The following is a 111838-nucleotide window of genomic DNA, read 5'->3' on the forward strand; positions in this document are numbered from 1 at the left end:
AGTTTGTTGAGTCTTTGTTTGACAACATTATGAAAGGTTCTCAATTTTTTTGACTTGTAAAGTAGGAACATAATTGGAAAATGCCATGGATACCCCCACTCTCAACTTAAACTGGTGACTGAACTAAGATTTGTTAAAGGCAATGGTATTGCTGTTGTGATTAGTTGTGTAGTTTTGGGTACCGGTAGTTAGGAGTACGGCAAACACCTTATTTCTTTGGTTCCACAATATACATTTACCATATTACAATGTAGGCTATGTGTTACAGCACTACTTTTGGTGTCCCCCTCAGGAATTGCTCTTGAGAAAATTTCATGTAATTGTCCCCTCCAAAGTTGATATCAGATTTTCGCCCCTGCAGATACCATTAGTAAGAAGGGGCTAGAAGTGTATTATATGGTGAGCTACCGAGTGGCTAGGACAGGCAAGCCGCATGCTATTGTGGAGGACTTAATTCTTCCTGCTGCCGTGGATATGGCTGGGACAATAATGGGGGAAAAGGCCAAAAAACTATACAGACAATCCTTCATCAAACATCACTGTTTCACAACGGATCAGTGACATGACAGGATATGTTTTGAAACAATTACTGCTTCGCATACAAGCCAGTGAATTCTATACGTTACAGCTGGATGAGTCAGCAGACTTGTCGGGCCTGACACAGCTCCTGGTATGTGTCCGTTACGTTTATGGGGGGTCGATTAAGGAAGACATCCTCTTCTGCAAACCACTGGAAACCAGGACAACAAGAGAGGATATTTTTAAGTACTGGATAGCTTTGTGACATCAAATGGACTTTGGTGGTCAATATGTGTTGGTAACTGTACTGATGGCGCAAAAGCCATGACAGGAAGACATATTGGAGTGGTAACGCGCGTGCAAGCAGTTGCTCCCGATGCCACTTGAGTACACTGCAGCATTCACCGAGAGGCTCTTGCTGCCAAGGGAATGCCTGACAGCTTGAAATACGTTTTGGACACTCCAGGGCAAACTATTGACACATTGTTTTGAATTGAGAGACGAGCTTGAAGTTTTCTTTACTGACCATCATTTTCACTTGTCTGACCGCTTGCATGATGACGAGTTTCTCACACGACTGTCCGATCTGGGTGATGTTTTTTCTCGCTTAAATGATCTGAATCTAGGATTACAGGGACTCTCCGCAATAATATTCAATGTTCGGGACAAAATTGAGGCTACGATTAAGAAGTTGGAAAGACCTGTGTGTTGTCCTTGTTAATGCAAACAGAGATGAGCTCCATCATTGTATGATTTTTTGTGTGCAAATGAACTTAAGCTTACGGACAATGTCAAATGTGATATTGCGAAGCACCTGAGTGAGTTGGGTGCGTAATTACGCAGGTACTTTGCCGAAACTGATGACACAAACAACGGGATTCGTTATCCCTTTCATGCCTTGCCTCCAGTACACTTACCGATATCTGAACAAGAGAGCCTCCTCGAAATTGCAACAAGTGGTTCTGTGAAAATTGAATTTAATCAGAAGCCACTGCCAGATTTCTGAGTACCCTGCCTTGGTAAATCGCACTGTTAAGACACTGATGCCCTTTGCAACCACGTACCTATGTGAGAGTGGATTCCCGGCCCTCACTAGCATTAAAACTAAATACATGCACAGACTGTGTGTGGAAAATGATTTAAGACAGACTCTCCCCAGTACAACCCAACATTGCAGAGTTATGTGCATCCTTTCAAGCACACCCTTCTCATTTATTCACAATTTTCAATTAATAAATAAGGTTTTATATGTAAGATGGTTAAATAAAGAGCAAAATTATTGATTATTATTATATTATTATTTGTGCCCTGGTCCTATATGAACTTTTTGTCACTTCCCACGTGCCGGGTTGTGACAAAAACTCCTACTCATTCTTATGTTTAATAAATGTATCCTATAGTGTGTGTGTGGCAGGCTTACAATGATGGCAAAAAACAACATTTGAGAGTGCGCTGACCCTGGTGCTAGAGGGGGTATGCAGCTGGAGGTTGAATGTTTGAAGGGGTACGGGACTATAAAAAGTTTGGGAACCACTGTTCTGGCATTATATTAACTATTTTCATGAAGAGGTTACAGCCTGTTAGATCTGAGAATGAGACGACACTGGGCTGAAACATGACACACAGGTACACTACATACACTATTTACACTACACTATCTACACTATTTACACAAGTGGTTCCCAACCTTTTTCGGTTTCTGTACCACCAACTGAATTTTGCTCTGCTCGAAGTACCCCTGAAGGACCCCCTCATGTGCAGTTTACCAGTAGACTTATTGTCTCATGAGTCTTCTCAAGTACCCCCTGTGGATAGGCCAAGGTCCAAGTACCCCTGATTGGGAACCACTGATCTACACTATCTAAATACACTATCTACACTACACTATCTATACTACAATATCTATACCACACTATCTACACTACATTATCAACACTACACTATCTACACTACATTATCTACATACACTATATTCACTACACTATCTACAAACACCATCTACACTACATTATCTACACTACATTATCTACATACAATATCTATACTACACGATTTACACTACACTAAATTCACTACACTATACTATCTACACTACATTGTCTACATACACTATCTACACTACACTACCTACACTACAGTATATACACTACACTATCTACACTATATTACCAACACAACACTATCTACACTACACTACCTACACACACTATATACACTCCACTATCTACATACACTATATACACTACAGTATCTACATACTAAACTATATTCACTACACTATCTACATACACTATATTCAATACACTATCTACATACACTATCTACACTACATTATTTACAAACACTATCTACATACACTATATACACTATCTACATTATCTACACTACACTACCCTACATACACTATATTCACTACACTATCTACACACACTATCTACACTATCTACACTACAGTGTCTACGCTAAACTAGCTACAAACACTATCTCCACTGCACTCTTTCCACTACACTATCAACATATATACACTATCTACACTATACAATCTACACTGCAGTATCTACACTACACCATCATCATATTAAAGTATAATATTAATTTTATCTGTCATTAATTAAATGGAGGCATATCTACTATGTCTCCCTCCTTGAATCCACCATAGAGGTTAAAACCAGTCCACTCCCTCATATTTTGCCCAGTCCAGGGTTTTTCAGGCAGTGAAACTGGTCAACCGCTAGACTAGTAGTTGAGGGAGTGGAACTGAGATTTAGTGTATGTAGTCAGGGCTGGGTGGTTCTGCTTGTCCCAGAGTAGAGCAGCACGGTCACTGGATGTTCACTCTGTTCCCAGGAGGTTGGAGGTAGAGAAGACCAGGGGAAATATAATGGAGAAGGGTAGACTACATGTAGACTAAACATGTAATATAGTAAAATCATATTAGGATATCAACATTATAAATATGTTAGGGAAAGTATCTGTAATACCCTTGTTTGAACTAAGTATTGAGTTTATTTGTTATAATTAATTGGTATTATATTTAAAAGATGATTGAATTGCTCCTAAACTCTAATGTTGTTATTGCATTATGCTTTTTGAAGAAATATTTATTTAATGTATAAGTGAATAGTTTGTTTTACTTTGAAGTTTAAGTTTTGACCAATAAGGTCGCTTGTTAAGTTGTGGCAAATGGGAGTTGACCTGGTTAACGGGAGGCCTGGGAAAAAAGAGAGGGAAAAAGAGACGTTGATAAAAGGATGGACGTTTTACTTTAGGACGGTTGGTGAAGAAAAATAATAAAAGAAGATGACAGAACTACAACAAAACCCATACCTACTAAGACATGAAGGGAAATACATCTTTTATTTTATAAAAGAGTTGATATAATTTTGTTCAAACTTAGTAAAGACTGAAGCTACCGTCTCGTCGTGGAGGTATTTGCCAGCCTTGAGGTTAGCCTAGCATCGTGTGACACCGGGAGATAATTGCTTGGGAAGCTTAACGAGTTCGTGTTCCTATGGGATATCGGTTACGGCTTAGGAGTACTGTCTGTATGGGTAGCTGTGCTTGCCTTGGACTTTGTGAGGAAACCTGCATGGAACTGCCATACTTCGCTGAGGGAATATCTACTAAGTAGTGAGTAACCACAACGTGAGGTGCTTCAGGATATTTTTGGGTGTCGTAATTTTTGTGAGCTCCAACGTGCGCCAACGGTTTATTTAAGCAAACTTGAAATAAATTGGACACGGGTTGTGCACGACTCATTGGGGTTTATTATTTTTTATTTCTTTTGATGTTGTGTCTGAAAATGTATTTGTGTTTGAAAATGTTTTAATACACATATGGAACGTTATGTATGTTGCCTTGGTGGAGTCATTGATTGTTTCAATTTAATTTAATGCATGGGATGGTTTATCCTGATTCAATAACAGAAACCTATAATCATTTCATCTGAAGTTAATACCCTATTGTCATAACCCTAGATAGTTTACAATAGGAATTCTTATTGGAGATGTCCTTCTCACCTAACATCCCATGCTGTTGAGGCACTCTACATAAGTTAATATTGTGAGAGTCATATTCGAGCCTGGTGAGAGGGTTACATAACGGTTTAGCAGTGTGAGTTCTGAAAGCAGATCTTAGAGGTTTATTATAAATTATACAACGGGTGGGTCTAATCCTGAATCCTGATTGGTTAAAACCGTATTCCAGCCGGTGTCTATTCCACAATTTACCACAAGCTAAATCTATGACATTAAAATGCCTATTTACTCTGTTCCATCCTACAGTTTTTTTTTTACAATCGCTAGGACCCATTTGTCAGTACTTAGGTCACTTTTTCAAAACTCTTCACACAGTGAGCACAACAGCAGTCTACGTGGGCTAAACTGTGGATGATTTTTCATTGCTTTGGCACAAAATGCATTCAATGACTACATCTTTCAAATATCATGAATTATTTTCTCACTCAGACACAACCACCACCAAAAATGCATGTACTGTAGCAAAGAAGGGGGTTGAGTGATAAATGGCAGATATGTGAGAACTAATAAACAGGCTCTGCCCTCTCACTAAAATGGCCACCCCGGTCAGAACTACAGATCACAAAATGGCCGACCGCCGAAACTACAATGCCCAGAAGCAAGGGGAACGCTCAGAAGGTGGGGCCGATCCACAGATAAGAGGTCAAGACAAACCAGGAAGAGAGAGGAGGGGCTGGGAGGATTTGTGAACCATGGAAAAAGAGATGATATATATATATATATATATAATCGGCTGGATTTACCGTGTATGAGCTGGACTGTTTGGACTTACCTGTTGGCTTTTGGACCTGGACCTACCGAGAACCCGATTCGTGTACCGAACCCTGCTATCCTTGACCTCACCTGTGTTATGGGTGGACCAGGATGGAGAAACAAACACACAGGTACTGTCCTGTTTGAAATAACTCTCATTCTGAGGTGATTTTGGTGATGGTTTCCCGCTTCATTTGTGACAAACTCTCCTAACCTTGAAGATTTGCACATGTTTGCATACTCTTTTCAAAACTGTTAAACTTAAGTTCAAAATTTAACATAACACAAAATTGAATAAGACAGCAATTTTCTACAGTAATACCGTATTGAAATATATTCCAAATCTAAAAATGTAAATACTATCAAAACAATTAGACCAACCACAGCTGATCCCGATTGTAGCTGAACACATACCCAGGTGTTAGTCTTTCAATTTCATTACCATATACACAAAAGGGGACATCTTATGAATAATGCTGTACTGTAATATAACATGGACCCAGCCAGAGATAGAGAAGTGGCTGACAGAAAAGAAGAGTGACTGGGAGAGGGAGAGGAGTACTTATGTGTGGTGGAAGAAGACTGAGAGGAAGATCAAGAGCTGTAGTCTCAGATGAGATTAGGGCTACTATAATTGATCATGTAATAAATCATGGTCTATCAATGAGAGTGGCTGGTCTGAGAGTGCAGCCAAATCTGCAACGCTCAACAGTGGCATCTATTGTGAGAAATCTCCGGCAAAACAACAGGTAAGATGTGCATTCTGCAAGGGCATCTGACCTAACTGCACATTACAGAAGTAAATTGAGCAAAGCCTCCAAAGCCACTTGTATGTAATTGTTTTTGTATTTCTGCTTAGGACCCAACAGTTACCTCCCACAGGCAGGAGAGGTAGGATTTTTGCTGCTGTGCAGGAAACTGCAATCGATGATATGGTCATCAGAAACAATGGCGTAAAACTCACAGTGATTCGGGGCAGAGTGTTGGCAGACAACATTACATTTGGAAATATTCACAATGTAAGCATAACTATTTCTAGAGTCCTGAAACAACATCAAGTCAGGATGAAACAGTTGTACACTGTCCCCTTTGAGAGGAACTCTGAATGGGTCAAGCAACTCAGGAACCAATATGTCCAGGTAAGATGACTATAAAATACAGAACTGGTTTTGAACAAAACCAAACAGGGCAGAGGCACACAATGGCATGTTTTTAGGTACAGTGGCAAGTAAAAGTATGTGAACCTTTTGAAATGATCTGGGTTTCTGCATAAATTGGTCATCAAATTTGGTCTGATCTTAATTTAAGTGAATGGTTTCACCCACTACTCTACCGCGAATTGCGGCGTTCTTTGATATCCATTGCGTGCGAGGTTGATGGAAACTCTACATTTTCACTTTGTTACATACAGGAGCATCATGGCTAGAACTAAAAGATTGGCCAACAGCTTCTACCCCCAGACCACCAGGCTACTGGATAGCATGTGTTTGATGCCATTCCAATCGCTCCATTCCAGCCATTGTTATGAGCCATCCTCCCCTCAGCAGCCTCCTGTGCTATCTATATATCTATATATATATACATACATACATACATACATACATACATTGGCAAGAAAAAGTATGTGAGCCCTTTAGAATTACCTGGACTTCTGCATAAATTGGTCATCAAATTTGATCTGATCTTCATCTAAGTCATAACAATAGACAAATATAGTGTGCTTCAACTACTCACACACAAATTATGTTGGGTAGAGCTGCCTTGCCCTATAAAAAAACACTCACAAAATTTGAGTTTGCTATTCACAAGAAGCATTGCCTGATGTGAACCATGCCTCGGACAAAAGAGATCTCACAAGACCTAAGATTAAGAATTGTTGGCTTGCATAAAGCTGGAAAGGGTTACAAAAGTATCTCTAAAAGCCTTGATGTTCATCAGTCCACGGTAAGACAAATTGTCTATAAATGGAGAAAGGAGTGGCCGTCCAGCAAGGATGACTGCAAGAGCACAGCGCAGAATGCTCAATGAGGTTAAGAAGGATCCTAGTATGTCAGCTAAAGACTTACAGAAATCTCTTGAACATGCTAACATCTCTGTTGACGAGACTACGATACGTAAAACACTAAACAAGAATGTTGTTCATGGGAAGACACCATGGAAGAAGCCACTGCTGTCCAAAAAAAGAATTGCTGCACATCTGAAGTTTGCAAAAGTGCACCTGGATGTTACACAGCGCTACGAAGACCCAAAACACAGAAGTAAATCAACAACAGAAGAAAATACACCTTCTGGAGGGGCCCAGTCAGTCCTGACCTCAAGCCGATTTAGATGCTGTGGCATGACTTCAAGAGATCAGTTCACACCATACATCCGAAGAATATTGCTGAACTTAAACAGTTTTGTAAAGAGGAATGGTCCAAAATTCCTCCTCCACCGTTTTGCAGGTCTGATCCGCAATTGCAGAAAACGTTTGGTTGAGGTTATTGCTGCCAAAGGGGGGTCAACCAGTTATTAAATCCAAGGGTTCACATACTTTTCCCACCCTGCACTGTGAGTGTTTACACGGTGTGTTCAATAAAGACATGAAAACGTGTAATTGTTTGTGTGTTATTAGTTTAAGCAGACTGTGTTTGTCTATTGTTGTGACATAGATGAAGATCAGATCACATTTTATGACCAATTTAAGCAGATATCCAGGTATTTCCAAAGGGTTGTTACTTTTTCTAGCCACTGTATAATGTAAACTATCATAGTAGCGTAACTCTTATTTTGCCTTGTGGATATATTTTAACCTGTTAGGGATAGGGGGCAGTATTTTCACGTCCGGATAAAAACATACCCGATTTAATCTGATTACTACTCCTGCCCAGAAACTAGAATATGCATATAATTAGTAGATTTGGATAGAAAACACTAACGTTTCTAAAACTGTTTGAATGGTGTCTGTGAGTATAACAGAACTCATATGGCAGGCCAAAACCTGAGAAGATTCTATACCGCAAGTGCCCTGTCTGACAATTTGTTCTCCTACTAGGGCATCTCTATCAAAAATACAGCATCTCTGCTGTAACGTGACATTTTCTAAGGCTTCCATTGGCTCTAGGAAGGCACCAGAAAGTGGAATGAAAGCTCTCCAGTCTCTGGGCGAAAAACAGCAGGGGTTTTTGTGAGTGGTCCTTCTGAGAACAATGACACTGGAGCGCATGTGCACGAGACGACTCCATGTTTTACTTTCAGTGTTTGAACGAAAACAACATCGCCCGGTTGGAATATTATCGCTATTTTACGAGAAAAATCGCATAAAATTGATTTTAAACAGCGTTTGACATGCTTTCGAAGTACGGTAATGGAATATTTTGACATTTTTTGTCACGAAACGTGTCACCCTTCGGATAGTGTCTTGAACGCACGAACAAAACGGAGCTATTTGGATATAACTATGGATTACTTCGAACCAAAACAACATTTGTTGTTGAAGTAGAAGTCCTGGGAGTGCATTCTGACGAAGAACAGCAAAGGTAATCCAATTTTTCTTATAGTAAATCTGAGTTTGGTGAGTGCCAAACTTGGTGGGTGTCAAATTAGCTAGTCGTGATGGCCGGGCTATCTACTCAGAATATTGCAAAATGTGCTTTCACCGAAAAGCTATTTTAAAATCTGACACCGCGATTGCATAAAGGAGTTCTGTATCTATAATTCTTAACAATTATTTTATGTATTTTGTGAACGTTTATCGTGAGTAATTTAGTAAATTCACCGGAAGTTTGCGGTGGGTATGCTAGTTCTAAACAACACATGCTAATGTAAAAAGCTGGTTTTTGATATAAATATGAACTTGATTGAACAAAACATGCATGTATTGTATAACATAATGTCCTAGGAGTGTCAGCTGATGAAGATCATCAAAGGTTAGTGCTGCATTTAGCTGTGGTTTTGGTTTTTGTGACATATATGCTTGCTTTGAAAATGGCTGTGTGATTATTTTTGGGAAGGTACTCTCCTGACATAATCTAATGTTTTGCTTTCGTTGTAAAGCCTTTTTGAAATCGGACAATGTGGTTAGATAAAGGAGAGTCTTGTCTTTAAAATGGTGTAAAATAGTCATATGTTTGAGAAATTGAAGTTTTTGCATTTTTGAGGTATTTGTAATTCTATACCATTGGATATTGGTGAGGCATTCCGCTAGCAGAACGTCTGTCCCTAACAGGTTTTAAAGAGTCATGGAGTTTTAAGCCAGGCAAACACCCCACATCTTCATCTTTGTGGATTAGGCTGGTTTCAACATGGCCAAAACACAGCGGCGAGGAAGGAATGTGATTGGGAAAAGAGCCACAGTGGATTTCCTGGGCCAGAGGAGTGCCACTGATGGATTGCTGTTACACAAACCACTAATTGTGCCATACAACACCGAGCGTCTCATTTTATTCCTGGATGACCTCTATGGAAGGTTTGTGCCAGGTGAGGAAAGGGTTGCAGTGAGGTGAAATCGGCCAACGTTTGTAATTGTATGGGTCAATGTGGCATTTCACCACTCCCGTGCAGTTGGAGTGGTGTCACGAGAATTTCTATCTCAATGTTCTAACTGAACTATTTTATAACTCCATCTGTATTCTGGAGGTTGTAAAGCTCCAAGTTTCAAGAAACAGAGTCCCAGCATACAAATGATCAGTTCTTTATTCAGAGAGCTCTGCCCTCTCAAGTTGTGCCCACCTTTTATACACACACATCAGTCGAGAACCCCACCCCCGCTTTAGGCGGGCTGTATTGTTCCACTGTACACATACATTGTTTACCATATTCTGCAACATGTTTCATAATTTTCTGCAAGCCTAACAGTTTCTCCACTCCACGGGTGGGGACCGAATGTCCTGTAAGGAACACAATGTTCAAATTCTATCCTGCCTACGCTGCACATTATCAACTTATAGTCTTATGTGTCTAATGGATTTCACACACAGTGATACAGTTTCAGGGTGAAATATCTTAGTCATTACTTTAAACAGACAAATTCTTCTATCAAGTGGTTTGCAGCCCATCCCAGGATGATGTCACTTTTCCTCCCACCTCACTCTCCATTCCTCAACCCCATAAAGGAATTATTTTCCTCATGGAGGTGGAAGATTTTTGACCACCATCCACATGATCAAATGTCCCTCCTGGACACAATGAATGCTAGATGCCTGGACATATCTGCAGAAGATTACCAGGGATGGACCAGGCATGCCAAAATATTTTTTTCCTAGGTGTATTGCCCAAGATGACATAAGATGTAATGTGGATGAGAACTTGTGGCCAAAATCAGAAGACAGGGTTGACTAGCATTGGTACTGTATCGGTAGATGGTGTATATACAAATTCTTGTATTTTGGAATCACCCAATGCCAAACAATGACAATGCAATATGCTTCCATATGTTTTATATGACTGATTCATTCCTGTAACATATACTTGAATTCCGTTAATTCTAAATAGTAGAGGTGCCATTCTTGTTTTGTAAAAACATTGTGTAATGCTTTCTTTTGTAAAATGTCATCTCTTGTTAGTGTTTTTTTAGGTCATTGTTTTATGAGCGACAAAGTGTGCTTGTTGGGTGATGGAAGAATGAGGTGATTTGAGACATGTAAGAAGTGTTTTGGTAGTTTTAGTGCATTTTGGATGTGAAATTAACTGCTGTGCCAAGCTGAAAGTTGGTTAGGAGAACTGTGTGAAGAGTTTTGAAAAAGTGACGTAAGTATTTAGAAATGTATCCTAGCGATTTGTAAAAACTGTAATGTGCAATCCACTGTCTCATCAGCCCAGCCAGGCAATTTATAAACTTGATCTCCACTATAAAAAGCACCTAGACATTATCTCACATTTCTTTAGACTAACATGTTAACTCAGCAAAAAAAGAAACGGCCCTTTTTCAGGACCCTGTCTTTCAAAGATAATTCGTGAAAATCCAAATAACTTCACAGGTCTTCATTGTAAAGGGTTCAAACACTGTTTCCCATGCTTGTTCAATGAACCATAAACAATTAATGAACATGCACCTGTGGAACGGTCGTTAAGACACTAACAGCTTACAGACAGTAGGCAATTAAGGTCACAGTTATGAAAATTTAGGACACTAAAGAGGCTGACTCTACTGACTCTGAAAAACACCAAAAGAAAGATGCGCAGGGTCCCTGCTCATCTGTGTGAACGTGCCTTGGGCAAGCTGCAAGGAGGCATGAGGACTGCAGATGTGGCCAATAAATTGCAATGTCCGTACTGTGAGACGCCTAAGACGGCGCTACAGGGAGACAGGACGGACAGCTGATCGTCCTTGCAGTGGCAGACAACGTGTAACAACACCTGCACAGGATTGGTACATCCAAACATCACACCTGCGGGACAGGTACAGGATGGCAACAACTGCCCGAGTTACACCAGCAACGCACAATCCCTCCAACAGTGCTCAGACTGCCCGCAAGAGGCTGGACTGAGGGCTTGTAGGCCTGTTGTAAAGCAGGTCCTCACCAGACATCACTGGCAACAACATCGCCTATGGGTACTAACCCACCGTCGCTGGACCAGACAGGACTGGCAAAAAGTGCTCTTCACTGACGAGCTGCGGTTTTGTCTCACCAGGGGTGATGGTCGGATTCGCATTTATCGCCGAAGGAATAAGTGTTACACCGAGGCCTGTACTCTGGAGCGGGATCGATTTGGAGGTGGCGGGTCCATCATGGTCTGGGGCGGTGTGTCAGCATCATCGGACTGAGCTTGTTGTCATTGCAGGCAATCTCAACGCTGTGCGTTACAGGGAAGACATCCTCCTCCCTTATGTGGTACCCTCCCTCAGGCTCATCCTGACATGACCCTCCAGCATGACAATGCCACCAGCCATACTGATGGTTCTGTGCATGATTTCCTGCAAGAAAGGAATGTCAGTGTTCTGCCATGGCCAGCGACGAGCCCAGAACTCAATCCCATTGAGCACATCTGGGACCTGTTGGATTGGAGGGTGAGGGCTAGGGCCATTCCCCGACAGAAATGTCCGGGAACTTGCAGGTGCCTTGGTGGAAGAGTGGGGCAACATCTCACAGCAAGAACTGGCAAATCTGGTGCAGTCCATGAGGAGATTCACTGCAGTACTTAATGCAGCTGGTGGCCACACCAGATACTGACTGTTACTTTTTATTTTGACCCCCCCCCCTTTCTTTAGGGACACATTATTCAATTTCTGTTAGCCACATGCCTATGGAACTTGTTCAGTTTGTCTGTTGTTGAATCTTATGTTCATACAAATATTTACACATGTTACGTTTGCTGAAAATAAATGCAGTTGACAGCGAGAGGACGTTTCTTTTTTTGCTGAGTTTAGTTTTCAACAGCGGAGATTTGTATAAACCTTGCTGTCTGTCTCTCTGATATTTGCAACATTGAATTGTTTCAATATTCCAATCTCCAGCTGTCCCATAATGAACTTGTCCGGACGAGACAGGCAGATTTTCTCAGCCAGTCGAAATCATGAATCAGCTGGCATACTATTTATGGATATATATATATATATATATATATATATACATACATACATACATACATACATACATACATACATACATACATACATACATACATACATACATACATACATACATACAAAGAAATGAAACGAAGTGCAGCTAGTTTGCAGTTGTAACGCAGATGCAGGGAGTCGAGAAGCAAGTACAGGGGGTGAGTTTAATAATACAATTAACATGGAACAAAACAAGAGTAGCATCTAAACATGAAAAACATAACTAATACTGCCTGGGGACTGAATCAAAGGGAGTGACAGATATAGGGGAGGTAATCATAGAAGTGATGGAGTCCAGGTCAGTCTCATGAGTCGCAGGTGCACGTAAAGATGGTGGCAGGCATGGAAAAACAAACTACCGGGCCCCTAACATAGAAATCAGAATGTTTCAGATTAAAATAACGTGTAGAACAATATGTGTTATTAAATGTACTAACTATAAGCTTCTGCTATACTACAATTGTGCAGATTCTAGTTTCCACCTTCATCCTTTGCCAACATTAACTGTATTGCAAACATTTTTGGTTCCTAATGTTAACAAAAGCTGTCTGTCTGTGTCATGAGATTTTTATGATGCTTTATTATAAATAACTACACAATTGGTGACTTTTTGAATATATGGTATTGTAGTCAGTTTTAATGAAGAAATTACCAATGATCCATGTTTCAGATTAAAGAATGTATTACCAATTCTTATAAACAAGGCTAACCCTCTTCTGTCCTATGCATCATTCCTAAATATACTGCTCAAAAAAATAAAGGGAACACTTAAACAACACATCCTAGATCTGAATGAAAGAAATAATCTTATTAAATACTTTTTTCTTTACATAGTTGAATGTGCTGACAACAAAATCACACAAAAATAATCTATGGAAATCCAATTTATCAACCCATGGAGGTCTGGATTTGGAGTCACACTCAAAATTAAAGTGGAAACCACACTACAGGCTGATCCAACTTTGATGTAATGTCCTTAAAACAAGTCAAAATGAGGCTCAGTAGTGTGTGTGGCCTCCACGTGCCTGTATGACCTCCCTACAACGCCTGGGCATGCTCCTGATGAGGTGGCGGATGGTCTCCTGAGGGATCTCCTCCCAGACCTGGACTAAAGCATCCGCCAACTCCTGGACAGTCTGTGGTGCAACGTGGTGTTGGTGGATGGAGCGAGACATGATGTCCCAGATGTGCTCAATTGGATTCAGGTCTGGGGAACGGGCGGGCCAGTCCATAGCATCAATGCCTTCCTCTTGCAGGAACTGCTGACACACTCCAGCCATATGAGGTCTTGCATTAGGAGGAACCCAGGGCCAACCGCACCAGCATATGGTCTCACAAGGGGTCTGAGGATCTCATCTCGGTACCTAATGGCAGTCAGGCTACCTCTGGCGAGCACATGGAGGGCTGTGCGGCCCCCCAAAGAAATGCCACCCCACACCATGACTGACCCACTGCCAAACCGGTCATGCTGGAGGATGTTGCAGGCAGCAGAACGTTCTCCACGGTGTCTCCAGACTCTGTCACGTCTGTCACATGTGCTCAGTGTGAACCTGCTTTCATCTGTGAAGAGCACAGGGCGCCAGTGGCAAATTTGCCAATCTTGGTGTTCTCTGGCAAATGCCAAACCGTCCTGCACGGTGTTGGGCTGTAAGCACAACCCCCACCTGTGGACGTCGGGCCCTCATACCACCCTCATGGAGTCTGTTTCTGACCGTTTGAGCAGACACATGCACATTTGTGGCCTGCTTGAGGTCATTTTGCAGGGCTCTGGCAGTGCTTCTCCTGCTCCTCCTTGCACAAAGGTGGAGGTAGAGGTCCTGCTGCTGGGTTGTTGCCCTCCTACGGCCTCCTCCACGTCTCCTGATGTACTGGCCTGTCTCCTGGTAGCGCCTGCATGCTCTGGACACTACGCTGACAGACACAGCAAACCCTTTTGCCACAGCTCACATTGATGTGCCATCCTGGATGAGTTGCACTACCTGAGCCACTTGTGTGGGTTGTAGACTCCGTCTCATGCTGCCACTAGAGTGAAGGCACCGCCAGCATTCACAAGTGACCAAAACATCAGCCAGGAAGCATAGGAACTGAGAAGTGGTCTATGGTCCCCACCTGCAGAACCACTCCTTTATTGGGGGTGTCTTGCTAATTGCCTATAATTTCCACCTGTTGTCTATTCCATTTGCACAACAGCATGTGAAATTTATTGTCAATCAGTGTTGCTTCCTAAGTGGACAGTTTGATTTCACAGAAGTGTGATTGACTTGGAGTTACATTGTGTTGTTTAAGTGTTCCCTTTATTTTTTTGAGCAGTGTATATGCCTAAATAACATACCCCAAATATGAACTATGTGGACTGCAGGCATAAATGTGGTACTTACAGAGAACAAGCATCTGTGAAACTGCAACTGTAGTGTCAATACATTATGTGGACATTCCTGAGTAAGTTCAACAGGAGATAAATCATAGCTGAAAATACTCTGAAACAGTATTTTTGCCCATCCCCAGGCAGGCTTGGGTAGAACAGGTTAAGGCATTTGTCCTTGTGTTTGTTCCCTGTAAACAAACTCAGAGGTTACACTGCACCAAGAGCCCAGCGTCGAGCCTTCTTGTGAGCAAACTCATTTATAATGTCTTTAAAGTTACATTTTAAAACTGGTTTTCAATTGAAAGGATGGCAAGGCTGTTCAACCTGTCTTGGCACATTGTAGATCTTAGTTCTTCATAAGTTTCAGTTTACTGAAGGCACGTTCACCTCCAGCAACTGTTACAGGCATTGTACAGAAGATTCGCAGTGCAATGCACACCTCTTCAAAAATGCTCTGTAGCTGCATCTTGTGGATGGCATTTTAGAACTCTACAGGAGAATAGTATACATATCAAATAGAATAGGTATTTAAGTGTATCTAAGTCATCATGTTACTAACTTTACAATTAAAAAAATTGTATAGTTATGCTGCTGCTGCTACAAAACATATGTCTCACCTCCAAGGTCCGCTGTTTCAACTTCATGTAGTAGACACACGTTGGGATCTGTCTACAGCAGTAGTAGCAGCAGCAGCATCTACAGTATGGTTAGATAGGCTACATGTTAGATTTGAATTTTAGTCTAGCTAACAAATATTGGTGAATACAGTTAGAATAATATCTAAATAATAGCTAATTAGCTAGCCATTGCTGGTAGTGGTAGCTGATCATCATCACGTTAATAATTACTGCTCTGACCGAGCCGAGTGAGTCCACGGTAGGCAGCTGCTACCTGTAGCTAGCAAGCTATCAAGCTAGCTATATTGGCTACTCGGTTCGGTAGGCCGTCTGCACTGACTTTTCACTCAACTTTCTCCTCATTTTTTTTCTGGGAAAAACGTAGTGAGTATTTTTATTCCTGAATTTTGCTGTATCTGTCTCTGTTTGCTTTCTTTCTTTTTCTGGAAACCCGATTTTTGTTTTTGAGGGGGGCTTAGTGATTATCTCTCGTGAATGCTTAGGCTACATGCCGGAGCAACTGTCAGATCAGCGGTATTTTTTATTCTTCTCGTGGAGAATGGGGGGTAGAAATGCCTGATCTGATTATGGTTATACGTTTTAATTTATCATCACAGATTTTTTTGGGGTCTAACATTTTTAAAATGTTAAACAATTCTCTAAACATTTAGGGGCCCCTACCAGGCAAGGACCACATGAATCATTCATGTTTCCCCCCCGAACAACGCCCTTGGTGGCAGGTGTGCGTAATGATAAGTGAACGTGTGACGTCGAGTGCCGAAGAGGGGTAGCGGGAGTAAACGTGACAGCAGTCTTTCCAGATTCAGATCGAAGTGATTGTGTTAGCTGTGTTGTTGGCTAGACAACAGTGTCCTGAGGAGAGAGCACATTTTCTATGCCAGGCTAAATAAATGTAACTTGAAAACAGCTTGTACAAATGCAAATGAAGCTACTGTTATTATTCTGGCTGCGCTATTTGATGTGACTGTAAGTCAGCCATAGTTACTGTAGCTAGCTAGCAAGCAAGGGATAAGAACGTTGCCAGCCAGTATGGCAATGGAACATTTAGAACGAACAACTGGATCACGTCCATAGATACAGAACAAAAAGACTGAACAACTGGGCCGCGTCTCTGGCAACCGGACCGATAAAACTAATGACCAGCTGGCTTGGATAGATTTGTGTCAGGACTATACATTGTGGAAGGATGAAATAGTATGAATAAATTCATCCAAATATAACTTTTTTAATGAAAGTATGTCAATCATTATTTTAATATGTTAGTAAAAAGTGATAATGCCCTCGAAGCCGGTGTTTGGAGGATGCAGTGCATTCAGAAAGTATTCAGACCAATTGACTTTTTCCCCATTTTGTTAAGTTACAGCCTTATTCTAAAATTGATTAAATAAAAAAAAATCCTCATTCTTAACACAATACCACATAATGACAAAATGAAAACATATTTATAGAGTTTTTGCAAATTTATTAAAAATAAAAAAGATATCGTATTTACATAAGTATTCAGACCCTTTGCTGTATAATCTGAAATTGAGCTCAGGTGCATCCTGTTTCCATTGATCATCCTTGATGTTTCTACAACCAATTCAAATGATTGGACATGATTTGGAAAGGTCCTGTTAAGGTGAACCTTCCATTGTAGAAATTATTACAGAGTATTTGGATCAGATGCCCTTTTTAATTATTTTTGAAAACATAATATTAGATAAATGCTACAATGCTAAATAACGATAGAAGCTGATTTGATCTAAATTTGTATGAAATGCGCTGAGATAATGATAATTTAATCATGATTCCAATGAACTTCTGGGGTTAATTTTTTTAAATATCAAAACAAGCTTTATTTTAACTCTGAGTTAAGACATGCACAACTTAATCTCAAAATACTTCATTTAGCACACAGCACTACTGATATTATTCACTATTATACTGTAACATTCAACTCTAAAACACTAATGTTTTCAGAACTAGCACCATGTGGGGACTCTCTAGCCTCCTACAATGGCTTCGCCAATCTCTAGACACCACAGTGACTTCTCCAGAAGGCGGCTGAATCACTGGTGTTGTCGTGGGCGACGCTGCAGGTGTACACCATACCCCTCTTCCCAGCGTGCTTTGGTCAGGGTCAGGGTGCTACTGCGGCTGTAACTGCAGCCCTTCTCTTCCTCTGTGGTGGTCAGGACCCCATCAGTTACCTAAGCCCCGTCCACATCCCAGCTCATCATCGCCCCCTGGGGGAAGTAGTCGCTCAGCAGGCAAGCCAGTGTGGCCAAGCCCCCGGAGAACTGCTCAGAGGACGGGAGGAGCAGAGACACTGTGGGCCTGACAGAGGACCAGCTGGAGGAGAGAAGAGAGGGTCAGCTACTACTCTATAACATTAGGAGAGGGGAGAAAAGCTACCCTGAGGATGGGGGAGAAGAGATCCAGCATTATCAGTGAATAAAATCAAATTCAAATCAAATGTATTTATATAGCCCTTCTTACATCAGCTGACATCTCAAAGTGCTGTACAGAAACCCAGCCTAAAACCCCCAAACAGCAAGCAATGCAGGTGTAGAAGCACGGTGGCTAGGAAAAACTCCCTAGAAAGGCCAAAACCTAGGAAGAAACCTAGACAGGAACCAGGCTGTAAGGGGTGGCCAGTCCTCTTCTGGCTGTGCTGGGTGGAGATTATAACAGAACATGGCCAAGATGTTCAAATGTTCATAAATGACTAGCATGGTCAAATAATAATAATAATAATAATAATCACAGTGGTTGTAGAGGGTGCAACAGGTCAGCACCTCAGGAGTAAATGTCAGAACAGCTCAGGGTTCCATAGCCGCAGGCAGAACAGTTGAAACTGGAGCAGCAGCACGGCCAGGTGGCTTGGGGACAGCAAGGAGTCATCATGCCAGGTAGTCCTGAGGCATGGTCCTAGGGCTCAGGTCCCCCGAGAGAGAGAAAGAGAGAATTAGAGAGCATACTTAAATTCACACAGGACACTGGAGAAATACTCCAGATATAACAGACTGACCCTAGCCTCCCGACACATAAACTACTGCAGCATAAATACTGGAGGCTGAGACAGGAGAGGTCGGGAGACACTGTGGCCCCATCTGACGATGCCCCATCCGACGATACCCCCGGACAGGGCCAAACAGGCAGGATATAACCCCACCCACTTTGCCAAAGCACAGCCCCCACACCACTAGAGGGATACCTTCAACCACCAACTTACCATCCCGAGACAAGGCCCAGTATAACCCACAAAGATCTCCGCCACGGCACAACCCAAGGGGGGGCGCCAACCCAGACAGGAAGATCACGTCAGTGACTCAACCCACTCAAGTGACGCACCCCTTCTAGGGACGGCATGGAAGAGCACCAGTGAGCCAATGACTCAGCCCCTGTAATAGGGTTAGAGGCAGAGAATCCCAGTGGAGAGAGGGGAACCGGCCAGGCAGAGACAGGAAGGGCGGTTCGTTGCTCCAATGCCTTTCCGTTCACCTTCACACTCCTGGGCCACACTACATTCAATCATAGGACCTACTGAAGAGATGAGTCTTCAATAAAGACTTAAAGGTTGAGACCGAGTCTGCGTCTCTCACATGGGTAGGCAGACCATTCCATAAAAATGGAGCTCTATAGGAGAAAGCCCTGCCTCCAGCTGTTTGCTTAGAAATTCTAGGGACAGTTCGGAGGCCTGCGTCTTGTGACCGTAGTGTACGTGTAGGTATGTACGGCAGGACCAAATCGGAATGATAGGTAGGAGCAAGCCCATGTAATCCTTTGTAGGTTAGCAGTAAAACCTTGAAATCAGGCCTTGCTTTAACAGGAAGCCAGTGTAGAGAGGCTAGCACTGGAGTAATATGATACATTTTGGGGGTTTTAGTCAAGATTCTAGCAGCCGTGTTTAGCACTAACTGAAGTTTAATAAGTGCTTTATCCGGGTAGCCGAAAAGTAGAGCATTGCAGTAGTCTAACCTAGAAGTAACAAAAGCATGGATTAATTTTTCTGCATCATTTTTGGACAGAAAAATTGCTCCTACTGTTGCTAAATACTGTTGCTCCTAACTAAAAGATATCTTGTGTCCTACCTAACCAGTGAACGTGTGGCTGTGACCGTCCTGTCAATGCCTTTCATCACTGTTTGAGATCTTTTACTGCAGGTATGCTTTTCTGTATTTTTGTTCTTTTCTAAACACAACGCATGTATACTATACGATCACTTTGTGGATTGAGTCTGAGAGAGATATTGTGAGAGCAGTGAACGTGTGGCTGTGACCGTCCTGTCAATGCTTGTCATCACTGTTTGATTATCTTTTACTGCAGATAAAAACCGAGTCAACATGAAGTGTGGGTGTCCGTGTGCCTTTCTTCTGGGGGCTATGTGAAGTTGGTTACATGTACTGCCCACTTCTGAGTGATGGTAGTAGGGAGAACAGGCTGTGGCTTGGGTGGCTGAGATCCCTGATGATTCTTTGGGCCTTCCTGCGACACCTGGTGTTGTAGGTGTTCTGGAGGGTGTGTGTGTGCACCCAATGTTGTGTTCGGCTAAGCATACCACCCTCTGTAGTGCCTTGCGGTCAGCGACGGTGGAGTTGCCATTCCAGGCTATGATGCAGCCCAACAGTATGCTCTCGAGGGTGCTCCTATAGAACACTGCTGCATAGGCAGCATATGCTTCATTGCTCTGGGAGTGTTTTATGGCTGAGAGCTGTTTTTCATGACAACAAAACCCACAACAACCATGACTTGTATCACCATCTTCATCTGGACACTTGCCCTCTGCTTTCAAGGGTAAAGAAAATGTAATACCATGTTTGTTTAATGAAAAGTAAGCAATTTGAGTGAACTGCAGTGGTGTAAAGTACTTAAGTAAAAAATACTTTAAAGTACTACTTAAGCAGTTTTTTGGGGTATCTGTACTTTACCTTACTATTTGTATTTTTGAAAAAATGTACTTTTACTCCACTACATTCCTAAAGAAAAGGATGTACATTTTTTCTTTTTAAGTATATTTAAAACCAAATACTTTTAGACTTTTACTCAAGTAGTATTTTAGTAGGTGACTTTCATTCAGTAATTTTCTATTACGGTACAGTATCTTTACTTTTACTCAAGTATAACAATTAAGAATTTTTCCACTAGAGGTGAACTGAAAGGTTGTTAGGAATGTGTTATTAATGCATGGTGATATTTGTTTTCTCTGTTTTCAGAATCCATAGGACAGTACACTGTGACTCCTGCAGTGAAACTTGTTCTCCGAGGACAGCCAATCTCTCTGAAATGTAAAGCTAGCAGTGATGTGTATCCTGACTGTTTGAGGTCAGGTAAACCATGTTTAGCCCCCCCTCTTTTACGCTGCTGCTACTCTTATTATGTATGCATAAGTGACTTTAATAACTTTACCCACATGTATATTACCTCAATTACCTCAACTAACCGGTGCCCCTGCCCATTGACTCTGTACCGGTAGCCCCTGTATATAGCCTCGAAATTGTTATTTTACTGCTGCTTTTTAATTAATTGTAACCTGCTTTCTTTTTTTAAGGTATTTTTCTTAAAACTGCATTGTTGGTTAAGGGCATGCACTTCACCCCCAGTTATTGATGTGATCATCTAGCATGTATTAACCCTTTTCATGAGCTGTTAGATCTGTGAATGAGACATGATGCTGGGCTCAAACATGACACATTTATGTAGAGACATACACTACACACTGTTTTCATAAAGTATGATATCCATGTTATCTGTCATTAATTACATGGTGCCATATCTGTAATGTCTCCCTCCCTGAATCCACCATAGAGGTTAAAACCAGTCCACTCCCTCACATCTGGCACAATCCAGGGTATTTCACTCAGTGAAACTGTTCAACTGCTAGACTGGTTTCTGTGGGAGTGAAACAGATTTGCATAGACAGGGCTAGTTGGTTCTGCTTGTCCCAGAATAGAGCAGCACTGTCACCAGATGTTCAGCCTGTCCCCAGGGGGTTGGAGGTAGAGAAGACCAGGGAAGCTACAGTGTAGACCACACATGGTTAAAAACCATAGCAGAAACAATTGAATAAAATCATATTAGGAAATAAACATTTGAAATAAATAAGTTATGGAAATGTACTGTTCAGCAGTGTGAGTTGTGAGAGCAGATCTTAGGTTAGGTGAAGTTTTAATCAAAATGTGTATGAAATGTGCTACCTTCATTAGACAGTGATCACAGGAATCATGAATAAAGTAACTCTTCTGGATATATTTGACAATGACACAGTGTGTAGTAGTGCTGAACAACAATAGAGTGAAACTAGAGCTATTTGTAGAAGACCTTAGATCATAACTGATCACTAAATGTTTCTCCTGAACATTAACTACATGTTGACTCTTCGGAAGGTGGTGATTGACGCCAGGACAGCGGAGTCAATCACCACCTTCCGGAGACACCTGAAACCCCACCTCTTTAAGGAATACCTGGGATAGGATAAAGTAATCCTTCTACCCCCCCCCCCCCCCCCCCCACACACACACTATTGTAAAGTGGTTGTTCCACTGGATATCATAAGGTGAATGCACCAATTTGTAAGTTGCTCTGGATAAGAGCATCTGCTAAATGACTTAAATGTAAAATGTAAATGAGTAACTCAAGGAAAACCATCAACCAATCTGAATAGAGATGATGTGCAGTGATCCAAACCCCTAAAGATGTCCTGTGTTTTGAGTAGCTAGAATTTTATCAAGAAGATTCAAACACATACAATGAAGCCCCTGAACATTACCCATACATCCTCCCTCACACCACTGTGGTAGTTCCAGAGAGCAACAGGTGAAGCAGGAGACTGGAGATGTCAGAGCTCTGGAGTCCAGACTGCAGTTCCTGTTTCTGACCACTGGAGGGAGACATAGAGCAGATACTATCTTGTCGAATGACACAGTAATAACAATATGGTCCATTTGTCGATGTCTATAATAATAATCATGTATTAGTCCCCATTCAGCACTTATAACATAAATACATTTTGTGATTACAAAGCTATCATGTTTCTACATCACATCAGTCTGACTGTCCAAGAAGACTATTTACAAGTTGGACTATTTTCATAAAGAACACCTTGCATAGAGAGGAGACTTTGCATAGCCAGCACATGCTTCAGTGCTCTGGTAGTGTTTATAGCCCTGTGAGTTTAACACTTCATGACTGAGAGCTGTCCTTCATGACAACAGATCCCACAACAACCATGACTTTTATCACCATCTTCATCTGGATATTTGCCCTCCGTCTTCAAGGTTATTTAAATTACAGAAAATTATCTGGAAAATTGCAATATTAGGCTACATAACCTTATTACAGTTTTAGTGAATATGCTAGATGGGCAATTGAACAAATAATGTACTGCTAAATCTATATACTATCTCTGTTTCAGAGTCCAGAGGCCAGGTCACTGTGTCTCAGACCCCTGCAGTGAAAGCTGTTTCAGTGGGTCACTCAGTCAGTCTCAGCTGTAAGACCAGCAGTGCTGTATACAGTGACAGCAATGGACAGAGGTTGGCCTGGTATCAACAGAAACCTGGAGGAGCTCCTGAACTCCTAATATACTGGGCTAAAACCCTTCAGTCTGGGACTCCATCTAGATTCAGTGGTAGTGGATCTGGGAGTGACTTCACTCTGACCATCAGTGGAGTCTAGGCTGAAGATGCAGGAGATTACTACTGTCAGAGTGCACACTACCTCAACAGTGTCTGGGTGTTCACACAGTGATACAGAGCCATACAAAAACCTCCCTCAGTCAGACTGCACAGTGACTGTCCTGCTACAGCTGGGACCTACTGCAGGTGCTGAGGGGGAAGAGACCGTGACATGGAACACTGATCAGTAGAGGAGGTCAACTTTGAAAATGGTTTTGAAGTATCATAGAAATCACACATTCTCCAATGTCATCGTCCTCATTATCATCATCATGGTTGTAACTTGTTATATTGGTAATGAACTTAAAGTTTGTATATAAAAGTTTTGTAGTTTTGGAAGACAATACCAGTCCATATGCAGAGTAAGATCTGCAGAAGTAAAAAGAAAAGTATCAGCCCCTCAAACCAATTCCTTAGATGAAGTTCACAACCAGTTATTGATGTGATCACCTAGCATGTATTAACCCTTTTCATGATCTGTTAGATCTGTGAATGAGACATGATGCTGGACTCAAACATGACACATTTATGTAGAGACATACACTATTTTCATAAAGTATGATATCCATGTTATCTGTCATTAATTATATGGTGCCATATCTGTAATGTCTCCCTCCCAAAATCCACCATAGAGGTTAAACCAGTCCACTCCCTCACATCTGGCCCAGTCCAGAGTATTTCAGGCAGTAAAACTGTTCAACTGCTAGACTGGTTTCTGTGGGAGTGAAACAGATTTGCATAGACAGGGCTGGTTGGTTCTGCTTGTCCCAGAATAGAGCAGCACTGTCACCAGATGTTCACTCTATTCCCAGGGTGTTGGAGGTAGAGAAGACCTGGGGAAATATAATGGAGTGTAGAATACACATTGCTATAAACCATAGCAAAGACATCTAATTTAATAAAGTCATATTAGTAATTAAACATGATAAATACATATGTTATGGAAAGTAACTGTTTAGCAGTGTGAGTTGTGAGAGCAGATCTTAGAGGTTTATTTTTGTATTATTGCTTCATAAAGTTAGTGGTATGTGAACAATTCTCTCACTTTGTTGACTCTGCCCTCTACCAATGTGTCCACAGAAAAGTCTAAAAAGATATAGCCTGAAAGTCTTTCCTCTGGAGAAGATGATAACATCTCATAATGTTGTTCAATAGATTACTTCTTTATTTTTTTGTAACTGTATTTTTATTGGAATTTCACACTTTTCTCTAATATTAAGAGATACAGTAACAAAGATAAAATAGGAATAACAAAGAAACAAAAGAAACTGACAGAAATTAAACACAAAAGCTCAGTTTAAATAAACGAATTAGGTCCAACACATGAAAAGTACAGCGTAATCCTGAGACAAGTAAACAACCACCATTCTAAGTAAATCCTTGCAACACAATAGCTGATAAATCAGGTTCTAGGTCATTTAAATAAAGGTTCCCACACTTTGTAGAATTAATGTACATGTCAGATATACTAAGATCATTTTTTTTGTGAGAGAATACAAAAACAGATTTATTTTTCTGCACCAGTTTTGTGCCACTTCCAAAAGTCTACCACAAGGATTAATTCTGGTGAAGTCCTTCACATAAGAGTGAGCACCTTCACTCACAGAGCACTCTCTGTACCACCCTAATAGTACTGAAATACTAGTATAATACAATAGGGACTGATAATACTGAAGTACTAGTATAATACAACAGGGACCGATAGTACTGAAGTACTAGTATAATTGTCATACCCTGATCTGTTTCACCTGTCTTTGTGATTGTCTCCACCCCCCTCCAGGTGTTACCCATCTTCCCCATTATCCCCAGCGTATTTATCCCGGTGTTCTATGTTTGGCTGTTGCCAGTTCGTTGTGTTCGTCAAGCCCACCAGAATTTCCCCCCTTGCTCCTGTCTTTGCTAAAGTTCCTGTTTTCTAGATTTCAGAATTTTTACCTTTTCTGCCTGCCGTCCGGTACCTTTGCGCCACCTATCTGGTTACTGACCTCTGCCTGCCCTTGACCTGTCCTTTTGCCTGTCCCTGTTCGAAAAAATTTACTTTTGTTACTTCGACACTGTCTGCATCTGGGTCTTACTGTCACATCTTCTCCTGTTCCTCCCCTCCGGCATACAACGTGTCCTGAATACTAACCACCGGTCCTGAGATTCATCATTACACACACCTGGCACTCATCATTACGCGCACCTGTTAATCATTATGATTCACACCTGGACATCATTACCTTCATCATTTCCTCCCCTTTATATGTCACTCCCTTATGTTTTCTCACCAGTTGGTATTGTTCTTTTGTTCCAGCGTGTAGCCTTAAGTAAATGTCTTGTTTCTGGTTTTGTTGTTTTATTAAATGTTTCACCTGCACCTGCTTCCCAACTCACAGCTCCGTTATTACACTTACCTTTAAACGTGATAATAATACAATAGGGACTGATAGTTCTGAAGTACTAGTATGATACAATAGGGACTGATAGTACTGAAGTACTAGTATAATACAATAGGGACCGATAGTACTGAAGTACTAGTATAATTGTCACACCCTGATCTGTTTCACCTGTCTTTGTGTTTGTCTCCAGTATAATCCACTGAGGAATGCAGATAATTAAGTTTTCATCTTGGATCAATGGTTTAAATTATAAGGTATTTAAAACATGATAAAATAATGTGTATAATCTGTATCATAGTTAATTAACAGTTATACATGTGTGTGCTAACCAGGAGGATGATTTACTTTATTTATTATTCTGGAAAAGACCAGAATATTATTTGCATAGTGATGATGCTCTGCATAGCCAGCACATGCTTCAGTGGTCTGGGAGTGTTTATAGCCCTGTCAGTTTAACACTTCATGACTGAGAGCTGTCCTTCATGACAACAGAACCCACAACAACCATGACTTTTATCACCATCTTCATCTGGATATTTGTCCTGTCTCCAAGGTAATATATTTTACAAAAAATTATCAGGAAAATTGCAATATTAGGCTATATGACCTTATTACAGTTTTAGTGAATAGGCTATATGGGCAAATTAACAAATAATGTACCGCTAATTCTACATGCCATCTGTTTCAGAGACAAGAGGCCAGGTCACTGTGACTCAGACTCCTGCAGTGAAAACCGTTTCAGTGGGTCACTCAGTCAGTCTCAGCTGTAAGACCAGCAGTGCTGTATACAGTAACAGCAATGGACACATTCTAGCCTGGTACCAACAGAAACCTGGAGGAGCTCCTAAACTCCTTATTTACTATGCTACAACACTTCCCTCTGGGACTCCATCTACATTCAGTGGCACTGGTGGATCTGGGAGTGACTTCACTCTGACCATCAGTGGAGTCCAGGCTGAAGATGCAGGAGATTACTACTGTCAAAGTTACCACTACATCAGTAGTAAACATTTGTATTTGTCACATGCGCTGAATACAACCTTACAGTGAAATACTTACTTACAAGCCCTTAACCAACAATTCTGTTTTAAGAAAATACCCCCAAAAATTAAGTAAGAATAACAAATAATTAAAGAGCAGCAGTAAATAACAATAGCTGGGCTACTGTATATACAGGTGGCACCGGTGTCGAGGTAATTGAGGTAGTATGTACATGTAGGTAGAGTTATTAAAGTGACTGTGCATAGATAATAACAGAGTGTAGCAGCAGTGTTCCGTTGGGGGAGGGGGGGGGGGCAATGCAAATGAGTAGCCATTTGCTGTTCAGGAGTCTTATGGCGTGGGGGTAGAAGCTATTTAGGAGCCTCTTGGACCTCGACTTGGCACTCCGGTACCGCTTGCCGTGCGGTTGCAGGGAGAACAGTCTATGACTAGGGTGGCTGGAGTCTTTGACAATTTTTAAGGCCTTCCTCTGACACCCCCTGGTATAGAGGTTGGCCCCGGTGATGTACTGGGCCGTACGCACTACCCTCTGTAGTGCCTTGCGGTCGGAGGCCGAGCAGTTTTCATACCAGGCAGGGGTGCAACCAGTCAGGATGCTCTCGATGGTGCAGCTGTAAAACATTTTGAGGATCTGAGGACCCATGCCAAATCTTTTCAGTCTCCTGAGGGGGAATAGGTTTTGTCATGCCCTCTTCACGACTATCTTGGTGTGCTTGGACCATGTTAGTTTGTTGGTGATGTGGACACCAGAGCGGTGTGCAAATTGGAGTGGGTCTAGGGTTTCTGGGATAATGGTGTTGATGTGAGTCATGACCAGCCTTTCAAAGCACTTCATGGCTACAGACGTGAGTGCTACAGGTTGGTAGTCATTTAGGCAGGTTACCTTAGTGTTCCTAGGCACAGGGACTGTGGTGGTCTGCTTAAAACATGTTGGTATTACAGACTCGGACAGGGAGAGGTTGAAAATGTCAGTGAAGACACTTGCCAGTTGGTCAGCGCATGCTCAGAGTACACGTCCTGGTAATCCGTTTGGCCCTGCGGCCTTGTGAATGTTGACCTGTTTTAAGGTCTTACTCATATCGCCTGCGGAGAGCGTGATCACACAGTTGTCCGGAACAGCTGATGCTCTCATGCATGTTTCAGTGTTACTTGCCTCGAAGCGAGCATAGAAGTTATTTAGCTCGTCTGGTAGGCTCTCGGCTGTGCTTCCCTTTGTAGTCTGTAATAGTTTGCAAGCCCTGCCACATCCGACGAGTGCCAGGGACCGGTGTAGTACGATTCGATCTTAGTCCTGTATTGACGCTTTGCCTGTTTGATGGTTCATTGGAGGGCATAGCAGGATTTCTTATGAGCTTCCGGGTTAGAGTCCTGCTCCTTGAAAGCGGCAGCTCTACCCTTTAGCTCAGTGTGAATGTTGCCTGTAATCCATGGCTTCTGGGTGGGGTATGTACATGCAGTCACAGTGGGGACGATGTCCTCAATGCACTTATTGATAAAGCCAGTGACTGATGTGGTGTACTCCTCAATGCCATCGGAAGAATCCCGGAACATATTCCAGTCTGTGCTTGCAAAACAGTCTGCTTCATCTGACCGCTTTTTTATGGATCAAGTCACCGGTGCCTCCTGCTTTAATTTTTGCTTGTAAGCAGGAATAAGGAGGATGGAATTATGGTCAGATTTGCCAAATGTAGGGTGAGGGAGAGCTTTGTACACATCTCTGTTTGTGGAGTAAAGGTGGTCTAGAATGTTTTTCCCTCTGGTTGCACATTTAACTTGCTGACAGAAATTAGGTAAAACTGATTTAAGTTTCCCTGCATTAACGTCCCCGGCCACTAGGAGCGCCACCTCTGGATGAGCGTTTTCCTGTTTGCTTATGGCGGTATACAGCTCATTGACTGCGGTTTTAGTGCCAGCATCGGTCTGGCACAAAAAAAATACAGATAAACTCTCTAGGTCTACAGCTTATCATGAGATGCAAAACCTCGAGACTTCCGAAGATATCGTGCACCGGCTGTTGTTTACATATATGCATAGGCCCCCGCCCCGTGTCTTACCAGAGGCTGCTGTTCTGTCCTGCCGAATGAGTGTACAACCCGCCAGCTGCATGTTCTTAATGTCGTTGTTCTGCCACGACTCGGTGAAACATGTCCATTTGGTAGGTTAAACGTGCTTTCAGTTCGTACCATTTATTTTCCAGTGATTGAACGTCAGCTAGCAGAACGGAGGGCAAGGGAAGATTAGCCACTTGTCGCCTGATCCTCACAAGGCACCCTGATCTTTTGCCTCAATCTCAGTTTCCTTCTCTAGCGAATCACAGGGATCTGGGCCTGGTCGGGTGCCTGTTGTATATCCCTCCCGTCCGACTCATTGAAGCACTCTTCGTCCAGTTTGAGGTGAGCAATCGCAGTTCTGATGTCCAGAAGCTCTTTTCGGTCATAAGAGACGGTAGCAGCAACCTTAAACACAAAACAAGTCACGAACAACGCGAAAGAAGTAACAAAATAGCATGGTTGGTTAAGAGCCGATACGATGGCAGCTCTCCCCTCCGGCACCGTCATACATCATGTCTGCAGGTGCTGAGGGGAAGACAGTGACATGGAAGACTGATCAGTAGAGGAGGTCAACTTTGAAAATGGTTAGAAAGTATCATACAAATCACACGTTCTCCAACGTCGTCATCATCGTCCTCATTATCATCATTATCATCATCATGGTTGTAGCTTGTTATATTGGTAATGAACTGAAAGTTTGTATATAAAAGTTATTTGTAGTTTTGGAAGACAATACCAGTCCATATGCAGAGTTAGATCTACAGATGTAAAAAGAAAAGTATCAGCCCCTCAAACCAATTCCCTAGATGAAGTTCACAACCAGTTATTGATGTAATCATCTAGCATGTATTAACCCTTTTCATGAGCTGATAGATCTGTGAATGAGACATGATGCTGGGATCAAACATGAGACACATTTAGGTAGAGACATACTTTATGATAACAGCGTGTAGTATGATATCTGTTTTGTCTGTCATTAATTACATGGTGAATCCACCATAGATGTTAAACCAGTCACTCCCTCACATCTGGCCCAGTCCAGGGTATTTCAGGCTGCTAGACTGGAAGCTGTGCGAGTGAAACTGAGATTTACATAGACAGGGCAGGATGGTTTTGCTTGTCCCAGAATAGAGCAGCACTGTCACCATATTGGGAATGAAACATAAATACATATGTTATGGAAAGTAATTGTTTAGCAGTGTGAGTTGTGAGAGCAGATTTTAGAGGTTTATTATCAAATATCACTAATTATTCCCACTGGTATTGGTGCTGCAGTATAACAGGGTCATTCAGTTGTAGAAATGATTGCAGAGTATTTGTTGGATCAGATGCCCTTTTAATTATGTTTGAAAACATGAGAGTAGCAGAAAAGATGCATGACCAAGGGTACTCCAAGACCCCAGAGCAGTGTCGTTGAAAAGTCAAGTCCATGAGACACAACTAGGAATACAGATACAGTAGGTAGGGGCGTGGATCAGAAAACCAGTCATTGTTTGGTGTGACCACCATTTGCCTCATGCAGTGCTGTCACGGTTGTCATAGAGAGGAGCGGACCAAAGTGCAGCGTGATTATCGTTCCACATTTTATTTTCACTGTGAAACTATGCAATACATAAACTAAAGAACAAAAAACAACAAACCGTGACGCAGAGGTGAACATACACTTACTCAAAACTAATCTCCCACAAACCCAGGTGGGACAAACACCAACTTAAATATGACCTCCAATTAGAGACAACGATGACGAGATCATCCCAAACAAAGCCCAACATAGAAATACAAAACTAGAACAACACAACATAGAAATACAAAACTAGAACACAACAACATAGAAAAACTAAACTAGAAAACCCCCCCCTGTCACGCCCTGACCTACTCTACCATAGAAAATAACAGCTTACTATGGTCAGGACGTGACAAGTGCAACATCTCCTTCGCATAGAGTTGATCAGGCTGTTGATTGTGGCCTGTGGAATGTTGTCCCAGTTGCTGGATATTTTTATTTAACTAGGCAAGTCAGTTAACAGCAAATTCTTATTTAAAATGACGGCCTACCAAGATGCAAAAGGCCTCCTGCAGGGGCTGGAATTAAAAAGAAAAATATACTGCTCAAAAAAATAAAGGGAACACTTAAACAACACATCCTAGATCTGAATGAAAGAAATAATCTTATTAAATACTTTTTTCTTTACATAGTTGAATGTGCTGACAACAAAATCACACAAAAAATAATCAATGGAAATCCAATTTATCAACCCATGGAGGTCTGGATTTGGAGTCACACTCAAAATGAAAGTGGAAAACCACACTACAGGCTGATCCAACTTTGATGTAATGTCCTTAAAACAAGTCAAAATGAGGCTCAGTAGTGTGTGTGGCCTCCACGTGCCTGTATGACCTCCCTACAACGCCTGGGCATGCTCCTGATGAGGTGGCTGATGGTCTCCTGAGGGATCTCCTCCCAGACATGGACTAAAGCATCCATTGGTGGATGGAGCGAGACGTGATGTCCCAGATGTGCTCAATTGGATTCAGGTCTGGGGAACGGGCGGGCCAGTCCATAGCATCAATGCCTTCCTCTTGCAGGAACTGCTGACACACTCCAGCCACATGAGGTCTAGCATTGTCTTGCATTAGGAGGAACCCAGGGCCAACCGCACCAGCATATGGTTTCACAAGGGGTCTGAGGATCTCATCTCGGTACCTAATGGCAGTCAGGCTACCTCTGGCGAGCACATGGAGGGCTGTGCGGCCCCCCAAAGAAATGCCACCCCACACCATGACTGACCCACCACCAAACCGGTCATGCTGGAGGATGTTGCAGGCAGCAGAACGTTCTCCACGGCGTCTCCAGACTCTGTCACGTCTGTCACATGTGCTCAGAGTTGAACCTGCTTCCATCTGTGAAGAGCACAGGGCGCCAGTGGCGAATTTGCCAATCTTGGTGTTCTCTGGCAAATGCCAAACGTCCTGCACGGTGTTGGGCTGTAAGCACAACCCCACCTGTGGACGTCGGACCCTCATACCACCCTCATGGAGTCTGTTTCTGACCGTTTGAGCAGACACATGCACATTTGTGGCCTGCTGGAGGTCATTTTGCAGGGCTCTGGCAGTGCTTCTCCTGCTCTTCCTTGCACAAGGGCGGAGGTAGCAGTCCTGCTGCTGGGTTGTTGCCCTCCTACGGCCTCCTCCACGTATCCTGATGTACTGGCCTGTCTCCTGGTAGCGCCTCCATGCTCTGGACACTACGCTGACAGACACAGAAAACCTTTCAACAGCTCGCATTGATGTGCCATCCTGGATGAGCTGCACTACCTGAGCCACTTGTGTGGGTTGTAGACTCCGTCTCATTCTACCACTAGAGTGAAAGCACCGCCAGCATTCAAAAGTGACCAAAACATCAGCCAGGAAGCATAGGAACTGAGAAGTGGCTGTGGTCCCCACCTGCAGAACCACTCCTTTATTGGGGGTGTCTTGCTAATTGCCTATAATTTCCACCTGTTGTCTATTCGATTTGCATAACAGCATGTGACATTTATTGTCAATCAGTGTTGCTCCCTAAGTGGACAGTTTGATTTCACAGAAGTGTGATTGACTTGGAGTTACATTGTGTTGTTTAAGTGTTCCCTTTATTTTTTTGAGCAGTGTATAAGACAAAACACACCATGACAAGAGAGACACTACAACACTACATAAAGAGAGACCTAAGACAACACAGCATGGCACTAACAAATGACAAAACAGCATGGTAGCAACACAACATGACAACAACACGGTAGCAGCACAACATGGTAGCAGCACAAGCATGGTACAAACATTGTTAGGCACATACTGCAGTAAACTGCTCGCCCACACAATGCCATACACGTGGTCTGCGGTTGTGAGGCCGGTTGGACGTACTGCCAAACTCTCTGAAACAACGTTGGGGCGGCTTATGGTAGAGAAATTAACATTAAATTCTCTGGCAACAGCTCTGGTGGACATTCCTGCAGTCAGCATGCCAGTTGCACGCTCCCTCACAACTTGATACATCTGTGGCATTGTATTGTGTGACAAACTGCACATTTTAGAGTGGCCTTTTATTGTCCCCAGCACAAGGTGCACCTGTATAATAATCATGCTGTTTAGTTAGCTTCTTGATATGCCACACCTGTCAGGTGGATGGATTATCTTGGTAAAGTAGAAATCCTCACTAACAGGGATGTAAATACATTTGTGCACAAAATTAGAGAAATTAGCTATTTGTGCATAATTATGGACAATTTCTGGGATCTTTTATTTCAGCTCATGAAACATGGGACCAACACTTTACATGTTGCATTTATATTTTTGTTCAGTGTAAGTACATAAGTAACCCCACTGAGTCACAAAGTCAAAATATGAGATCATCACATTTTAAATCAAAGTTACAAACATTTCAGCCCACTAAAAGTCCTCATATGATGTGATGAAAATCAATCTGATCATTTGGAATTATTCATTGTCATGAGCAGGTTACGGACTGCCGGATCTGTCAATCAGGAACAAGATGTGGGGCTCAGACATTAGAAAAAAAGTCCTCCTAATTGCAAACGATTTGTCTTAATCCACTGAATACGCCACACAATTGTTACACGGATGCCCCAGGTGTCCTAAAATAGAGAATGAAATTGCTTAATGGACCATGTTATTACTATTTTAGAACTAATCTATGAGGGTAGTAGTTATCATAGAAAAAATATCAGAAGCCAATCAACCATAGAAGTTAACCCCTCTCCACATCTGTCCCAGTCTAGGATATTTCAGAGAGTGAAACTGGGTAGTCACTACTTAATACAGCAACAAAGTCATAATTCGGACTAAACCCCACCTTAAATTTAAGACCAAAAAGCTCATTTGTCTAGGCAATTTTGACTTTGTGGCTGTGTTATCAGTTGGAGTTGTGGGAGTGAAACTGAGATTTGCATAGGCAGGGCTGGTTGGTTCTGCTTGTCCCAGAATAGAGCAGCACTGTCACCAGATGTTCAGCCTGTCCCCAGGGGGTTGGAGGTAGAGAAGACCAGGGAAGCTACAGTGTAGACCACACATGGTTAAAAACCATAGCGGAAACAATTCATCAAATCATATTAGGAAATAAACATTTGAAATAAATAAGTTATGGAAATGTACTGTTCAGCAGTGTGAGTTGTGAGAGCAGATCTTAGGTTAGGTGAAGTTTTAATCAAAATGTGTATGAAATGTGCTACCTTCATTGGACAGTGATCACAGGAATCATGAATAAAGTAACTCTTGTGGTTATATTTCAATTAAAACAAGCTGTATTTGATCTCAGAGGCAAGAAGACATGTACAACTTAATTTCAAAATAGTTAATTTAGCACACAGCACTACTGATATTATTCACTATTATACTGTAACATTCAGCTCTAAAACACTGTTTCCAGGACTAGCACCATGTGGGAATTCTAGCCCCCTACAATTGCCTCTCCAGTCTCTAGACAACAGTGACTTTCCGGAATGCGGCCGAATTCACTGGTATCGTCATGGACCACCCTGCAGGTGTACGCCTCTCCCTTTTCCCAGTGTGCCTTGCTCAGGGTCAGGGTGCTATAGGGGCCACCCTTTTCTTCTGTGGTGGTCAGGACCCCGCCCGTCACCCCCACCCCACCATCGCCCCCTGGGGAGAGAGTAGCCGCCCAGCAGGCAGGCCAGTGTGGCCGAGCCCCCAGAGAGCTGCTCAGAGGACGGGGGAAGCAGAGACACTGTGGGCCTGATAGAGGGACCAGCTGGAGAAGAGGGTCAGCTACTACTTTATAACATTAGGAGTGGAGAGGGAAGAAGAGACACTGCATTATCAGTTAACATATTTCAAATCGACAATACACACAGGATAAACAACTAGTTACAGTACTGAGAACAACCGACAACAAAACCCTTAATTTTTTTAAATAAAGGCAAAAATAAACTCTGAAAATATTTTGGGACAAAACAATCCATCAGATAAATGTGTTACATTCATGCTCTACAGTTTAGCCCACCAAGAGCAACAAAGATTATCCATCGAGCTTGCTTTTTAGTCCAGGACTAGGCTTAATGTGTCTGGCAAACTGCCCCTGAGTCTACAAAGACATGCAGTAAACAGATACACTACATTACCTCATCAGGTATATGCTTAAACATTACAAAGCACAACTGATCATGACCTAGGGCTGTATATCCACAGCTTAAGGCTGAATACATCTCATGTATGGTAAAAACAGCATCCAAAGAAGAGTCAACACTATGCCTTGTCTTATACACATTAACATGAGCATTTCAAATCTCACACCTGCGTTGCTTATATACTTCATCCAAAGTAACCCCATTATGTACTCTAGCAAATGTCTTCCCCAACAATTTGAGTGGACTTGTTTCTTCAACATAGACCATACATCCCCCTGCCTATTGTAGAGCAGAACTGTCTACATGCTTTCTATTGACAGACTTCGTGACCCTACATACTAAAGTTCTCTTTGTTTGGCAATCAATTAGATTCTCAGGAATCAAATTCTTACACAACACTCTGTAAGCCCTATTTATTTCTCCAATAGCCACAGTGTACCCTTCAGTCCACCAAGAAACAACCTTCCTTTTCTCACACTCTTCACTCACTGGTATGTATAAATTCACAGCACTCAAAATCAGAGAGGTCACAGAAGCAGCACATACATCAACCGGCCTCTCTAAAGACAACTCTCCAACAGACTTCAAGTAATGATCACTTTTCCCAGTCTACTTTATGAAAGCACCATCTGGTGAACAGAATCCTCTCTGGAATAGTGACATCAAAGTTCATGGTACACGAAATGGTGAAATGATCACTTCCAACATTAGAATCATCCATTCTGTTCACACATAGATGCAATAGAGTTAGAAGCCAGTGTGAGGTCCAGGCAGGATGTAATCCCTCTAACAACATCAACTCTTGTACCACATCCATCGTTAAGACATACTAATGCTCTTGTTTCCATCATATATTCCACAATATTAACATTAGCATCTGTATGTGTGTGTCACGTCCTGGCCAGTATATAAGGTTAATTGTTTGTAGTTTGGTCAGGGCGTGACAGAGGGTATTTGTTTTATGTGGTTCAGGGTGGTGTGTTTGGTTTAAGGGTGTTTGTTTTAGTAATTCCGGGTGTTGGTTTGTTTAGGTATTTCTATGTGGAGTCTAGTATGTCTGTTTCTATGTCTGGTGAATTGGTGTTGGGACTCTCAGTTGAAGGCAGGTGTTTTCTATCTGCCTTTGATTGAGAGTCTCATAAATGAGGGTGTGTTTGTGTTTGTGTTTTGTGGGTGATTGTTCTGTGTTCAGCCCTAGGCTTTGCCAGACTGTTTTGTTGTTCGTTTGTTAGTTCTAGTAGTTTTGTTATTTTGTATTCAGTTGTTTTTTGTAAGTTAATAAATCTAAATATGAGCATACACGTACCTGCTGCATATTGGTCCTCATTCACCAACGGCGACCGTGACAGAATCACCCACCTCTCAAGGACCAAGCAGCAGAGGAAGGAGCAGACGGTTTTCGAAGAGGACAAACGAGAGAGATGGACTTGGGAGGAGATCTTGGAGGGAGAAGGCTCCTACACTTGGGAGGAAATCCAAGCAGGGAAAGATCGCCTTCCTTGGAAACAGGTGGTACGCGAGAGAGAGGAAAGGAGTAAGGCGGGTATGGACCGGGAACGTTTCCGAGGGACAAGACTGGCGTTGAAGCACGAGAGGCACCCCCAAGAAAATTTTGGGGGGGGGCACACGGGTAGTTTGGCTAGGCCTAGGAAGAGCCGGAGGCCAGCTACCCGTGGTTATATGGAGGAGCGTATGAGGTGGGGAGCGCCATGTTTCGCTGAGAAGCGCAATAGCTCACCCATACGCACGCACAGTCCGGTGCGAGTTATTCCAGCCCCTCGCAGGTGCCGTGCTAGAGCGGGCATCCAGCCTGGTAGGAGGATGCCTGCGCAGCGCATCTGGTCGCCGGTACGCCTCCGAGGACCAGGCTACCCAACTCCCGCTCTACGCACGGCTACCATCAAGCCCCTGCACAGCCCAGTCTGCCCTGTACGAGCACTCCGCTCGTGCAGGGCTACTAGTTCCATCGAGCCAAGGCGGGTTGTGCAGGAGGTAAGATCTAGACCGGCTGTGCACCTCCATAGCCCTGGGTTTCCAGCTCCTGTCTCTCGTGCGGACCCGGAAGTGCGTCCACCCAGTCCGACTCGTCCTGTTCCCGCTCCCCGCACTAAACGGCAAGTGCGTAAACCCAGCCTCGCCAGTCAACAGTCGTCGGAGCTGCCCGCCAGTCAACAGTCGTCGGAGCTGCCCGCCAGTCAACAGTCGTCGGAGCTGCCCGCCAGTCAACAGTCGTCGGAGCTGCCCGCCAGTCAACAGTCGTCGGAGCTGCCCGCCAGTCAACAGTCGTCGGAGCTGCCCGCCAGTCAACAGTCGTCGGAGCTGCCCGCCAGTCAACAGTCGTCGGAGCTGCCCGCCAGTCAACAGTCGTCGGAGCTGCCCGTCAGTCAACAGTCGTCGGAGCTGCCCGTCAGTCAACAGTGACTGCCGGAGTGGTCAGACTGCGCTGAACTGCCGGAGTGGTCAGACTGCGCTGAACTGCCGGAGTGGCCAGACTGCGCTGAACTGCCGGAGTGGCCAGACTGCGCTGAACTGCCGGAGTGGCCAGACTGCGCTGAACTGCCGGAGTGGCCAGACTGCGCTGAACTGCCGGAGTGGCCAGACTGCGCTGAACTGCCGGAGTGGCCAGACTGCGCTGAACTGCCGGAGTGGCCAGACTGCGCTGAACTGCCGGAGTGGCCAGACTGCGCTGAACTGCCGGAGTGGCCAGACTGCGCTGAACTGCCGGAGTGGCCAGACTGCCCTGAACTGCCGGAGTGGCCAGACTGCCCTGAACTGCCGGAGTGGCCAGACTGCCCTGAACTGCCGGAGTGGCCAGACTGCCCTGAACTGCCGGAGTGGCCAGACTGCCCTGAACTGCCGGAGTGGCCAGACTGCCCTGAACTGCCGGAGTGGCCAGACTGCCCTGAACTGCCGGAGTGGCCAGACTGCCCTGACCTGCCGGAGTGGCCAGACTGCCCTGACCTGCCGGAGTGGCCAGACTGCCCTGACCTGCCGGAGCTGACAGACTGCCCTGACCTGCCGGAGCTGACAGACTGCCCTGACCTGCCGGAGCTGACAGACTGCCCTGACCTGCCGGAGCTGACAGACTGCCCTGACCTGCCGGAGCTGACAGACTGCCCTGACCTGCCGGAGCTGACAGACTGCCCTGACCTGCCGGAGCTGACAGACTGCCCTGACCTGCCGGAGCTGACAGACTGCCCAGACCGCCCCGAACCGCCAGACTGCCCAGACTGCCTGGAACGGCCAGAACCTGAGCCGCCTCCAAGATAGGTGGGTTGGGGAGGGGGGGGTGTAGCACAGTGCCGTCGTTGACGGCAGCCACCCTCCCTTCCCTCCCTTTAGTAAGGGGGAATTTTTCTTTTAGGTATTGTTTGGGGGTATATTTTTGTTTTTAAGGTGCTTCTGGGGTAGCACCTTTAAGGGGGGGGTACTGTCACGTCCTGGCCAGTATATAAGGTTAATTGTTTGTAGTTTGGTCAGGGCGTGACAGAGGGTATTTGTTTTATGTGGTTCAGGGTGGTGTGTTTGGTTTAAGGGTGTTTGTTTTAGTAATTCCGGGTGTTGGTTTGTTTAGGTATTTCTATGTGGAGTCTAGTATGTCTGTTTCTATGTCTGGTGAATTGGTGTTGGGACTCTCAGTTGAAGGCAGGTGTTTTCTATCTGCCTTTGATTGAGAGTCTCATAAATGAGGGTGTGTTTGTGTTTGTGTTTTGTGGGTGATTGTTCTGTGTTCAGCCCTAGGCTTTGCCAGACTGTTTTGTTGTTCGTTTGTTAGTTCTAGTAGTTTTGTTATTTTGTATTCAGTTGTTTTTTGTAAGTTAATAAATCTAAATATGAGCATACACGTACCTGCTGCATATTGGTCCACATTTTCCGATGACGATTTCGTTATCTCGTCGGAGGATGAAGACAACCGTGACAGTGTGCTTCCCCATAAACTATTATGTGTATTAAAGTTGCCGCACCATATCTCTCTAGACCCCAATTCTCCTGATATTTCATCACACATTGCTACAGACAAAAATTGTGCAACTTAATATTACTACCTGCAATGTATATTTCCAGCATCACACATTCATATTCAGATGGGACAGGTATATTACGATATACAAGACCTTCCCTTACGAACATAGCACAACCATCACCCTGTCCAGTTGATCTATCAGATCTGATTGAACAATAAAACAGGAATAATAAAGTCGAGATGTGGTCTAAGGTTTAAACTCTAAATCAATTATTTATTTCTTAAACTCCTGACCGTTAGCGCAACACCTTGTTCATGCCACACCCTTCTATATTCCAGCACCTTCTCAGTCTTTAAATGATTCCAGCTGAGGCTTGTTTACCAATCAAGGCCATGATTGGCTGGACAATCAGCTCTCAACCTTTTTCAATGTCAGCTGCTCACACAGATCTCTTCAACTACAGTTTCCCTGTGGGACCATGAAAGTCTGTTTGCATAGAGAGAACACTTTGCATTGGCAGCACAAGCTTCAGTGATCTGGGAGGGTTTATAGCCTTGTGAGTTTAACACTTCATGACTGAGAGCTGTCCTTCATGACAACAGAACCCAAAACAACCATGACTTCTATCACCATCTTCATCTGGACACTTGCTCTCTGCTTCAAGGGTGAATACAATTAAGTTCCATGTTTCTATAATAAAAATTAATCAGTCTGAGTGAACTGATAGTTGTTAAGAATGTGTCATTCATTCCTGGTGATACAAATATTTGCTGTCTCTCTGTTTCAGACTCTAGAGGACAGATCACTGTGACTCAGACTCCTGCAGTGAAAGCTGTTCTCCCAGGACACGCAGTCTCTCTGAACTGTAAAACCAGCAGTAGTGTATATGGTGATTGTCACAATGGTCAGTCATGGGGCCATCAGTGTCTATCCTGGTACCAACAGAAACCAGGAGAAAACCCCAAACTCATGATGCTCCCAGGGAACACACTCTATTCTGGGACTCCATCTAGATTCAGTGGCAGTGGATCTGGGAGTGACTTCACTCTGACCATCAGTGGAGTCCAGGCTGAAGATGCAGGAGATTACTACTGTCAAAGTTTACACTACATCAGTAGTAAATATGTGTTCACACAGTGATACAGGGCTGTACAAAAACCTCCCTCAGTCAGACTGCACAGTGACTGTACTGCTACAGCTGGGACCTACTGCAGGTGCTGAGGGGAGGAGATGATCCAGTACAATGACACAGTGTGAAGTAGAGCTGAACAACAATAGAGTCAAACTAGAGCTGTTTCTAGAAGACCTTACATCATAACTGATCACTAAATGTTTCTCCTGACCATTAACTACATGTTGACTGTTGAGTAACTCAAGGGAAAACCATCAACCAATCTGGATAGAGATGATGTGCAATGATCCAAACACCTGAAGATGACCTGTGTTTTGAATACAATCCTGGGCAGTGAGAGTCAGGGTGCTGCTCCAGCTATACAGACCGTCCTTCTCCAGGACCCCGGGACTGGTCTTCTGGTTCTTGCTGGTCCCGTCCACTTTCCAGCTCATGGTCCAGTCTGAGGGGAAGCCCTTGTTGGCCAGACACGTCAGTGTGGCTGTTGTTGTACTGGACAGCTCCTCACTAGAGGGGGGCAGGACGGTGAGGGTGGGGGCACTGTTACCTAGAAGAAACGCAACACATCAATTACATCAAAACAAAGCACTTTGGAAATGACTTCTAAAACTGTATATGAATATAAAAGTTAGATTGCTAAAAGATGTAAAGAAAACAAACAGTAATATGATAGTAAACAGATTACAAGCAGAAAGTATACAAGCATGACGTGTTTAACTTTAGCATTACTTTGTCATACAGATATGTTTTTAGGAACGTATCTGATCAGAAAACTCATATTAATAGTATTTGCAGAAGCCAAGCGGTTGGATACAAACATAACGCATACCATTTATCTTCACATTAATATTGTGGCTATCATAAACTCAATGCAATGATGACTACAATAACAGATACCATACTTATCATACCAGAATATTTGAAAGAAGGCTCAGTCAACAGCAATATATGACAATATATAAACTCAGCAACAAAAAAAACGTCCCTTTTTCAGGACCCTGTCTTTCAAAGATAATTCGTAAAAATCCAAATAACTTCACAGATCTTCATTGTAAAGGGTTTAAACACTGTTCCCCATTGTTGTTCAATGAACCATAAACAATTAATGAACATGCACCTGTGGAACGGTCGTTAAGACACTAACAGCTTACAGGCGGTAGGCAATTAAGGTCACAGTTATGAAAACGTAGGACACTAAAGAGGCCTTTCTACTGACTCTGAAATACACCAAAAGAAATATGCCCACGGTCCCTGCTCATCTGCGTGAACGTGCCTTCGGCATGCTGCAAGGAGGCATGAAGACTGCAAATGTGGCCAGGGCAATAAATTGCAATGTCTCTACTGTGAGACGCCTAAGACAGCACTACAGGGAGATAGGACGGACAGCTGATCGTCCTTGCAGTGGCAGACCACGTGTAACAACACCTACACAGGATTGGTACATCCGAACATCACATCTGCGGGACAGGTACAGGATGGCAACAACAACTGCCTGAGTTACACCAGGAACGCACAATCCTTCCATCAGTGCTCAGACTGACCGCAATAGGCTGAGAGAGGCTGGACTGAGGGCTTGTAGGCCTGTTGTAAGGCAGGTCCTCACCAGACATCACCGGCAACAGCGTCGCCTCTGGGCACAAACCCACTATCGCTGGACCAGACAGGACTGGCAAAAAGTGCTCTTCACTGATGAGTCGCGGTTTTGTCTCACCAGGGGTGATGGTCGGATTCGCGTTTATTGTCGAAGGAATGAACGTTACACCGAGGCCTGTACTCTGGAGCGGGATCGATTTGGAGGTGGAGGGTCCATCATGGTCTGGGGCGGTGTGTCACAGCATCATCGGACTGAGCTTGTTGTCATTGCAGGCAATCTCAACGCTGTGCGTTACAGGGAAGTAATCCTCCTTCCTCATGTGGTACCCTTAATGCAGGCTCATCCTGACATGACCCTCCAGCATGACAATGCCACCAGCCATACTGCTCGTTCTGTGCGTGATTTCCTGCAAGACAGGAATGTCAGTGTTCTGCCATGGCCAGCGAAGAGCCCGGATCTCAATCCCATTGAGCATGTCTGGGACCTGTTGGATCGGAGGGTGAGGGCTAGGGCCATTCCCCCCAGAAATGTCCGGGAACATGCAGGTGCCTTGATGGAAGAGTGGGGAAACATCTCACAGCAAGAACTGGCAAATCTGGTGCAGTCCATGAGAAGGAGATGCACTGCAGTACTTAATGCAGCTGGTGGCCACACCAGATACTGACTGTTACATTTGATTTTGACCCCCCCCCCCCCATTTGTTCAGGGACACATTATTCCATTTCTGTTAGCCACATGTCTGTGGAACTTGTTCAGTTTGTCTCAGTTGTTGAATCTTGTTATTCTTTTTTTGCTGAGTTTATATTTTTTAAATACAAATATCTCAAATAGTAATATTTTAATTGAGACAGAGTTTAAGAAAGTGAAATACTAAATTCGTGATGAGACATAAATATCAAGAGAGCTTGTGAGCCACTTATTTCCAACATCAAGTCTGGTGCAGCTAAAAAAAAGTGTACCACAGTGATGCAATCCCCAGTCAAATGCTTTAATTTCTTTAGACTATGATTTCAATCATGAACTCATACAGTATGAATTCTCGTCAAATACCATTTTTTATTCTTAATTTGAAATAGTTTTATCAATGTAATAACAACGTTATTATGTTCATCATTCTCCAAAATATAAATAACAAACCAGAAATGCTCAATATAAAGTTAAAACTTTCTTTGGATAGTCCATCTGTAAATACTCTATAGACTGTTAGTAACTATCTACTAACCCTAACCTTATCCTAACCCTAACCTTGATCCTTATCCTAACCCTAACATTAATCCTTACCCTTAGTCTAACTCTAACCTTAACTGTTATCCTAACCCTACACTTTACCTTTACCCTAACCCTAACATGAACCCTTACCCTAACCCTAACATTAACCCTTACCCTAACCCTAACATTAACCCTAACCCTAACATTAACCCTTAACCTTATTGTAAACCTAACCCTAACTGTAACATTAGCCAGCAGTTGCTTATCAACAGATGGTGTGTGACCATCTGTAGAGCAGTTACAGATGGAATATCCAGACTATCCAAATAAAGTGTGCTCTACAGACTATTAGTAACATTTCAACTAACTATCTACTAACTCTAAACCTAGCTCTAACCATTTCTTATGTACAGTGCCTTCGGAAAGTATTCAGACCCCTTGACTCTTTCCACATTTTGTTACGTTACAGTCTTATTCTAAAATGTATTAAATGTTTTCTTTCTCATCAATTTAAGCACAATACCCCATATTGACAAAGCAAAAGCAGTTTAAAAAAAAAAAATTTTGCTAATAAAAAATTAATAAAAATGAAATAATACATTTACATAAGTGTTCAGACCCTTTACTCAGTACTCTGTTGTAGCACCTTTGGCAGTGATTACAGCCTTGAGTCTTCTTGCGTAAGACGCTACAAGTTTGGCACACCTGTATTTGGGGAGTTACTCCCATTCTTCTTTGCAGATCCTCTCAAGCTCTGTCAGGTTGGATGGGGAGCGTCGCTGCACAGCCATTTATTTATTTTTGTATTTATTTTTGCGAAGGTTCACCTTCCAACAGGACAACGACCCTAAGCACACAGTCAAGACAATGCAGGAGTGGCTTCAGGACAAGTCTCTGAATGTCCTTGTGTGGCACAGCCGGAGCCCGGACTTGAACCCGATCAAACATCTCTGGAGAGACCAGAGATATGTAGCGATGCTCCCCATCCAACCTGACAGAGCTTGAGAGGATCTGCAAAGAAGAATGGGAGAAACTCCCCAAATACATGTGTGCCAAGCTTAAAAAAAATTGTGTGTGGAGTGATGAGGGAAAAAAATCTATTTAATCAATTTTAGAATAAGGCTGTAACAAAATGTGGAAAAAGTCCAGATGTCTGAATACTTTCCGAAGGCACTGTACATAAGAAATTTGTTTTTAAAAAGTATGTAAACATTATTAAAAGTTACCAGTGTTCCAATATTTAAGTGACCAGTGATTCCATGTCTATGTACATAGATAGGACAGCAGCTTCTAAGGTGCAGGGTTGAGTAACAGGGTGTGAGCCGGCTAGTGATAGTGACTAAGTTCAAGGCAGGTTACTGGGTGGAGGCCGGCTAGTGATGGCTATTTAACAGTCTGATGGCCTTGAGATAGAAGCTGTTTTTTGGTCTTTCATTGCCAGCTTTGATGCACCTGTATTGACCTCGCTTTCTGGATGATAGAGGGTGAACATTTTATAATGATTTGTGTTTTTAATTCATTTTTCAGAATCAATTGGACAGTACACTGTAAATCAGACTACTGCAGTGAAAGCTGTTCTCCCAGGACAGACAGTCTCTCTGAACTGTAAAACCAGCAGTAATGTGCATGGAAATAACCTAGCCTGGTATCAACAAAAAGCTGGAGGAACTCCTAAACTCATCAGTCTGGGACTCCATCTTAGTTCAATGGCAGTGGATCTGAGAGTGACTTCACTCTGACCATCAGTGGAGTCCAGGCTGAAGATGCAGGAGATTACTACTGTCAGAGTCTCCACAGTGGACCAGTGTTCACACAGTGATACAGAGCCATTCAAAAACCTCCCTCAGTCAGACTGCACAGCAACTGTACTGCTACAGCTGGGACGTACCGCAGGTGCTACGTTGGCAGAGATCGTGACATGGAACACTGATCAGTAGAGGATATGAACTCTGGCATGTGACAATATGATTAGAAAGCGATCATTCAGATAAAATGTTCTCTGTCGTCATCATCATCCTGATTAAATTACAGATGATTATTGCTATATTGTCATGACACCTAAGTGTAAACATAAAAAGTAACCCCACCGAGTTACAAAAGTCAAAACATTTGCAAATTAAAATTAGAAACATTTCAGCCCCTACTTCCCCTGTATGAAAGTAAAAAGATGTGGAGCTCAGACATTAGACACATGTCAGTAACTTTCAATGTCTGTCTTTGGTAATACCCATCTTATATGTCATCTATTAAATGGTGGTTTATTCATTGTAAGAATGTCCCCCTCCTTGAATCCGTCATAGAGGTTACAGTAAAATTAGTCCACCATCCATCTGGCTCAGTCCAGGCAGTGAAATTGAAACTAGACTGGGAACTGTGGGAGTGAAACTGAAATTTACATAGACAGGGCTGGGTGGTTCTGCTCGTGCCAGAATAGAGCAGCACTGTCACCAGATGTTCACTCTGTCCCCAGGTGGGCTAAATGCAGGTATGATCACATTGGTGAGAGTCCAATATATCGATAACATGTTAGATTACTGTCTTTATAAGTCTAGAAGTCAAGCAGGTCAAAAACATTTCGGAAATATTAATAAAGCGTACAATCTACTACAAGTGGATAGACCTTCTGTTAATCTGTAAACATCGTAGTATCTTGTGTTGCTATGAACTACAGTTTGATGACAAACTTGTTTCAAGTGAGAACCTAAATAACTAAGCAATGACATTTAGGTCTGATACGTTTTATGAATCTATTTCTATTTCATTCAACATTTAAGACTAAAATCTAATTACTGACAACAACAAAAAGCTTTGTTCCAAAGAGAAGTCTTTATTTTCATTTATTAATCAAGGCATCAAAGCAATCATTCCTACAGTATCTAATAGTAATAAAACAGAACACATCAAATCTAACACTGATACAACCTCAGTCTACAGAGAGGATTGACACATGAACTCAAGCAAAGCCCTCTGTCAGTCTACATGTCAGTGATCAATAAGACAGAGAACATCTGATCTCAGAACAGAGTCAAAGCAGAGGAACCAGCAGCCTCTCTCCACAGGGGTGTGACTGAGGGGTCCTACCCAGAACAGTCAGCCCTCCTCAGGGTCTTGGTGACTGGAGTCTGGGAATTCTGCTGGGCTTCACAGGTCACCTCTCCTGCGTTGGTCCACTCCTGGGCAGTGAGAGTCAGGGTGCTGCTCCAGCTATACAGACCGTCCTTCTCCAGGACCCCGGGACTGGTCTTCTGGTTCTTGCTGGTCCCATCCACTTTCCAGCTCATGGTCCAGTCTGAGGGGAAGCCCTTGTTGGCCAGACACGTCAGTGTGGCTGTTGTTGTACTGGACAGCTCCTCACTAGAGGGGGGCAGGACGGTGAGGGTGGGGGCACTGTTACCTGGAACAAATAGAACACATCAACTAAGTAACTACATCAAGTACAGCTACAGCAAGAGATTATCTTCAGGAAAGTACACATCAAAATAAAGTGAATTGGAAATGCCCTCTAAATATGAATATAAAAGTTAGATTGTTTAAAAGATGTGGAGAAAACACTAAAGTAATATTATACAGCAGATTTATGAACCAAACAAGTATAAAGTGGTTAAATAACTAGAGTTACTAGTCATACGGTGTCAGTTATACATGTTATACAGATATTGTTTAGGAATGGATCTGATCAAAATAGCCTACTCATATTTATAGTATTTGCAGAATTAGAGCGTTAATTCATTTTTATAAAATATCAACCATTTTAGATCATGAAGTCAGTTACAAACATAACTGAGACCCTTTGTATTCACACTAACAGTGAAGGCTACCATGAACTCAATGCAACAATAATGACTACAATATCCAATACTATTAAATAGTTATTATACCAGATTTAAGAGTTATATTCTGCAATCATACAAATCAGACATATAAATAAATGCCTACAATTTAACATTTTGATTCAATAAACTGTTGAAAGAAGTCTCAGTCAAAGCAATGCATAGATATTTTTTTTAATCTAAAATCTCAATATTTGTATAGAATTTAAGATTAGCATACTTAATAAGTGTAATCAGAAAGAAATATCAAGAGAGATTGTTACTTACTTCCAACATCTAGTCTGGTGGCGCTACCAAAAGTCAACCACAGTGATACAATCCCTATTACTGCTGGTACAAAAACCTCCTGACCATTGGGGAAGCTGAATTTCTGTAGTCTGTGGTTCAAATAATTAACTCCACTATGGTATGAATACTTGCCAAATACTATTTTATCTTCTTCATTTTAAATAAATCGTTTTTTGTTTTGTTTTTTCTAACATTTAGCAAAACCTACTTTTTCCTGTACATTTCCTAATAGGTGACGTATGTTTATTCATACAACTAATCTAAAATGTAGACTAATCACTCTTATCACAAAAAAAGTATTGAAAAATATCCTCACTATAAAGGCTAAATTGATAGAGAAATTGACTCACAACATCAAAAGGTGAATAAAACAGTTAATTGTGTTGTTTACTTACTTCCAACATCAAGTCTGGTGCCGCTACCAAAAGTCCTCCACAGTGATACAATCCCTATTACTGCTCGTACAAAAACCTCTCTGTGCTGTGATGTTGCAGTTGTGACAGTGAAGATGATTCATACAGAATCATAATCAACACAAATACCCTTTAACATCTTCCAGGTAAAACAAACACTTCACATAAGTTGTTTCAAGATAATACAAATATGAATTGTATCTTAAATCCAGATATTAGTCCTTTTTCCTTCCTCTGTGTATCAGGTTTTCTCCTAGTCTGGAGGTACAGTCCAGCATTAGATCAGTGTTGCTAGTATTCCTCCATATTGTCCATATGAAAGACAACAGCAGCAGCAGTAGTGATAGTGATCCATGTTGTATATTCCTTTATTAAACATGTTGATCTCAGATTTAACAGTGGTGGTAAAGTCACAGAGGACAGACAACACTACCAGAGGAATCCTACCAGCTTTAGTTTAGAGAAGTGTTCACTAACTGATTAGAGGAACTTACATCAGAGTCCAAGCATGAGTGAACAGACAGTTCATTATATCTGATCATCATCAGAATAACGATATAATGGTGGTGTGCCTAACAAACGTCATACATTAGTGATATGATTAAAAAGTTGCTGTTTGATGTTATAAAAATGAGCACATGCAGGATAAAATACATTCTACAGATGTGGGCCTTGGAAACGGAAATATATTTGAAACATTCATTTGAATAATGCATCTCCCCTGCTCTGAGTGTTTACAGCCCTGTGAGTTTAAGACTTCATGACTGAGAGCTGTCCTTCATGACAACAGAACCCACATCAACCATGACTTTTACCACCATCTTCATCTGCTGAATTTATTGTTGAAAATGAATTAAATCTACACAACAGTAATGTATATCAGTAATAATATTTATATTCAGAACTATTCATTACTATATGTAATATTTCATTCATAGAAATGTTTTTATTCAGTTTTCAGAATCCAGAGGACAGTACACTGTGACTCAGACTCCTGCAGTGGAAACTGTTCTACCAGGACAGACAGTCTATCTGAACTGTAAAACCAGCAGTAATCTGTAGTACATTAACTATCTAGCCTGGTACCGAAGGGAGGGACGGAACCTACACTGTTACATTGGTGCCATGACCCGGATCATTGGTTGCTGCGGAAAAGGGAGGAGGTCAAAAGGGGGGTGAGTGTAACCGATGTGAAATGGCTAGTTAGTTAGCGGTGGTGCGCGCTAATAGCGTTTCAATCAGTGACGTCACTCGCTCTGAGACCTGAAGTGGTTGTTCCCCATGCCTTGCAAGGGCCGCGGCTTTTGTGGCGCGATGGGTAACGATGCTTCGTGGGTGTCAGTTGTTGATGTGTGCAAGGGTCCCTGGTTCGAGCCCGGGTTGGGGCGAAGAGAGGGACGGAACCTACACTGTTACACCTACACTACATACACTATCTACATAATTTACACTACATACACTATCTACATTACATACACTATCAATATACACTGTCTACATACACTATCTACACTACATAAACTATCTACACTACCTACATACACAATCTACACTACCTACACTACATACACTATCTACATAATTTACACTACATACACTATCTACACTAGCTACATACACTATCTACACTACACTACCTACACTACATACCCAATCTACACTACATACACTACCTATACTACATACACAATCTACACTATCTACATACACTGTCTACATACACTATATACGCTACAAAAACGATCTACACTACACACACTAGCTACACACACTAGCTACATACACTATCTACACTACACTACCTACACAATCTACCCTGTCTACATACACTGTCTACATACGCTATCTACACTACACTACATACACTATCTACACTACATAAACTATCTACATAATTTACTCCACATACACTATCTACACTACAGTCCATACACTACATACACAATCTACAACCTACACTATCTACATACACACACTATCTACATACACTATCTACACTACCTACACTATCTACATAAAGTGTCTAGGTGTTCCACAGTGATACAGAGCCATACAAAACCTCCCTCAGTCAGACTGCATAGTGACTGTACTGCTACAGCTGGGATCTACTGCAGGTGCTGAGTGAACCAAGTATAGTTATTGTATCTGACCACTAGAGGGGAGTTAAAAAGCAGCCATAACTTATGCTTGAAATCAGTCAGTCCTATCCCACTGGGCGCACACTGGTAGAATCAACGTTGTTTCCACATCGTTTCAATAAAATTAAGTTGAACCAACTTGGAAAAGACATTGAATTGACGTCTGTGCCCAGTGAGAAGGCTTCATAATGCGTGTGATAGTGCAGCATGAGAGGAGATGGCAGATAATCCTGATTTCCTGCTGTCTGGGGATTGAGGATCAAACGGTTTTTGATTCATAAGGATCTGTCTCTGTCAGTTAGCATGGAACTGGTATTTCCTTCAGCCTACGGCTCATTTCTTTTGTGACGAGAACAAGCCCCTCTTATGGCCCTCACTGAGATCATCCAGAGCAGGGTAGCTTACTCACACACACACACACACACACACACACACACACACACACACACACACACACACACACACACACAGACACACACAGACACACACAGCTGGCAGTTAAACTGTCATACTGTGGTCACACACACACACTGATGATGTGACTCAAAGAGGGGGTGAGACAAAAAAGTGTCAGCACACACTCTGTGGCCACACAGCAGCGATAGATATTTAGGCAACAACAAAGTCCAGTCTCAGTAGAGAATGTCTCTGATGTTGTGTAATAACAAAATCTCTGATTAGACAGACATAGACAAGGTAGGAACCTGTGATACATGGTGTTGTGTCAAAATATATGACAGTCCAAATGATATAGTTCTAGTAAGCGGTTGATTAATGTCTTATCGCCATTGTCCCTTGTTTAAGTGAGACCCCTATATCAGCCCATATATTTTAGAGATATCAGCTCCGATATGTCAAAGATACCAAATAAGAGATTTCAGCTCTGTTCTCTCAGGGATATCACCCAAGAGGAATCAGAGATACCAGTCCAGAGTGACACCAGTCCAGAGTGACACCAGTCCAGAGTGACACCAGTCCAGAGTGACACCAGTCCAGAGTGACACCAGTCCAGAGTGACACCAGTCCAGACGGGGAGCTTTCTGATCTCTATGCAGTGCTTGATGTTGGCTTCTTCTGCTCCCTCAGTGGTGATCAGGCTTCCCCCATTACTGGTGTGTCAGTTGGACTGGTGACTGGTGGAATAGGGATGGTTATGGTCCGTTCCACATCAGTGGACAGCCTTCTATGGCCTCTCTCAAGGTTACTCTCTGGGGAGCCTCCTCTTCTAGATTTAATCTGTGGAACAGAGTATCACGTTGAAGCATCCAATACATACACCAGTGCTCTTCAGTCCTAATCCTGGAGAGCCAGTGTGCAGGCTTTTGTTCTAGCCAAGTACTAACACATTTGATGATTAGTTGAAGTGTTCATTTAGGTGTGTAGTAGTAGTGCTGGGCTGGAACAAGAGTCTGCATACCCTGTAGGTCTTCTGGACCAGACACTGTCATACAGCCTGAGCAAGCCATCCACATTGTTAACTTACCGCCCACACAATGAGGAACACGCAGGCTGTGACTGGGATCGGAAGCAGGGACAGCAGACTCCCCCTTGACCGAGTCTGTTCATGGTCTTGTGCTTCACTTCCTGAGAGAGACAACAACACACTCTGTGAGGAAGAGACTTCAGAAATGTTGTATGTTGGGGCTGAATCAATACTATGTGTTGGGGCGTGTTTCTTACCTGGTGTAGTAGGGGCAGGGCAGGGTGGAGGCACACAGCGGAATCCTCCTTCTCCCTGAGCTGCAGAATTCAAAATGTCTCTGATATAGTCGAAATACTGCCCAGACGGCCATTTGACCGCCCTATAGTGGCATTTAAAGACTTGCATTGTTGCCTCCTGGAAATACAGACAAGCAAAGTAAACATCAGGATAGTTGCACCACTTAATACAGTCAATAAACTGGGTCTACAGTAACTGGGTCTACAGTAACTGGGCCTACAGTAACTGGGTCTACAGTAACTGAATCTACATTTGGCAGAACTGACAGGCATTACCAGCTCCTCATGATCAAATTTGAAGCGTAGATTTTGCAGCATGGTGATGAAGATCATAATATTATCTTTGTTGGAAGAAATGGCACCAAACACCCGGGCCAGTTCCCTGAGGCTTTGTTCCAGTGGATAGATATTCAGTAGAACCCAGCACACACCATTCTGGAGTAAGAAAAGGGAGAAAACCGACTAGGTTACATATGATTCCAATCTACAGATTCCAAATAAAACAAAAATGTTCCTCAACAAAAATGCTGCCAAAGTTTAAGACCACCCAACTTCTCTCCTTCTAAAAGTTTCTGCATGATGTTTTGTTCTTGAGAAATTCTACTCACCCTCTCTTTGGGAATATAATGCATAGAAATGTTATAATCCTTTGGAATATTGTGTTTCTGTAAAAATAAATTAGGATTATTTGGCCCATTTTTCTGTATCAAAAGAAGAGATTTAAAGTAGTTTTTATGACAAAATAAACTCAAAATAATCACCAGACTAGGTTTGCATAGTACAGTTCAGGTTAGAGTATGTATAAGTTCTTACCAATAACATCAGCCTGCTCACGTCATCTGTGACAGGATTTCCAAATCCTCCTGAGCATACTCCAAGACTTGTGAATAGAAATAGGAGGACACACGTGGTCGTCCGAATCTGACAGAGGAAACAGATCAGAAAGGGAAGACTTTCCTTTCCCAGCCCCTCCGTACATTGCTTTCTTTTCTAAATCTGTATATGGCTTCACTTTCTCATCAACCCTCAAGTTAATTCTAGAAACGTTCTAAAAACAAAAATCACAATATATTCAGGAAAATCTGATAATAATATCATACATAAAAATATGGATTTTTACTCACTTTGCTCTTCATATGGAACTTGAGAAGTTAATGAGGAAGACTTGAAATCCAATGTTTCTTCCTTCAGGCAGAGGACTTGTCATGATGACATGTAAATACTATAGACCAGAGTCCGGCTGACTAGTGTCGCAAGGGCCGCCTACGGGCACTACTGTCTGTCACTCACTCACCCGCACGCACACACACATTTTAGAAACTCTTACTTGTTTGATATTTGTGGTCTATCTAAATGGGGGAATCACTTTTTTTTAAGAGTTGTAGTCCCGTATCCGTTCATAACCTGCCCTGAGCCTCTTCAAGCACCAAGCACCATCTCACAAAAACGTCTCTGTGCTGATTCACTAGCATTTCCAGCAAAATATTTATCATAAATGTTATCAAATGGATTGTGAATCAATATCCAGTGTAGTATCCAAGAATATGAGGAGGATATTTGGCTGTGATATGGATTAGAAGTACGTCTGAGAGCCTGAGAGGAGAGACAGTCTGTGATTCATATGCTTTGATTCATCTGACCTTTTGTGTACTGCACAAGGACAGCATTGTGTGACCAGTCCACTGTCACTCAGTCACATAGTGTGCGTGTGTGTGTGTGTGTGTGTGTGTGTGTGTGTGTGTGTGTGTGTGTGTGTGTGTGTGTGTGTGTGTGTGTGTGTGTGTGTGTGTGTGTGTGTGTGTGTGTGTGTGTGTAAGCGAGAGAGAGTGTCTGTGAGATTTTGTGACAACAAAAGTTGCTCGGTGAGAGTGCACAGCGTGGTTGGTAGCTTATATGAGTCAGACAACATGGAGGAGGATGAACGTACAACTCATGTGACAAATCACTCACTTGTTACTCGTTGTAAGGTTTTGATCAGGCACACACAAGGTTACTTAACAAAGTACATTTTGTTTGTGTCTGTGTAGGACGTTAGGAACCAATAGGGGAGGTGGTACGAAACGCATGGAGAACAAGAAAAACAAGGTGCCAGATGTATTTACAAGGGAAGGAAGATACTGTAACTCTAAAGTAAACAAAAATATATCTAGGCAATGTTTTTATATTAGTGTCTGTCTTACAATATGGGACAGTATTGATACTGCTTTTTTTATGAATAAATAAACCACACTACAATTCTGGTCATCTCACTGATGAGTTGTCAACAGCGTTCATATCACAGGTGTCCTGTGTCATCAGACTGTTGCTTCATTTGCATTTGAAGACAATTTGCATTGGTAGCACATGCTTCAGTGTTCTTAAAGTGTTTATAGTCCTGTGAGTTAAACGTGTGCTTTATAGAAGCAACACAACATAAGACAAAAATGACTTTTATCTCTGTAACTATCTTGGTCCTTGCATTTTACACAAATGGTAAGTTTGGAATTACTTCAGTAACTGACCTTAAAGCATTCTATTTTAATAGTATTATCCTAATTTGAACAGAAAGTCTTTATTCTAATATTCGTATTTGAACTGAAACAGGTTTAATTTAAATCAAAGACTGCAAATTAATATTTGTTTATCTCTTCCAGGCTGTGCAGGGGACATTCTATTGACCCAGACTCCTGCAGTTGTCATGGTCCAGTCTGGAGAGTCTGCCACAATCAGCTGTAAAGCCAGTAGGGCCATTGACAATGACTTAGCCTGGTACCATCAAAAACCTGGAGAAGCTCCTAAATTCATCATCGACTTAAACACAGGTTTCACATCTGGTCGATATCAAGGCAGTGGATCCGATAATGATTACACTCTGACCATCAGTGGAGTTCAAGCTGAAGATGCAGGAGATTATTACTGTCAGCAGCATGAAGCTACTCCGTTCACACAGTGATACAGAGCCGTACACAAACCTCCCTCAGCTGGAGAGGAAGTGATCTAAATCTGCCTACTGGGGACTTTCACAAATGTTGTGTTGAAATACAATATTAACATTTATCATGACAAGGATTATCATGGCAAATACAGGTGAGGTCAAGGCCCAATTTGAATATAATATCAGTTAATATGCCAGTGTGTGTGTGTATTTATGCCCATTTAGGTGTAATATTTGTTTTGTGGAGAAGATTACCAGGCAAGAGACAGGAGTACAGTTAGTGTTGTTTAGTAAGAACATCTCGTTTAGTAAGAACAATCTTCCCAGCTCTGAAGATTTTGTTATGAGGAGGCAGAGTCATTAGATCGTTTATTTTGGTATTGTCCATATGTAGCTCGTTTTTGGTCACAGGTCCAGGAATGGCTGAAGAACTGTAACATTTACCTAGAATTAACGCTGCAGATAGCAATACTGGTGATTTGAAAAGTCATATTCAATCAATCAATAATATAATAATTATTTTAGCAAAAATGTTTATCTTTAATTTACAATCTGTAGAAGCTATGAGAATAGAAAGGTTCAGTACTTTTGTGAAGCGTCACAGCACAGTTGAGAAATATATGGCAAATAGAAATCAAACTGGATGGACATCAGAAATAGAGGAAGGCCAGGACTAAAAACAAACAAAATATAACTATTGTAAAATAGTCTGTAAAATGTGTATAGTATGTATAAACTGAAGGTAGAAGCCTAAGTGTTATTGTTTATTAGTTTACTCCAATTGGGGGAGCAGTGGTAGGGTTTGCGGGGAATAATAAAGGTACATACAAAAAGTGTATATGTGTATGTATGTATGTATGTATGTATGTATGTATGTATGTATATATACAGTTGAAGTCGGATGTTTACATACACTTAGGTTGGAGACATTAAAACTTGTTTTTCAATCACTCCACAAATTTCTTGTTAACGAACTATAGTTTTGGCATGTCGGTTAGGACATCTACTTTGTGCATGACACAAGTAATTTTTCCAACAATTGTTTACAGATTATTTCACTTATATTCACTGTATCACAATTCCAGTGGGTCAGAAGTTAACATACACTAAGTTGACTGTGCCTTTAAACAGAAAAGTATGTATTGGCTTTAGAAGCGTCTGATAGGCTAATTGACATAATTTGAGTCAATTGGAGGTGTACCTGTGGATGTATTTCAAGGCCTACCTTCAAACTCAGTGCCTCTTCACTTGACATCATAGGAAAATCAAAAGAAATCAGCCAAGACCTCAGAAAAAAACTGTAGACCTCCAGAAGTCTGGTTTATCCTTGGGAGCAATTTACAAACGTCTGAAGGTACCACGTTCAACTGTACAAACAATAGTACGTAAGTATAAACACCATGGGACCAAGCAGCCGTCATAACGCTCAGGAAGGAGACGCATTCTGTCTCCTAGAGATGAACGTACTTTGGTGCGAAAAGTCCAAATCATTTCCAGAACAACAGCAAAGGACCTTGTGAAGATGCTGGAGGAAACGGGTACAGAAGTATCTATATCCACAGTAAAACAAGTCCTATATCGACATAACCTGAAAGGCCGCTTAGCAAGGAAGAAACCACTGCTCCAAAACCGCCATAAAAAAAGCCAGACTACGGTTTGCAACTGCACATGGGGACAAAGATTGTACTTTTTGGAGAAATGTCCTCTGGTCTGATGAAACAAAAATATAACTGTTTGTCCATAATGACCATTGTTACGTTTGGAGGAAAAAGGGGGAGGCTTGCAAGCTGAAGAACACCATCCTAACCGTGAAGCACGGGGGTGGCAGCATCATGTTGTGGGGGTGCTTTCTGCAGGAGGGACTGGTGCACTTCACAAAATAGATGGCATCATTAGGAAGGGACATGTGGATATATTGAAGCAACATCTCAAGACATCAGTCAGGAAGTTAAAGCTTGGTCGCAAATGGATCTTCCAAATGGACAATGACCCCAAGCATACTTCAAAAGTTGTGGCATAATGGCTTAAGGACAACAAAGTCAAGGTATTGGAGTGGCCATCACAAAGCCCTGACCTCAATCCCAACTGAAAAGGCATGTGCGAGCAAGGAGGCCTACAAATCTAACTTAGTTACACCAGCTCTGTCAGGAGGAATGGGACAAAATTCACCCAACTTATTGTGGGAAGCTTGTGGAAGGCTACCCGAAACGTTTGACCCAAGTTAAACAATTTAAAGGCAATGCTACCAAATACTAATTGAGTGTATGTAAACTTCTGACCCACTGGGAATGTGATAAAATAAAAGTTGAAATAAATCGTTCTCTCTACTATTTTCTGACTTTTCACATTCTTAAAATAAAGTGGTGATCCTAATTGGCCTAAAATAGGGTTTTTACTAGGATTAAATGTCAGGAATTGTGAAAAACTGAGTTTAAATGTATTTGGCTAAGGTGAATGTAAACTTTCGACTTCAACTGTGTATATATATATATATATATGTGTGTATATGTATGAATGTTTATGTATGTATGTATGTATGCATATAGATATATATATATATATTTTTTTTTAAAAGACCTGTTATGGACAGGAGTTCCGCTAGTGGAACCCCTCGCCAAAAGCCAATGTAATAGCAGGGCGCAAAATACAAAACAGCAAAGATTCTATTTTCTCAAACATACAACTATTATACACCCTTTTAAAGATAATCTTCTCGTTTATCCAACCACATTGTCCGATTTCAAAAAGGCTTTACGGCGAAAGCAAAACATTAGATTATGTTAGGACATCAACTTCACAAGAAAAACCACACAACCATTTTCCAAGCAATGAGAGGCATCACAAAAACCAGAAATGCAGCTAAAATTAATCACTAACCTTTGACGATCTTCATCAGATGACACTCCCAGGACTCAATGTTAGACAATGCATGTATGTTTTGTTAGATAAAGTTCATATTTATATCCAAAAACCCCATTTTACATTGGCGCGTGATGTTCAGAAAATGTATTGCCACCCAAAACTTCCGGTGAATAAGCACATCGATTTACAAAAATACTCATCATAAACGTTGATAGACTTTACAACAGTTATTGAAAGAATTAGAGATACACTTCTCCTTAATGCAACCGCTGCGTCAGATTTCAAAAAAACTTTACAGCGAAAGCACACTTTGCAATAATCTGAGTACAGCGCTCAGACAACAACAACAAGCAATACAGATACCCGCCATTTTGGAGTCAACTAAAATCAGAAATAGCATTATAAATATTCACTTACCTTTGATGATCTTCATAAGAATGCACTCCCAGGAATCCCAGTTCCACAATAAATGTTTGTTTTGTTCGATAAAGTCCATAATTTATGTCCAAATACCTCCTTTTTGTTGGCTCGTTTAGTCCACTACTCCAAATGCAGGAAGCGTGCGCAAAATGTCATGACGAAAAGTAAAAAAAGTTATATTTACGTTCGTAGAAACATGTCAAACGATGTATAGCATCAATATTTAGGATGTTTTTATCATAAATCTTCAGTAATATTCCAACCGGACGATTCCTTTGTCTTCAAAAAAGAAAAGGAACACAGCTAACTCTCACGGGAGTGCGCACCACTGAACTCATGTCATTTTCTCAGTCATCTGACTCCAGGACCTCTTATTCTCTCCCTAGTCACAGTAGAAGCATGAAACAACGTTCTAAAGACTGTTGACATCTAGTGGAAGCCTTAGGAAGTGCAAAATGACCCCACAGACACTGTATACTGGATAGGGAATCACTTGAAAAACTACAAACCACTTCCTGGTTGGATTTTTTCTCAGGTTTTTGCCTGCCATATGAGTTCTGTTATACTCACAGACATCATTCAAACAGTTTTAGAAACTTCAGAGTGTTTTCTATCCAAATCTACTAATAATAAGCATATCTGTAACGGCTGTCGTAGGAGAGAGAGGACCAAGGCACAGCGGGTTGCGTGCTCATCATTATAATTTATTAAATAAACGTGAACACGGAAAACAAGAAAACAAAGATCGACAGACCGACAGTTTCACAGGCTACAATAATAACAGCAGTGCGAAATACAACTACCCACAATTAACAACCCCAAACACATACCTATATATAGGACTCTCAATCAGAGGAAAATAGAAACACCTGCCTCCAATTGAGAGTCCACACCCAAAACTAAACATAGAAAAACTAAACTAGACAGAACGTAGAAAATACAACCTAGAACATACCCAACACCCAGAACTAACAAATCACACACCCTAAACACAACCAACCACCCCGAACCAACCAAAACAAATACCCTCTGCCACGTCCTGACCAAACTACAATACAAATAATTCCTAAACTGGTCAGGACGTGACAGTATCCTACCTTCTGGGCCCGAGTAGCAGGCTGTTTAATTTGGGCACGTTATTCATCTGAATTTCCGAATGCTGCCCCCTGTCACCAAGAATTAAAGGTTTGCACAGCTCTCTCCGCTGCTCTGTTTGATGCCAGAGGGTAAAGTGGTGACAGGATGCCCCTTACTCCGTTGTTCTTGAGAAACATTTCGAAATCGACATGAAAGCAGGGCCATTGTCCGAGACGAGCTCCTTGACTAGTCCAAAGGATGCAAACAGGTGTCTGAGAAGATTGATGGTCTTCTCAGCTGTGTTCAGCTGAGTAGGGAACACTTCCATCCATTTGGAATGGACATCGACAACAAGGAAATGTTGCTTGTCATTCTCGGTGTAATCCACATGGATGCATTCCCATGGTGTAGCAGCCCAGGACCATGGATGAAGAGGTGCAGTAGCAGGCTTGTTTGCGAACAGCTTCACAGGATGAGCAGTGGATTACATGCTGCTGAATGTCCTGATCCAGTCCAGGCCACCACAGATAACTGCAGGTGAGTGCTTTCATTCGAGTGATCCCTGGATGTCCCTCATGCAGGACAGATAGCAGTCTCCTGTTGAATTTGTGAGGTACCACCACCCTTGATCCCCACAGAGCACATCCTTGATCAGTACACAACAGATCTTTCTTGTCGATGAATGGACAAAGGTTATTGCTGTTAATGAAGGTTGGCCAGCCTGCCAATGTTAAGTCCAAGACCTTTGAAAGCACTGGGTCTTTCCTCGTTTCCTCTGCTATGTCTGAAGCAGATATGGGCAGTTCGTCGATGAGAGAGATCTGGAAGACAGCTCTATCATCTTCACTGTCTGAGTCACTTTTGCATGGTAGTCTTGATAGTGCTTCGGCATTTGAGTGATCACTGGATCGTCTGTACTCAATCTCGTAGTCATAGGCTAGCAGTATCAGAGCCCAACGTTGCATTCAAAGTGCAGCCAGGGTTGGTATGGTCCCAGGATGGCCAACAGAGGCTGGTGATCTGTCAGCAGTTGGAACTTCCTTCAGTAGAGGTATTTGTGAAACTTCTTCACTCCGAATATTGTGCTCAGGGCTTCCTTCTCAATTTGAGCATAATCTTTCTCACTTGGTGACAGAGTCCGTGATGCATATGCAATAGGGTGTCTCTTCACCTAACGGTAGAACATGTGAGATGACAGCTCCTACTCCTTATGGAGATGCATCACATGCAAGTCTCAGCTTCATCTCTGTGTCGTAGTGGGCAAGCCACTTGCTCTTTTGCAGACACTGTTTGCAAGTCTTGAATGCTTATTCGCATTGTGGAGGCCAATTCCACTTTGTATCAGCCTCCAGCAGTTGGTGAAGCGGATGCAACAATGTGGACAAGTTTGCCACAAACTTTCCGTAAAAGTTCAGGAGCCCCAAAAATGACCTCAGCTCTGAGACATTTGTGGGTGCTGGTGCGTTTCGATTGCTTCCACCTTGCTGTTGGTTGGGTGCAGGCCTTGTGCATCAATCTTGTATCCGAGATACTCCACTGAGTCCTGGAGAAACTCCACTGAGCCCTGGAGAAACTCACACTTGCTGTGTTTCATTCTCACTCTGTATTTCTCCAGTCTTGACATCACTTTGTCCAGCACTAGAAGGTGCTCGTCAATGGTTTGTGCTGGCACGAGGATGTCGTCCATGAAACACACAACATTGTCTATACCGTCCAAGGTCTGATCCATTGGCCTAGGGAATCTCGCTGGAGCTGTCGAGATTCCCTAGGCCAAGTGATCGAATCTGAATAGCCCCTTGTGTGTATTGATGGTCAGATAGTGTTCTGACTCCGGATCCAGCTTCAGTTGCTGATAAGCGAATGATAGGTCCAGCTTACAGAAAACCTTCCCACCAGCTAGAGTGGCAAACAGATCTTCAGAGTTTGGTAGTGGATATTCCTCTGGTAGTATGCAGTGATTTACTGTGACCTTGTAGTCTCCTCACATTCTGACGGTCTTGTCTTTCTTTGGGACTACAACAATCGGAGCGGCCCAGTCGCTCCTTTCCGATTTTGTGATGATGTTATTATTCTGTAGGCAGTCCAGTTCCTTATCTACTGCTTCCTTAAGAGCATCGGGAACTGGACGTGGTTTGTGAAAGATAGGCTTGGTTCCTTCTTGCACTTTGACTTTTACTAGTGAAGTTTTCTATCTCGCCGTAGGTAGCCATCTTTAAAAATATATTTGTGCTTCTCCAGCATGTTAGTGAGTGTATCCTGACTCACTGGTTTGTCATTTCTCAGACTAATGATTTCTCCCCAGTTCAGCTTGATGTTCTGTAACCAGTTTCTGCCTAGCAAGGCTGGTATCTCTCCTTTAACAATGATAAGCGGTAGCGTCCACTCCTTCCCCTCATACCAGACTGGTACCTGGATCTGCCCTAACACAGGAATAGTGTCACCAGTGTATGATGAAAGGCGGATGGACGTTGGCTGAAGAGGGCACTCATTCAGTTTTTCTTTGTAGATTCTCTCAGGAACAAGAGATACAGACGCTCCAGATTTCCAGCTAAATCCATGCTGAGATAGATTCCATCTTTTTGTTGTTGAGCTGTGTACACTGTGAACAGTTCCAATACTGATCCAGCTGTGCCTTCCTCTTCTTGTGCTGCGTCTGACACCTTGTGCGCTTTTGCTGTGCATTTTGGAGCTTTACATATTCTCTGTAAATGTCCAACCTTTCCACTATTGTGGAACTTTTCATTTTGGAATCGACATTCTCTGTGCTGATGATTATCTCTCCCACATCTGTAGCTACTTGGCTTAGACCTTTGTGATATAGGCTGCTGTGTTCTTGTGTAGCCTTGAGAACGGGACTGAGAAAAGTGTGACTTTTGTGAGCCTTTTCCTTCACATGTGTCACTGGCCTTGTGAAATCCTTTCTGACCTTCTGCATGTCCTGATAGCTCATTTGTATCCCTATGGGCAAGCTCGAGTCCAAGTGCGATATCACAAGCTTTCTTGAAAGTCAGGTCCTTCTCTGACAGAAGCCTTCTGTGATATGCTTCACTTGTGAGACCACATAGAAACTTGTCTCGGAGAGCATCATCAAGAAATTGTGCAAACTCACATGTACCTGCCAGTCTTTTCAAAGCAAGGATGTAGTCACGGTTTTCCTTTGACTCTGGTGACGTTGGTAGAATCTGAAACGCTCTGCAATGAGATTTGGTTTGGGCTTGAAATGCCTTGAAAGAGTTTCAGTCAGTTCTGCATAGGTCAACTCCACTGCTTTTTTTGGTTCAATGAGACCTTTCAGCAATCCATACTCAGTTGGACCCAAAACAGAGAGAAATACATCCGTTTTCTTTTCATCTTTGATTTCATTTGCAGCTAGCCAACACTCAAAACTCTCTAAATAGGAATCAAAATCCTCTTTTGTAGCCTCAAACTCTGGTACTCGACCAGTGGTTGCCATTTTCACAGTTAATTTTTCAGTTTCCTCATTCCTTGTATTAATTTTTCATCTAATTCTTCACTTTCTACATTTCAGAGTTTCTGCAATTTCTTCATTCTCTGCACTCATTTGTAAAAATGTATACACTGTGTTATGTTTCTTCTTTTTCTTCATTTTTTTTTTTACAATATTTCTCAACGGATGCCTATTTTCGATGGGTTCAACGACAGTTCTTAATTTAACCACCAGAGGGCAGTGTCGCTATTCTCGACTCCAATAGGGTTGCTACTTGGCAGCTCCCGAACACTGTACCTCCTAGCAGTGCTTAGAATAAACAGTCTTCTACTGGCGGGAAAAAATTACTGACGATATACATCAAGATAATGAGTTTCATTACTCACGCAAAATGTTTCCCTTCAAGCAATGTCTGTTTAAGAAGCTTAATCACCTCATCGCCACTGTAATATTTGTGTTGTGGAGAAAATTACCATGCAGGAGACGGGAGTACAGTTAGTGTAGTTTAGTAAGACAATCTCATGTCCTACAGCCCCCTGCCCAATAGTGCGCATGTGCACTATCTACAGTGGGGGGAAAAAGTATTTGATCCCCTGCTGATTTTGTACGTTTGCCCACTGACAAAGAAATGAAAAGTCTATAATTTCAATGGTAGGTTTATTTGAACAGTGAGAGACAGAATAACAACAAAAATATCCAGAAAAACGCATGTCAAAAATGTTATAAATTGATTTGCATTTTAATGAGGGAAATAAGTATTTGACCCCCTCTCAATCAGAAAGATTTCTGGCTCCCAGGTGTCTTTTATACAGGTAACGAGCTGAGATTAGGAGCACACTCTTAAAGGGAGTGCTCCTAATCTCAGCTTGTTACCTGTATAAAAGACACCTGTCCATAGAAGCAATCAATCAATCAGATTCCAAACTCTCCACCATGGCCAAGACCAAAGAGCTCTCCAAGGATGTCAGGGACAAGAATGTAGACCTACACAAGGCTGGAATGGGCTACAAGACCATCGCCAAGCAGCTTGGTGAGAATGTGACAACATTTGGTGCGATTATTCGCAAATGGAAGAAACACCAAAGAACTGTCAATATCCCTCGGCCTGGGGCTCCATGCAAGATCTCACCTCGTGGAGTTGCAATGATCATGAGAACGGTGAGGAATCAGCCCAGAACTACACGGGAGGATTTTGTCAATGATCTCAAGGCAGCTGGGACCATAGTCACCAAGAAAACAATTGGTAAAACACTACGCCGTGAAGGACTGAAATCTTGAGCAGGTATTCTTGAGCAGGTCCCCCTGCTCAAGAATACATATACATGCCCGTCTGAAGTTTGCCAATGAACATCTGAATGACTTAGAGGACAACTGGTGAAAGTGTTGTGGTCAGATGAGACCAAAATGGAGCTCTTTGACATCAACTCAACTCGCCGTTTTTAGAGGAGGAGGAGGAATGCTGCCTATGACCTATGACAGCAAGAACACCATCTCCACCGTCAAAGGTGGAAACATTATGCTTTGGGGGAGTTTTTTTGCTAAGGGGACAGGACAACTTCACCACATCAAAGGGACGATGGACAGGGCCATGTACCGTCAAATCTTGGGTGAGAACCTCCTTCCCTCAGCCAGGGCATTGAAAATGGGTCGTGGATGGGTATTCCAGCATGACAATGACCCAAAACACACGGCCAAGGCAACAAAGGAGTGGCTCAAGAAGAAGCACATTAAGGTCCTGGAGTGGCCTAGCCAGTCTCCAGACCTTAATCCCATAGAATATCTGTGGAGGGAGCTGAAGGTTCGAGATGCCAAACGTCAGCCTCAAAACCTTAATGACTTGGAGAAGATCTGCAAAGAGGAGTGGGACAAAATCCCTCCTGAGATGTGTGCAAACCTGGTGGCCAACAACAAGAAACGTCTGACCTCTGTGATTGCCAACAAGGGTTTTGCCACCAAGTACTAAGTCATGTTTTGCAGAGGGGTCAAATACTTATTTCCCTCATTAAAATGCAAATCATTTTATAAAATTTTTGACATGCATTTTTCTGGATTTTTTTGTTGTTATTCTGTCTCTCACTGTTCAAATAAACCTACTATTAAAATTATAGACTGGTCATTTCTTTGTAAGTGGGCAAACGTACAAAATCAGCAGGGGATCAAATACTTTTTCCCCCCGCTGTATTAGGTGTCGTAACATAACACTGACGTAATACATTAGTGCTTAGTAACAGCATAGTAACTAATATAGACTGATATAGATCACCGACACTACATTAGGTAAGGTTGGTTCAGACAGAACGCAGAAAATTAACACTTACAGAGCAAGTGTGCAAAGTGCATAAACCATCCAGACATTTGTGTAGGCCTAAAAAGTATTTGTGTATTCAAGAGTAGGCCTATCCTGCGCTATAGGTTTTACATCGTTTTTCGTAGTCTACACATTAAATTCCAGCACGCTAGGTGGTGGTAATGCTGCCAGCTTCTATGCCGCCCAAAAACTTCCAGTTGGATGTTAAGATTACTTTCTGATTCATGGCAGCAACACTAACTGGATCACTGAGGTATAATAAGAACTGGGGACTGTGTCCAAGATTGTTGTTTTCAAGGTAATCTTCTCACGTTCACAAACACCGCTTCATGGACCGTCTGTTACGGTTGCATCCTGTTTATATGGACCAACCACAGGAGTTTCGTGGCGCCTTATTGGGGAGGAGGGGAGGACGGGCTCGTAGTAATGGCTGAAGCGGAATTGGTGGAATGGTGCCAATACATCAAACACATGGCTTCCATGTGTTTGATGTCATTCCATTCACTCCATTCCAGACATTATTAAGGCCATGTAACGCTTTGTAGGTTAGCAGTAAAACCTTGAAATCAGCCCTAGCCTTAACAGAAGCCAGTGAAAGAGGCTAGCACTGGAGCAATATGACAAAAAATGTGGGTTCTGGTCAAGATTCTAGCAGCCGTATTTAGCACTAACTAAAGTTTATTTAGTGCTTTATCTGGGTAGCCGGAGAGTAGAGCATTGCATCAGTCTAATCTAGAAGTGACAAAAGCATGGATTAGCTTCTCTGCATAATTTTTCGACAAAACGTTTCTGATTTTTTTAATGTTACAAAGATGGGAAAAAGCTGCCCTTGAAATATTCTTGATATGTTTGTCTAAAGAGAGCTCAGGGTCCAGAGTAACGCAGAGGTCCTTCACAGTTTTATTTGAGATGATTGTACAATCATCAAGATTAATTGTCAGATCAAACAGCGTATATCTTTGTTTCTTGGGACCTATAGCTAGCATCTCTATTTTATCCAAGTTTAAAAGTAAAACATTTGCCGCCAACCACTTCCTTAAGTCTGAAACACAGGCTTCCAGGGTAGGCAATTTTGGGGCTTCACCATGTTTCATTGAAATGTACAGCTGTGTGTGGTCCGCATAGCAGTGAAAGTTGAGATTGTGTTTCAGAATGACATCACCAAGAGGTAAAATATATAGTGAACACAATAGTGGTCCCAAAACGGAACCTTGAAGAACACAGAAACGTACAATTTATTTGTCAGAGAAAAACCATCTACAGAGAAAAACTGATATCTTTCCGACAGATATGATCTAAACAAGGCTAGAACTTGTCCATGTAGACCAATTAGGGTTTCCAATCTCTCCAAAAGAATGTGGTGATCGATGGTGTCAAAAGCGGTACCAAGGTCTAGGAGCACAAGCACAGATGCAGAGCCTTGGTCTGACGCCATTCAAAAGTAATTTACACCTTCACAAGTGCAGTTTCAGTACAATGATGGAGTCTAAAACCAGACTGGGGTGTTTCCTGTACATTATTTGTCTTTTGAACTCATCCTTTCCCAATCCCCTCCCACTCACAAGGCAGGCAATACACTTGACTTCATCTTTACGAGAGGCTGTTCACCCACTAATCTCACTGCAACCCCCTTCCAGGTCTATACTTTGTTTCCTTTTCTGTCTCCCTTTCCTCCAATTCTAGGAGGCTCTCCGCACTGCCAAAGCTGAATCTCTCTCCTCTGTTCTCATCCTCCTAGATCATTGGTTCCCAAACTTATTATAGTCCCGTACCCCTTCAAACATTCAACCTCCAGCTGCGTACCCACTCTAGTGCCTGGGTCAGTGCACTCTCACGTTTTTTGCCATCATTGTAAAGCTGCCACACACACACTATACGATACATTTATTAAACATAAGAATGAGTGTGAGTTTTGTCACAACCCGGTTCCTGGGAAGTGACAAAAAGCTCTTATAAGATCAGGGCACAAATAATAATATAATAATAATCAATAATTTTTCTCTTTATTTAACCATCTTCATATAAAACCTTATTTGTTCATCGAAAATGGTGAATAACTCACCACAGGTTAATGAGAAAGGATGCGCATAACTCTGCAATGTTGGGTTGTATTGGAAAGTCTCAGTCTTAAATCATTTTCCTAACACAGTCCGTGCCTGTATTTAGCTTTCATGCTAGTGAGGGCCGAGAATCCACTCTCACATAGGTACGTGGTTGCAAAGGGCATCAGTGTCTTAACAGTGCGATTTGCCAAGGTAGGATGCTCAGAAATCTGGCAGTGGCTTCTGATTAAATTCAATTTTCACAGAACCGCTTGTTGCAATTTCGATGAGGCTCTCTTGTTCAGATATCGGTAAGTGGACTGGAGGCAAGGCATGAAAGGGATAACGAATCCAGTTGTTTGTGTCATCAGTTTCGTGAAAGTACCTGCGTAATTGCGCACCCAACTCACTCAGGTGCTTCGCTATATCACATTTGACATTGTCCGTAAGCTTGAGTTCATTTGCACACAAAACATCATACAATGATGGAAAGACCCTGTGTTAGGAAAATGTCCTTGTTAATGCAGACAGAGAAGAGCTCCAACTTCTTAATCGTAGCCTCAATTTTGTCCCGCACATTGAATATTATTGCGGAGAGTCCCTATAATCCTAGATTCAGATCATTTAGGCAAGAAAAAACATCACCCAGATAGGCCAATCGTGTGAGAAACTCGTCATCATGCAAGCAGTCAGACAAGTGAAAATGATGGTCAGTAAAGAAAACTTTAAGCTCGTCTCTCTAAAAACGTGTCAATACTTTGCCCCATGATAACCAGTGCACTTTTGCATGTTGTAAAAGCGTTACATGGTCGCTGCCCATATCATTGCATAGTGCAGAAAATACACGCGAGTTCAGGGGCCTTGCTTTAACAAAGTTAACCATTTTCACTGTAGTGTCCAAAACGCCTTTCAAGCTGTCAGGCATTCCCTTGGCAGCAAGAGCGTCTTGGTGGATGCTGCAGTGTACCCAAGTGGCGTTGGGAGCAACTGCTTGCACGCGTGTTACCACTCCACTATGTCTCCCTGTCATGGCTTTTGTGCCATCAGTACAGATACCAACATGAGCAGCAGCTATGTTTGGCTACATACGGACTGTTAGTGGAATTCCTGCAAGAGAGTAATGGTTAATGTGATTGGATGTTAATTATTTGACTAGTCTACCTGTATTTGACATTGTGTTGTTATTTCACTGAACACTAGATGGTTTAATTTGATTTGGGGCAGTGAAACGAGGCTACTCAGGAGAGAAAAAAAACTCACACAAATGTATAGCCCCGTTGGAAAATATAAATTGACTGATTTTAAATGTGAATCACATTTTAATTTGGTGTACCCCTGACGGCATTGCGCGTACCCCTGGGCATACCCCAGTTTGGGAATAACTGTCCTAGTTCTATCTTCTTTCCTTCGAAACCGTGAACCATGAGATCCTCCTCTCCACCCTCTGAGAGCTGGGCACTCTTGGATTGCATCCTGCCTTGCAGGCCGCTCCTACCAGGTGACAGGCAGATGATCTTTATCTGCACCACATACTCTCACTACTGATGTCCACCAGGGCTTGGTTCTGGGCCCTCTTCTATCTATACACCAAGTCACTCGGCTCTGTCATATCCTTACATGGTCTCTCATATCATTGCTACGCGGATGACACTCGACTACTTTTCTCCTCCACCCTTTCTGACACCCAGGTGGCGACACGCATCTGCCCCTCCCTACCTTCAGGCTATGCTCAAACCCTACACCCCAACCCGAGCACTCCATTCTGCCACTTCTGGTCTCTTGGCCCATCCACCCCTACGGGAGAGCAGCTCCCACTCAGATTTGTCCAAGCTCTTCTCTGTCCTGGCACCCCAATGGTAGAACAGGCTTCCCCCTGAAGCTAGCTTGCTCATCTTCCTAAAAACATCTGAAACTCCACCTCTACTATTAGTATTTTACATCCCCCCCTCACTTAAATAATCCCCCCCCCCTTAAAAGCCTTTTGCGAACTAACACTTGCACCTGACACTGACTTTGCTGATAGCTACTTTATTGAGGAAAAATGTACTTACTATGACTGTGATATGTGGTCCCACCTAGCTATTTTAAGATGAATGCTCTGGATAAGGGCATCTACTAAATGACTAAAATGTAAAAATAAACAAATATGTATCATTGTTAATGTTCAGACAATAATTGTTCATACATCATGAATACATACAGGTTAATTACTTTTATACTATTACGTATGGTACTTTTATTTTGACATTTTCCTGAAACCGTGACCCGGAAGTACTCTTTTAGTGTTGCTGACGACACACTAATTACTTTCTGGATGTACCGTTGTTGTTGCCATTTCCACATTTATAAATTTTATTGCATGTTGATATTTATTTATTTATTTCACCTTTATTTAACCAGGTAGGCAAGTTGAGAACAAGTTCTCATTTACAATTGCGACCTGGCCAAGATAAAGCAAAGCAGTTTGACACATACAACAACACAGAGTTACACATGGAGTAAAACAAACATACAGTCAATAATACAGTAGAAAAATAAGTCTATATACAATGTGAGCAAATGAGGTGAGATAAGGGAGGTAAGGGCAAAAAAAGCCATGGTGGCGAAGTTGTATTACTTCGCCTAACACTTTTTTGGTTCTCTCTTCTTTCCATAGGTCCCCCTCTCCCACTCTCCTCTTTGCGACTCTTGATTTCTCCCTTGCGGCTGATGTATTCATTTGTGTGGCATGTGGTGAATCAACGCAATGTGATGCACTATGGGAAGGTCGAGGAGTTTGTAACTGTGGTGACTGAAGCAGTTCCAAAGTTGCTGAGTTACAAACAGAGGGCTCAACTCATCCTGGGCCTGAGAGCAAGGGTGAGTGACATGATATGTGGTCATGGGAGGGGTGGTTTATTATGCTTTGATTGACACATTTGTATCAATGCCAGTAGAAACTAGATGTGTGTAAGGTGGGCGGGGAAGATGCACGTTTACTCAATATCGCCATGATTCCCATTATTTAGATGATCTTGGAGATGTTCCGCAAGGATTGTCCACCTAACCCTCAGGCCATCCAACAAATCCTGGGAAAGATGAACATCAGTGCATCCTACATTTTTCTCTCTCCTGCATACATTCAAAGGGTGTAACAGCTACTCATTTTAATAGTTCTAAAAAAAATACTTGTATCAAAATATTCACATTCTGTGTTACAGCAGCAAGATGCGGAAGTGGAGGAGTTGCAGGCTAACTTTGTGGCGCTGGTCCAAACCCTGCTGAAAAACCTTATGAGAGGAAGCACTTCTTCCAGGTTTGACATACTTTCTCTCTCTCCATTTCGTCTGACTTGCTTTTAGCGGCCCGTCATTCAGGTAGGTTCTCTCGTAGACACTGTCACTCTTTCCTTCCCTGTAGGAGGAGTTCCATACACAGTATGGCTCGAAGTATGACACAGCACCTCCCTTGTGGAAGGCTTGGTTAAATAAAATGTATTTATATAGCCCTTCTTACATCAGCTGATATATCAAAGTGCTGTACAGAAACCCAGCCTAAAACCCCAAACAGCAAGCAATGCATGTGTAGAAGCACAGTAATGTACTGGTAAATGACAAGTCTATAACTAGCATTTCACTGATCATACCTACATTTTGTCATTATTAGATAACAATTTATGTCAACACATGCCATATTATTGTCTTTACCTCACATGCTAAGCCACCTCCCTTTTGCTGATCTTTGGTTCTTCCTCTTCTTCTCAGATAGCATCTATGATCAGTGCTGCCCCCTCTGACCTGGAGGAATGTGGACAGTCTGTGTCTGACCCTGAGCACCTGAAGATTCTCCTCCAGCACCAGAAATTGTTAAATAAAACCCATTTCAACAAAAATGGTAGGCTTGAAAACAGTCCATAGGAAGCTTTGGAGTCTCTACTTCAATCATTATCTGTTATCCTCCTGTGTATGTACAGTAGATTTATAAACAGCTAAACAAAGAACATTACAAGTTTTATTTTTGACATATATAATTAAATGTACAATGTGGAAATCGCTCAGCCATTACCTGGTTGGTAAAATTCTATAGTGTTCGCCGAGTTTCAGTTAGTGTCAAAACAAGCAATTTAGAGAATTTCTGTACAATATAAACCACTGTGAAATATAATTTCAATAATCATAAATATCATATTTTTAGCTGTATGAATTTAGTTTACAAAACCTTAAATAAAAAGATGCAAAAGCTAAACTTAAGGACGGAAGGCATAGAAATAGCACGCATAGAACCGATATACCACCTTTCAGACTTGCTTACAATGAGAAAGACAGATCTTTAACTCACATTTCTATGTACATTTGGTTGGGTCGCGCACAAAGCTACATACGGGACCTTTCAGTTCATTATGAACCATTTTCGGATTTTTTTAACAGGAATGTATATAAAAAGCCTAGTATTTTTAATTTGCAGAATATCCTTAAATGTAATGTACTTAAATCTTTTTCATATTTTATTTTTTCTCAGTACCTCTCACTTCTTCTGTGGGTGACTGTGTGCTGTCCTCGCTGTCCTTCCGCCTCACCTGTGGAATGCCTTCAATGGAGACAGATTTTGACGAGCCATCAGAATCCTTAGAAGCCGCTCTAAGTGTCATGAACCCTGCCTCCTTCAGTGACCTGGAGGATTTGGGAATGATGTCAGATGACTCTGACCATGCTGGAGAAGATAGTACTGTGGAGCGAGAAGAGGGTGCCAGGGATAATGGAAGTGGGGGCGAAAAATGCAGTGTGTGACAGTGAAGAGGACAATGCACTGTCAGAGAGCGCATCTAGTCCTCAAGGTGTTAGCGGACTAGTAGGAGGGTCACCATCAAAAGGGGCACGAACAGCAAGGAGTATGCTGCCAACAGAGACACACCAACCGCTTGTATCACTGATGAGTAAGTAGTTCCTTCACCAAATCCTCTCCTTCACAGATAGTCAAATTAGTCATCCCTGCCACGGTCACCATTGGGAACCAACCGGGTAACCCACCAGTCAAAGTAGCGAGTTTCCACCAGTGTGTCTCCCACATTGCAAGTAACTCTATCTCGCTCCCTTCCTTGCCACCCCTTCCACAAAATGATGAAGACAAGGAGATCCGGTCAGGTGACACGTGTCTTGGAAGCAGTGTGGAAATTGGGGGTCAGGAAACAGAAGTCAATCTCTTTGAGAGTGCTGTTATCCGAATTCTCTTTTTGAGAGTAGTCAATGATTGCCGGAAGCCTTTACAAAAAATATCCACAACATTTGATGTTGGATAAAGGCAAATAAAGTCACAATTGTGTGCCACTACTCATTGTTTTGCTATTTTATTCACAGCAAAGGAAACCAAATGTATGCTAGAACGGTACCGTGTGATGACTTTTTATAATATATTTAAAGCGTTCATTAAGCCACAAAATAAAGATTCATACTCAACCAAATATATACAGAAAAATTATGAAATTCGTGTTTTAACCTAAAATGTAATTTCAAGAGAAGAGAGAAGGATTCAGTAGCGGCTCTTATTCCAGCACGATAGGTGGCAGTAATGTTGTTATGCTGCCAATCTTATTGTTAATAGTCTGGTCAAAACTCTGTTCTTGTTTTGGTTCCGTTTCCAGTTGTCGCCAATTTCACCCAAAAAAATCGTCAGTGACTTGATGATAGCTATCTATCATGCTAGTTACCTTGACTGTTAGATTTCTGCCTGTCGTACATATTTAGGAACATTCCGGCATGGACAAACGAGTCAAGAAGAGTACAGCCAGTACGGGTAGGTTACATTATACGACACTTGCTAGCCATGTATTAGCAATCTAACCAATTTTACAAATGTGAACCTGGTACAGACCCGATTTTTATCTTCAATGGATAGCTTAGTGTAAAACTAATGTCTATTTCGGCATTACGTTTGCTAGCCAATTAGCCATGTTGCTGGAGGTATTTGTTGCTATAGAACCTAGAGGATGAAGCCACACACCCTAACATGTTGTTCTATCGTCTTGCTATAGCTCCCCCACTTCCATTCTCCTCTTTGCGACTATTGGTTTCTCCCCTGCGGCTGATGTATTCATTTGTATGGCATGTGGTGAATCAACGCAATGTGATGCACTATGGGAAGGTCGAGGAGTTTGTAACTGTGGTGACTGAAGCTGTTCCAAAGTTGCTGAGTTACAAACAGAGGGCTCAACTCATCCTGGGCCTGAGAGCAAGGGTGAGTGGCATGATGTGTGGTCATGGGAGGGGTGGTTTTGACACATTGTGTATTAGAAAAATCATGTACAATTTTGTCCCGTTATTTTAGATGATCTTGGAGTTGTTCCGCAAGGACCCACCCAACCTTCAGGACATCCAACGTCTGCTGAAAAAGATGAACATCTTGGGGGTAAGAATATGTATCTCTCCTGTGTGACAGTGTGGAAATTCCGCCCCATACCAGTGAACAACTCACACCTGTAACACAACATATTCAAGAATGACTGTCAATATCATTAACCCAGAAAAACCAAGGCTGGAGCAACATACACTTAAAAGAGGGTAAAATATGCGCTGTACTCTGGTTTGAAAATAGCCTTTAGCTCCGTAGTGTACAAATCTGAGGGTACTGGATAAGTGTAAACGACATAAGTGTTAACACCTTCCAGTGGGGTTGCGGGAGCTTTCTGCCATCTGTCTTGCTTTGCTGTCACTCATCTGATTCCTTAGATCTGCAAAGGGCAAACATGGATGGGGTAAGAGATAAAAGTTGTTTTCAGGCTGGACTTATGACTTCTACAAACCCTGTCACCCCTACTCAATACCCCTCTTTTTAGCAACACATGTAATTCTGATGAGCGAAGTGGCTGTACTTTGTATCAAATGATTCCCAATTTGTGTTACAGCAGCAAGATGCAGAAGTGGAGGAGTCGCAGGCTAACTTTGTGACGCTGGTCCAAACCCTGCTTAAAAACCCTTACGAGAGGAAGCACTTCTTCCAGGTTCGGCACGCTTTCTCCCTTTCCTCTCACACTGTCCACTTTGTCATTTCAAAGACACTAAACTTTTTCTTTCCTTCCATGTAGGAGGAGTTCCATACACAGTATGGCTCCAAGTATGACACAGCACTGCAGGCCCTTGTGGGAGGCTTGGTCTTCAGACTGGAACGACTGCTATCTGTGCCAGATCTCTCCCAGGTAATGAACTGTTACACAACAAGTCTTTAACTAACAAATCACCAATCATATCTCATGTTGACATTGTTAGACAACTATATGCACTACCGTTCAAAAGTTTGGGGTCACTTAGAAATGTCCTTGTTTTCCATGAAAACATACATGAAATTAGTTGCAAAATGAATAGGAAATATAGTGAAGACGTTGACAAGGTTATAAATAAGGATTTTTAATTGAAATAATAATTGTGTCCTTCAAACTTTGCTTTCGTCAAAGAATCCTCCATTTGCAGCAATTACAGCCTTGCAGACCTTTGGCATTCTAGTTGTCAATTTGTTGAGGTAATTTGAAGAGATTTCAGCCTATGCTTCCTGAAGCACCTCCCACAAGTTGGATTGGCTTGATGCGTACCGTAATTTCCGGACTATTAAGCGCACCTGAATATAAGCCGCACCCACTGAATTAAAAAATATATATTATTTTGAACATAAATAAGCCGCACATGTCTATAAGCCGCAGGTGCCTACCGGTACATTGAAACAAATGAACTTTACACAGGCTTTAACGAAACACGGCTTTGTAACAAAAATAAATAGGCTTTAACGAAACACGGCTTGTAACAAAAATAAATAGGCTTTAACGAAACACGGCGTGTAACAAAAATAAAAAATTAGCAGTAAGCTTTAGTTGTCTTTTTGCACTGAGTCAATTCCTCACGCTGCTGTTTCCAACGTCTTATCATTGACTCATTAAGACCAAGCTCCCGTACAGCAGCTCTATTTCCTTTTCCAACAGCCAGATCAATCGCCTTCAACTTGAAAGCTGCATCATATGCATTTCTCCGTGTCTTTGCCATGATGAGGGTGACAAAATGACTACTGTAATCAGAATGATGGGAAGTTTGAGAGCGCTCGATTTAATCTAAACAGTAAACAAAAAAGTTGTTTGACCTTAACCCGTTCGGCAATTTCATTGGTCTAATGAAAGCTTCATGCCGCCAAAAAACTGAGCACGTCACAGAATGTGTTTTTTGGAGAGAAAAAAAAGCGGGAAAAATCCATATATTAGCCGCGTCATTGTTTAAGCTGCGAGGTTCAAAGCCTGGGAAAAAAGTTGCAGCTTATAGTCCGGAATTTACGGTACTTCTTACGTACCATACGGTCAAACTGCTCCCACAACAGCTTAATAGGGCTGAGAACCGGTGACTGTGGTGGCCACTCCATTATAGACAGACTACCAGCTGACTGCTTCTTCCCTAAATAGTTCTTGCATAGTTTGCAGCTGTGCTTTGGGTCATTGTCCTGTTGTAGGAGGAAATTGGCTCCAATTAAGCCACAGGGTATGGCATGGCGCTGCAAAATGGAGTGATAGCCTTCCTTCTTCAAGATTGCTTTTACCCTGTACAAATCTCCCACTTTACCACCACCAAAGCACCCCCAGACCATCACATTTCCTCCACCATGCTTGACAGATGGCGTCAAGCACTACTCCAGCATCTTTTCATTTTTTCCTCGTCTCACGAATGTTCTTCTTTGTGAACGGAACACCTGAAACTTAGATTTGTCTGTCCATAACACTTTTTTCCAATCTTCCTCTGTCCAGTGTCTGTGTTCTTTTACCCATCTTAATCTTTTATTTTTATTGGCCAGTCTGAGATATGTCTTTTTCTTTGCAACTCTGCCTAGAATGCCAGCATCCCGGAGTCGCCTCTTCACTGTTGACGTCGAGACTGGTGTTTTGCGGGTACTATTTAATGAAGCTGCCAGTTGAGGCCTTGTGAGGCATCTGTTTCTCAAACTAGACACTCCAATGTACTTGTCCTCTTGCTCAGTTGTGCACCAGGGCCTCCCACTCCTCTTTCTATTCTGGTTAGAGCCAGTTTGCGCTGTTCTGTGAAGGGAGTAGTACACAGCGTTGTACGAGATCTTCAGTTTCTTGGCAATTTCTCGCATGGAATAGCCTTCAGTTCTCAGAACAAGAATAGACTGACGAGTTTCAGAAGAAAGTTCTTTGTTTCTAGCCATTTTGAGCCTGTAATCGAACCCACAAATTCTGACGCTCCAGATACACAACTAGTCTAAAGAAGGCCTGTTTTATTGCTTCTTTAATCAGAACCACAGTTTCCAGCTGTGCTAACATAATTGCAAAAGGGTTTTCTAATGATCAACTAGCCTTTTAAAATTATTAGGTAACACGACGTGCCATTGGAACACAGGAGTGATGGTTGCTGATAAGGGGCCTCTATACACCTATTTATATATTCAGTTTCCAGCTATATCAGTTTCCAGCTAAAATAGTAATTTACAACATTAACCATGTATACACTGTATTTCTGATCAATTTGATGTAATTGTAATGGACAACAAATGTGCTTTTCTTTCAAAAACAAGGACATTTCTAAGTGACCCCAAACTTTTGAACAGTAGTGTACGTGTCAACACATGACATAATATTGTTTATCCAGCGCACTCTAAAAAAAACCTGGTTGCTCATCTTAGCTTCTATCTCTTCTTCTCAGATAGCGTCCATTATCAGTGCTGCCCCCTCTGACCTGGAGGAGTGTGGACAGTCTGTGTCTGACCCTGAGCACCTGAAGATTCTCCTCCAGCACCAGAACCTGCTAAATAAGAGTCAGTTTGGTAGGCTTACTTTAATCATATCTTCTCCTTCCTGTTAATGTTAAGTAGAATTATCAACAGCTGAACAAAGTACAATGTAGTTTTCCCTTTTTGTCAAACTGCCATGGTTCACTCTGTTGATAACTTTGAACCAGCTGTATTTATAGGAATTTGAATTACTTTGAAATGGTATTAATCTAAACATGCCCGATACTTTCAAATTCAAACAATCAGAATGTGGTGTAATATAAAATATTAATCGAATTGTCTTTTTTTTCTCCTCTGTATATGTCCCTTTTTCTCAGTACCTGTCACGTCCTCTGTAGGGGACTGTGTGCTGTCCTCGCTGTCCTTCCGCTTAACCTGTGGAATGCAGTCCATGCAGACAGATTTTGACGAGCCATCGGAATCATTAGAAGCCGGTCTAAGCATCATGAACCCTGCCTCCTTCAGTGACTTGGAGGATCTGGGAATGATGTCAGATGAATCGGACCACGCTGGAGCAGTAACTACTGTGGAGAGAGAAGAGCAGAATGCCAGAGATAATGGTTGTGGGACAAAAAATTCAGTACTCCACAGTGAAGAAGACAATGCACTGTCAAAGAACTACGTTGTCTCACCTACTCCTCAAAGTGTAAGCAGGCCAGTGGGAGGAGCACCAACAGTAGAGAGCATGCTGCCGACAGAGAGAGACAAAGAGCATGTAACATTGATGAATACTTTCATCAGCGAAGCCTCTCCTTCACATATTGTCATCCCTGAAACGGTCACCAATGGGAACCAACCAGATAACCAGTCGGTCGAGCTAGCGAGTGTCCACCAGTGTTACTTGCAATGTGGGAGACCCACTATCTCGCTCCCTTTCTTGCCACCCCTTCCACAAAATGATGAAGACAAGGAGATCCGGTCAGGTGACACGTGTCTTGGAAGCAGTGTGGAAATTGGGGGTCAGGAAACAGAAGCCAATCTCTTTGAGAGTGCTGTTATCCGAAGGAGATGGCCGCCCAAGCCACAAAGAATAACAGTACCCTCGAAGAGGCACATCCCTGAGGCAACCATAATTTGCCAGGAGTGTGGGAAGAGTTTTGTCTATCCGTCTCAGCTGGAAAATCACCTCCGCATTCACACAGGAGAGAAACCTTTCAAGTGCACTGAGTGTGGCATGGCCTTCAGGTCCTTAGGATACATGACCACTCATATGAAAAATCACTCTGAAGCGCGGCCATTTAAGTGTGATGAGTGTGACAAGGGCTTTCGGAAAAAGGCTGACCTGAAGAAGCATCAGCTCATCCACATGGGTGCGAAACCACACAAATGCACCATCTGCGGAAAGGGCTTCAGCCAAGCATTCTATTGCAGAATACACATCCAGTCTCATGCAAGTGAAAATAACTTTCTCTGCACTCATTGTCCGAAGAGATTCCCAACCCAATACAAGCTTTCTGTCCACGAGCGCTGGCACACCACGGAGCGCCCGTTCATCTGTGAGCAGTGTGGGATGCGCTTCTTTCATCCCAGTGGGCTGAAGAGGCACATGGGCTATCACATTGGGAACCGCCCATTCCTGTGTGCCCAGTGTGGAAAGACTTTTGTTTATGAGTTTGACCTGAAGAAACACCAAAGGGACCATGGCCCCAAGCCCAAGATCCCATGCCCTGTCTGCCAGAAGGTGTTTGGCAGCAACGGACTCATTAAGGCTCACATGTTTACGCACACCTCTGTAAAACCTTACAGATGTGACATATGCGACAAGACCTTTAAACAGAGCAGCAGCTTGAGCAGTCACAAACGTCTGCACACGGGTGAACGCCCTTACCACTGCGACATGTGTGGGAAGACGTACAAGCTGAATCAGCACCTGAAGGAGCACATAATTATCCACCACACGGCGGAGGGGCACCCCTGTGACCAGTGTGGAAAGGTCTTCAAGTTACCACGTCTTCTGAAGGCACATGAGCGGTTGCACTCAGGAGAGCGATCTGAGCAGACAAGGAAATACAGTCACACCAGCTGTCGCAAAAGAAATTCGTCCAAAAGGAGTTGATTTACTTCAGTGGCTGCCTTCCACACACACTGACTGGGATGCTATCTTTAATATCCTGACAAGTTGCCAATAGCTGTAATAATATTTCTCATTTTTTGTTGTAGATTTTTAACCATTTTGGACCATAATTCAGGATTCCCCAAATAGACTGAACACTGAAAAATAGTATAATGTCTGGATTAATTTATGCAGCAACAAACATATCTCCTTTTAGATAACAATTAATGATTGTGTCATTAAAACATATTTGTTTGTGATGATTTTTTGGGGGATAGGTTGAAATTCCAATGACGTAAGATGTAAATTGACAGCTACTCATTAATTTCTCTTTTTGAGAGTAGTCAATGATTGCCGGAAGCCTTTACAAAAAATATCCACAACATTTGATGTTGGATAAAGGCAAATAAAGTCACAATTGTGTGCCACTACTCATTGTTTTGCTATTTTATTCACAGCAAAGGAAACCAAATGTATGCTAGAACGGTACCGTGTGATGACTTTTTATAATATATTTAAAGCGTTCATTAAGCCACAAAATAAAGATTCATACTCAACCAAATATATACAGAAAAATTATGAAATTCGTGTTTTAACCTAAAATGTAATTTCAAGAGAAGAGAGAAGGATTCAGTAGCGGCTCTTATTCCAGCACGATAGGTGGCAGTAATGTTGTTATACTGCCAATCTTATTGTTAATAGTCTGGTCAAAACTCTGTTCTTGTTTTGGTTCCGTTTCCATCTGTTGTTGTCGCCATTTTCATAATTATATAAATAGTTAGTGAGTTGATGATAGCTATCTATCATGCTAGTTACCTTGACTGTTAGATTTCTGCCTGTCGTACATATTTAGGAACATTCCGGCATGGACAAACGAGTCAAGAAGAGTACAGCCAGTACGGGTAGGTTACATTATACGACACTTGCTAGCCATGTATTAGCAATCTAACCAATTTTACAAATGTGAACCTGGTACAGACCCGATTTTTATCTTCAATGGATAGCTTAGTGTAAAACTAATGTCTATTTCGGCATTACGTTTGCTAGCCAATTAGCCATGTTGCTGGAGGTATTTGTTGCTATAGAACCTAGAGGATGAAGCCACACACCCTAACATGTTGTTCTATCGTCTTGCTATAGCTCCCCCACTTCCTTTCTCCTCTTTGCGACTATTGGTTTCTCCCCTGCGGCTGATGTATTCATTTGTATGGCATGTGGTGAATCAACGCAATGTGATGCACTATGGGAAGGTCGAGGAGTTTGTAACTGTGGTGACTGAAGCTGTTCCAAAGTTGCTGAGTTACAAACAGAGGGCTCAACTCATCCTGGGCCTGAGAGCAAGGGTGAGTGGCATGATGTGTGGTCATGGGAGGGGTGGTTTTGACACATTGTGTATTAGAAAAATCATGTACAATTTTGTCCCGTTATTTTAGATGATCTTGGAGTTGTTCCGCAAGGACCCACCCAACCTTCAGGACATCCAACGTCTGCTGAAAAAGATGAACATCTTGGGGGTAAGAATATGTATCTCTCCTGTGTGACAGTGTGGAAATTCCGCCCCATACCAGTGAACAACTCACACCTGTAACACAACATATTCAAGAATGACTGTCAATATCATTAACCCAGAAAAACCAAGGCTGGAGCAACATACACTTAAAAGAGGGTAAAATATGCGCTGTACTCTGGTTTGAAAATAGCCTTTAGCTCCGTAGTGTACAAATCTGAGGGTACTGGATAAGTGTAAACGACATAAGTGTTAACACCTTCCAGTGGGGTTGCGGGAGCTTTCTGCCATCTGTCTTGCTTTGCTGTCACTCATCTGATTCCTTAGATCTGCAAAGGGCAAACATGGATGGGGTAAGAGATAAAAGTTGTTTTCAGGCTGGACTTATGACTTCTACAAACCCTGTCACCCCTACTCAATACCCCTCTTTTTAGCAACACATGTAATTCTGATGAGCGAAGTGGCTGTACTTTGTATCAAATGATTCCCAATTTGTGTTACAGCAGCAAGATGCAGAAGTGGAGGAGTCGCAGGCTAACTTTGTGACGCTGGTCCAAACCCTGCTTAAAAACCCTTACGAGAGGAAGCACTTCTTCCAGGTTCGGCACGCTTTCTCCCTTTCCTCTCACACTGTCCACTTTGTCATTTCAAAGACACTGACTTAAACTTTTTCTTTCCTTCCATGTAGGAGGAGTTCCATACACAGTATGGCTCCAAGTATGACACAGCACTGCAGGCCCTTGTGGGAGGCTTGGTCCTCAGACTGGAACGACTGCTATCTGTGCCAGATCTCTCCCAGGTAATGAACTGTTACACAACAAGTCTTTAACTAACAAATCACCAATCATATCTCATGTTGACATTGTTAGACAACTATATGCACTACCGTTCAAAAGTTTGGGGTCACTTAGAAATGTCCTTGTTATCCATGAAAACATACATGAAATTAGTTGCAAAATGAATAGGAAATATAGTGAAGACGTTGACAAGGTTATAAATAAGGATTTTTAATTGAAATAATAATTGTGTCCTTCAAACTTTGCTTTCGTCAAAGAATCCTCCATTTGCAGCAATTACAGCCTTGCAGACCTTTGGCATTCTAGTTGTCAATTTGTTGAGGTAATTTGAAGAGATTTCACCCTATGCTTCCTGAAGCACCTCCCACAAGTTGGATTGGCTTGATGCGTACCGTAATTTCCGGACTATTAAGCGCACCTGAATATAAGCCGCACCCACTGAATTAAAAAATATATATTATTTTGAACATAAATAAGCCGCACATGTCTATAAGCCGCAGGTGCCTACCGGTACATTGAAACAAATGAACTTTACACAGGCTTTAACGAAACACGGCTTTGTAACAAAAATAAATAGGCTTTAACGAAACACGGCTTGTAACAAAAATAAATAGGCTTTAACGAAACACGGCGTGTAACAAAAATAAAAAATTAGCAGTAAGCTTTAGTTGTCTTTTTGCACTGAGTCAATTCCTCACGCTGCTGTTTCCAACGTCTTATCATTGACTCATTAAGACCAAGCTCCCGTACAGCAGCTCTATTTCCTTTTCCAACAGCCAGATCAATCGCCTTCAACTTGAAAGCTGCATCATATGCATTTCTCCGTGTCTTTGCCATGATGAGGGTGACAAAATGACTACTGTAATCAGAATGATGGGAAGTTTGAGAGCGCTCGATTTAATCTAAACAGTAAACAAAAAAGTTGTTTGACCTTAACCCGTTCGGCAATTTCATTGGTCTAATGAAAGCTTCATGCCGCCAAAAACTGAGCACGTCACAGAATGTGTTTTTTGGAGAGAAAAAAAAGCGGGAAAAATCCATATATTAGCCGCGTCATTGTTTAAGCTGCGAGGTTCAAAGCCTGGGAAAAAAGTTGCAGCTTATAGTCCGGAATTTACGGTACTTCTTACGTACCATACGGTCAAACTGCTCCCACAACAGCTTAATAGGGCTGAGAACCGGTGACTGTGGTGGCCACTCCATTATAGACAGACTACCAGCTGACTGCTTCTTCCCTAAATAGTTTTTGCATAGTTTGCAGCTGTGCTTTGGGTCATTGTCCTGTTGTAGGAGGAAATTGGCTCCAATTAAGCCACAGGGTATGGCATGGCGCTGCAAAATGGAGTGATAGCCTTCCTTCTTCAAGATTGCTTTTACCCTGTACAAATCTCCCACTTTACCACCACCAAAGCACCCCCAGACCATCACATTTCCTCCACCATGCTTGACAGATGGCGTCAAGCACTACTCCAGCATCTTTTCATTTTTTCCTCGTCTCACGAATGTTCTTCTTTGTGAACGGAACACCTGAAACTTAGATTTGTCTGTCCATAACACTTTTTTCCAATCTTCCTCTGTCCAGTGTCTGTGTTCTTTTACCCATCTTAATCTTTTATTTTTATTGGCCAGTCTGAGATATGTCTTTTTCTTTGCAACTCTGCCTAGAATGCCAGCATCCCGGAGTCGCCTCTTCACTGTTGACGTCGAGACTGGTGTTTTGCGGGTACTATTTAATGAAGCTGCCAGTTGAGGCCTTGTGAGGCATCTGTTTCTCAAACTAGACACTCCAATGTACTTGTCCTCTTGCTCAGTTGTGCACCAGGGCCTCCCACTCCTCTTTCTATTCTGGTTAGAGCCAGTTTGCGCTGTTCTGTGAAGGGAGTAGTACACAGCGTTGTACGAGATCTTCAGTTTCTTGGCAATTTCTCGCATGGAATAGCCTTCAGTTCTCAGAACAAGAATAGACTGACGAGTTTCAGAAGAAAGTTCTTTGTTTCTAGCCATTTTGAGCCTGTAATCGAACCCACAAATTCTGACGCTCCAGATACACAACTAGTCTAAAGAAGGCCTGTTTTATTGCTTCTTTAATCAGAACCACAGTTTCCAGCTGTGCTAACATAATTGCAAAAGGGTTTTCTAATGATCAACTAGCCTTTTAAAATTATTAGGTAACACGACGTGCCATTGGAACACAGGAGTGATGGTTGCTGATAAGGGGCCTCTATACACCTATTTATATATTCAGTTTCCAGCTATATCAGTTTCCAGCTAAAATAGTAATTTACAACATTAACCATGTATACACTGTATTTCTGATCAATTTGATGTAATTGTAATGGACAACAAATGTGCTTTTCTTTCAAAAACAAGGACATTCCTAAGTGACCCCAAACTTTTGAACAGTAGTGTACGTGTCAACACATGACATAATATTGTTTATCCAGCGCACTCTAAAAAAAACCTGGTTGCTCATCTTAGCTTCTATCTCTTCTTCTCAGATAGCGTCCATTATCAGTGCTGCCCCCTCTGACCTGGAGGAGTGTGGACAGTCTGTGTCTGACCCTGAGCACCTGAAGATTCTCCTCCAGCACCAGAACCTGCTAAATAAGAGTCAGTTTGGTAGGCTTACTTTAATCATATCTTCTCCTTCCTGTTAATGTTAAGTAGAATTATCAACAGCTGAACAAAGTACAATGTAGTTTTCCCTTTTTGTCAAACTGCCATGGTTCACTCTGTTGATAACTTTGAACTAGCTGTATTTATAGGAATTTGAATTACTTTGAAATGGTATTAATCTAAACATGCCCGATACTTTCAAATTCAAACAATCAGAATGTGGTGTAATATAAAATATTAATCGAATTGTCTTTTTTTTCTCCTCTGTATATGTCCCTTTTTCTCAGTACCTGTCACGTCCTCTGTAGGGGACTGTGTGCTGTCCTCGCTGTCCTTCCGCTTAACCTGTGGAATGCAGTCCATGCAGACAGATTTTGACGAGCCATCGGAATCATTAGAAGCCGGTCTAAGCATCATGAACCCTGCCTCCTTCAGTGACTTGGAGGATCTGGGAATGATGTCAGATGAATCGGACCACGCTGGAGCAGTAACTACTGTGGAGAGAGAAGAGCAGAATGCCAGAGATAATGGTTGTGGGACAAAAAATTCAGTACTCCACAGTGAAGAAGACAATGCACTGTCAAAGAACTACGTTGTCTCACCTACTCCTCAAAGTGTAAGCAGGCCAGTGGGAGGAGCACCAACAGTAGAGAGCATGCTGCCGACAGAGAGAGACAAAGAGCATGTAACATTGATGAATACTTTCATCAGCGAAGCCTCTCCTTCACATATTGTCATCCCTGAAACGGTCACCAATGGGAACCAACCAGATAACCAGTCGGTCGAGCTAGCGAGTGTCCACCAGTGTTACTTGCAATGTGGGAGACCCACTATCTCGCTCCCTTTCTTGCCACCCCTTCCACAAAATGATGAAGACAAGGAGATCCGGTCAGGTGACACGTGTCTTGGAAGCAGTGTGGAAATTGGGGGTCAGGAAACAGAAGCCAATCTCTTTGAGAGTGCTGTTATCCGAAGGAGATGGCCGCCCAAGCCACAAAGAATAACAGTACCCTCGAAGAGGCACATCCCTGAGGCAACCATAATTTGCCAGGAGTGTGGGAAGAGTTTTGTCTATCCGTCTCAGCTGGAAAATCACCTCCGCATTCACACAGGAGAGAAACCTTTCAAGTGCACTGAGTGTGGCATGGCCTTCAGGTCCTTAGGATACATGACCACTCATATGAAAAATCACTCTGAAGCGCGGCCATTTAAGTGTGATGAGTGTGACAAGGGCTTTCGGAAAAAGGCTGACCTGAAGAAGCATCAGCTCATCCACATGGGTGCGAAACCACACAAATGCACCATCTGCGGAAAGGGCTTCAGCCAAGCATTCTATTGCAGAATACACATCCAGTCTCATGCAAGTGAAAATAACTTTCTCTGCACTCATTGTCCGAAGAGATTCCCAACCCAATACAAGCTTTCTGTCCACGAGCGCTGGCACACCACGGAGCGCCCGTTCATCTGTGAGCAGTGTGGGATGCGCTTCTTTCATCCCAGTGGGCTGAAGAGGCACATGGGCTATCACATTGGGAACCGCCCATTCCTGTGTGCCCAGTGTGGAAAGACTTTTGTTTATGAGTTTGACCTGAAGAAACACCAAAGGGACCATGGCCCCAAGCCCAAGATCCCATGCCCTGTCTGCCAGAAGGTGTTTGGCAGCAACGGACTCATTAAGGCTCACATGTTTACGCACACCTCTGTAAAACCTTACAGATGTGACATATGCGACAAGACCTTTAAACAGAGCAGCAGCTTGAGCAGTCACAAACGTCTGCACACGGGTGAACGCCCTTACCACTGCGACATGTGTGGGAAGACGTACAAGCTGAATCAGCACCTGAAGGAGCACATAATTATCCACCACACGGCGGAGGGGCACCCCTGTGACCAGTGTGGAAAGGTCTTCAAGTTACCACGTCTTCTGAAGGCACATGAGCGGTTGCACTCAGGAGAGCGATCTGAGCAGACAAGGAAATACAGTCACACCAGCTGTCGCAAAAGAAATTCGTCCAAAAGGAGTTGATTTACTTCAGTGGCTGCCTTCCACACACACTGACTGGGATGCTATCTTTAATATCCTGACAAGTTGCCAATAGCTGTAATAATATTTCTCATTTTTTGTTGTAGATTTTTAACCATTTTGGACCATAATTCAGGATTCCCCAAATAGACTGAACACTGAAAAATAGTATAATGTCTGGATTAATTTATGCAGCAACAAACATATCTCCTTTTAGATAACAATTAATGATTGTGTCATTAAAACATATTTGTTTGTGATGATTTTTTGGGGGATAGGTTGAAATTCCAATGACGTAAGATGTAAATTGACAGCTACTCATTAATTTCTCTTTTTGAGAGTAGTCAATGATTGCCGGAAGCCTTTACAAAAAATATCCACAACATTTGATGTTGGATAAAGGCAAATAAAGTCACAATTGTGTGCCACTACTCATTGTTTTGCTATTTTATTCACAGCAAAGGAAACCAAATGTATGCTAGAACGGTACCGTGTGATGACTTTTTATAATATATTTAAAGCGTTCATTAAGCCACAAAATAAAGATTCATACTCAACCAAATATATACAGAAAAATTATGAAATTCGTGTTTTAACCTAAAATGTAATTTCAAGAGAAGAGAGAAGGATTCAGTAGCGGCTCTTATTCCAGCACGATAGGTGGCAGTAATGTTGTTATACTGCCAATCTTATTGTTAATAGTCTGGTCAAAACTCTGTTCTTGTTTTGGTTCCGTTTCCATCTGTTGTTGTCGCCATTTTCATAATTATATAAATAGTTAGTGAGTTGATGATAGCTATCTATCATGCTAGTTACCTTGACTGTTAGATTTCTGCCTGTCGTACATATTTAGGAACATTCCGGCATGGACAAACGAGTCAAGAAGAGTACAGCCAGTACGGGTAGGTTACATTATACGACACTTGCTAGCCATGTATTAGCAATCTAACCAATTTTACAAATGTGAACCTGGTACAGACCCGATTTTTATCTTCAATGGATAGCTTAGTGTAAAACTAATGTCTATTTCGGCATTACGTTTGCTAGCCAATTAGCCATGTTGCTGGAGGTATTTGTTGCTATAGAACCTAGAGGATGAAGCCACACACCCTAACATGTTGTTCTATCGTCTTGCTATAGCTCCCCCACTTCCATTCTCCTCTTTGCGACTATTGGTTTCTCCCCTGCGGCTGATGTATTCATTTGTATGGCATGTGGTGAATCAACGCAATGTGATGCACTATGGGAAGGTCGAGGAGTTTGTAACTGTGGTGACTGAAGCTGTTCCAAAGTTGCTGAGTTACAAACAGAGGGCTCAACTCATCCTGGGCCTGAGAGCAAGGGTGAGTGGCATGATGTGTGGTCATGGGAGGGGTGGTTTTGACACATTGTGTATTAGAAAAATCATGTACAATTTTGTCCCGTTATTTTAGATGATCTTGGAGTTGTTCCGCAAGGACCCACCCAACCTTCAGGACATCCAACGTCTCCTGGAAAAGATGAACATATTGGGGGTAAGAATATGTATCTCTTGTGTGGCAGTGTGGAAATTCCACCCTATACCGGCACACAGACTCACAACACACCTGTAACACGGCATACAAAAACATTTCTGTCAGTACCATTCTCGGAAGACTACTTAAAAGACAGTAACATTTGCACATTAGTCTTGTTTGAAAATAGCCTTTAGCTCTGTAGTGTACAAATCTGAGGGTACTGGATAAGTGTAAACGACATAAGTGTTAACACCTTCCAGTGGGGTTGCGGGAGCTTTCTGCCCTCTGTCTTGCTTTGCTGTCACTCATCTGATTCCTTAGATCTGCAAAGGGCAAACATGGATGGGGTAAGAGATAAAAGTTGTTTTCAGGCTGGACTTATGACTTCTACAAATCCTGATTACAGCAGCAAGATGCAGAAGTGGAGGAGTCGCAGGCTAACTTCGTGGCGCTGGTCCAAACCCTGCTGAAAAACCCTTACGAGAGGAAGCACTTCTTCCAGGTTCGGCACGCTTTCTCCCTTTCCTCTCACACTGTCCACTTTGTCATTTCAAAGACACTAAACTTTTTCTTTCCTTCCATGTAGGAGGAGTTCCATACACAGTATGGCTCCAAGTATGACACAGCACTGCAGGCCCTTGTGGGAGGCTTGGTCCTCAGACTGGAACGACTGCTATCTGTGCCAGATCTCTCCCAGGTAATGAACTGTTACACAACAAGTCTATAACTAACAATTCACCAATCATATCTCATGTTGACATTGTTAGACAACTGTATACGTGTCAACACATGCCGTAATGTTGTTTATCCTGCGCACTCTAAGAAACCCCCTGGTTGCTGATCTTAGCTTCTACCTCTTCTTCTCAGATAGCGTCCATTATCAGTGCTGCCCCCTCTGACCTGGAGGAGTGTGGACAGTCTGTGTCTGACCCTGAGCACCTGAAGATTCTCCTCCAGCACCAGAACCTGCTAAATAAGAGTCAGTTTGGTAGGCTTACTTTAATCATATCTTCTCCTTCCTGTTAATGTTAAGTAGAATTATCAACAGATAAACAAAGAACAATGTAGTTTTCCCCAAACTGTAATGGATCACTTTGAACTAGCTGTATTTACAGGAATGTGAAATAGTTTTTCAATGTTAATTGAATGTTAATGTCAACATGCTCATTCCTAGGCTTTCACATTCAACCAATCAGAATGTCATTTTTCTATATTTGTCCCTTTCTCTCAGTACCTGTCACGTCTTCTGTGGGTGACTGTGTGCTGTCATCGCTGTCCTTCCGCCTTGCCTGTGGAATGCCTTCAATGGAGCCAGATTTTGACGAGCCATCAGAATCATTAGAAGCCGCTCTAAGTGTCATGAACCCTGCCTCCTTCAGTGACCTGGAGGATCTGGGAATGATGTCAGATGACTCTGACCATGCTGGAGAAGATAGTACTGTGGAGAGAGAAGAGGATGCAGTGCGTGGCGGTGAGGAAGAGAATGCACTGCCAGAGAGCACCGTGATCTGCTCTAGTCCTCAAGGTGTTAGCGGACTGTTGGGAGGGGCACCATCAAAAGGGGCACCAACAGTAAGGAGCATGCTGCAAACGATGAGACGGCAACAGCTTGTATCACTGATGAATACTTCCATCACTGAAGCCTCTCCTTCACAGATTGTCATCCCTGCCACGGATAACCAGCCGGTCGAGCTAACGAGTGTCGACCAGTGGGTCTCCCATATTGCCAGTTACACTTTATCGCTCCATTCCTTGCCACCCCTTCCACAAAACGATAATTTGGACAAGGAGATGGAGTCGGCCGACACAGGTCTCGGAAGCAGTGTGGTGATCGGGGGTCAGGAAACAGAGGTCGATCTCTTTGAAAGTTCCATTATCCAAAGGAAGAGGGTGCAAAAGCCACTACGAGTAGCGTGCTCGAAAAAGAGAAACCCTGCAACCAACTCCTGCCAAGAGTGTGGGAAGCGTTTTCTGTCTCGGGGACGGCTGGAGGATCACCTCCGCATACACACGGGAGAGAAACCTTTCAAGTGCACCGATTGTAGCAGGTTCTTCAGGACGTTGGCACTCCTGACCAACCATATGAAAATTCACTCTGACGTACGGCCCTTTAGCTGCGACGAGTGCGGCAAGTGCTTTCGGAGAAAGGTTGGCCTTCAGAATCACCATCGCGTCCACACGGATGCTAGACCATACAAATGCACCATATGTGGAAAGGGTTTCACGCAAGTACAGTACTGCAAAAGACACATGGATTGTCATACAAGTGAGAATACCTATTTCTGCACTCATTGTCCGAAGAGTTTCCCAACCCAATTCCAGCTGTCCGCCCACCAGCGCTGGCACACAATGGACCGCCCATACGCCTGTGAGCAGTGTGGGCTGCGTTTCTTTATGCCAAGCTTGTTAAAGAGACACATGGGCTACCACATTGGGAACCGCCAGTTCCTGTGTGCCCAGTGCGGAAGGACCTTTGTTTATGAGTTTGACCTAAAGAGACACCAAAAAGACCATGACCCCAGTCCCAAACTCCCCTGCCCCGTCTGCCAGAAGATGTTTGGCAACAACAGCCTACTCCAGGCCCACGTACGCAGGCACTCTTCAGACAAACCTTACAGATGCGACATATGCGACAAGACCTTTAAAGACAGCGGGGGTCTGCGCATACACAAGCGGGGGCTGCACTCTAACGAACGCCCTTACAGCTGCGACGAGTGTGGGAAGACCTACAAACTACACACGCACCTGAGGGAGCACAAGTTTAAACACACGGGGGAGGGCCACAGCTGTGGCCAGTGTGGAAAAGCCTTCAGGTACCTGCGTCTCCTGAAGGTGCACGAGCGGTCGCACTCCGAGCCATCTGAGCCCACGCGGCGAAACGGTCACACCAGCCGTCGCAGGAGACATTCCTCCAAAAGGAGTTGATTTTGTCACATCTGCACACCCTTCACTGTGGCTACAGTAATATACAACAGTATTCCATGTCATTAGCTGTACGGTCATTATGTAGTGCAGCCCAGGGTTCCTCTGTGTTGTCTTAGGAATGCTGCATTATCCCACCATTCCCCATTCTGTCATATCTCTGTGGTGCAGAGGGGCGACATGATGGGGGATGGTGAAATAATTGACTTGGAACGGAGAAGAGGGTCTCTGCTGTTCAGGACTGCTGCTCACTCAGTTTAGCTTCCTCCCTCCCTCTGATCAGACATACTGGGACTATACAGACCCTTATTACATGATACACAGCATATCAAGTACAGGGTCTAAAGTCGTTTCAAATCATGGAATGTCATACATGGCTTATTTTGGGAGGTACCAGCATTGCAGTCCTAACAGCCATGCATACAAGCCGGTTGTGCGTCTGAAGGCTCCCAGAAAATCTGTGGACCTGCAATTCATAAAGTGAATCTATGGAACAATGTCCAGTGAGGTGTGTTAGGTCAACCAGTGAAACATCCTCCACTGTCAGGTACAGTAAGCTCTCAAGAGAACGTGCTTTTAATCTGTTGACTTGGATCAGGATTGGGGGTCAATTACTTTTTAATTCAGGATCTTCCTAATAGAAAATAATTTCAGTTACTCCAACCCTGATTTGGATAGTCTCATGGCTTCTCCTGCAGTAGAATCACCGGAGTGATTCAGTATTTAATAGTCACATGTACAGGGTTGCAGGTGTAATTGCGGGATACAGTGAAAATCTTAGGGTCCAAACTCCAACAGAGTGTAGTTCTTCAATTTGTGCTTCTTGTTCTATCGCAATGTTCTTGTTTAATTAAAAAGCTTATTGGCTACATTGATTTGTGTTGTTTATTTTGGACTTAAAGAAGTGTGTGTCTTAGAAGTGTGTGCCACACATTTCCTGTTCTGCAACATGTATTTCCTGTAGCTGCCTTTTTAAACCTTACATTTTTTTCCAGATGCAGCATTACTCTTCTTGGAGGCACATCAGAAATGTGTGAATGTATTATGGCCATGCTGGAGTTGTCATTGATAAAACGTCATGATTCATTTTTTTTTATCAGGTGAATGTCAGTTTGCCTCATCAGTCTTTTGATATCAACAACATTTTGTGGTAAGCAATACACTAAGTTAATATTGTTTTAATAATAAAAGCTAACAAGATTGCAACAGATGTCTAATTTTTCTGTGTGAAATGTTGGATCACTCCAAATGATGAACTACTAACATCTGTTTTTGAATGCATTTCACACATTTCTCTGGCAAACAAAAGTCAACAAAACTACACTTGCAGTCAACAAAACTAACAACCTGTGCACACACAAATGTGTTATTCTGGAAACTGTAAGCATCTACCTGTGAGGGAAATCTAATAGGCTAGGTCATACATTATTTAGTTGTGCATGGCGAAAAAGAGCTACGGTACCCTACTGTTCTGCAATGCAGGTCCGACTGAATTCCAGCCGTCCTTGTGAAAATTTAACAGATTACATTTTGATCTTGTTGAATGTTGTTTTCCAACTCCCAATCCCACAGTCCATCTTTTTGTTTAATCTCATGTCATTCCTCATGCCTTGTGGTCCTAAGAGGAAGAGCAGTGAGTCTGATAGTCATTTATTTTGAAATCATAAAAAGTATGAATTACTAATAAATAACGCACATGACTTAAATGGTTATAACAACTATAAATGCAATCACATGCATTCCTCATACGAACGAAAGGTCCAGATTCAATTAAATCAACAGTAGGCTTAAGCCATGTTCGCCAACAAACGCACAGCCTTTCTTTGCTTTTGTTTAGGCTGTGTCAGAGTTGGAAGAGCTGTCATAGGTGAGCGGCTGCTCTCGTGGTCCTTGTCACTAAACCACACCTGTGCTTATCGCATCAATGTTAGACTTTTGTCATCAAGAAAGTGAAGGCTATATAAAAATGACACTCAAATTAATTATATATTTTTTTAAATGATAGTGATTTTTATCAACTTAATCAAGGTGTATATTGTGCCCAACATCACACATTCCAGTGATTAAAGCCTGGTTTAGAGCTGTAACCTATTGTAAACTTGTTTTTTCTTCATTTGATTGTTTACTCTTACTGCTGACAAAACGGAAGTCCTCAAGACCAGATTGAACTTCATTCCACAAAGGCACCTCAAACATGTACCAGACCATGTCCCAGTTCTAAAAAAACAACATATCAGTCTTGAAAATAGAGTATTGATTAAAAAATAAATCAGAAACAGAATGGAAAAAAATATGTTTGTCATGTTAACTGGTTCATATCGATCTCAGAGCTCCATCCTATAATAGTGTCAGAGTCTGGTGATCGACCACAGTTTGAACAGACAGCTGTGTTTGATGGAGTTGTCATATCGCGCTGTGACCGTGTGATTAAGAAAGAAAAGCTCAGACAGAACTGGGTCAATCAGAGCCCACAATGGAGGGAGAGGACCCAAGATTGTTCAGAGCCACACAGACCATGAAGTGGTTCTCTGGCAGATACGTCATATGATCAACAATAGTACAGTTGGTGAATACTCTCTGTCTTGGTGTGGATGATCTTGTATGCAGTATTTACAATGATTGCATGTTTAATATCAAAATGGGTTTAAGCATGTGGGTAGTCAGCAATTATATGCTCACTGAAAACTACACTGCTCAAAAAATAAAGGGAACACTTAAACAACACATCCTAGATCTGAATGAAAGAAATAATCTTATTAAATACTTTTTTCTTTACATAGTTGAATGTGCTGACAACAAAATCACAAAAATAATCAATGTAAATCCAATTTATCAACCCATGGATGTCTGGATTTGGAGTCACACTCAAAATTAAAGTGGAAAATCACACTACAGGCTGATCCAACTTTGATGTAATGTCCTTAAAACAAGTCAAAATGAGGCTCAGTAGTGTGTGTGGCCTCCACGCGCCTGTATGACCTCCTTACAACGCTTGGGCATGCTCCTGATGAGGTGACGGATGGTCTCCTGAGGGATCTCCTCCCAGACCTGGACTAAAGCATCCGCCAACTCCTGGACAGTCTGTGGTGCAACGTGGCGTTGGTGGATGGAGCGAGACATGATGTCCCAGATGTGCTCAATTGGATTCAGGTCTGGGGAACGGGCGAGCCAGTCCATAGCATCAATGCCTTCCTCTTGCAGGAACTGCTGACACACTCCAGCCACATGAGGTCTAGCATTGTCTTGCATTAGGAGGAAGCCAGGGCCAACCGCACCAGCATATGGTCTCACAAGGGGTCTGAGGATCTCATCTCGGTACCTAATGGCAGTCAGGCTACCTCTGGCGAGCACATGGAGGGCTGTGCGGCCCCCCAAAGAAATGCCACCCCACACCATGACTGACCCACCGCCAAACCGGTCATGCTGGAGGATGTTGCAGGCAGCAGAACGTTCTCCACGGCATCTCCAGACTCTTTCACGTCTGTCACGTGCTCAGTGTGAACCTGCTTTCATCTGTGAAGAGCACAGGGCGCCAGTGGCAAATTTGCCAATCTTGGTGTTCTCTGGCAAATGCCAAACGTCCTGCACGGTGTTGGGCTGTAAGCACAACCCCCACCTGTGGACGTCGGGCCCTCATACCACCCTCATGGAGTCTGTTTCTGACCGTTTGAGCAGACACATGCACATTTGTGGCTTGCTGGAGGTCCTTTTGCAGGGCTCTGGCAGTGCTCCTCCTGCTCCTCCTTGCACGAAGGCGGAGGTAGCAGTCCTGCTGCTGGGTTGTTGCCCTCCTACGGCCTCCTCCACATCTCCTGATGTACTGGCCTGTCTCCTGGTAGCGCCTCCATGCTCTGGACACTACGCTGACAGACACAGCAAACCTTCTTGCCACAGCTCGCATTGATGTGCCATCCTGGATGAGCTGCACTACCTGAGCCACTTGTGTGGGTTGTAGACTCCGTCTCATGCTACCACTAAAGTGAAAGCACCGCCAGCATTCAAAAGTGACCAAAACATCAGCCAGGAAGCATAGGAACTGAGAAGTAGTCTGTGGTCTCCACCTGCACAACCACTCCTTTATTGGGGGTGTCTTGCTAATTGCCTATAATTTCCACCTGTTGTCTATTCCATTTGCACAACAGCATGTGAAATGTATTGTCAATCAGTGTTGCTTCCTAAGTGGACAGTTTGATTTCACAGAAGTGTGATTGACTTGGAGTTACATTGTGTTGTTTAAGTGTTCCCTTTATTTTTTTGAGCAGTATATTTTCGGTGATATTGTAAGATGATCAAAAATGGAAACCAACTTGATGAGCAACACTTTTTTCTGTTGTTGCAAAAAACAACCTTCTTGTGCTCAAAGTGTATTCAGTTCATTCCTGAAATATCTGATATGCAGTTTAGTTACGTTTCATATTACATGTACTTTTGTTTTTAAGCATCTTTGAGATTGTGTATAATTAAAGGCACTATATACAATTATTATTATTATACTCACAAAACAATGTTTACTGAGTGAAACAAAAGTGTAACTGTTGTTCAGCAGTTATCAAGTTGTTTTGGGATCTGTGATGACAGATCGGGTCAGAGTCATTGGGCCTCTACCCAATGTTGACGGATCAGTCCTGCTGAGACTGAGTGTTGAGATCCCCACTGGTCACACGAAATCATAGCGTTACCGCTGTAAAGTACAAACAAGCACAAGCAACACCGCTGCTTTGTGGGGTGAGACATTTTCAGATAGATAGCTAAATTCATTTATGCATGTGGTTTGGATGAAAAAAGTATTCCTACTCCTTGGAATTCTTCACATTTTATTCTGTGACAAAGGGATTAAAATGGATTTAATTGCAATTGTCAACAATCTACACAAAACACTGTAATGTCAACGTGCATTTTAATAAAAATATAAAATATTAAAGAAATTAAATAACTAAAATATAGTTGTTGCATAAGTATTCAGCTCCCTGAGTCAACACGTTAGAATCATCGTTGGCAGCGATTACAGCTGCCAAAGGTCTTTTTGGGTAAGTCTATAACAGCACCTGGATTGTCAAATAATTAGCCCATCATTCTTTTCATAATTCTTCAAGCTCTGTCAAGATGGTTGGGATGATGGCGAGACAGCTATTTTCAAGACTTGCCATAGATTTTCAAGCGGATTTAAATTAAAACTGTGACTTGGCCACTAAGGAACATTTACTGTCTTTTTAGTAAGCAAATCCAGTGTAGATATCATCACCATGCTTGAAAATAAGGAGGCAGTTACTCTGTGATATATTGTGTTGGATTTTCCCCAAACACAAGGCTTTGCATTTAGGCCAAAAAGTGTATTCCTTTGCCATGTTCTTTTTTCAGCATTACTTTAGTGCCTTGTTGCATAAAATATGCATGTTTTGGAATATTTTTACTCTGTATTTTATTCTTCTTTTCACTCATCTGGGTTATTATTGTAGTCACTACAATGTTGTTGATCCATCCTCAGTTTTCTCCCATCACGGACATTAAACTCTGTTTTATAATCACCAATGGCCTCATGGGAACATCCCTGAGCACTTTCCTTTCTGTCCTGCAGCTCAGTTCAGAAGGATGACTGTACCTTTGATGTTTCTGGGTCGTTTAATACATAATCAACAGCATAATTATGAACCTGACCATGCTTAAAACCTCTTTGGGCTAGGGGGCAGTATTTTCACGTCCGGATGAAAAGCGTGCCCAAAGTAAACTGCCTGCTACTCAGGCCCAGAAGCTAGGATATGCATATTATTAGTAGATTTGGATAGAAAACACTCTGAAGTTTCTAAAACTGTTTGAACAATGTCTGTGAGTATAACAAAACTTATGTGGCAGGCGAAACCCCAAGCACAATCCATCCAGGGGAAAAATGTTTTGAGCTCAATCAGTATTCCATTAGGTTTCTATGGCAATCCCTTTTTAATAGAAATATGCTTGCAGTTCCTATGGCTTCCACTAGATGTCAACAGTCTTTAGAAATTGGTTGATGCTTTTCCTTTGAGAAATGAAGAAGTAGCCCTTTCCTTTCAAGCCAAGTGTACTTTTTTGTTTGGTGCGCACGACCTGGAACTCGCTCCATTTTCATTTTATCCGTTATTGAACACAGTATATTCCGTCTTAAATTTTATCGATTATTTACGTTTTAAAATACCTAAAGTTCGATTAGGAAAGTTGTTTGAAATGTTTGGACAAAGTTGAGATACTCACCTTCTCACCAAGCTGCTTGGAGATGGTCTTGTATCCCATTCCAGCCTTGTGTAGGTCTACAATCTTGTCCCTGACATCCTTGGAGAGCTCTTTGGTCTTGGCCATGGTGGAGAGTTTGGAATCTGATTGATTGCTTCTGTGGACAGGTGTCTTTTATACAGGTAACAAACTGAGATTAGGAGCACTCCCTTTAAGAGTGTGCTCCTAATCTTAGCTCGTTACCTGTATAAAAGACACCTGGGAGCCAGAAATCTTTCTGATTGAGAGGGGGTCAAATACTTATTTCCCTCATTAAAATGCAAATCAATTTATACATTTTTGACATGCGTTTTTCTGGATTTTTGTTGTTGTTATTCTGTCTCTCACTGTTCAAATAAACCTACCATTAAAAATATAGACTGATAATTTCTTTGTCAGTGGGCAAACGTACAAAATCAGCACGGGATCAAATACTTTTTTCCCTCACTGTACTATTGAGCCATCATTTTTACTAACGTGGTTTAAAAGGATAATTCAAGATTTTGGCAACTAAACCCTTTTAAAAGTTGAAGGCAGCATTGCTACCTGCTCCCTGTAGACTTTCAGTAATTGCGCTAACGCTAGTTAGCAATGGCTCCAGAAACGAATGTACTTTCAACTTCCTTCAAACTGCACACAGACGTAAAAATTGTATCCATGAGTTCCTCTGACTCTGGGTAAGTAGAAAAAAGGGCTTAAATGCAACAATCCCAAACTATCCCTTTAAAAGTCATGCAAGTCTTTGAGCTACAATACAGACAAAATTGGTTACTCATGCCAGAACCAACAGGTGGACTGTCTTGATATTTGTTTTGCTTCCATGGGGTCCTTAATTATCTGGTGGCAGAGTTGCAAAGAAAAAGACATATCTCAGACTGGTCAATAAAAAGAAAATATTAATTTCTCAGAACAAGAATAGACTGACGGGTTTCAGAAGAAAGTTCTTTGTTTCTGGCCCTTTTGAGCCTGTAATCGAACCCACAAATGCTGAAGCTCCAGATAGTCAACAAGTCTAAAGAAGGCCAGTTTTATTGCTTCTTTAATCAGAATCACAGTTTTCAGCTGTGCTAACCATAATTGCAAAAGGGTTTTCTAATGATCAATTAGCCTTTTAAAATTATGAACTTGGATTAGCTAACACAACGTCCCTTTGGAACACTGGAGGGATGGTTGCTAATAATGGGCCTCTGTACGCATATGTAGATATTCCATAAAAAATCTGCCGTTTCCAACTACAATTGTCATTTACAACATTAACAATGTCTATGCTGTATTTCTGGTCAATTCTATGTTATTTTAATGGACAAAAAATGTGCTTTTCTTTCAAAAACAAGGACATTTCTAAGCGACCCCAAACTTTTGAACGGTAGTGTACATTGCTGCTTTTACGGTTAATCTCATTTGCCTCCCTCTTTCTCACAAAATGCCCTCTAAACTTTTCTCTTCTATGGGATGCATTAAATTTTCCCATTAGATTTTTATTTTATTTTTTCAGGCAATTGCTGATTTGTCCATGTGCATGTTGAGCATCATTTATTTGTATTTCTCCAGTTACAGGAGGGCATGCAAGGATTGTGTCAATTGAGTTCGCAATTTGGATTATGGAAGAGTGGTCATCACAGACAGAAAGTGTGTCTATGACTGGAATGTACTGCTGCGGTCTCCTATACATACGAGTATAGGAGACCGCAAGTTTCAATATTGTGCAGACATTGTATTAGCCTACTGTAATGTTTATTTTTTCAGTGTGTCTGTCCTTAGTTCCCCGTAACCCATTTGATGACAGTGCAAAGAGAGCAGTCCAATTCATTGTGGGAGAAATCAGGTCAGAACTCCACAGAGACCAGGGGAAATTAGCTGCTTCCAAAACTGAGTTGATGAAAGGCAGTCGTGCGTCCCAGACAGAGGCGTGTGAAGGGAGTCCTTATTATCCAATGTCCTGCATCAATGCTTCGTTGAGATACATTATTATACATCTCCCTTTGCCTGGCCACTAGATCATGTCTTAAGCACTTTTTAAATACTCTATTTTCCTCGAATTAGGAGATAGCCCTTTACCAACTAAGTAGACCCCCCCCCCCCCACACACACACACATACGTACATATAAACACACAGTGAGAAAAGCAGTGAGAAAAGCCCAGAAAGAGAACCTGAAGGAGTAATGTTGCATAAGGAAATCACTCTTAGTCATTGTACAGAGATGTTAATCTGATGCAGGGCATCCTGTCAAATCTGAGCAATCCAGATGAGGCACCCTAAACATTGACGTACAAGTCAACGTTTAGGGAAAGACAACTTGCTTGGGTTATAGAACAGCTTAAATCTTTTTGAACCATGGTCGTATCAGTGTCTATCTTTCAAATGCACTGATAACGTCAAGTCTCAATCTATAAAATGATTCACCTCATCCACTGCTCTAAAGCTCTGCTCAACAGCATCCTCCGGTGGAATATAAAGGTAAAAACACAATTAAGCAGCGACATCAACGTTCAGACTGACAATTGACAAAGATGAAAATGATCAACCAATTAGCACATTCAACCTTTGACATTCTAAAATCGCACTTTTATAATGAGAGAAAAACACCTCTAAATCGCAAACTCAGTGCAGTTACACAAAGTGATGTGTTCCCACCATATTTGTTGCAAGCAGCTGAATGTCCATCAGATTTGGCCTGAAGGTCAGTGTCGTGTCTTTGGCATCAATAAAAGTGAAGACTGCTATTTTATCAAATCAATTCTCTGTAATTATTATTATGTGATTAAACTAATCATGTAAATGTAATTAACTAGGAAGTCGGGGCACCAAGGAAAATCTTCAGATTACAAAGTTATAATTTCCAAATATAACTCTTCAGATATTTTAATATCTGATCAATTAGTCTTCTTATTAATGAATTATTTACCTCACGTCAGTCTCATTCCAAACGTCGTAAATTGTTGGTTATCTACACAAACCCAGCCTTTACTATGAATCATCCATACACCAATTGGCTTAATCATTTATTTACTAATTAACTAAATCACAGAAATGCATAAACAAACAAACAGTAGATATGGTTACAAGGAAATGATAGTGGAGGTTCCCTAGTGGGCTAAGCTGATATGACGGCTTGATGGACAAAGGGAAGTGGGTGTGGACTGAGAACAGGCTGGAAAGACAAAAGGAATCACTACACAGTTGATCATTATATTTATTGAAATGCTAATCCTTTTCACATGAACACTCACTCATTTGGGAAAAATTGCAATCAATATATATTTACGCCCAGTGTGTCGTCGTGATCTCTGTTGGAGTTGTCAGTCCATCTGTTGGAGAGTTCACCCAAGTCTTTCTCTCAGCTTCCCAGAAGATCAAAGTCTTTTGTGGTTAGAATGTATACTTCAGAGTACCATTCAGAAATGTTCTTATAGAATAGATGTTTGGCAGTGGTTGGTATTCACAATCCCAGGTTTACATCATTTCTAGCAGCAGACTAGTAATTACTATCTAAGATTTGCTCTTATTCTGTAGGGATCAACAGTCTCAGAGTTAAACCATTTCCAGCCGTGTAGCCAATGCTCCACGTGGGATGGTTAAGAATTCAATAACTATTCACAATCACAGCTCACGCTGTGGGTTTGCTTAGTCTAAACTCAAACCTGTGCCCCCTCAGTGTCCACCGAGGTACGCGTGGTCTGAAGAGGGTTTCCTCAGGAGGGGGTTTTATTCGTAACAATAGAAAAGGAGGTTCTATGATGCCAGATCATGTCTGTGCTCAGGGGGCGTGGCCAATGACTTAGTTCAACTTTAAAGGGAATACAATTCTCTCACATTAAAGGTTTAACATCACCTTACATCATTTCACAAATAGTTTCATCTTTACTCATTCATTTTATACAATAATTATATGCAAACCTTTTAATTGAGAAATGTACACATTCAGAGATATAGTTATGTGTTTCCTGTCCTCTCTGAGGTCACCAAATGAAACACACTCGTCATACCCGTCCCTGAAGTGTCCACGGACCATTCCCACCTTCTCACAAGTGGACATTTTCTTTCAAATTCCCATTTTGGGGATTTAGGAGTTCATCACGTGAAATCCTTTGTTCTCTCTGTGTCTCTCTTTCTGCATGGCCAGGGGGAGAGAGTCTCCGCCAGGAATTTACGACCTGAGATAACAGAACCTGGGTGTAGGAGAGAGTGGGAAGCTATGGTCTATACCCAGAAAAGGCCACGTCATGGCATCAGTGCTGACCACAGAGAGCCACATGACTCAGTGGTGCCGAGGAGCTTTGGGCCTGGGGTCTGGTGGGAATGGGCCTGCTGTTCACATGGGATAGAGGAAGTGGGGAGCCTCTTTGACATCAAGCATCCGACCGTCTGACCTGCAGTGTATTGGTTGAGTCTGTAGTTGTTTGCTTTCCCATGATTTATCGTGGCATTGTAGTTGACAGAGCAGCATGTCAATGGAAATAAACAGTCAGAGTGGTTTTATAGAATTTGTTCATCTGTGTTTTCTGCTACTGACACCAGAAGCATTTATTGTGTGAAGACTCACACCCTGCGTTTACACAGGCAGCCCAATAAATAAATGCAAACCCCAATAATTGATCTTTTGACCAATCACATCAGCTCTGAAAAAAATATCTGATATGATTGGTCAAATGACCAATTAGTGGAAAAAGATATCAGAAATGGGCTGCCCGTGCAAACGTAGTGCCTTTGGGCCTGGGCACTTTGTTTACCACACTGTTGTATGCATTAGAACAGAGCACATGACAAGGCAGAATGGAAGGTTACAATACACAGAGCAGTGGAACAGCCTATATGAATGACAACTCTGTCTGTCTAGAACCAGAGAGAAGAGAGGAAAATAGAGTCTGCGTCTTGTCATACTCTTACCCTTAAAGGAGGGAAGCGGTCAGGCCATACCCGGGGCAGGGGAGGGCTGAAGATAAATAGCATCTTGGGAATCTGTATACAGTCGCATGAGTAATGCGAGCGCCGTGCAGCGCCTATCTATGCCTGACATTTACAGCAGGGAGAGTGGTGTTTACAATGCCGGGCGCGGGTGAACAGGCACCTGGCTTCTTTTATTGTCAGGGAGAAGTCCCACTTCCCCGCTCCAATGACCCAGTGCAGTGTGGATGTGTAGTGATGGTAATGATGGTCTCTGATGTTCCCCTCACTTCTCCTAGACTGACCTCCACTTCGGGTCCTCTTCAACCTGGCTTTGGTTACCCTACTGAAAGTTTTACACAAGATGAATATATTACATTTCAATATGTTAAAATATTTTAAATATATGTGGTGAAAAACATGCAAACTAAAAATGCATTTCAAAACATATTTGTTTGCGTTTGCTTACAATAAATACATTTTCAACACATTTCGATGGGTACATTTCCTGTAGGGTGGCATAGCTGTGCCAGGCATGCCAGCCAATGCCCTCGCCAGTCTCCAGTCTAATCATAGCACCACCACCGCCCTCCCATTCAGGCACACAGGCCAAGGGGGCCCATATGCAGACATTTTGAAATAGTTTTTTTTCTCCTCTGAGTTGGGATACGGTCCACTTTTAAATCCAGGGGCCTGCTATTCTCATGCAGTGTGTTGGAGTTGGATGAGAGGAATGAAAAGAGGCCCTCGGTGTTTTAGAGTGACAGTTAAAGTGAATGAGGACGTACAGTATGTGTTTGACTTCTGGGTTATTATGTGATGGACTCAGTTTCAGAGTCAACACTGTATGTAGTGTGTGAGATGTCTTAAGCGGGTAGGTCTGATTCTGAACCCCGCTCACTGCGGCTCACTGTGCTCTTTCTATCAGGGCTGCAGCCATGGTTCATGCGTGACAAACACATAGAGTAATCAGCCTACAGATAACTTGGAGGGATGTTCCTCCACCATGTAAGCGTGTCAATGTCTACACCCCAGTCTCAGACAGAGGAAATGCTGTGCGAGGAGAGGACCCAGGCTGGACATCAAGCAGGACAGATAGACCTGTGTGGTCGTGTTGAGGGTTGCTGGGACCCCCCTCGCCGTCTGCATAGGAAACACGTTAGGGCCACAGAATCGTCCTCGATTTCCTGCTTCGCTCAGCGGCCCGCTAAAGCACACAATCCCTTTGTGTTCACAACTGTCAACTTCTCCTTACATTGTCCAGGCCACTCCGCGATCTCAAGTTAAACGCTCTCAGATTACTGCTTTGAGTATGGTATTTCAAGCACAGCATTTGTAGGGTACCGGGGGTCTGCACAATCACCTCAGCACTGCTTCATAACCGGTTAAAGACTGGTATTTTTCATACATAAAGAGTTTTGGAGTTGGTTAACTAAAACCTGCATTGCTAAAAGAGTTAGCTGAGTCTCTACTGCAGAGTCGTGGCCAAAGGTTTTGAGAATGACACAAATATTAATTTTCACAAAGTCTGCTGCCTCAGTTTGTATGATGGCAATTTGCATATACTCCAGAATGTTATGAAATGTTATCAGATGAATTGCAATTAATTGCAAAGTCCCTCTTTACCATGCAAATGAACTGAATCCCCCAAAAACATTTCCACTGCATTTCAGCCCTGCCACAAAAGGACCAGCTGACATCATGTCAGTGATTCTCTCGTTAACACAGGTGTGAGTGTTGACGAGGACAAGGCTGGAGATCACTCTGTCATGCAGATTGAGTTTGAATAACAGACTGGAAGCTTCAAAAGGAGGGTGGTGCTTGGAATCATTGTTCTTCCTCTGTCAACAAGGAAACACGTGCCGTCATCATTGCTTTGCACAAAAAGGGCTTCACAGGCAAGGATATTGCTGCCTGTAAGATTGTACCTAAATCAAACATTTATCGGATAATCAAGAACTTCAAGGAGAGCGGTTCAATTGTTGTGAAGAAGGCTTCAGGGCACCCAAGAAAGTCCAGCAAACGCCAGGACCGTCTCCTAAAGTTGATTCAGCTGTGGGATCGGGGCACCACCAGTACAGAGCTTGTTCAGGAATGGCAGCAGGCAGGTGTGAGTGCATTTGCACGCACAGTGAGGCGAAGACTTTTGGAGGATGGCCTGGTGTCAAGAAGGGCAGCAAAGAAGCCACTTCTCTCCAGGAAAAACATCAGGGACAGACTCATATTCTGCAAAAGGTACAGGAATTGGACTGCTGAGGACTGGGGTAAAGTCATTTTCTCTGATGAATCCCCTTTCTGATTGTTTGGGGCATCTGGAAAAAAGCTTGTCCGGAGAAGACAAGGTGAGCGCTACCATCAGTCCTGTGTCATGCCAACAGTAAAGCATCCTGAGACCATTGATGTGTGGGGTTGCTTCTCAGCCAAGGGAGTGGGCTCACTCAGAGCTTTGCCTAAGAACACAGCCATGAGTAAAGAATGGTACCAACTCATCCTCCGAGAGCAACTTCTCCCAACCATCCAGGAACAGTTCGGTGACGAACAATGCCTTTTCCAGCATGATGGAGCACCTTGCCATAAGGCAAAAGTGATAACTAAGTGGCTCGGGGAACAAAACATCGATATTTTGGGTCCATGGCCAGGAAACTCCCCAGACCTTAATCCCATTGAGAACTTGTGGTCAATCCTCAAGATGCAGGGGGACAAACAAAAACCCACAAATTCTGACAAACTCCAAGCATTGATTATGCAAGAATGGGCTGCCATCAGTCAGGATGTGGCCCAGAAGTTAATTGCCAGCATGCCAGGGCGGATTGCAGAGGTCTTGAAACAGAAGGATCAAACTGCAAATATTGACTCTTTGCATCAACTTCATGTAACTGTCAATAAAAGCCTTTGACACTTATGAAATGCTTGTAATTATAATTCAGTATAACAAAAATATCTAAAGACACTGAAGCAGAAAACTTTGTGGAAATTAATATTTGTGTCATTCTCAAAACTTTTGGCCACGACTGTACTGTGTCAGAACAGAAGTGCAAGACTCTGGGAGAGAAGAGTCTGTAGCCAGTCACCCAGTAAAGCCAGGGAACAGGCAATAAATTAAGACCATACCATATATGTGCATTCCCTCTCCACAGCCTTATGGAAACACATCACATGGAGGCGCGACCCCGTGACCTTATCTTGTCACAGCACCCTGAGCATAAGACAATGGCTTGCAGATTTACAGCAAAGGAGCGGGCTTTTCGGGTTGATGTTATACTCTCATTTGACCATAATAGGTTGAGGCGAGGTAGAAAAAGTGTTGCTGGCAATTGAAGTTTCCCTGAGCAGAGGGAGAGAGAGGGCTGCCAAGCCCTGGGGGCTGGGGTGAGGGGGCGAGAGTGATGCTTTGGAGTTTTGTGAGGAATACAGTAGTACGGTTGCCATGGAGACAGTGAAGCACTCTTCAGGGCTTGCTTATGAAGAAGAAAAGCGACGTCGCAGCGAGGGCAGTGAATACAGCGCCTGCCTGCCTGCCTGTCTGCCTGTCTGCCAAGGGAAATAACGATTAGAGCCACAGGTCTTACCTTTCGTATCTCTGTCTGTGGGTCCATGAATAGGCCCTGTCATTCCCACTCTTCACCCTACATCCTGCTCTTTAAAAAAGTCACATGCATCAACTTTCCCAGTTTCATCATAATGACTTGATCCACTCCGTAAGGGCAGGGCATCCTATATTAGCTTGTGATTAGTCAGACAAAAGAGGAAAATGACATTTGATGTATCAGCGACATGACCAGGCCACCTTCTGCTAGCTGTGGGCATGGTGGCTTGTTTAGTTGACGTACACAGGTATCCAAACCATATATTTTCCCATAATGCCTAGCCTTAAAACTTTACTCCAATGCCCTTAACACCTTTAGGTCTAAGCCCTTAGAGCGCAATACCTACTAAGCTAATATATGGAATTGTTTTAAGGACCCCTGTAGGTATAAACAAAATATACCTCTATTTGATAAAACATTGAATTTGGCCTTTACTGCTAAAGCCCATAGAAACGCATTGAATAACACATTTGTACATGGCAAAATAGACAGTGTCTGTCCTATTTCTGAGAAGTATAAGAACTTCGTGAGAATCTCCCCTTCATATATTGGTGACATATTATTTTGTAGTTCCAATGATTCAGTCTGGACAATTGGTTCTGTGAGAAGATCTCTTCGAAATGAGGATGTCCGCGACAGCGAGTTCAGATGTAAAGCTTGTGGATGTTGTTGAGCGAAACAACTGTTGTGTTCGTGAGTCTCATTTTTCGATGGTGGTGACATTCGTTTGTAACTCAAACGGTTCGGGTTTTGCACATGATTGCATGATGAGTTTCTTGTCTGGATTCTCTCATGCATAGATAAAGACCGCTTTCACAAACCCACGTTATGGAATAGGCTCAAACTCTATATCGGTGGAAAGAAGGGATTGAGCTGCAGCCACAACAAGAGTAAGTCTTTAGCATAAACACACGGGGAGCAATTCAATATTCAAAATGACATCACTGTGTGACGCACAGGTGTGTCAATGTCACATAATAGTAGTCTACTTATAGGCTACTGTATGCATTCACATTTTTTTAAGTGGAATCATATTGCTACCTAATCTAAACACTTTTCCTGCTTGTCAAATAGAAACATTGCTTGAGCTTCTCAGTGTCAGTTGTGTACATGCTGATAGGCTATCACGTTACACAACATCCCAGGGACTAACACATCTCTGAGTGACAGTTATTTACAGTATGTTTGGCAGCCTCCAGCCTCTTTCTTAGAAGCACCAGCCCCAGGGGTGCATAGCGGTGGGCCGTCGAAGGGGGGATTTCCTCAGCCTTTACCACAGCATAAAGGTACACTGGAGGGCCACCAAAATGGCCGCCACTCCATCTCCACCTCTTACCGTTGTGCCATGGCAGCGGTAAATATTGATGTCTGCTGCTGTGTGTGACAGCTCAGGCCTGTAATATGTGTCCTGGTATTAAACCCTCGTTTGGACTTGAGCCACTTCCATTAATTTGGCTATTTTAGCAGGCATCGGCTGCATAGTGGCGGGCCTTGCAGACAGCTGTCCTCTGGCCCACTGGGGTGGGAGGCATTGTCCCCTGGCCTGTACACAGGACCTGATGCTCATCATTAGACAAAGCATTAGGTTCCAGGAAGAGACAGAGACTGACACACACTGCTTTCACACACTGCTTTTTCAGCAGAGAGAGAGAGTGTGTATGTGTGTGTATGCGTGGTTAATGTCACCACTGTCGTTCACTGCCTGTGAATCGGATTGGCTTTTTAGCTTTCTAATGTAGGGAAATTGCATCCAAGACCAAAATCTTAGAGAGGATGTTATGGTTATTTAACAGAGTAATGTTTAACTGCCATTTGTCAACATCTAGATGTTTGAGAAAAGGCACGAAGGGGAGAGTGGGGTAAGTTGAGCCAAAGAGGTAAGTTGAGACACACTTGTTTCTAGGAAACCATACACAAAATGAATAATTTGACCAAATATTTAGGAAGTCATCATTCCATGGAGTCTGTGAAGGAAGAACCCACAAGGAAAAAGTGGCAAGCAAGTTAGGTCCCAAAATAAATAGATTTTCACAAAGTCAAACAAACGTATTGTGTTAGAGGCTTCATGATGCTTGAATCTAAACCAAAGTAGATACTTTGAAGATTGTTCTATACATCAGTTGAAGTCTCAATAAGCTTCCATATGAGGTCCTAAACCTAGCATGAAAGTACATCCTTGTAGCTCTGTGGGCTAATATAGTGAAAATGTTTGCCTTGAGTTATACATGGAATAAACAAACATACAGTCAATAATACAGTAGAAAAAGTCTATATACAGTGTGTGCAAATGAGGTAGGATACGGGAGGTAAGGCAATAAATAGGCCATAGTGGCGAAATAATTACAGTATAGCAATTAAACACTGGAATGACAGATGTGCAGAAGATGAGTGTGGAAGTAGAGATACCGGGGTGCAAAGGAGCAAAATAAAATAAATAACAGTCTGGGGATGAGGTAGTTGGATGGGCTATTTACAGATGGGCTATGTACAGGTGCAGTGAACTTTGATCTGTCTTGACAGCTGGTGCTTAAAGTTAGTGAGGGAGATATGAGTCTCCAGCTTCAGTGATTTTTGCAGTTATAATACCATTTTGTCAGTTTAATGCATAATATTTTGCAATGTGTCATGCATATGAACTCAAGATAGTACATTTTCATTGTTGAGCAAATTGAAATGTTTTCTTCCCAAGGGTAATGCATGGCATTATCGCTGGAATATGAGATAACAACAGGGTCTGTAATATTGAGTTAAAAGCTAGCAAGATGTAACGGCCATGACATTAAGGTGATATACAATGTGTTCTGTTCACATAAACTACATTTCTTTATCCCACTTTCTCGTAAAGCGTCATTATGTATTTTAGAGTGGGTTATTGTTGACAGAGTGGCTGAATCATTCAAAGGTTCTGTCTAAAGCTATACTTGAAACATTGAGAACATTGAGTTGACCTGGCAATAGAGCAAAGCATGATGGGAAATTAACTAAACTTGCCAACGCAGTAGTCATTCCCCCACTGTCTCTCTGTCACATTCACACTCTTTCTCCTCCTCTCTCTCAGCATTTCACTTTCTTTTTTCCATCTCTCTCTCTCTCTCTCTCTCTGTCAAACATTCACACATACACTTCTCCTCCCACACTCTCTCTCTCCCTCCTCTCCCTCGCTCTCACTCTCTCTCTCTCTCCCACCCTCCCACTCCTTTGTCCTCCTTTTGTGGTTCTGGTATGGGTTCATGCAAGAGGCAGAGTGTGGAGGGTGAGTGGGGGCCATGCAGGGTCTGGCTGACATCAGCAGCGCTCGGTTCAGGGCAGGGATGGCCACCACAGCACAGTCCCTCTCCAGTCCGTCTCTGTCTATCTGATGGGCTCTGGGACAGTGGCTGCAGCCTGGACAACATCTGCTGGGCCTGGGAGGAAATACAATGATGAATACTGCTGCCAGAACTATGGAGGTTCTTCCCCCCCCCCCCCCCACCACCACACTCTGAACATGGCCTTGCTGATGAACACCAGTTTGCCAGACTCTGAATCATACAGTGATAGTGGTAGTGTTATTGCTCTACCTCAGTTACATAATGGACCACCATTATAAATCAATTATTGAATGAGATGTATTTTGATTGAATAGATGCATGGAAGTACATTTTGGTCTATGTCTCATTTTTTGGGGTCTTTGAGTTTTTCTGTTAGTGTCTGTCTGTGTAGTATGGCTGCATGCATATGCACAGTGTGATTTACTTGTGTTTATAGTTCGGTGCATGTCTGCGTGTCTATAGGATAGGTGACTCTGATCCACGAGGCCTGCAATGTATGCCATTTTCTGTCCTCACCATAGCTAATCAATGACATCAATGACATCATCAACGATATAGTTCCCAAACCAAAAAGAACTCCAGCAGGACTGAGGCCATTTAGGACTGGGGTTGTACACCCCTGACATAAGCAGCCTGATGGAGTGCCTCTGTGTAACCATACAGCATGTCTTTGTATCATCGCTGTGTGTGTCTGTGTCTCAGTATAGTCAGTGTCTGTGCTCCTGGCTCCCCAGGAGAAGAGAGGACGGGGCTGGGAAGCTGTGTACTGCTGCTGCTGCTGCTGCTGCTGGGAAAGTGGGCCAGCACAGTGCTCACAAGGCCTCCACAGGAGCACTCCTTAAAAGGCCAGGATGAATGATGTCGTCATGGACTCTCTTCTTTTCATTTTTTTTTCTTTCCTTCTTAAAGAGGAGCGAAGCCTAGCAGCAGGCTTTGTGGCTTTGTGAAACTCGTCGTGCACATCAGATACACACACAACATCGATGACTTCAGAGGCCTCATGTCCATCAGATTCTGACTGGTGCACACAGAGGCCATGGGTTTATTGGACAGACTGCTGCAGTATGTGTAGTCGTTCAATGGGGCAATGATTATATTTGTCTCTATTAGATATTGGAAAAGTAGAATAAATATATGGGAACCATAGCTGGTCCCCCTTCTACGAAACTACCATTTATGTGTTCATCTAGGCCTACAATACAAATATCAGCAAGATGTATCAAGTGATAATTTCCATGCTATGAAATTCTCATGCAGTTACCAGGAAGGCTCTTTAGCTACATCTTGACCCTAACGACTAATTAAAAAACACAGAGCATGTTCAGTAGCGGATGTCTTCTTCAGACAACAGCTGTTGGCCTCTCAGTTTCAGGGAGTCTAACTTTTTCCACCAGGACCTCACTGATAGGGGTCAAGGACTGCTTCATGTACACAATGCTACAGCATGGCCGAACCCAGGGTCCCCCTTAAACCCCTGTTTGCCTCCACACAGGACAATTTGGGAGCCCCGTCTCCACTCTTTGCTTTCTCCGCGGTGAACCGCCGCACCAAAGGGCCTGCGATGCCTTGTTTGAAGCGTGTGTGGGCTGTTCATCCTCTCGCCGCGACGCCCAAATCTGTGAGCCATCTGCTGTTATCTGAGGAATGTGCTGCACACTTTATGGACATATATGTACCAGTGCTTTGACGTCTTCCCTATTTTTATACACCGGCCCCGCTGCTGGAGGTTGTTACTATGATGTCACACAGGCTCTGAAAATAAATCAGTTTGTTTGTCTTAGGTTGCACCTTCCGCCTGCTCTCCATGTCAAGTCTGTTTGTGTTTACATGTCCGTTAAATTGCATTTTTTGATGGCTTCCATGCAGGCTGGTCACAGTTCCAAGGACATTTCTTTGAACGATTTCCAAATGCGGAGTTGATCGGAGGATAATGTGGTGTGTGGATTGGAACCATTTTCGGGGCTGAGAACCTGAAAATGGTTCCTTTTGATGTGTCTTTTCCAATGAAAATGTTGAAGTCTAACACCAGGATAGTGTAGATCTCGATTGGAGTGATGCATGAAATTCATATGTAAAACTGTAACCAGAAAATATGCCAAGCATTAATGGACTGGATGATTTCCATGTCATATGAATTGGATGATAAGTACTTCCCTGCTTTAGTTTAGTTTTCACTTTCTCCATCGGTAGATATATCATACTATTGTACCCCTATTTTCAATAGATAACAAGTCCATTATGTAATGATCACATCCTGAAAACAGCATGCCATGAGAGATGTATATGCTTTCCTGTGAGTGAGTGTGAGATTACATGCACACATTAACACGTGTGTGTGTGTGTGTGTGTGTGTGTGTGTGTGTGTGTGTGTGTGTGTGTGTGTGTAGAGAGAGGCATCAAACCTTGCAGGGTGAGTTGATCTGGGGTGACAGGTAAATGTGTTTGACTAAGTCTGATTTAGGGAAGCTCTGACATGAGGAACCCCCAGGGGTGTCTGGGAGGTACACAGTGACTGGCTCCATAAGCTGCATGTCACCCCTCCCTCTCCCTCTCCGACACATACACACAAACATACCTTATATCCTCCACCCTCCATCTTCCACCACACCCTTAGTACAGGCAGAGAGGAAGAGGTGAAGTGAGAGATTTTACTCTGCCCAAAATCTGTCCACGAAAATAATCCCACAACGTGAGGAATCTTAGCATGGAGGTCAATGAGAGACTGTCGAATAGCTTATTTGCTATGTGAGGTTAATTTGATTGAATAGAAGTTTCGTAATAGTTAGGTTGTTACGAATGCACTGATGTAAGTGAACGCACGTGACACTTCGGCAACTTTATACTGAAGCTGTGCCTATTGTCATAGAGATAGATAAAGGACTCATCATGGATATAACCCGTTTTAGCATGGATATTGCCACTGAGAGCTTCCACGATTTTAAAGTAGTCAACTGGGTGGGATTCCTATGAGTTGGGAGATATCAGCCAATGAAGAAAAAGAAAATGGACTACATTAAAATGGAGATAGTCTCAAAGGCATTGCCCATGCTGTCACAGATGCTATAATGGCACAGATACAAAGATGAGTCATCTTTCTATCTCTATCGCCTGTCTTCCACCTAAGTATCTGCCCTCTTATGGGCTAGAATGGTCCATATAATCTCGCCACCTCCCGCCTGCCTTCCATCTTTGAGGACATGTACTACCATTGTTAGAGCGGTCACTTGACTATCTTGTCAATATATTAGACAGTCTTTGGTACATGTAACGCATGAGCACGGATCAGGACTTGTCACGGGGCTGTTGTTAATTTCCACGTGATGAACAGCGTCAGTCGTCGGCTTGTCTTCTCTGACACTGCACACCTCGCCCTCCGGCCCAATAGCTCAGAGATAACAGTGACATTACCTCATCATCATGTAGCAGATGAGATTACCCATTCAGACTTGCTTGTTGTATTCTACACTATACAACTCAACACTTTGTAATGTATAACTGCAAATACGCTATACATTTTCCATTTTACCTCAAGAGATTGTATATTGGCAGACATTTAGTTTTTATCTATCTATCTATCTATCTATCTATCTATCTATCTATCTATCTATCTATCTATCTATCTATCTATCTGTCTGTCTGTCTGTCTGTCTGTCTGTCTGTCTGTCTGTCTGTCTGTCTGTCTGTCTGTCTGTCTGTCTGTCTGTCTGTCTGTCTGTCTGTCTGTCTGTCTGTCTGTCTGTCTGTCTGTCTGTCTGTCTGTCTGTCTCTCTCTCTCTCTCTCTCTCTCTCTGGGCCTAGGATGGAGATGGTGGGCTGCAGTGAGACCAGGAATGGAGGCTGTTATTGTGACTTTGGACATTCAATCGACCTTGACCTAATTTGTTACTCTAAATTTAAAGCGCATCCCAGAAAGCCGTAGTGGTAGCTCGCCGCTCTGTGACATAACCACCGTAGTCTAGTTCCATGGTCAAATGGCCATTAGCAGCTATGCTGAAACGGTTACTGTGGGGTGTAGACTGGCCTTGGAGTCAGTCAGAGGGCAGACGTACGACACAGTTGTCTGGTCATGAAGGGCAAGGCGAGAGAGGGACACTGGCTGTGTTTGGAATAGGATTACACCGAGCTTGATGAGCTATTTCACTTGTTTAATGAGAGAATGTCTGTCTGTGATAAGTCAACACAGCTGAGTAATTCTACTCCT

The 111838-nt window shown here is 42.6% G+C and overlaps 2 protein-coding genes, 1 long non-coding RNA gene and 1 gene segment (V, D, J or C); 2 read left to right on the plus strand and 2 right to left on the minus strand.

Moving 5' to 3' along the window:
- Positions 1–45794: 45794 nt before the first annotated feature.
- On the minus strand, positions 45795–47327 carry LOC115197974 (Ig kappa-b4 chain C region-like). The segment is given in 3 exon segments: positions 45795–46381; positions 47085–47194; positions 47314–47327. Coding segments are annotated over 3 exon segments (441 nt in total).
- Positions 47328–50299: 2972 nt separating this feature from the next.
- On the minus strand, positions 50300–51385 carry LOC115197929 (uncharacterized). Its single transcript, XR_003879115.1, has 3 exons — positions 51337–51385; positions 51140–51240; positions 50300–50892 (listed from the first exon to the last, which is right to left on the minus strand). It is a non-coding gene; the product is annotated as an uncharacterized LOC115197929 (long non-coding RNA).
- A 2330-nt stretch (positions 51386–53715) lies between these two features.
- On the plus strand, positions 53716–78683 carry LOC115198970 (zinc finger protein 33B-like). 4 transcript variants are annotated; one of them, XM_029761415.1, is made up of 13 exons: positions 53716–53847; positions 54009–54441; positions 69103–69305; positions 69455–69741; positions 70190–70319; positions 70944–71358; positions 72167–72215; positions 72454–72656; positions 72747–72827; positions 73324–73419; positions 73504–73614; positions 76112–76232; positions 76517–78683. In XM_029761415.1, exons 7-13 carry the CDS (start codon positions 72179–72181, stop codon positions 78253–78255), a joined length of 2388 nt encoding a protein of 795 aa, XP_029617275.1. In that variant the 5' UTR covers positions 53716–53847; positions 54009–54441; positions 69103–69305; positions 69455–69741; positions 70190–70319; positions 70944–71358; positions 72167–72178; the 3' UTR covers positions 78256–78683. The 4 variants fall into 4 exon arrangements, with proteins under 4 accessions (XP_029617275.1, XP_029617273.1, XP_029617274.1 ...); XM_029761413.1 differs by lacking the exon at positions 72167–72215; XM_029761414.1 differs by lacking the exon at positions 72167–72215 and having other exon boundaries at positions 76112–76223.
- Positions 78684–78932: 249 nt separating this feature from the next.
- LOC115198971 (zinc finger protein 34) lies at positions 78933–90819 on the plus strand. Of its 5 annotated transcripts, none has more exons than XM_029761421.1 (7): positions 78933–79154; positions 79393–79595; positions 79686–79766; positions 87098–87193; positions 87278–87388; positions 87559–87679; positions 87923–90819. In XM_029761421.1, the coding sequence occupies exons 1-7, from the start codon at positions 79118–79120 to the stop codon at positions 89614–89616; spliced, it is 2343 nt and encodes a 780-aa protein (XP_029617281.1). In that variant the 5' UTR covers positions 78933–79117; the 3' UTR covers positions 89617–90819. The 5 variants fall into 5 exon arrangements, with proteins under 5 accessions (XP_029617281.1, XP_029617278.1, XP_029617279.1 ...); XM_029761418.1 differs by lacking the exons at positions 87098–87193; positions 87278–87388; positions 87559–87679; positions 87923–90819 and adding exons at positions 80263–80358; positions 80448–80558; positions 83055–83175; positions 83460–85757; XM_029761419.1 differs by lacking the exons at positions 87098–87193; positions 87278–87388; positions 87559–87679; positions 87923–90819 and adding exons at positions 80263–80358; positions 80448–80558; positions 83055–83166; positions 83460–85757.
- Positions 90820–111838: the final 21019 nt, after the last annotated feature.

Source organism: Salmo trutta, chromosome 8 (genome assembly GCF_901001165.1).
Source record: "Salmo trutta chromosome 8, fSalTru1.1, whole genome shotgun sequence".
In the NCBI taxonomy this organism is placed as follows: domain Eukaryota; kingdom Metazoa; phylum Chordata; class Actinopteri; order Salmoniformes; family Salmonidae; genus Salmo; species Salmo trutta.

What these genes read in the sequence shown, in the direction of transcription:
- LOC115198970 (XM_029761413.1), top strand. Translation starts at nt 71,121, where the DNA reads ATGACTCTGACCATGCTGGAGAAGATAGTACTGTGGAGCGAGAAGAGG. An exon ending in TCCTGGGCCTGAGAGCAAGG is followed by an intron (nt 72,657 to 72,746) that starts GTGAGTGGCATG and finishes CCGTTATTTTAG; the next exon opens with ATGATCTTGGAGTTGTTCCG. An exon ending in AAAAGATGAACATCTTGGGG is followed by an intron (nt 72,828 to 73,323) that starts GTAAGAATATGT and finishes TTTGTGTTACAG; the next exon opens with CAGCAAGATGCAGAAGTGGA.
- LOC115198971 (XM_029761418.1), top strand. Translation starts at nt 79,118, where the DNA reads ATGGACAAACGAGTCAAGAAGAGTACAGCCAGTACGG. An exon ending in AAAAGATGAACATCTTGGGG is followed by an intron (nt 79,767 to 80,262) that starts GTAAGAATATGT and finishes TTTGTGTTACAG; the next exon opens with CAGCAAGATGCAGAAGTGGA. An exon ending in CTGTGCCAGATCTCTCCCAG is followed by an intron (nt 80,559 to 83,054) that starts GTAATGAACTGT and finishes TCTTCTTCTCAG; the next exon opens with ATAGCGTCCATTATCAGTGC.